The sequence below is a fragment of the Ictidomys tridecemlineatus genome, chromosome 2 (assembly GCF_052094955.1).
Source record: "Ictidomys tridecemlineatus isolate mIctTri1 chromosome 2, mIctTri1.hap1, whole genome shotgun sequence".
Classification (NCBI taxonomy): domain Eukaryota; kingdom Metazoa; phylum Chordata; class Mammalia; order Rodentia; family Sciuridae; genus Ictidomys; species Ictidomys tridecemlineatus.
The window spans coordinates 12,357,515-12,498,037 of NC_135478.1; the positions used below are offsets into that span (position 1 = coordinate 12,357,515).

Here is a 140,523-nt window from a genome sequence, read left to right on the forward strand (position 1 = left end):
GCAAGAGGAACACCTGAGCCCAGGAGTTTGAGACAAGCCTGAGAAACACAGAGGTGCTCTGTCTCAAAAGAAAAAAATAAAAAGAAGGTAAGTTATATAATGATGCCAACATTATAATGAAAGTTCTAGCTACAGCAACAGATAAGAAAAGATAAAAAAGATATCCATATTCCTATCTACATTCACAGGTGACATGACCTCACAGATAAGAAATCCTAAAGAATACAACATACTGTATTAGAGCCAGTAAACAAATTCAGCAAAGCTGTAGGAGACAAGATACACACAAAAAAAATCAGTTGTATTTCTATACACTCACAATGAACAATCCAAAAATGAAATTAAGAAAACAATTACATTTTATAGTAGCATCAAAAGAATAAAACTTAAAAATTATAAAAGTTATTCACTGAAAACTGAAAAAATACTATTAAAAGGCCTAAATAAGGGCTGGGGTTGTGGCTCAGCAGTAAAGTGTTCGATTAGTACATGCGAGGCCTTGGGTTCAATCCTAGCACCACATAAAAGTAAGTAAAATAAAGTTAGTGTATCCAACTACGACTAAAATTTAAATATTAAAAAAAGGGCCTAAGTGGAGAAATATCTGTGTTCATGAATTGGAAGACTGTAAAGATGGCAGTACTTTCCAAATTAACCCATAGGCTCCTTTGTAGAAATTGACAAGCTGACCCTAAAATTCATATGGAAACTCAACGAACACAGAATAACTATAAAGTGGTCTTGAAAAAGAGAAAGTTGAAGTAGTAACACTTCCCCATTTCAAATCTTACCTCAAAGCTACAGTGTTGTATTGGCATAAGGATAGGTTTATAGAATGATGGAATACAATGGAGAGTCCTGAAATAAACCCATGTTGCTATATATAGGTCAGCTGACTTGATAAGGGTGCCAAAAACATTCATTAGGAGATTAGTCTCTCCAACAAATGACTTTGGAGCAGGGCTTGGTGCTGGATGCCTGTAATCCCAGCTACTCTGCAGGCTGAGGCAGCAGGATTGTAAATTCAAGGCCAGCATGGACAGTATGGTGAGTCTGTCCTAAAAAGTGGCTAGGAATGCAGCTCAGTGGTAAAGTGCCCCTGGGTTCAACCCCTAGTACCCACCACATGCCTATAATCCCAGCTACTTGGGAGATTTGAGGCAGACGATCACAAATTAGAAGTCAGTTTGGGCAATTTAGGGAAAGCTTGTCTCTAAGTAAAAAGAGTTAGAATCTAACTCAATGGTGGAGCACCTGAGTTCAATTCCCAGTACAACTCACCCCCTAAAAACAAAACAAAAAAATAGATTATAGATCTAAATGAGAGTTATAAAACTCTTAGAAGAGGTAAATCTGATTACCTTTTATTTGCCATTGGTTTAAGATATGACATAAAAAGCACAAGTAACAAATGAAACAATGTGGACAAGTTGTCTTGGCTTGCTCAAAGTTAGTTTTTTGTCTGGGCATAGTGGTGCACACCTGTAATCAATCCCAGCAGCTTGGGAGGCTGAGACAGAAGGATCATGAGTTCAAAGCTGGCCTCAGCAATGGTGAGGCTAAGCAACTCAGTGAGACCCTGTCTTTAAATAAAACACAAAATAGGGCTGGGATGTGGCTCAGTGGTTGAGTTCAATCCCCAGTACCAGGGGAAAAAATTTGTTTTTTTTGCAATACTGAGGATTAAAACTTTCTGTGCCTTGCTTGGGGTAGTGGCAAATGCCTGTAATCCCAGAAATTTGAGAGCCTGAGTTAGGGGGACTGCAAATTCAAGGCCATCTTGGGCACATTCGGGAGAAACTATCTTTAAAAACGAGGGTGTGGGGGTGCTGGGGTTGTATAGCTCAATGGGATACCACACCTGGGTTTAATCCCCAGTAGCAAAAAAAAAAAAAAAAAAAACCAAATAAAACCTTTTTGAGCCTCAAAGGGCACTATCAAAAGAGGAAACAATCCATGGGATGGGATGATATTTGCAAATAATGTCTCATAAGTTTTATATAAATACTTTCTGTAACTTAAAAAGGTAATCCAATTTAAAAATGGAAGCTGGGCATAGTGGTATATACCTGTGGTTCCAGCTACTAATCAAGCTGAGGTGGGAGGATTGTTTGAGCTCACAAGTATGAACTCAGAGTAGGCAACATATGCCAGACCAATTTCAAAAAGAAAGGGGAGAAATGGGTGAAAAACTCGAGTAGATTTACAAAGATACACAAGTGGTCAACAAGCACAGAAAGATATGTCCATTATCATGTCATTAGACAAATGCCAGTCCAAAGCACAAGAAGGGCTAGATGGTGGCACACACTTAGGATCCCAGAAATTTGGGAGGCTGAGGCAAGAAGGCTGCAAAGTTCAAGGTCAGCCTCAGCAATTTAGAGATTATCTCAAAATAAATAAAAAGGGCTGGAGAAGCAGCTTAGTGGTAAAGGGCCCCTGGGTTCAATCCCCAGTACCAAAACCAAACCTCAGTGAGGTGCTGGGGATACAGCGCAGTAGTAGAGGCTTGCTTAGTGTCCGGAGCAAAAAACACAGTGAGGCCAATCCTTCCACCATGATAGCTAGAAACGTTTTTAAAAAGTAATAAATTCTGTCAAGGATGTGGAGAGTTGGGTATGATGGCACACATGCTTAATCCCAGCTACTCTGGAAACTGAGACAAGAGAATCTCAAATGCAATGCCATTCTCAGCAATTTAGTGAGACCCAGCCTCAAAATTTAAAATAAAAAAAAAGGAATGGGGATGTAGCTCAGTGTTGAAATGCCTCTAGGTTCAATCCCCAGTACACAAAGGAAAAAAAAAAAACAGGCAGAAGTAATTCTTATCAACCTGATGAAAAGATTAAAAATAAGGCATATACATACAATGGAATGTTTTTCAGCCATAAGTGAATTTTTGATAAATGGTATTAACATAGAGAACTTTTAAAAGCATTATGGTGTATGAAAATAAAAGATCATATATTGATTCCCTTTATATATTGAAGAGATAATCCAGAGACAAAGCAGACTAGTGGTAGTCAGAGGCTGTGGGCGACAAAATGGGTAGTTAACAGGTTTGAGAGTTTCCTTTTAGGATGAGGAAAATGTCTTGGAACTAGATAAAAGCAATGGTTGTACAACATTGTGAATGTACCAAATGCCACCAGATTGTTCGATTGAAAAATGGTAATAAGGAACTGGGGTTGTGGCTCAGTGGTAGAGTGCTTGCCTGGCATGTGTAAAGCACAACATGTAAGTGATAAAGATCCACTGACAACTTAAAAATATATATATATGGTAATGAACCAGGCATGGTGGTACACACCTGTAACCCCAGCTAGTAAAAGCTTCTGAGAACAAGCTCAATCTGCAGTTAGGCCATATCTATGTAGCAGTAAGGAATGATGTGCAGAAATGACTCATGAGGCACCTTTTTACTGGCTATCAAGCTGTTCATTTCTGCATTTGGTCAATATTGACTTTCTCATTAATGTTCATCTTATCTCTCCAATAAAGCTCCTTGAGTTTAGAATTGTCATCATGAATTAGTACCAGGTATACATACAGTAGATAGCTCACCAAAGATTTAACTGCCTTATTTAAAATAATTCCCAACTGGCTAGTGTTTCTCAACATGTGAGATGTATCTAGTTAATAGGTTTATAAGGAAACAGACCCATTAATATAATTTTAAAAGGGAAAGACTGTCCACTTCTTCTGATTACATGAAACTATAATTTGTGTATACTATCTTCAGCACAGCTAGCCTCTATTTCTTTCAGATTCACAACCTCCAAAGTATTATTTTTTTTACTGGGGAATAGACCTTGGGGGAGCTTTACCAGTGGATTACATTTTCAGTCTTTTGAGGCAGGGTCTAAGTTGCTAAGGCTGACCTGGAAGCCTCCTGCCTCAGCCTCTCAAATCACTGGGATTATAGGCGTGCACCATCGGGCCTGGTAGAACTCTACTACCTAAATGAAATGTTTATATTTTTGTTTCTGGGATTAAACCCAAGGTCTTGCACATGCTAGGGAAGGATGATATACCAAGGACTGTAGTCTTACTGCTGCTGGCTTTTTTTTTTGTATTGTGAAGTGAACCCAGGGGCGCTTTATCAGAGCTACATCCCCAGCCCTTTTTATTGTTTGAGAATCTTGCTAAGTTGCTAAGACTGGCCTCCAACTTGCAATCCCCCTGCTTCAGCCTCCTGGGTTCCAGGTATTACAGGCGTGCCACTGCACCTGGCCTGGCTTCACTTTTTCCCCTTTCTTTTGGTACTGACGATTGAACCCACTAAATCATTGAACCACATCCCCAGACTTTATTTATTTTTGAGACTAAGTAGCTAAGGTTGGCCTTGAACTTGAAATCCTCCTGTACCAGAGAATACAGGTGTGTGTTACAACACCCAGCTGGCTTTCTCACTCTTGAGTGTCAACTGAGTGTTTCCAGTAGTGCCCGTCTGCGAGATTCATCAAACCTTTGATAAGAGTTCACTGATGTGACAAGAACATCACATGCTAACAAGATGCTGCCACATCTTGTGAGGATCACACCATACACTGCACTACAAAAGCAGAAGTCAAAAGCTGAAGCTGGAGAAAATGCTTGGAAAAAAACCAATCCATTACAAAGCAATATATGTGACTAACATTGGTCTGCTCCCAACCAAAGGAGGAGGGGGAAAGAAGAGGCATTCAGTCAGTGGCTATATTTAACAAGTATCAAGATCTAATTGCCTAAATTTTATTATTCCAACTGCTATGTAAAGAGAAATGTCAGCTGCTTTGGGAATGTACTTTTGCCTTCAATCAAGGTGGGAAGCCACGCAACTGTGTAAGACAAGCCCATGGGTTACATAGTTCAGAAGGAAATGGTTGAGTCTCTTCATCAAAATTAGCTTACAGCATATTCCAGTAACACACACCCTAGTACTGCTTATAAATCAAAGAAGAAAGAACAATGCATTATATAATACATCCCTTGAAACAGGGAAAAAGAGGATTATTCTGTATGAATATTATCTTTGGCCTCTGCATCACTTTGTCCCACTTCAGATTCCACAGCAGCCGGGGCAGGAACAGCCACTGTTAGGGCATTTTCTGGCTCTGCTGCCAGCACTGTGGCCTCACTTCCTGCCTCAGCTTCAGTATTGCCCTTCTCAGATGATGTTCCACAGGAAGTCTGCTCTTCCAGTAGCTGTTCAGTGTGGAGATCGCTGCTGGCCTCTGTTGCACCCACTGGGACTTGCCCTTCAGCCAGCATTTCACCACTCTCTCCAGCTGGCACTCCTTCCCCATCAACAGCTCTCACGGCTGCTGTAATCACCTCTGCTAAGACTTCTGCAGCCACCTCCTCAGGTGTCTCTTCCTTATCTTCACCTCCTAAATTGTCATCTCCTTCTATTTCAGGATCAACGGTTTCATTAGTGAAAGGGTCCTCACCCTATACAAAAGGAAACACAGATCAGTTGGAGAAATGAGTTTGAAGTAGGCCAGGTTTCTGGGAGCTCATGTTTTCAGGCCTGGCAGAGTCCACCAGAGAATCTCTTAAATTCCCAACAGCTTCAAAAGAGACTTCTCAGAAAATCTTCACCAGAACTATTTTGCAATTTTCTCTTTGTTTTTAAATATGTATTTAGTTGTAGATGAACACATAGTATATTTATCTTTATTATTTTTAAAATTAAAAAAAAATCTTTATTTTGTTTATTCATTTTTATGTGGTGCTGAGGATCGAACCCAGTGCCTCACATGTGCGAGGCAAGTGCTCTGCCACTGAGCCCCAGCCCCAGCCTCTGTATATTTATTTTTATGTGGTTCTGAGGATCAAACCCAGTGCCTCACACAGGTGAGGCAAGCACTTGACCACTGAGCTACAACCCCAGTCCCCTCACTTTTTTGTGTGGTACTGGGGATTGAACCCAGGGCCTCACACATATATATGCTAATAGGCCCAGCCCCTATTTCACATTTTTTATTCACACATATAACCAGGAGGCATAGTTTGGATGTAGGGTTTCTTAAATGACTTAATAAACAATTACAGGAACACTATTTTTAAATTTTAGTTTAATTTAAGCTCATGGCCCTTACATGAAGATTGTGTTCTCACTTTACAGATAAGGAAATGAGACTTCAAGATCATTAACTTGCTGAGCACAATGGTGCACTCTTATAATCCAGTGGCTTTAAAGGACGAGGCAGGAAGATGGCAAGTTCAAAGGCAGCCTCAGCAACTTATCAAGGCCCTATCTCAAAAGATAAAAAGAGCTGGGGATGTAGCTCAGTGGTTAAGTGCCCCTGGGTTCAATCCCCCCAGAACCAAAAAAAAGAAAAAAAAATTAAAACAAAAAAGCAAACAGTAACTTGCCTGAGATCACATAGCTATTAACCATTAGAGTGATGGTTCTAACCTAAGTCTAACACCCTCAGAAGCCACACTTCTCACTAGCACACGTCAATATTGTCCCTACCCCGAAAAAAGTAATCTAAAAAGCATCCCTACAAAATTAAGAAGCATGTTTTAAAATATGGTGCTTAAGCTGGAGGTGTAGTTTCCAGTGGCAGACTGTGTGCTTAGTATGTACAAGACCCTGCATTCAATTCCCAACATGAAAAACAAATAAGTGAAATTTCTCTCTCTCTCCTCAACAATTATCATCTACCTTCAATTTTTTTTTTTTGAAACAGGTCTCACTATGTTGCTCAGGCTGACCCTCCAAGTTGTGACGTAGCCAAGGCTGGGCTGATGCACTCCAGTATCAAAAAGACTCAAAATTGGAGTCTTTTGACGTATACTACCAGAGAAATGAAAAAGCTGTGCTCCATTTGTGTACAATGAACCAAATGCATTCTGCTGTCATGTTAATTAGAACAAATAAATATATATAAAAATATAAATGGAGTCTTTTGACTACATAAATACTTCACTCTGGATATAATTCCATACTCATCCTCCATTTCAAAGACTTCTCCTGCCCCTTGGATTCCAAGATACAAACCTTGAGGTATTTTTCCAGCATCTTCACTATGTGTCTGTTGTTCAAAACACTCTTAGCCACATGGAGACTTGTTTTCTTGAACTGTTCAGCAGCCAACTGCAAAGGGAACCAAACAAGGGATTTCTAAAATGCAGAGGAGTAAGAGAACAAACTAGCCAGATTATTCCAAGCAGCCCTCAGAGGCAACTAATACCATTCTTTGTTGACACAAATATCAAAATGTCAGGCTACAAAAACGAGAGAAAGCAAGCATCTGCCAGTCTTTGGAATAAAGATAATGAAACCAAGTAGAACAGTTTAATAATCTGAAGACAAAAACAGAGACATGCCATTGCTATCAACATGCCATGTAAAGAAGCAAGAAAATTTACAATTACAAACTATATGGATTAAGTAAGAGAAATGGATAAACCTTCACAATAAGTTTAACAGCAGCAATAAGAATATGGCAATGTGTTTTAGAGCTTGCACACTGACATACTAATCCCTTGCTTGTAGAGTGCTTTTTTGCTCATTTTTAATAGTACTGTGGCATGGGTAAGCATCTATAGAAACCACTATTTACCAGTTGGGTAACCACAGATAAAGATGTTGTTAGTGGGGTGTGGTGGAGAATGCCTGTAATCGAAGCTACTTGGGAGGGTGAAGCAGGAGGGTCCCAGTTCCAGGCCAGCCTGGGCAATTTACCAAGACTTGCCTCAAAAACTAAAGGGCTAGGATGTAGCTCAGTGATAAAGTACTCTGGGTTCAAACCTTGATGTAGAAAAAGAAACATGTTTTAAAATATGGTGCTTAAGCTGGGGGTATAGTTTTCAATGGCAGACTGTGTGCTTAGTATGTATAAGACCCTACTATCCAGTTCCCAACATGAAAAACAAATAAGTGAAATCTTTCTACCTCTCCTCAACAATTACCATCTACCTTTAATTTTTTTTCTTGAAACAGGTCTCAACCAACAACAATGCCACATTAAACCAGAGGTCCACAACACTACAGCCTATGGACCAAACTAGCCACACCCACTCTTTATCACTCTTCACCAGACACAGATACTTGGCCTTGCAGGGGATGAGCTTTAGGAACCCTTCAGATCACAAAATTCAAAGATGCTAAAGCCCACATATAAAATGGTATAGGCATCTGCACAAAACCTATGCACTGCACGTATATCCTCCCTACTATGTACATAGTTGTTATACGGATCAGCAACTACTTCAGTCTATGGGTGTGAAACTCATGGGTAAGGAGGATTGAATATACTTAGAAACTGACAACAACAACAACAATAAACCGTGCTGACTCTTAAGTTAAACATTTAGCCTCAGGACCCATTAGCTCACAAGGAAACAACTTGCCCTGAAACCTAGGATCCCCACACCCCTGGGCTCTTAATGGCCCTGAGCCTCAGCTTATAGATGTCCATAGCTGTTCAGCTACTAGGGAATGTACCTGGTGGTTAAGAGAACATTCTGAAATCAGGACAATTTCAGCTATTGTATTTGATAAATTCTAAGCAACTTATTTTCTCTCTTTTCTGTGTATAGTGGGGGTGGGGTGGGGAACCAAGATACAAGTCTCAATATGTTACATGGGTTACTTTTTTTTTTAAAACATTAATTTTTTAGTCGTAGTTGGATTTATTTTATTCATTTATTTTTATATGGTGCTAAGGATCAAACCCAGAGCCCCACATATGCTAGGTGAGCACTCTACCGTTGAGCCGCAACCCCAGCCTAGAGTTACTTTTTAACAGAAATTGGGGTGAATCTTATAGCCAATGAAATGACAGACAATAGAAATACAACAAGAGACCCTATCAGTGTGAACACTTTCGATATGAGACAGAAGGTCTGAGCTCCACTCTCCAGGCACCTATGCCCACATCAGAAGACTCACCCTGCGGTTGTGGTTATGGTCCACTGAATGCAGATGCCGTTGGAGGAGCTGGTGCTGCGCGGGAATCAGCATGTCACAGGCCAGGCAATGTGCAGCCTCGATCTTCTTGAAGAAGTGTTCCTGGCCAATCCCTGTTATGCAACCCAAGCAAGTGATGCTTTCTCACTGTTCCCCAACAAGTCCCACATTTTCTCCCTGCAATGCTCTCTAATGATTCAGTTAGGACAAAATGAGAAATACATTGCCTGCTCTCCCACAGCCATGTGGGATCACAGCAGCTGGCCTCTACACTCAAGAATTCTACATGTCAACTTTGCTGATCTGATCCAGTCTTCTCTATTCATAACAAAGGCAGGGGGGAGCCCACCATGTTGTTTAAGATCACTCTGATAAGCTGCCTGTGGAACTGTTATCTCCATTAGGCCAGACTTGGGATTTTTTTCCATTTTAAGTGTTCTTCCCCTGGGGCTTGACTTCACATTCTCAGCAGCTCTCGGCTAAGGATAGAACCCTGGGCCTCTAGCATGCTAAGCACTCTACTAATAAGCTACACACCTAGCCCCATTTATACTATTATAAAGGTCACTTCCCATGGGCTCTCTGGCATCACAACTCACCTTTGAAAGGATCTGGTTTTGGTTTTGTGCTTTCCTTGTCTATCAGTTCCTGACGCCTCTTCTCAATCTTCTTATTCCTGTTTACAATGTATTCCTAGAGGGGTGGGATATGGAATCAAATGAAATGAGAGGACGATATTTCTCACCTGCACAGAGGGTGGGAAGATCCTATCTGAGAGCTCTGTGCAGAAACTATGGTAGCTGGAGCTCTCAACTGTACCTCTGACTCAGTGATTTGTACAACTACTTTAATCTGGGAAGAGAAATTGATCATATTTAGGCTTCTTATTTCCCTACCGCTTCCCTTCTCTGCAAGGGATCTGACACCTGTGGAACAGTTGGGAAATGCTGCAGTGGAGGCCAAGTGTCCTTTACCTGGAGGAACTCTACTGTCTTGTCAGGAAGCTTGGTACTTATAAATCGCAGTGTCTCTTTGTGGAACTTGCTTTGCAAATGCTTCTGGATTTCTTCATCTTCAAAGCTGCGAAACTTGCATACTGAACAGGCAAACTGAATCCTGAAGAAGGAACATGAAAAGAACAGTGGTGAGGTAAGATCACCAGATCATCTCTGGGTAGAGCTGAAATGGTAAAGGAAACACAATATTTTAACCAAGGCTTCTCACTTTTTGCAGGGAGGCAGAGCAGCAGTTACCCAAACTTACCCCCACCATCTGAAGAACAGGATACAGCCGTGCAGCTACTTCAGGAAAATGATTCACACAATAACTCTTTAACATATCAGTCTCTCTTTAGCCCAAATTCTCTAAGAAAACACCCTGAGATGGTGACTTTTTAGAATTGTGGACTTCCCAAACTCTAGTTGACTGCTCTGGGAACTTGGTATTTAACTCCACAGCTTCTCAGATGGGTTTGTCTTTAGCCACCAAGATGACATGTGACAATCTTATTTTATGTGAGAGAAAAATTCTAGTTGCTGCGGCACTGCACACCTGTAATCCTAGTGACTCGGGAGGCTAAGACAAGAGGATCCCAAGTCCCAAGCCAGGTTGGTGGTAGAGCACCCCTATGTTCAATCAGCAGTACTGAGGGGAAAAAAAATTTCTGAAGACTTTACATAATTCAAAGTTCACAACACAAAATAATTTCTTCCTTAAGACTTAACATTCTGGATTCTATAAATAAAAGCTTAAGCTCCTGTCGTGTGCTTCCAAAGCTTCACCAAATGCAATCAGGTTGTATGGCAAGGGAGAGCAGCTTGCAGCACCCCTGTACAACCCCAACCGACAGGGTTAAGGGTGCAGGCAGGTGGCATTCAGGATTCCTCATCTGCCAACTCAAACTTCTCCCTACCTGGTTTTGATCTCTGACCACATCATAAGACACTCTGGCTTTTATAGACAACTCCAAACAGAGGAGCAAAGAGGACTATTTCATGAGTTCCATGAAAAGAACTAGAAGAAAGCTACCAAAGAAAGGCAGGGAATCCATACTTCCCTACTATATTTTTACCTCCCCTGTAACAATCTAAGATGACTGAGATCCTTGGCTACCAGTGTAGTCTGTCTAAAGATTTCTTTTTTTTTTTTAAAGTTATTTCAGTTTCCATGTTATATGAAAATAGACCTAACCTAACAGTCATTTATCTGTTGAAGAAAAAAGTTTTCATGAGTTTCTGTACCACTTACGAAGAAATGACCCTGTGACTTCCCAGTCTCTATTGTTTTTCGCCAAGCATTTCTTTGCATGGAAAAATCTGTCCTGTTTGAGCTTTAAGATAAAAAGAGAACCTGTACAGAGAAGCTGCAAAATCTGGACGGTAGGATGATGTATACATATATTCTTGCTGTATCTTATTCCAGAGGTGATCTGGATTTGGACAAAGCACCAAGTCACCTTTTTGCCAGCTCTGCTAAATGAAGGTCACTTTCTGGAATGCCAAATGCCAAGCTAGGAGAGAGGACACCCCTCAGGCTTGCTGGAGCACAAGGGAGACCCCTGCTGGGCATGTATGGGCCACACAGTCTTGCCAGCAAGGTATAATTCCAGATGTGAGACTGAGAAAGAAATCCGCCAGAGATTGATTCAGCAAGAAAGAGCAGAAATGCAACTACACCTGTCTTTGCTACATGTTCTCAATTGTTTCCCTCGTTCTGTCTACACTGACTTAGGCTTAATATTTCCTGACACTTGGGATTCAGATTAAACCAGACTTTCCTAAATTATGGAGCCAGAACAGGTAAGCTCAGTAAAGCCTAGATAGTGCCCAGGTCTGGCCACAATAAACAAGGGGTCTGTGCCTAAATCCTTGGCTCTGTTCATCCTCTTGGCTTCTCACCTGTCAGCTGCTCGGTCCCGCATCCTGTCTCTCCTCCTTTGCTTTTCTCTTCTCTTCTTCACTTCCTCGTCCTCCTCATCTTTCTCTCCTGAAACAAAGAAGTCCCTTCGAGATGCTCTGAGGAGTCTGCAGAGGAACTGAGCTCCAAGGCCTTGTTGGGGGCTGCAGTTTGGCCAGCACACCCTATGCCCATGTCCGGCCTCTGCCTCCACAATGTGGCAGAGTCAGGACACCCTGAGGTGTGGCCATCAAAGGCTCCTGATGGACAAGGGTCTTTGATGAGAACCCAGAGGAGTCAGTCACCTCACTCACAAGGCCTAACAAGGCAAGGATGGCAAGTCCATCCCACTCACATGTAGCCCGTCTGCTCTGACCTGCCCCAGTTTGCTAGTCCAATCTGGTGCCCTATCATTAGGTCTTCTCACATTGTCACTTAAAGAAAGTAATTCTCCCCAGGTACCAACACAGCAGCTGGAAGGCCTGGGAAATAAAACAAGCCACTCTACTGCCCTCCGGATGACCATCCTGACAGCCTCTTCTGAACTAGGGCCTCAGCAGGTCTGACAGTCCTTGCTGGCCCAACCTCCATCTTCCGTTCACAGACAACAACCTAGGGCTTTCCCAAGGCTGTGTGGGAAGCAATCCTAGAAACAAAAGTGGGAAGAGACCAATTGGTCCTCCCATCTGCCCCCTGGGGCCAGCACAGGAGCTCATTGGAGAGCTTTGTGGCCAGCGTCCCAGTGAGAGACCAGGCAAGTTCTGAGGCTCAGGGCCAGGGCTGAATACTGGAAAAGGTTGGATAAGCATCTGAACTGTGACCCCTACCCCTGATGCCAGTCCCGATACTGTCCCACGAAGATGGCGACCGGCGTGCGCTGCTCAGAAGCCTCTCAAAAGGGCGTGTGGGACTTTTGGCAAGAGGTCACTGCCTGAAACTATGACTGCTGTTTAATAGCAAAGTCATCCCAGGTAGGTAGCAGGACCTGCGCGCAATAAACACGTCACCTTTGCTTTAGCATTTACCCGGCTGCATAGCTGCTGAACACTTGGTGTGGTCCTGTACTAAGGACACAACTGCTTCAATATGTAGGGTGGGGGTACATCAGAGAGTCAGCTAAGCTTGAGAATCTAAGAGGAGAAGCCAAGGGCCTTCACCATTTACCACAACTGGGCCAGCTTATGATCCTTGGGGCCAGACAGCAAGAGAAACAAGTAGTTTTGGAGAGACTCAGGCAGACTGTGGCTCAGGTTTCTTCATGTCCCTCCAAAGGGTAGAATCTTGTTCTTTGCTCCTGCTTACTTTAGGCTCCTAGGTCTCCTGTTCTGGACCAACGAGACCTGCTGAGCAATGGCTGACTCTAGAGACCTCGGCCTGGTATATCTAACAGGCTGCCCTCTACTACCTTACTCCCAGCCCTGACAGGTATCTGCTGTCACATACCCGCAGGCACTACAGGTGCCAGTATCCCCAGCAGGGAGCCTGAGGGCACAGCTCTGGGTTGGCAACTGACAGACTGGATTTATAAAGTTCACGACAGTTCAGGAACCTGCACTGGCTGGAGGGAGACAGAGAAGATGGTCCAGAATGGAGGCCTCTTCCCTTAGGCTTCTGAGACTATCCCTTCCTACCACCACAAATGTCACAGACACTGAGTTGGACTCCCCCACTCTGTAGCCTGCACCAAGGAAGGCAAATGGATCCTTTTTCAGCAAATAATGCCCCAGACATTTTGGAACAAAGCCTCAGAGTGATTACCACAACTTATATCCACCCAGCAGCCACAGCCCCTCCTTTTCCCCGAGTCATGGGCCCCTCTATGCAGGCCTGTGGCATGTTCATAAGCCCACCCTGACTGGGTGATGGGTGGTAAATGTGGGATAGACAGAGGACATTTTACAAGGGACACTGGGTAATGCCTACCTCTCTGCCTCCCGGAGTCGCAGAATTCGTCCTCCTGAAAAAGGGCATATGCAAAGTTGGGCAGTGAGGTAGTACTTCCAGAATTCTCCACAAAAAGTCCAGCCCATGTCAACACCTGATAGATGGTGTTACCCTAGACCTAGGATGCTGTTCCACCAGGAAATGAGCCACTGTGCATCAGGACAAGCCTCAAGACTTTGGAGAGGAGCTTGAAAGTCTTGCTGCTATACCTGGTTGCCTTCAGAGACTCTGTGATAATGAGTTTTCTGTCTTTAAGTCACTGACCCTTTTTCAATTCTTTCTAAAGCTACAAAACTTGCCCCTTAGCAAATACACATCTGCAGTTTTGCACTCCAGAATACCAGGAGCCCATCTATTAACTGTAGGTTAAGCTGATTTGGGGCTGGGGATGTGGCTCAGCAGTAGAGTGCTTGCCTAGCATGTGCGAGACGTTGGGTTTGATCCTCAGCACCACATAAAAGTAAATAAATGAGATAAAGGTATTGTGTCTGACAACAACTTAAAAAAAATATATATATAAAGAAGCTATAATCTGTAGGAAGCTAATTCCAGCATTCTGAATTGAAAATAGGCTTCAAATTTCCAAGCATTTGTTTGTATTTACTCAATATTCTAACAAATCAGGTGTAAATAAAACACAATCCCTCTAACTATATACTTGAACAGAGCTGATGCCTTAGGCAGTGAGCCTAAGATTAAAGTAGCAGTCAGAAGACTTGTACAGCTTCTCTGACTCAAGACTTATGCCATGGGTTTAATAAAGATCTAAACCAGCTGAATAAGAAGCAAGTGAGAGTCAAAAGCTATAGTCACTGTATCCTGAGAACCCCCACCCTATCTGACCATCAAAAAGAACCTGGAAGAAGGCTTCTCATACAGGAAACCTTCTCTAGGATCTACCCCTCAGAAGGATCAGAATTTGCAGAACACAGGGAAGGTACCCTCAGAGACCTGGCTTTAGATGCCACTATTCTGTGGCTAGTTTTGAGGACAGAAAAAACATGGACTTGGGTCAGTTACACCCGGCATGTAACTGGCAGCCAATGAGCCTCCAGTGTGTGTCTGCCAGTCTCAGCTTGCACAACCCATGCATTTACTATCCACATGGCTGGGTCCAATACTACATAGGGCCAGGGCAAGGGGCTAGAAGCTCTTTTAGAAAGAGAATCATTCTTGTCTGAAAAATCTTAGAAACTCAGCTACAAGCTGGGGTTCCAAATCCACTCAGAGATAGGCAGAGTGGAGTCTAGCAGGGTAGCTATTCCCACCTCTTGAAGGAGAAGGGCAATAAAAGAAACAAATCCCACTCAGACAAAGGGGGCTGGCCCCTAAAGGTGGACTTACACCCCTGAATTCTTCATCTCCTGACCGGAAATCGACAGCTCCATCATCTGCCAGATACAAGGGAAAAAGGAAAAGTCAGTCCCTGTTTTCACTCTCCTATGCTTACTAACCAGACCAACAAGTCCATCCTGACACAGTAGGGGTGGAGGGAACTTGGGGTTAACACACCACCCTTGGTTTCCCTCGTGTCTACTAGGCAACTGACTCATCTTGTCCACCCAGCCCACTGGCCCCAGGGCATACCGTTTTCAGAAAAATCTCCTTCGCTGTCAGCCCGAGCCAGTTTGGCTTCTGGTTCCTCGTACATGGGAAACTGCTTTCGCTTCCTGCCCATGCTGTCTGGTCCGAAGCGCTCAAACCCTCTCCTCCTGGGCTACAGATATAAGCACACCCCATGTACCACTTCCCTGGGCCATTAAAATATCCCACAAAAACAAAGAACAGAATTCTTAAGATCTAAGAACAAAAGCAGAAAACAGTCTTTTTGAAAAACAGAGAAAAGACAACATAGTTGAAATTCAAAGAAAATATCGTGCTCAGTGAAAGAAGTCAGACACAAATGGCCACATGTGTGATTCCACTGACATGAAATGTTCAGAAGAGGCAAATCCAGAGACAGGAAACAGATAAATGGTTGTCAGGGCCTGGGGGAGGGAATAGGGAATGACTGCTAACTCGCAACAGTTTCATTTTGAGTTGACAGAAATATTGTAAAACAAAATTGTGTTGATAGTTGTACAAATCTATAAACTTGCTAAAAGTGGAATTGTACACTTAAAAATGAGTGGGCCTTGAAGTACATAAATTTAACCTCTGTAGAGCTAGTAAGAAGAAAAGTCAAGACCTGATGGAACTTCGTGCTTACCCGATCCCGAATCCGAGTCTGTGACCGACCACATCCATAAGGCATAGTGTTGTCATAACTGCCTGTTCCCTGCATGCCCTGCATGCCCATCATGCCATAGTCAGGGGCCATGGACTGAGAGAAGAGGGAAGGAGGTGGCCTGCTGGGGGAGGGGCCTCCCAGACCTCGTCCCCCCACGTAGTTCAGCTCATTCCAAGAAACAGAAAGGGGCTCCGAGGAAGCCGAGGGTGGCATAAAGTGGTCATTGCGCATGAAGGTGCTGGAATTGCTCCGGTCCTGGAAGCGGCCCTGGCCCTGGCCCTGGCCTTGGCTCTGGCCCCGGCCCCTCATGAAGCTATCAAGGGAGCCCCGCTCACGGACTGGGTCCCGGCAGTCGCTGTACTGCCCACCAAAGCTGCCATTGCGGTCGGTCCCCAGGTCAAAGTCATAGTCGTAGCTATAGCTGGGGCGGTAGGGATTATGTTCCGGCAAGCAAGGCCTGGAGTCATAGGACTCATATGGCTGAAAGCGGAAGGAGCTGTGAAGGAAGCACAAGCCATTAGGGGCAGCTAAGGGCTCTGCCCAACTATCTAGAGTGTCCCTTTCTACCCTCAATCAGCATAACCTCAGCACCTCCAGCAAAAATGACCCCTTACATTCAGACCAACCAACCAAACCACTCTGTACCCCTCCTGAATGCTATGAAGGCAAAACACCATCGACTACATTTTTTGGCAGTGCTGGGATGGAACCCAGGGCCTCACACATACTAAGAGAGAGCTCTACTACTGAGCTGTACCCACAGCCCTTCCCCACCAACACCCTCCATTATTGAATGAAGGGCATAGAGCCCTTGGCCACAAGAGTAGAGTGATACATAAGTCATCTGAGGCAGCTTAATCAAGAACTATGCCTCAAGCCTCCATCCAAAACTAAATATGAAATACTATTGCAATGCTTTGCCCTCGCCCCCTGCCCGGCTGCAATCACCAAATGGCCCAAGTCATGAGAAAGGCAAGAAGAGTGGGTATCCATTAACATCTGCATAAATCTAGGCAGCCAAGAGTCTCCCAGTAAAGGGCTCAGGTTGATATTCACCTCTCTCGGTCTTGCATGCCCTCCCCACCGCTGCTGCTCCCGCCCCTGCCTCCTTCCTTGGACATCATGTCCAAACGCTGGTTGATCTTGGCAATGAGAGAATCTGAATTGTCGGTGCATGGGTCTGGGCCATAGGATGCCATATGCATGGCAGGGCCCCCCGCTGCCAAGCCGCCATCATTAGCCTTGGTGGCCTCCCATGAGGCTGGGCCATAGCTGTAGGTTGCTCCTGCAGTGACACTGGTGTTCTGGGCACCATAGTAATTGTAGTTGTCATAACCTATCACAGGAAAAAAGAAACAAGTCAGATCTCAGCAGCCATGAGGCTTGTCTATGGCAGACATGTGTGCAAGAGCACCCCTGGTCCACCCACAAAGGAGAGAGTTATGGGACCAAGTGCTGCTGGCATCACTCCACACTGTGTGTCTAACCTGCCAAAATGCAGCAGGAAGAGGCCAGAGCAAAGAGCAGCCTCAGCTGAGTGGTGGGTTTTCTGGGTCAAAGCCTAGAACCTGCTCTCCCTCTCAAGTCAGAGGTGGCTGAGGGCCTGGGAGTGGCAGTTTGGGCAGTTGACAGACCCAGTTTGCTCTCAATCACAGCCTCTTAAGGCTGGCTTTGGCCCCTGGGTCTCCACAGCACCTCATGCTCAGTATAGCAGTTCTGGCCAGCTGGATCCTTAGGAATAGAGCCAGGAAAACAACACTAAAACTTGCTGATGGCCTGTCATGCCCAGCCTTTAGGAAAGCTGTGAAGTCAGCCAGGATGGAAGGCAGGGGTGCCTGCTCATAGGCTTACTTGCCTACATAAAACTCAAAAGAGCTTACCTTGCCAGCTGGCCACACCACTTCCATATGTACCTTAAGAGAAAAAAAAAACAAAACACTCAGAGCTTTACTGGTAGAACAATGGTGTCTGAAACCCTCTGAAGGGACAATTTTTACTTCATTCCAGAAGAGCCAAGGCTGCAGTGGCCACAGAAGTGCTCCTGTGGCACCCTTGATTACCCTTAGACTTGCTCATTTGCTACAGAGAGCAGACTAAGCAATATCAAGTGATCTCTCCTAGGCAAACCCAACTTCCCTCATGAGGACTAGGGAGGGAAAGGAGGTTGCATAAACTTCAGGAAACTGGTCCACTGTGGAATATCAGCTGAGAAGCTAGCCTGGACCCCAGGGACAGCCCTTAAAAAAGGTCAGTCTCAAACTGGGCACAGTAATGCATGTTCACCTATAATCTCAGCTACTTAAGAGGCTGAGAAAGGAGGAGCACAAGTTCAAAGCCAGCCTGGGCAACTTCATGAGATCCTGTCTCAAAATTAAAACAAAAATGGGTGGGGGCTATAGCTTAGTGGAAGAATGCCACTAAAGGTTCAAACACCAGTATGTGAGGGGTGTCAGATTTCACCAGTGCTAAAGCCCAGGGACTGCCAACCACACAAATAGGGTATCAGTGGAAAATCATGTCCTTAACACAAATGAGTAAGGGGTCATTTGTGCCACAAGGGACCTGGGAGGCCTCTTCCTGGGACATAGGGTAATCCACAGAAAAGCAACCCACTTCCACTGGCGGTAGGGACAGGGTCCAAGCCCAGAAAACAAAGAAAGCCCTGACTCCCTGGAATAGGGGCTGGAAGAAAACAAAAGACCCTCACCACCTGACAGCATATTTTGGTCCTTCAAAATAAGATAAAAATAATGATCTAGACTCTAGAAAAAGGGTCAGCAAAAGGCCCTGGGCCACATGCAGCCTGCCTGCACATTGCCTTTTTAAAAAAAAAAAAAAATATACTACTAGAGATCAGAATTTCCAGGACTGCAAGCATGCTAACCAAGCACTCAATCCATACTAAGCTACGTCCTTGACTTTTTGTTGTTTTTGGTACCAGAAATTGAACTCAGGGGCACTTGATCACTAAGCCACATCCCCAGCCCTATTTTGTATTTTATTCAGAGACAGGGTCTGAGTTGCTCAGTGCCTCACTGTTGCTGAGGGAGGCTTTGAACTTGGGATCCTCGTGCCTTAGCCTCCTAAGCCGCTGAGATTACAGACCTCGCCTGGCTCAGACCTCTTTTGAGACAGGGTCTTGCTAGCTTGCCAAGGTAAGACTGGCCCTGAACTTAAGATTCTCCTGCCTAAGCACCCCAAGTAGTTCAAATTACAGGTGAATGCTAGTGTACACCCAACCTATTGCCTGTTTTTATACAGCCCTCAAGCTAAGAAACGGTTTTACTTTTCTAAATGGTCAGAGGAAAAAACTCAAAGAAACTTTTCTAAATGGTCAGAGAAAAAAACTCATTTCATTACATAAAAACTGACATGAAATGAATTACTTATAAAATACAGTGAATCTTAACGCAGAATAAACTAGTTACTAATGTATCGAAATTGGTTTATTAGTAGGCACAGATGTAACATACAAATGTTAGATCTCTTTTTGGGGTGAGGGTGCTAGGGATTAAACTCATGGGTTCCTATATGCTAAGCATATGCTCTACTACTGAGAAAAATAGCCCCTACCTTTTTTTTTTGTGTGTGTGTGGTACTGGGAATCAAATCTAGAACCTAGTGCGCGTTAGGCAACTACTCTACCACTATATTCTCAGCCCTATTTGAGACTGGGTTCATAAATTGCCCAGGCTGGCCTTGAACTTAGGATTCTCCTGCCCAGCCTCCCAAGCAGCTGGAATCACAGTTCTATACTCTCATACATGTTTCCTTTCAGATCTTAGTAGAAAAAACCATGCCTCGGTAGAGAAAGATATAAAGAACTCTATGTATTATCCACTTAATTCTATAAATTTAAAGCTATAATAAAAAATAAAGTATATCAATCATATACAGGAAAAAAAAAACTGATGATGCTCTCAGCTATCTATTTACCTACAACAAATAAATATATTTTAGCCAGGTGCAATGGAACATGCCTGTAATACCAGCAACTCCAGAGCCTGAGACAGGACTCAGTCTCAAAAAATAAAGGGCTGGGGATGCAGCCCAGTGTTCAATCCCCAGTACCAAAAAAAGGAAAGAAATTTTTTGCTAAAATTAAGAATATTTCACAACACAAAAATTCTGATATTCAAATCTCAATATCTGTAAGTACACACTGACCTACCTGTGGCTGTTTCTGCACTACAGAGATCACATGCAAAACCAAAGATATTTATTATTTGAACCTTTAGAGAAAATGCTTGCTGGCCCCAGGGTCACCACCCCTCTTGATCTGGGCAAGCATCATATTCGGCTCTGCCACACTGGGGCCTCAGGTGAAGGAAGTTCATACTGTAACACACTATGCAGGATCAGCTTACCCTGGGTGTTTGCAGGTCCAGCACTCCATGCCCCATAGCCTGTGAAAAGAAAACCCTGTGTATTAAGATCTTATTTAACATACTAGGGAATGTGGGCTTTAAGGTTCTCTGAGGAGTCTAAAGTGACATCCTCCCAGGAGTTCAGTGCCAGCCTTAGGAGAAGGCAGCATAGCCATAGCAGCATCATCCCTCTATGTCATCTTCCCACCCAACAGGCTGATGCTTCATCACACTCGGGTCAGGTTAAGGCCAAAAATGAAAAAAAAAGGGGAGGGAAACAGGACTGGAAGACAGGTTGGGCAGTCACCCTCAACCTCATCACAACTGAAGATATCACAGGACAAGCTGTGCATTGGGACACAGTCCCCCATGCTGGTTGACCCACCCACCGTGCAGCTGGGAAACCAGCTCAGCCCATCTAGAGTACCCCATATGAGAGAAACTTGGGAATCTGGAGATATAAACTGTGCCCCTTGGGATTCCCTTCTGATTTTAAACTTTCTAATGCTCCCCAGGCCTTAAAGTCCCAGAACCTCAGCCTGGCCCTAAGGCATCAAACTGGGCCCCATTGTTCCTGAAGGCAAGAGTGTGGAAATAGCTTCTCTTCATCTGTGTTCCTGGAGCAGGGAACAGGAGGTTGACTGCCCATGCCAGTCAAATGACTTCACTTTGATGAAGCAAGAATGTAGCTTCCCTTACTAGTACAAATGCCTACCATGTACCTACACATGACAAGCACTGCCCCTGAATGTCATTCAGAGTCTAACAGCAGAGGTTAGAGGACCTGATCCTTTGTTCTACTATGCTTTAGGTTTGCTCTCTGTTCACCTCTGCAAGCTATACCTTCCCCTCACTACTCCATCCTGCTAAACTAAGCAGCCACCCTCATCTGTTCTGCAATAAACACTAACCTTGGGGCACTCGCTGCTTCCCTGTGAGGTACTGGTGTATCAACCCAATCTTAAAACACTTCCTGAGACAGAAGAAATCAAGGATGTTGCAGCATCTTAATTGGTTCTTTTTTTTTTTTTAATAGATGAGCACAATACCTTTTGTGGTGATGAGGCTCGAATCCAGTGCCTCACATGTGCTAGGCAAGCGCTCTGCCAACTGAGCTATATCCCCAGCCCTCTTAATTGGTTCTTAAAGGTTTAAGGCAGGCAGGAAGTGGGGGTGGGAGGCTCTCTAAACTAAAGGGCCTTAAAACAGGATTACAAAAATATCTGGCGGAGCTGGGTGTGGAGCCTGATGCTGCTTGAGGTGAAGGCAGGAGCATCAAGAGTTCTAACCCAGCCTCAGCAATTGCTAGGCGCTAAGCAACTCAGTGAGACCCTGTCTCTAAATAAAATACAAAATAGGGTTGGGGATGTGGCTCAGTGGTTGAGTACCCCTGAGTTCAATCCCTGGTACCAAGAAAAAAAAAAATCTGGTGGGTAGGAAGGCAAATTCTGGAAGATCTAGCCAGACATCGAAATGCCAGGACAGCCAGGCTGAGCCTCTCCTAAGATCCTGCAGAAACTCAGCACACGTGCACCGCCCTCAGGACCTTTCTTTCAGCAATTCCTGCTGCTGGGATGCTCCTACTTTGCGCCTCTCAAGACCCTCGTCCTTTCATCAGACCACTAAGTTTTCTGCTCTAGGTCGGGCCCCACCAGGCATGTTCCAACTGTTCCCTATAGGCAAACTTGGCTCTCAGCACAGAGCAGAAGGCCTCCCAGGAGGCTCATTCCAGAGACAGCAAACAAGGAACTCCAGAAGATCGTCTCTGAGGTAGGCAGATACTTCAGGCCAATGGAGATGGAGGGTTGTTCTCTAGCCCCATAAGAGGATGCCTGAAGGAGAATGGCCAATCTGTCGCATAGCCCAAAGCACATCAGGTTTCCACCTTTGCACACAAGATACTCAACATCTTGATCAAGATACTCAAGATATCGAATTACGCTGTTTATAGCTCCCACGGCCAACAAACACCAGATGGGGCCGCACTCGGCCCGGCCGCGCAGCACCGCGGGGCTGGCGGCGATAAGTCTGACCCCGCACAGCCCGGATGGCTTCCGGGACGGGTGCCCAAGCCTAGTACTCCCAAGGAGGCCCCGTCGAGCCTCCACGGAACGACCCTGGTGCGGCAGCTCGGAGACAGGAGACCGCCCCCCAAGCCGCCGCACTCGACCCTTGGCCGCAGACCCTAGGCCCGGGCCTCGACCCCACGACCGGACGCTGAAGCTCCGCCCCCTGGCGCCGCCATTTTGTGGCGTCTTCGGAAGAGAAAGGCGGGACTTCGAACTTCGAGGTCGCTAATGCCTGCCCGGGCTTCGCCGCATCTCGGGGTAAAAGCTGCCCGGACGACCCGAGGCGCCCCCAGAAGCCAGCGGCAGCGTCGGCCCGTCGAGCCCCGACCTCCCCCTAGGGCCCTGACGACCAATCCGCACGCAGCGGCCCAGGAGCGACTGCGCCGAGGACCAATGAACGGTGCGCGCGCGTCCCGGCAGCCTCTCCGCAGGGCCGGGCCTGCGGCAACCGAGCTCCCACTAAAAGCCCGATAACGCGAACCCGCAGGACGGGGGCTTCATTAGCCGGACAGTGCCTTCTCGCCACGCGCCAAGCAGTTTATACTAACCTCCGTAGCCCTGCTCCATATCTTCGACGCGACTCGCCAGCAGACCCTTTTTCTACCCTTCCACAAGACGCATGCGTTCAACGCACCTCTCGCCGTCGGCTACTGGAAGACCAGGTGCATACGTCACTCCTTACGCACGCTACCATTGGCTGGCCCATTCGCAGGGCCCGCCCCCGTCGCTCTACCTTGCCTTCCGGGTTGCTCAGGATGGGCGCCCATAGCATCTCGGGAGTTGTGGTCGAGCTGCAGTGCCTCAGGGTTAATCCCCTGCGCAGGCGCGCACCGCTCTCTTTCTCCCGCCCGCGCGCAAGCGTATCCCTTCGCTCACTCCCCACACCCGCCGGCAACGCCCACTGACACACAAACTAGGTGGATAGGAAGAACTTTTATTAGGCTCTACTTCCAGCCTCGGCCACGCGGGCCACACGGGCTCCGCCCGCCTGGAATACGGGTCAAGGGGCACCACCACCGCCCTCCTCGTCATCCTCCACGTCGAGGCCCGGGATGCCGCGGATCTGGCGCTGCAGCGCCCCGCCCAGCAGGGGTACGACGCCCTCCTCCTCCTCCTCTTCCGGTGGCGGCGGCGGTGGCGGCGGTGGCGACGTTGTCCCGGGGGCCGGCTCAGGGGGCACAGGGGGCTGGACCAGAGCAATCTCTTCTCCTTCCACGACTCCCGCAGCTTCGGCCGATGCCCCCTCGTCAAGGGCGCTGCCCTCCGCCTCCTCCTGCTCCTTCTCTTCCTCGGGGCTATCAGTGAAAGGGTTCTCTCCCTGCAAGAGGAAGCGAAGACACTTAAGGGACGAGGGGCCGCAGAATCAGGGTTGGGGTGGGGACGAGTATCTGGAGTCAGGGCTGACTGGTGGGGAAAAGGGGTGCGCCTTCACCTTAAGGTAGCGCTCCAGCTTCTTGCTGATGAGCTTGTTGTTGAGGATACTGCGGGCCACCATAAGCGAGGACTTCTTAGACTGCTCCATCATGAGCTGAGGGCAGGGCAGACAGGGCTGAAGAAGTGGCTCCCGGCAAGCCCACCCAACCCGACCCATGCTTCCACACCCAGGGCTCAGCCCCGCCAAAGACCCTAACCAGACTGGGGGTCTTTAAGTGTACCTCAAGTATAATCATCCAGCCACTTCACAAGCCCAGAACCACTACCTGATATGATCTTATCTTTTGCTTAAATGCTCCATCCTTCCACATATTTACTGTGTCATTGATTAAATAGAGATTGATAGGTCTATATATATATTTTTATATGCCTGCTGCTGAATTCTAATTTCCTCATATAAAAACTCTAGGGCTTGGAGTGCTGGTGCACACTTGTAATCTCAGCAGCTCAGGAGGCTGAGGCAGGAGTTCAGAGCCAGCTTTAGCTATTTAGCGAGGCCCTAAGAAACTTAGCGAGACCCTGTCTCAAAAAATAAAGAGGTGGAGATGTGGCTTTGTGGTTAAGCATCCTGGGTTCAATCCCAAGTTCAACAACAAAACAAAAAGTGAACAAACTAAAAAACCTATTAAATGCCAAATGCACAACCCATATGATGGATAAAGAGAATAAAAAACAGGAATACAATCTAACAGTATATTTTATTAAATGATACATATCCCTTTAGGATTCCCAGCATGACAAAACACACGCAGTAATGGTAAGGCTGAAAATAGACTGCTGGTGGGAAGCGCAATTGTTTACATATTTTTTGGAAAGCAGTTGGATAGAATGTATTAAAAGTAAAGTTCTCAGTAATCCCTAATCCTGAGTTTAATACCTCAAAACATGCATGCACACTGGTTGTAGGGGTGAAAAATTAGAAAATGTCTAATGGTTCTTAAATGGAGATGTAAGGGAATAAATCAGATTTAAAAGAACACCATACAGCCCCCTATAGATGGCTCACCTGTGGCACAGTAAGAAAGGTGTGTGCGGGGATGGCGTTGTGGCTCAGTGGTAGAGCACTTGCCTCCCATCGTGAAGCCCTGGGTTCCATCCTCAGCACCACATAAAAAAAATAAATAGGGCTGGGGTTGTGGCTCAAGCAGTAGAGCACGCTCACCTAGCACGTGAGAAGCCCTGGGTTCAATCCTCAGCACCATATAAAAACAAATATACAAAATAAAAGTACTGTGTCCAACTACAACTAAAAAATAAAATTTAAAAATAAATAAATGGGGCTGTGGCTCTTGCCTAGCACGTGCAAGGCCCTAGGTTCAGTCCTCAGCACCACATAAAAATAAATAAAATAGAGGTATTGTGTCCAACTACAACTAAAAATAAATATTAAATAAAGAGATTGTTTCCATCTACAACTTAAAAACATACATATAAATATATGTATGTGTATATGTATATATATAAAAATAAAATCTACAACTAAATGTATATATAGAAAGGTGTGTGATTGACAGTTATCAAGACTGAGTTTTGTCTGGAAGGATTTACACCTAGAAGTTGGGTCATTTCATCAGTGGTGGGAGACCAGGTAAATCTCACTTTCATCATCATACAGCCATAAGCAGAAAGAGGATGATGCTATTTTTGTCATGTGGGGAACAGACTCCACCCTCTAGGAATCCAGCTGAGCTCAGCCAACTTTGCTTCCGTGTTCCTGGAAGCCACATAAACTTGCTGTTTCTACTCCCTTTCTCACATTCACTTTTTTCTTTATACATTTTTCATCCTACCATTTGGGGGAAATATTAGCCTCAGACATGCTCAGTAACAAGTTACCAAGATACATTCAGTATTCCTTAGCAACTGTTTCTTGCTAACACATTATCTTTCCTTCTCTAGGCATACAGATGGACACACTATAAATTCTCCCAACTGAGACACATTTAATGTTTCTAGATTTTCATCATAATAACCAAACACCACCAGAATTAAATTAAGTACTCTCAGGCTGGTGCTTTTAATTCTAACCAAATAGGTTCCCCAAAATGATAGTGCCCAATTCCTTTTTTTATTATTTTTTAATTTAACATTTATTTTTTAGTTGTAGTTGGACACAAGACCTTGATTTTATTTATTTTTTATGTGGTGCTGGGGATAGAACCCAGGATCTCGCATGTGCTAGGTGAGCATTCTACCACTGAGCCACAACTCCAGCCCCACCAATTACTCTTTAAAAAAAAAAAAAAATGATGCAAGCCACACTTCCTCCACTTGTATTTTAAACAACGAAGAGTGAACCTGGTGGGGTGCATGCCTATAGTCCTAGCTACTGGGAAGGCTGAGGTGGGAGGATCACTTCAAGCCAGGAGTTTGAGACCAGACCAGGCAAGATGGTTAGACCCTGTCTTGCGTGCGGCCCGGGTTCGATCCTCAGTACCACATACCAACAAGGATGTTGTATCGCCAAGAACTAAAAAATAAATATTAAAAATTCTCTCTCTCTCTCTCCTCTCTCACGCTCTCTTTAAATAAATAAATAAATAAATAAATTGGCTAGTGCCTCTTAAAAAAAAAAAAAAAATCATGACTGGTCCTCCCACCTTCTGTCAGCACTGCATGTTGTCATTGTGGGATATTTTTGCTGCCGGATGAAAGAGAAAATAATGTGTGCTGATTCCTATGAGACTTCCTTGCCCACTAGCAAGCCTGAGTTGCTGATATGCACGCTGGTGCCCAGCACCTCTATGGGATGAACTTGTCTTGGTGTATGGATTTTCTGGCTTGCTCATGAAGGCTTCCCTTAACACACTCAAAGTAAACAAATGATCTACGTTTTCTGGAATCTAATATATAGTTATGAGGCAGGGGTCCAACTTTCCAAAAATTTATAAATCATCACTTCCCTGCTGAATTGAAAAAGAGGTGTTTTTGTTTGTTTGTTTGTTTTGTTTATATAAATCTGAAGTCCAAAAGGCACTACAAAACAAATATTTCCCCTGGAATTCATTTGATGACAAGACATGGGATGACATTATTATTATTATTATTATTATTATTATTATTATTTGGTATGGTGCTGGGGATTGAACCCAGGGCCTTGTGCATGCAAGGCAAGCACTCCACCAACTGAACTATGTCTCCAGCCTGACATTCCATTTTTACACCATCTTTTTTTTGGTACAGGGGATTGACACCTCCACCAATAAAACTGAACCTAGGGGTGCCCCACAACTGAGCCACATGCCTAGCCCTTTTTTATATTTTATTTAGAGATAGGGTCTCACTAAGTTGCTTAGGGCCTACCTAAGTTGCTAAGGCTGGCTTTGAACTTGGGAGCCTCCTGTCTCAACCTCCTAAGTCATTGGGATTACAAGCATGCACCACTGCGCCTGGTTTATTTCATCTTTCTTTATCCCATCTGTATGCCACTTGAATAACTACTGATGATTCAACTACCAGACTCTTCCTTAGATCCTGCTGGAAGCTACTGATCACACCATATTGTCTTTCTGAAACCCAAAAATTAACTCAGAAACAAACACTTGGCCCTGAAGTTTCAGAGACAAGACCTATACAAATACTAAGTTCTAAAACATATTGGGACTTTTCCCTAGGTCTGTTGATTGCACTATTTTATTCTTGTGCCATCACCACTTTTTGCTGACTTTGTAAAAAAATTATATATATATATGTGTGTGTGTATTATATATAATACATTTAAATAATAACATGTACAGTATATTATTTTTTAAATTAATTTTTTGAACTATTTCTTTGTGTGTGTGGTGCTGGGGATAGAATCCAGGGCCTCCTTGTACATGCTATGCAAGTGCTCTACCACCGAGCTACGCCCCAAACTTTAAAAAAAAAACAACAAAACAAAACAAAAACCCTCCTTTTAAAATTTTGAGGCAGGTTCTTACTAAGTCACCAGCCTAGCCTTGAATCTGTGATTCTCCAACCTCAGCCAACTGAACAGCTGGGGTTACAGATGTGCACTACTATACCTGGCTGTAATAACCTTTAATATCTGTAAACTCATAACTGCCCTTTGTATAATCTTTTTGGCTACAGTTAAGACTTGGAAAACTTTGTCAGGCACAGAAAGACAACATAGTATGTCCTTACTTACATGTGGAATCTTATAAAGCTAATCTCATAGGAGTAGAGAATAGAATAGAGGTTACCAAAGGCTAGAAAAGGGGTACAAGGAGAAATGGAAAGAGGATAGTTAATGAGTTCATGGGTGCATCTGCATAGAGAAATAACTTCTAATGTAGTACAGCACAGTGGAATATTATTGACAACAATTAATTGTATATTTCAAAATAGTGTAGGTAGGTAAGACTGTTTCCAATAACAAAAAATGTAAGAGGTGACAGATTTAATGGCTGCACTGATTTGGTTACGTATTGTACATAAGTATTAAAATAGTATACTGTATATCCTAAATATGTACTACTATGTGTCAAATAAAATAAAAATAGCTGGGTATGGTAGCATACATCAGTAAAACTCAGTGGCTTGGGAGGCTTTGACAGGAGGATCACAAGTTCAAAGTCAACCCCAGTAACAGTGAGGTGCTAAACAACTCAGTGAGACCCTATCTCTAAATAACATACAAAATAGAAATGTGGCTCAGTGGTTGAATGCCCCTGAGTTCAATCCCCAGCACACACACCCCCACCAATAAAATAAAGGAAAAAGAAAATGTAAAAATTTAAAAATTTGCAATCAATCCACTTATCCCTATCCTAGATTATGATGGGAATTGTACTATCATCATCAGTTGGGGGTAACTGGGTTTTTGTTTGTTTTACCATTAAATATTAACTCCCCATTTACAACACAATATGTTCTTTATGTTCCTCCATTTATATCCTTGGAGTATTTGTAGTTCTTCTTAAAGGTGCTATGCCTTCTTTAAATCTATATTCCTAGATACTTCAAACACGGTGTAGTTACTGTGAGATTTTTAACCACATTTGTTTCTAACTTATTATTACTAGAATAAAGAAAACCAACTACTTTTTGTATGCTATCTTGAATCCCACATCCTTATCAAATTCTACTAACTTTGAGAACAATTTGCAAGGTGCAGTGACAAATGTGTAATACCAGCTACTCAGGAGGATCCCAAGTTCTAGACTAGCCTGGACAACTTAGTGAGACCTTGTTTCAAATAAAAGATAAAAAAGGTTGGGTATGTGGCTCAGTGACAAAGCACTTGCCTAGCAGGCTTACAGCCCTAGATTCATTCTCAGCACCACACAGACAAATACATTTATTTATATTATATATATATATATTTTTTTTAAATTTTTTTTTTTAAAGAGAGAGAGTGAGAGCGGAGAGAGAGAGAGGGAGAATTTTTAATATTTATTTTTTAGTTCTCGGCGGACACAACATCTTTGTTGGTATGTGGTGCTGAGGATCGAACCCGGGCCGCACACATGCCAGGCGAGCGCGCTACCGCTTGAGCCACATCTCCAGCCCTATATATTTTAATTTTTTAAAAAATTTTTCCACTTCTCTAAGAATGTAATCACATTATTTGTACATAGTTTTCCCTTCCAGTATTTTACGTTCTTTGATTTCATATTGAAGCATCCTTGCATTCCAGAGACAAATCCTAACTACTACACTGGACTATACATCTGAATTATAGATTGATAAATACTAATATTTTCTTCAAGCATATTCATGTCTTTAATTATAAACTAATCTACAGTTTCATCTGGGTATAATTTTTATTTAATTTTTGGAATCAAAATTTAAAAGACTTCCTAAAAATTACCTAAAGAGGACAGTCTTTGGGGCTGGGAATGTGGCTCAGGCGGTAGCGCGCTCGGCTGGCATGCGTGAGGCCCGGGTTCGATCCTCAGCACCACATACCAACAAAGATGTTGTGTCCGCCAAGAACTAAGAAATAAATATTAAAAATTCTCTCTCTCCTCTCTCACTCTCTCTTAAAAAAAAAAAAGAGGACAGTCTTCTAGCATGGCACCTGGAAAGCCCTGTGAACCCATTCACCAATGAAACTTATGAAAATTACTAAGAAAAGTCTCTGAATATGTCCAAGGGACATATATCAAATGAAGAAATACTTAACAAGGAAAAGCTACTAAAATCCAGTGAGAAAGAGTGTCAGCTGTGTTTGTTTGACCTATTGCCTCCCTGCCCTCCCTAGCTCAGTGTGATGGAAACTCCACTCCTATGCAAGTAGGAGGATAAGCCCCAGTGTCTACCAACCTCATTACAGCTTAGGGCTGGAACAGGATGTCAGCATTTCTTATCCTGTCCCCACCTACCTGCAGCTGAGGCTAAGTTCTGAATAAGTACAGGTGGGAAACGACAACTTCTTTCTTCTGCCCAGTCCCTATGCACAGAATGGAGATGTGACCTAGGGTAAGATATGCTGAGAATACTGGGGCTCACATAACCCTGGATTGTTCACAAAGTAGAGGTCCAATGCTAAGAGAGGCAGACCAATACCAGAAAGAGGCCACAGCCACTCACTTCTCCCTATCTCTCCTGAAGCACCAGAGTCACTATTTGGAAGCATCCCTTTGTGCTCACCCTGAGCCTTGGCTAAGAGATTTTGCCCAGGAGAGCCTGGCCTTAAATCTGTGAGCTCTTACTCTCTTCCCAACTTCACTGGTAAGAGTATTAAGAGTTTGAGACTACTCTCTCAAACAATGAAGGGTGTGGAGAAAAACTGGAAGGAGACTGGAAGATTTAATAGTAATATAAATTAAACCATAGTGTAGCTAAGTTACCAGAGAGAATCTAAAACAAAACAAAACAACAAAAATAAACAGCAAAGAATAGCCTTCCAGGGTTCAGAATAAATCTCAAACAATAATCTCAAGAATCAATGCTGGGGGGCTGGGGATGTGGCTCAAGTGGTAGCGCGCTCGCCTGGCATGCGTGCGGCCCGGGTTCGATCCTCAGCACCACATACAAACAAAGATGCTGTGTCCGCCGATAACTAAAAAATAAATATTAAAGTTCTCTCTCTCCCCCCCCTCTAAAAAAAAAAAAAAAAAGAATCAATGCTGTAAAGGACCACAAAATTAACTGGATTAAAGTAGAGTGCCATTTATGCCCCAGGCATTATTGAGAACCATATAGCAATCAGCCAGAAAATAAACTGTTAACAGCTGAGTATGTGTGGTCTGGGAGACAGTCAGAAAGAGCCCCTACTAAAACCATGTCAGGGTGGTTCCCAGTCAAGCCAGCATGTCTGCACATGCCCATGACTTTCTAATTCAAGGCATAATACCAGAGCTTCACAGTGTGGGAATGAAAGAGACTTCTCTAAAAAGAGACCTTGCTAAAAGAAATTTGGCAAGTCACTAATCAAATAGATACACAAATATCAGAACAAGATGCTGGATATGGGGGGGGGGAACCAGTATTATATATTATCTATAAGATGTCTAGTTTTGAACATAAAATTATGAGACATTGAAGCTGGGTGTGGTGGCGCATGCCTATAATTCTAGTAACTCAGGAAGCTGAGGCAGGAGGATTACAAGTTCAAGGCCAGCCTCAGCAACTCAGCAAGGCTCTAATCAACTTAGTGAGACCCTGCTTCAAAATAAAAAACAGGGGGCTGGGGTTGTGGCTCAACAGAATGCTTGCCTCGCATATGTGAGGCACTGGGTTTGATCCTCAGCACCACATAAAAATAAACAAAATAAAGGTATAGGGCAGGGGATATAGTTTAGTTGGTAGAGTGCTTTCCTCGAATGCACAAGGTCCTGGGTTCAATCCCCAATACCACACACACACACACCAAAAAAAAAGGGGGGGGGGCTCGGAATGTAGTTTAGTGATTATAGCTTAGTGGTTAAGTGCCCCTGGGGTTCAATCCCTGGTACCAAAAAAAAAAAAAAACCAAAAACCACCGTCATTGAAAGGAGATTCTGACCCACATTCAAGGAAACACAGCAGATGATAGGTTTAAACTACCTGTGGCAGTGAAAAGATGTCAACATTAACAAAGATTTCAAAGTAGTAATTAAAAATGCTTAAGAAGTAAAGGCTTGAAGAAGTAAAAGGTATAGTGTCACACCTCTTCACACAAACATCAACAAACTAAAACAAAAATACAAATCTTTTTGGAACTGAAAAGTACAATAACTATTTACCAGAGAAGCTGAATAGTAGATAAGAAGAGAATTATTGAACCTGTAGCTCAATAGAAATTATACAATCTGAAAAACAATAATAAAAATGAAGTCTCAGACAATGGTGAGACACCATGAAGTGACCCAACTTATGCACAACAGGAGTATAAGAAAGAAAAAGGGCCAGGTACAGTGGCACATGCCTGTAATCCCAATGTCTCAGGAAGCTGAGACAGAAGGATGACAAGTTCAAACACAGCCTCAGCAAAAGTGAGGCACTAAACAACTCAGACCCTGTTTCTAAAAAAAAAGGAAAATAGGAAAAAAAAATGAGGAAATAATAGCTGAAAGCTACCCCAAGACTGATGAAAAACAAACTTACACAAAGAAGATTAATGAACTCCAAGTGGAATAAATACAGAGACCCACCAAGAGACATACAATAAAAATGCTAAAAGTCAAAGACAAAGGAAAAATCTTGAAAGCAGCAAAAGAAAAACGAATCATCACTTATAAGAGAAACTCAAAGGTTCCAAGCCAACATCAGGATAACATGCTGAAATGCTGAAATAAAAAGGCTGTCCACTAGGCTGGGATGTGGCTCAGAGGTAACACGCTCACCTACGATGTGTGAGGCACTGGGTTCCATCCTCAGCACCACATAAAAATAAAATAAAGATATTAAAAAAAAATAAACTGTCAACCAAGAATCCTATAATTAATAAAGCTATGTTTAAGGAAAAATAGATATTTTGAGATAAACCAGAACTGAGAAAGCTGGCATGGTGATGCATGCCTGTAATTCTAGCTACCTAGGAGGCTGGGAGGATCCCAAGAAGTTCAAAGCCAAGGAAGTTAGGAAGGAAGGAGGGAGATAATTTGCTGTTATTAAACCCGATAGTAATGTGAATATTCACAGAAGAATTTAGTTAACTATAAAAGACATTATAAAGGCACAAATTTTTTTTTTTTGTACTGTCTCTAAGTAAAATGTAAAAAGGGTTGGGGATGTGGTTCAGTGGTTAAGTGTCCCTGGGTCCAATCCCCAGTATCAAAAAATAGAATAAAATAAAACAAAGAAATAAGCACGATCAGTGTTGGGGTTGTGGCTCAGTGGTGGAACGCTTGCCTAGCACTTGTGAGGCCCTGGGTTCGAACCTCAGCACCACATAAAAATAAATAAATAAAATAAAGGTATATTTTTTAAAAAAGGAATAAGCACAATAAAACGGTTAGGCAAACAATAATCTATAAAATATTCTAGCAAACAATAACAGAATACAGATTCTTCTCAAGCACAAGGACCATTCTCCAGGATAGATCATATGCTAAGCTATTTAAAAGTCTCAGAGTAAGGGATGAAGGGATATGGATCCATGGCAGAGTGCTTGCCTGGTACATTTCACAAAGCCCTGGTTTTGATCAGCCCCAGCACCACCACCAAAAAAAAAAAAAAAAGAAAGCCTTCAGTAAATTTAAAAAACTGAAATAATACAGTGTATGTTCTCAATATGGAATAAAATTAAAATTAGAAATGAATTAGAAAAAAACAAATTTTGGAAATTCATTAATAATGGATAAATTGAACACTAAATTTTTTTTTTTTGTGGTGTTGGAGTTTGAACCTGGGGCTTTGTGCATGCAAGGCAAGCACTCTACCAATTGAGCTATATCCCCAGCCCTGAACACCAAAATTTATTTATTTATTTATTTTTTAAAGAATTTTTTAGTATTTTTTTATTTTTTAGTTCTCGGCGGACACAACATCTTTGTTTGTATGTGGTGCTAAGGATTGAACCCGGGCCGCACACATGTCAGGCGAGCGCGCTACCGCTTGAGCCACATCCCCAGCCCCACCAAAATTTATAGTATGAAGCAAAAGCAGTAATCAGAGGAACATTTATAGCTATAAACACCTACACATTTGGGAAACAGTAGAAGTATGTAATAATAAATTCCATCATTATATACAACTATAATGCACCATTTAAAAAAAATGGAAAAAGAAAAAAAAAAAAAAGAAAGAAAAGAAATGGAGGGTACCCAGAAACCTAAATGTAAAACAGCAGAAGGAAATAATAATAATTATAAAAGTTAATAGAGAACAAAAAAATGAAGAAAAAAACCACCTCAATGAAATCAAAAGTTTGTTCTTTCAAATATTAAAAACATTAACAAACCTTCAGCAAGATTTACCACAAGAAACAGAAGACTCAGATGACTAGAGGACATCACTACCAACCTTAAATAATAAAAAGAATTATAGAACAATTCTATAAACAACAAAATACAACACCCTTTCAGGATAAAAACACTATAAACAAATTAGACCTAGGAGAGAACTACCTCAGTCAAACCAAAACCCTCAGCTATCACACTGGACCCATAAAGTCCCAAGTTTTCAATTCTATAAACATAATAAAAAATTCAAATATTATTTCAAGGTTACCATAAGTGATCTATATATTGCTCATTTTTATAAATGTTCTATCTGGGATGATGGGACAAAATGGGTAATGATGAGTCTGGGGCTATCCCCTTAAGATATGAACAATATAAACAAGACAAGGACATGCACTCTTACCACTTCTGTTCAACCAAATACCAGAGGTTGTAAGCCAGGATAATTAAGAAAAAGAAAAAATAGGCATCCAGATTGAAAAGGAAAAAGCACAACTAATTCTGCAAATAACTGCTATACCCTTAATAAACAAAAGAACTTGCTTAGCATGTGCAAGACCCAGGGTTTGATACCATTTCTAAATATATCAAATTTATTCTAAAATATTGTTTTCCTTTTTAACAATCGCACATTCACAAAAAGCACAGAACACATTCTGAAAACTACAAACAGTTTTGAAAGAAATTGAATATCTCAGGCTGGGGTTGTGACTCAGAGGTAGAGAGCTCGCCTAGCACAACCGAGGCCCTGGGTTCGATCCTCAGCACCACATAAAAATGAATAAATAAATTAAAGATATTGTGTCCAACTACAACTAAAAAATCTATATAAAAAATTTGAATATCTAAATAAATTCAGACATTCCACATTCAAGGATTAAAATAAGTGGTAATAGTCTACAAATTGGTCTAGAAATAAAACACAATCCTATCAGAATACCAGCTGACTTCTTTGGAGAAATTGTTAAGTTGATCCTAAAACTCATGGAAATTCAAGGGACACATAATAATCAAAACAATTTTGAAATATAACAATAGAGTTGGAAAATGCACATTGTATCATTTCAAATCTCACAAGGCTATTTCCTAACATAAAGTACTAACATAAAGTAAACTGTACTAACATAAAAACAGAACCATAGAATAGAATTTTAAGTCCACTGTGGAGCCAACCTAGATGCCCTTTGATAGATGAATGGATTAAAATAATGTGGCATATATACACAATGGATTATTACTCAGCAAAAAAGAGAAAAAAATCATGGCATTTGCAGGTAAATGGATGGAGTTAGAGAAGATAATGCTAAGTTACCCAATCCAAAAAAAAACAAATGCCAAATGTCTTCTCTGATTCATAATGGGGTAGGTAGGGGGAGCGTGGGAGGAATAGATGACCTCTAGATAGGGCAGAGGAGTGGGAGGGAAAGGATGGGAGCACGGGGTTAGAAATGATGGTGGAATGTGGTGGACATTACTATCCAAATGTATAAAGACAAAAATTGGTGTGAATATACTTTGTATACAACCAGAGATATAAAAAATTGTGCTCTGTATGTATAATAAGAATTGTAATGCATTCCGCTATTTTATATATATAAAAAATAATAATTAAAAAAAATTAAGTCCAGAAATAAAACCACACAGCTATGGTCCACTAACTTAACAAGAGTGTCAAGATCATTCAATGAGGAGAAAATAGTCTCTTTCAAATGGTGCTAGGACAATTGACTATCCACATGTAAAAGAATAAAGTGACACCCTGACCTCACACCATATGAAAAAAACAAAGTGGATCAAGGCCTAACTGTAAAAGCTAGAACCATAAAACTCTTCAAGAAGAAATCATAGGGGTAAATCCTCATAATCTTCTATTTGTCAATGGATTCTTGGATATGACACCCAAAGTGAAAACAATAAAAAAAAAAATTTGATCTGGGCATGGTGGTTCACTCCTGTAATCCCAGTGACACAGGAGACTGAAGCAGGAGGATTACAAGCTTGAGGCTAGCCTCAGCAACTGAGAAAGACCCTGTCTCAAAATAAAATTTAGAAAGGAATGCGAATATAGCTCAGAAGCAGAATGTTCCTAAATTCAACCACCAGTACTACATACACCCCCAAAAGATTTACTATTTAATTCAAGCAGTCCATTCCTATGTAAATACCCAAGAGAAATGAAAACAAATGTGCACAGAAGAACTTGCACACCACTGTTTCTGACAGCATTACTCTTAATAGTCAAAAGGAAGAAACAACCCAAATACCCAAATAAATGAATGGAAAAACAAACAATGTGGCTGGGTACGTTGGTACACGCCTATAATCCCAGAGACTCCAGTAACTGAGGCAGGAGGATCCTAAGTTCAAAACCAGCCTCAGCAAATTAGCAAGGTCCTAAGCAACTCAGTAAGACCCTGTCTCTAAATAAAATATAAAAAACGACTGGGGAAGTGATTTAGTGGTTAAGCACATCCTGAATTCAATCCATGGTACCAAAAAAAAAAAAAAAAAAAAGAATATATGTACCAGACTGATAACTTGTATAAGGGGAAGATGAGAGGTGATAGCTAAAGAGTATGAATTTCTTTTTGAGATGATGAAAATCCTATAATTGATTGTGGCAGTGGCTTCTGGATATACAGAAATCAATGTATCAACTAAAAACTATTGAACTGTACATCATTTTTTTAAAATAGATTTTTTAGTTGTTGATAGACCTTTATTTTATTTATTTGTATGCGGTGCTGAGAATCAAACCCAGTGCCTCACACATGCCAGGCAAGTGCGCTACTGCTAAGCCCCAGCCCCAGCCCCTGAACTGTACATCTTAAATGGTGAATTATATGGCATATGAATTATACCTCAGTAAAGCTGTTACTAAAATAATAACAGGAAGCTTTCTTTTCATGATCATAGTCCATAACTTAAAAAAAAATAGAAGTATCGGGCTGAGGTTGTGGCTCAGAGGTAGAGCACTCCCTTAGCGTGTGTGAGGAACTGGGTTCAATCCTGAGCACCACATAAAATAAGGATATTGTGTCCCCCTACAACTAAAAAATAAATATTTTTTTGAAGAATAAGAGTATTTTTCTGTGTGTGGTGGTACACACAGTTACTTGGCAACTGAGGCAAGAGCATCACAAGTTAAGAGGTTAGTTTAGGCAACTTAGATCATGTCTCAGAGTAAATAAAAAGGGCTGGGGTATAGCTCAGTGGTGGAGTGCTTACCTAGCAAATATGAGGCCCTGGATTCAATAAAAAAAAACAAAAACCCACATGTAGCATTTAAATTCTTTTAGAATCAAATGCTGTCACTCATTTCCTACATGTTTGAGGGGGGGCGGCCCACTGGGGATTAAACCCAGGGCTTCTTGTATGCCAGGCAAGCACTCTACTACTGAGCTACATTCCAGTCCTAAACTATATCTCTTCTTGCTAAATTGTCCAGGTGACCTTGAATCTGTTATCCTCCTGTTTCAGCCTCTTAAGTAGCTCAGATTACAGGAACACATCACTGCACCCCAAGATTTTTCAACAATTTTAATAATTCATGTATTCTGCACCATTCACTGTCTTTTCTCTCTATCCCCCATCAGTTCCCAGCCCAAGAAACTGTTCTTAGCAATACAGCTTTTCTGTTGCCAAAGCCAATGTACCCTTTCCTAATCTTTCTAGACATTTGCTAATTCTCAATCTGCAATTACCCAAGCCAGACCCCTCAATGAGAATTGGTGTACTGAAGACAACCAGAAATGAGTTGAGATGGGTAGTGCTATCAACAAATAAATCCCATCATTCTGTGACGACGGCCACATCTCCTTTTAGCTCAGAACTGAATCTGGGCCTCTGTGCTCTCTCCCTACTGTACTCCTGCCACATCACCTGATTTTTAACACCTACCTCCTACCCAACATGTCACCACTTCCATCAGAAAACATCTTCTCCGGATATGCCAGCAAAAAAGAACATACCCATTTTCTTGCCAAATGTGCTTCTCTTTCTGAACTAGAGATACCCCACCCCCTGCCACGCATAATCTCAACAGCACCATTGTCTACTCAGTTCTCAGAGTCAGAAACCTAAGTCATCCCTGGCTCCTGGTCACTCCCACAGGCCAACCTCCTGTTCCTGTACTTTGAAGGCTCTCCTCTCACCCTAGATTATAGTACCTATGAACCTCTGAAGTCCAACCACTGCTCCAGCAACAGGGGCCCTATATGTTTCTTCATCTTTTTTCTGAACCTAATCTGGTGGTTGGCCCCTATGGAAATGGTGGTTCCCATATCCCATGGTGTACTGGTCTTGAAGGCCCAGCTCAACATCACCTTCTCCCAGGCCATGTCCCCATCTCCTGGCTTTCTCTATGTAACCACAGTGATTGCACCAGACTGGAACTGTCTTTATCTATTGTCCCCTGCCTTCCCTCTCTCCTCATTACAACCACAGGACATCCCCAGAGGCCTCAATCAGTTCACCAATAGGAGGGAGAGGCCACCTATGGCCACTCACCCTGCGGTTCCGGTTGTGATCCATGGTCTTGAGATGCTTCTGGATGATCCCAAACTGCATGGGAATAAAGAGGTCACAGGCAGCACAATGGGCTGCCTCCACCTTCTTCACAAAATGCTCCATGGCAATTTCTGTGGGAGGAGGAGGGAGGAAGAAAGGAGTCACCATTGGTCCTAAGTGCCTAAGACAAACCTAGAAGTCTAGGAAAAATATCAGCCCAGCTTTTCAACTTGATTATCTACATGGGACTGAGGCTTTTCTCTTTCAATCTTCCAAAGAAACAAAGGGATGTCACAATCCTGTATGGAGAAGCAGTGGAAGGCAGGCCAAGGTGCTACTTGGTGGGCAGTGGGATAGAACCTCCTCACCTTGGGTCAGATCCTGATCTCTGTAAATCTGCTGGATGAGACCATCAAGGTCCTCCACAGTTTTTCGGAGTTCCTCTGTCTTTTTGGTTTTGTTGGTGACGTACTCCTGCCAGAGACACGCAATTTCATGAGGGCTGTCCTATGTCACCAGGGACCAAAAAAAATCAAGAGTAGCTACGCTGCTCTGAGGCTTACCTGCAGAAAGTCAGCTGTCTGCTTAGGGAGCTTGGTGCCTACATATTTAAAATGCTCCTTGTGGAACTTGCTGTCAAGGTGGCTGGCCATCTCATCCTCATAGAAGGTCCGGTATTTGCAGAGAGAACACACAAACTGGATCCTGCCACAGGAGGGAAACAAGCAGCTGAGGCTGCAAGGGTCCCAGGGAAAGGTGCTGCCGCCTCACCCAACCCAGCTGCGAGCCCTGAAACAGGGCTTGCTCACGGGCCTCTGAAGTGCGGTCCCAGCAGAGGGACAGGCTGGGACCAGGAGGGTCGGGAGCAGAAAGGGCGAGTCTGCAGGCTGCAGTTACTGCAACGTAGGGGACAGGGGAGGAGCTCTTCCTTCCCATAGGCAGGAGGCCGAAGCCTGAGGCAGCAGCTGCTGCAACAGGCAAGGAGTCGCTGGAAGGTTGCCGGAGGGCCACTCTACCAAGGCTGGGCAGGAGCTTGTGCACTTGGCCCAGGTGGGAACCGGAAGGAAGGATGCCCTGGCGTGAGCCAGGTGGCCCTGAGGTGCAGAGTGGAGTACGCAGTCCCGAGGCAGGGCCCGAAAAGGTGCTGCATCTTCCTTCTGGGTTCTGGGGAACTCAAAGGCCCAGCCCATCCTCTGCTCAGAATGCTTGGGGGTGGTGTCGGGAGGGATGGAAGGCAAGCAGGCCTGGGCACCTGCTGCCTCATCTTCCTCTTCCAAGAAGAGACCAGTCTGAGCTGGAAGGAGGGCGCCTGCCCGGCCTGCCAGAGGGCAGCCTGGAGTCACCTGGGCGAGGTGCTCTGTCTGGGCCTGGTGTCCACATCAGAAGCCTGGGGTCTGGGGCCTGGGCTGGAGCAGGCCGCCGTGGCAAGGGGCGGAGGAGGCCAGCCGCCACCGAGGCCTCGGGGCGGGTCCCTACCTCTGCCGGACGTCCTTATCTGGGCCACGGGGTCAGCTTTGTCTGGAGAGCCCAGGGGCCAGGCGCCGGCGAGGCTGAGGAAGGTCCAGCAAGAGCAAGAGTCTGAGGCGGAGGAGGCAAGCGCCAGTGCGGGAGCCCTGAGGGCAGACAGACCCGACCAAGGGGCGTGAAGGGCTCAGCCACAGACAGGCCCGGCCTGACAGGGCCGGCGGGTAGGGCAGAGGGCAGGCCCGAGGCTGCCATAGCCCACAGGTGCTGCCATCTCTCCTGAGCACGGCGGCGGCCTCTTGGCAGCTAGTTGGGGTGGCACAGGCGCCTTGGACCTTGAGTCTCTGATGAGCTGGCCCCCTCCCTCAGGGGCATCGGGCCCCCAGTGCACCTTGGGGCTCGTGCGCTGAGTGACCTAGCGCTGGAGCTTCTGGGCAACGGTGCTGAGCAGTGTCGGGTCTCAGGCCACAGATGCCAGCGGTCGCCAGGCGGCCACAGAGGGGCAGGGGATGAGTCAGGCCTTAGGAGCTGGGCCTGGCGGGAAGCAGGGTCCATGCACGGCCGAGCAGGTGGTGGCTCCCAAGGGAGGCCAGAGGGCGGCGAGATGGCAGAGCTATGGCCCTGCTCTCCTGGCGGCAGCCCCAGAGCGAGGCAGAGGCAAAGGGATGGAGGGAAGCTGGTTACCTTTCTACCATGCGGTCTCGCTGCCGCTTTTTCTGTTTGTCCTGGCTCTTCTTGCTTGCCTGCAACTTGCGTTTGGCCTGGCTACTCTCATCCTGGGTGATAAGGGCCCCTGTGGGAACAGAGGGGCCACAATCACCAGCTTGGCTCTACCAGGAAACGGCAGGCCTAAGGCCTCTGGCTGAATCACCCGCTGTCCATTCCAGAGGGTCCATCTGAGAGCAGTTGTTTACGCAAGGCCTTTGGCCATGAGCGGGGCTGGATACCCTGGGCTGGGCAGGAAGTAGGTTTGGCCTAGGCGCCAGGAATGGGGAGATACATGTTGAACCCTCTGCTCTCCAGGATACCCTCACTCTCTGGGGAGTGGGCCATGGGGAAGCTGGAAGGCAAAAAGAAGCTGTCTTGGAGGGGACACTGGCACATGTTCAGAGGGGCCAGGTGGTGGGATGCAGGGAGGCCGCTCACATGGCCCTGCCCACCCCCCACCGGGCACCGCGGCAACAGTAGGCTGAGGCTGGATTTACTGGTAGATACCTGCTGGCGCTCATCACTCAGATGGGGGGACACGGACTCCCAACAGGGGCTGGAGAGGCGCTAAGGGAGAGGACACGCAAACCACAGCCGTAAAAAATGCACCAAGGGTCCCAACTCAAGACACCAGCCACTGAGGACTCGGAATTGCACGTTACTGAGGGACCAATAGCAGGGATTGTGCCTAGGGGTCCCCACACTTTTGCTTGCTGCCCCAACCTGAAGGCAAAACCAATAATGCTAGACAGGGACAATGCCATCCACAGACTCCACCTAGGAAGAACAGGGTCAGGATAGGAAGGGGCAGGGGAGGAAGCAAAGTCCCTGCCAGCACATAACCAGCCCCACAAGGCAGGTCCCCAGCCAGCCAGCCACTTTTCTGCCACAACCCTACCCTCAGCTGGATCCTTCCCATGAGTACCTGGAAGAGCCACCTAAAACCCAGGCCCCCTAGAATACTCACCTTTCTCTGAATCTTCTTTGCCTTCTTCTCTCCCATCCTCTTTTCCTTCCTCATCCTCTCCTTCCTAATATAATTTTAAAATCCAACTTTAAAGTGTGCAATTACTTATATAATGACTCCAAATAACAAGACCTAGGGCCAGGAGCTGGTCTGGTCACCCACCACCCATGCACCCAGGCGATAACACTGCCTAAGACCCCTGTGGTGAGGCCTACATTTCAGCTCAGTTTGGTCTTCACAGGCCTCACCTGCAGGGAGAAAAAGCTCAGGGCCAGGGGCCACTTACTGCTCTGGATCCTTTTTCCATAGCGTCGATACCTTCAGTGCCCTCTGCGGCTTCCCCCTCAGTACCCTCATCTGTAAGGAGAGAGGAGTCAAATTCATCCCAGAATCTCCAGAGGCAGGTAAAGGGAAGGAGGCAAGGCCCCGTGCTCACCATTGTCTGAGTCACTGTTCTCTGAGCAGTCCGTCCGGGTAGCTTTGCTGTCCGGCTCGTCAGGACTGCCACCCTGCTTTCTCTTCTTCTTTTTGGTCTGAGCCAGAGAAAGGGAACTGGGTCAGTGGATGACTCCACTCCAACCAGAGACCAGGAGGGATAGGCCTCCTCACTTACCCGGAAGTCAGCCGTAGTCCAGGTCTTCCAGGTTCGCCTCATCTGCTTCATGCCATTGCCAAATCCGAAGCCAAAGCGGGAGCCACCTGGGAAGGCGCCCCCGCCACGCATGCCCTGGAACATGCCATACTCAGGGATGATGTTCTGGGAGAAGAGGGAGGGCAGCCGGGAGGCACCAGGCATGCACTGGCCCCGGGCCCCCATGGGATCTTCCCACATGCGCCCATAGCCCGAGGCCATTGGCCTGCCGCTCCGGGCATCCCGGGCCCAGCCCTGAGCCCTTGGACCAAAGGTATCGCCGCCACGCATGCGGAACTGGTCACGGTAGGCATCATACTGGCCCTCATAGGCCATTTCCATCTCAGGGTCAAGCTCGCCATAGTCATAGCCCGACCGGTACAGGTCACGCTCACTCAGGACGGCCCTTGAGTCACAGGCCTCGTAGGAATCATATCTGCAGAGACATGTGGCAAGCATCAGGCAGATTCCCTCAGAATTGCTCATATTCAGCTGGCCTTTTGGCCAAGCCAACTGCTCCTGCCATCCTTTCAACCTCCCAGACCAGGGACAGGAAATGCAACTCTAGCACCCACCCTGCCCTGTCAGAGAGACTCAGTGTTCAGAAATGCCAGTTAAAATGTTCTGGACTCTAACAAGCAGAGAATTTTAGAAGGAGGAAAGGCCTCACATAGGGGCTACTAAGAAGGACTAACACCTAGCAGGAAAGCTCTAATCCAAGGCCCTATGAGAGGCAAGGCTGCTCCCATGACTCTTCGGAAATCAAAATCCATTTGTGACAGCCACAATGCCCAAGGGTGCTCTTCAGGAGAAGAGGTAAGTATCCCAGCATAATGTATGCTTAGCCACTGAGGCAAATGATGCCCATGAGAAACAATTCAGACCTCATCCTACATGACTAGGGGGACCCACAAAAACCCTCCAAAGCCCCTCACAATCCAGATGAAATGGGATAAAATGGTGAATGTTTCTTAGTAGATATTGTGACCTTGCCAAATCGCTGGAAAAGGGCTCTAAACCCTATACAGCAACTGGGAAGGAGGCAAGGACTCTTGCCCAGGAGAGGCAGTTTAACCATAGCGATAGCCCATGCCTCACACCACACAAACTTCACATACACAGGGGACCCTCCTTACAATCTCCTCCCCAAACCTAATTCCCTAGAAGGACCAGCAGATACAAGAGAAGCAGCTAGCACTGCCATTCCTCCCCTCATCCCTGCTCCCTGGGCTCCAAGCTATGGCAAGGTGTTGCACTACAAGGACTCAAATCCATGCAAGCAAGTTCCCTTGCTCCCTCCCCCAATGGCCCTGGGGCCACACTTGGCCTTACCCCAGTGACCAGCCAGGCCCCTCTTTATTCTCCTCACTAGGGCACAAGTACCCTAGATGAATACCAGTTCAGTCAATGATAACTACCCATAGACAATGCTTTGCAGTGTGGTATATCTGGGTGCGAATTCCACCCAGCCCCACCACTTAGTCAAGGGGCCCTTTCTGGCAAAGGAAATGACATGACTGTGCTTCAGTTTCTCCATCTATAAAATGAAGATAGCAAGAGTTCCTCATAAGGATGTTTTCAACAGGTGTACATTTATAAGGCATTGAAAAATGACCAGCAAGTGTCCATTTCTGTCCCTCCTCTGTATAGAAGACAGCATAGCTCACAGTGGTCAGTCCCAAGGGCTTGCCCACTGTTCACACAAACCCAACCCGTCCTTGCTCTGTCTTGCAGGATGCAAAGTCTAGATTGAACACCAAAGTGTTGTCCCAAAGAGAGGGGCTGCTGGACATACTGCTCCTGAGGAGCCATTCTATGGGTATGATGCAGCCAGGCCAACCAAACTTGTTCCCTGAAGCTAGAGAGAAGCTGACCACGAGGGCGACATAGTTCAGAGAAAGGAAGTACAATGGACCCCATTGAGAGCAAAGCATCCAGTAAAACAGAGCAAGGATGGAGAAAAGGGTCACAAAAGCATATTCAACCGAAATGCCAGCAGGCAGGAGATATCCCTGCAGAATCTCAGCTCCTGGGTAAGCCCCTACTCACCTTTCTCCACCTGAGCTGTACACGCCGCCTTGAATCATGTCTGTCTCCAAGTGTGGAACCATATCTAAGCGCTGGTTAATTCTGGATAAAATGGAATCGGCACTGGCGCTACCCGAGGCACTAGGGTTTGCATTTGTGTCAGAGCTAGGCATTTCCCAAGAGTTTGAAGTGGCCATACCATACCCATAGTTGGTGGTGTTATCCTGGCCATAGCCATAGCCATAACCATAATTCTCGTAGCCTGCAGTGGAGGAGACAGAGATAGACAGATGACAGGGCAGGAAGGAGAGGCAGACCGAAACAAACATACAGAAAAGGGTGTCTCTGTCACAAGTAATAAACTGGGGACCCTAGCCACGCAAGGGCAGGTGGGCCCTAGCCATTCCAATAAAGATCTTCTCTGATGTAGCAGCTGCCCCAGAGACACCCAAATCCCACTTTGGTCAAGCTGGCAGTGGCAGAGAAACAACTGGTTCAATCCCAGGGAAGAGGAGAGTGGTTGCAGGAATGATACTTACCTCTGTTTGTCCCAGAGTTCCAAGTTCCATAGCCTACAAAAAATAAAATTGCAATTACATCTATAATCACTTCCAAAAGAACATGAATTTAACTCAGTTTAATTCACAAATGAAAACAGTTACTCCCACTACCTGACTGGCTGGCTGTAGGACTTCCTCTAACTGAGATAGATGCCTCATGCTAAACAGCCCCCTGCAAATATACCAGGCTATTTGTTGCCCTGGTCCCTGGCAACAAATAGCTCTGAGCATGTGGTATTTTTTTTATATAAATATTTATTTTCTAGGTGTAGATGGACACAACACAATGCCTTTATTTTTATGTGGTGCTGAGGATCGAACCCGGATAAGGCCCGTGCTAGGCGAGCGCTCCACCACTGAGCCACAATCCCAGCCCCTGAGCTGTGGTATTTAAGGAGTCTCTTGTTCCCAAAACCTTCAGCTACTAAACTTGGCTCCTACACTTCTACCTTGAAAAGCTAGAATTAAAACATAACATCCCTGCACCCCTGCCTACCAAGTACTAATTAGAGGAAGAAGAAAATCGTTTTGGTTTTTTTTTTTGTCTCATGTAGACTGCAGGTTAGAGCACTTGCCTGGCATGCCTGAAGCCCTGGGTTCATAGATAAGACAGATGTCACAGACTGTGTTGTGCAAGAGGCAGCTGGCACAATTGATATCAATGCTGAAATCATGTCACCCAAATTACCCATCAAGCTACAAGAAGCAGGAAAACAAACCACCCCAGTCCCCCAAATGTCTGCCTAAATAGGGAGGGCCAACAAGCCCTTGAAGTGTATAAGTGTGCTGAGTGGGAGCACATCACTGAGGGAAAGCCAAGAGCAACTCCTAGCTTGAGAAAAGCCATTGAAAAACAATCTGGATTATAAGATGATTATGCTCTGGATTTGATAGTAACATGGGGTAAAATTCATTCCTTCAGGAGCACAAAGCCACTAAGAACTGACAAGGGGAACTTTGAATAATGAGCCATGGATCCTCCTCAAAGGAGCACATGAGAAAGGAGGCTACCAGAGCTTGTTGAAATGGCAGCCTGACAAATGGCAGAATCCAGACAACAGAAGAGAAACAGTGAACTAAAAAGATGAACCAGGAAAATGGTTCTGCATTTGGGTTCCCCTACAACCCAACAAACGCAGAGAATGGAAAGGTGTCAGAAACTAGCCAAATTACTCTAGATGACTGCTACATTTAATGAACTATGGGTATGAAAGAGCTCACAAAGAAAAAGTCCTCTTTGAGTATGGCAAACAAAACCATGGTTCTATGCAACAACATTTTTTTTTTGTACCAGAAACTGAACCCGGGGGATGCTCAACCACTGAGCCACATTCTCAGCCCTTTTTTTTTTTTGAGATGGGGTTTTGCTAAATTGCCGAGGCTGGGCTCAAGCTTGTGATCCTCCTGTCTCAGCCTCTGGTGCCACTGGTACTACAAGTGTGCACCAGCACACCCAGTGGTGTGAGGGTGAGGGTAAAACCAGGGATTGAACCCAGGGGTGCTTTACCACTGAGCTACATTCATACCAGACCTTTTTTTTCTTTTTAAAAAAATTTTTTTAGTTGTAGATGGACACAATATCTTTATTTTTATTTATTTATTTTTATGTGGTGCTGAGGATCGAACCCAGTGCCTCATGCGTGCGAGGCAAGTACTCTACCACTGAGCTACAAGCCTAGCCCCATACTGAGACCTTTTTAATTTTGAGACAGGGATACACCAAGTTGCCAAGGCTGACCTCAAAATTATGATCCTCCTGCCTTAGCCTCCTGAGTGGCTGGGATTATAGGCCACCCAGCAACAACTATCATTCTAAGCAGAGGCTGGCTGTCAGACACTGTTCAAACCCAGAATGCTGCTTGATGTTAAGGGAGAGTAACAAGGGATGGCCAGGAGCTGGAAACCTTTTAAAGAAAGGGCAATGAGGGCTGGGGATGTGGCTCAAGCGGTAGCCCGCTCGCCTGGCATGCGTGCGGCCCGGGTTCGATCCTCAGCACCACATACAAACAAAGATGTTGTGTCCGCTGAAAAATAAAAATTCTAAAAAAAAAAAAAAAAAAAAAAAGAAAGGGCAATGAAGGAGCCAGTCCCACAAACAAAAGAGAGGCCAGCAAAGCTACATTGTGAACAACTAACAAGAGCCTGGCCTCTGGCTATTTCAAAGGAAGAAGAATTGAGAGAGAAAGGCAGAGCCATTGGGGCTCTGTCTATGAGTCACAATCTGGTCACCTCAGGCTTCAGGTGCTGAGAATCTGATAGAAAGGAGTAAGGAAGCCAATAGTATGGTACATTCTGTGAAAGAGCTGCCACCAGGAGTCCCTTTGGTCAAGCACTCACTACCTGCTACTTGCTATACCTGGAGCGACCAGGCTCCCGAATGCACTCACCAGCTGGATCCCTTGGCAAGAGAAAGCCTGTGCCTAGACTGATGTTTGGGGACTCGAGGACTCCATAGGACCTGCCAAGTCTGAAAGAAGACCCCAATTCAATCTGTCCCCCGAAAGAATGAGATCATGGTCGAAAAAGGGAATTTTAAGGACAGTTTTGTTCTTTTTAGCTTTTGTTACTGAACCCTGAGCTAAATCCCCAGACCTTTCCATTTTTTGTTTTGAGACATTTGAGACATAAATTGCCCAAGCTGGTCTTTGAATCTACAATTCTCCTGCCTTGGCCTCCCAAGTAGCTAGGATTATACATGGGCACCACAGTGCCCAGCTGCAACTTTTTTCAAAAGAAAAAGGAGGTAGTCACAATAAGCAATACTTACAGACCAAAAACAGAACACAATTTAAATATTCAACTTCCAGAATTACAGCCTACTTACTCAGTGAGAATATAGCCACCAAAACAATTTATAGCCAGGTATAGACAGCCTTGGCAACTTAGACCTCATCTCAAAAGTTTATATAAAAACGGCTGGGGATGTGGCTCAGTTAAGCTCCCCAGGTTCAAAATCCCTGGTAACAACAACAAAAACTCCTGTTTTATGTAGCACAAGGAAATGCATCTAACATAAGCAAAATAAAGCAGGACACACAACCCTTCCACCTGTAAATTATTCAAACATATAAAATAGGTAAGTTAATGAAGATTAAATATTAAAATGATAGGATCCCGGTTGACCAATGTTTAAGTGATATTTAAATGTTGTTATATTGTTCCTGCAACTTACAAAGAAAAAAAATTCCTATTCAACAATGGTCTATATTAAAACTCTCAAATCTACAAAAGAGAACAAATGAACTTAGCAAGGCTTATTACAAGGTTAACATACAAACTAAATTCAAATACTGTAAATTTATAAATATATATATATTGGTGCCAGGGATTGAACCCAGGCGTGTTTTACCACTGAACCACATCCCCAATGCTTTATATTTCTGAGATAGGAATCTTGCCAAGTTGCTTAGGGCTTCACTAAGTTGCTGCAGCTGGCTTTGAACTTGCAATCCTCCTGCCTCAACCTTCTGAGCTACAGAGATCACAGGCCTGTGCCACCATACCCAGCTAAATTTATAAGTGTCAAATAAAGCCTGGAGTAGTAACACATGCTTGTAATCCCAGTGATTCAGGAGGCTGAGGCAGGAAGATCACGAGTTTGAGGCCAGTTTCATCAATTTAGCAAGACCTTGTCTTCAAAATAAAAAGGGCTGAAGATGTAGCTCAGTGGCAAAGTGTCCCTGGGTTCAAACCCAGATATGATTAAAAAATAAATAAATAAAACAAACATATCAAATATATAAATTGAATAATCATATTTCTACATATTAGCAATTAACAACTGTAAAAAAACAATCAAACAAAACCCCAAAAACGAGGGGAAAGGTGGCAGGGATTCAACTCAGGACCTCACTTTCTCTACCACCGAGCACACCCCAGGCCGACAGAAATTGAAAAATTTAAAACTGAGATTTACTGTAGCATTAAAAACATGAAATATTAAGTGTAAATCAACAAAATATGTGTAGGATCTGTGGGTTGAAAACTAGAGAATACTAATGAAAAAAAGTCATTAAATAAATGGAGTGACATTGTGCCTGTGGTTCAAAAGACTTCAAATTATTAAGATGTCAAATCTCTCACACTAATCTATAGATTAAAGGCTATCTCACTCAAAATCTCAGCACAAGTTTTAGTAAAAATTGTCATCCTGATTCTAAACTGTGTATGCAAAAGCAAAGGAACTAGAATATTCAGGACAATTTTGAAAAAAGAATAAACCCAGAGAACTCACATTAAACTGATTTCAAGACTTCCTATCCAGTAACTAATACAGTATGGTACTAGAGAGAATTCAGATATACAGATTGACTGAAGAGAAGTACAGCCCAAAAAACACAATATATGGTCTAGAGATTTTTTTTTTAACAACACCTTTATTTTTATTTATTTATTTATTTGTTATTTGTTTATTCATTTAATATGGTGCTGAGGATGGAATCTAGGGCCTTGCACGTGCTAGGCGAGCGCTCTACCACTGAGCCACAACCCCAGCCCCTGGTCTAGTGATTTTTAACAAAGGTACAAAGGAAATTAAATAGAGACAGGATAGTATTTTCAACAAATGTTACTGGAGCAACTATATATTTATATACCCTCGCCCCTAGCCAAAAAAGAACCTTGCCATCTACTATACATTTTATAGAATAATTAACTTAAAATGGATCACAGGTTAAATGTAAAACCTAAAACTTAAAACATCTATAAAAAAATTCTGTGACTTTTGAGTTAGGAACAATTTGTCAACTACAACACCAGAATTATGATCCATTAAAGAAAAAAAAGTGATAAATTGGATTTCATCAAAATTTGTGTTCATCAAAAGACAATGACAGGGGCTGGGGATGTGGCTTAAGCAGTAGTGCGCTCGCCTGGCATGCGCGTGGCCCTGGGTTCGATCCTCAGCACTACGTACAAATAAAGATGTTGTTCTGCCAAAAACTAAAAAATAAATATTAAAAAATTAAAAAAAAAAAAAAAGACAATGACAGGGGCTGGGGTTATGGCTCAGTGGTAGAGCACTTGCTTTGCATGTGTGAGGCACTGCGTTCAAGCCTCAGCACTACATGAATAAATATTGTTTGCATCTACAACTAAAAAAAATTTATAAATTTATTATAGATTAAAAATAAAAGATAATGACAGAGTATAGACAAGTCGGTCTGAGAGAAAGTATCTGCAAATGGCAAATCTGAGAAAAGGCTTATATCCAGAATATGTAAACCAGATAAAAAAGAAAGTTAAAAAGATGTACCAAGGGCTGAGGATTGACTCAGTGGTAGAGTGCTAACATGCCTAGCATGCTCTAAGACCCTGGGTTACATGCCCAAACTGAAAAAAAAAAAAAAAAAGATGTGCCATTTGGGACTACATTTGATTTTAAAAAAGAGGCAGAAAGAGACAACAGGACAGATAAGCCACAAAAACCAAAACCCTCCTCATTTATGAAATACCTGACACCTCCTTACCCAATTTCAAAACATTTTTATTCTCTTCCTACCCTGGGACTACTTTCTAATTCACAGGGAGCTTATTTAAGTCCATATATTCAGTGACTCCCGAGGGAATGTCAGTTCAATCTTTCCTTAGACCTTGAGAGTAAAACAAATCACCCACCTCAGTAACCAAGACATTAACCATTCCAAAGAGAACTCCTTTCCTTCTCAACACACATCCCTAGGGTCAGAGACCATGGAAAGACAAGCTTTACTGGTGTTCTGGGCTGCTGCTGCACACCAACAGAACAGCGTCTCTGAATCTTGTTGGATGGCTACTTCTGAATTAGAGAATTAAGTTTGTCTGTCCACAATTGAGAAATCAACTGGACAATTTTATTTAATACTGTATGTGTGTGGAAGTCACTGGCTTAAGGTGGCCTGACTGCAATCTCTAAAAGCCAACTAGATTCAAACAGCCTCTCCCCCAGAGTGGGCACAAGTACCACCATGGGGCTAAGTTAAAAGCTCAGTTTCTCCTGGAAACTCAGTAAAAAGCTCAGTTTCTAATCATTTAGACTCTGATTGGCTACTTTCCTTTCCAGGCTCTCAAGGAGAATTTTCTGAAGCCAGATCTTTAGTCGAAGACCATAGGTACTTTACTTCTATAAAATGTTTAAGGGCCAAAGAAACTAATCATTTATACTCTGGCTTGTTCAGTAACACAGATATTGTTATCCTAATTGCCAAAAGGAAGCACTAGTTATTCACATGGCCCACTGTAACACTTGATACAAGTTTGGGTTTAGTAAAGGAAGACAGACTGACAGTAAAGTCCAAGGCAACAAAAACAACACTGCCGATAAAAGGCAGAACACTCTGGATCCCACTAGGAGCCCACACTTACCATAATCACAGGTGGGTTGAGCGCTGGTATCTGAATAAGTCGACTGCAAAGTGGTTTCAGATCCCTGGACAAAGCCTAAACATATACACAGTGTGGTTAATTTCTCCGAACAAATCACAGGAAAATGACTAACACTTTCCCCTACAGTACAGACCAGGCCCTCCATCCAGTTGGAAAACCACCCAAACCTCTGAATTCCATACTGTATTTATTTTTTATTGTTTTGGTACCAGGGATTGAACTCAGGGGCACTTAACCACTGAACCTCATCTCCAGCTCTTTTTGTTTTTTATTTAGAGACAGAGCTGAGGCTGTCTTTGAACTTGCAATCCTCCTGCCTTAGTCTCCTAAGCTACTGGAGCTATATTCTATGTTTTAATCGGATCTCTGGAACATATTAACCAATAGATGGTAGGCTATGTTTAACTTGCTGCACCAGAAGGACTAGATAAAAACTTTAAACATTTAAGCCGGTAACCCATTTTGCCAAATGAATACTCAAATTATCATTCAGTTGAATCAGGAAAATACTTTTTACCAAATTACTGTAAAGTATGCTACTTCCAATTCAAACAAGGATGATGGTTAGTTTTGAAGTGATATTAAAGCAAATGCCTCCTCCTCCTAATCTAAATCTGAAACAGAAACTGCTTTATATTTTAGGTTTTCCATTTAAGAAAGTGTGTATGTTGGGGGCTGGAGATGTGGCTCAACTGGTAGCGCGCTCGCCTGGCGTGCGTGCGGCCCGGGTTCGATCCTCAGCACCACATACAAACAAAGATGTTGTGTCCGCCAAGAACTAAAAAATAAATATTAAAAAATAAAATTCTCTCTCTTTAAAAAAAAAAAAAAAGTGTGTATGTTGGGTTTAATGGCACACACTTACAATCCCAACAACTTGGGAGACTAAGGCAGGAGGATTCCAAGTTTGAGGACAGCCAGAGTAACTTAGTGAGGCTCTGTCTCAAAATAATACATAAAAAGGGTCCGGGGATGTAACTCAGTGGTAAAGTGCTCCTGGGTTCAATACAGAGTGCCACCAAAAAAGAAGAAGAAAAACAGTGTTTATTACCTTTTTTTCTTTTGGTCATGGTGCTTGAGATCAAACCCAGGGCCTCATTTTACCTCTGAGCTGTACCTCCAGTCCCTGTTATTTCTCAGGTATAATTATTTGGAGCTGGCATGCTTACATGGAAATATTAAGTATCAAACTACATACAAGCTGAGCATTCCTAATCTGAAATGCTTCAAAATTTGAAAACTTCTTGAGCATCAATAACAATGGCACAAGTGGCAAATTCCACATCTGACCTCCTAAGTGACAGATCATGGTCAAAATGGAGGTATACTAAAAATATTATACAAAATCACCTTTAGGCTAAGAATCAAGAGGCATATGAAACAAATTTCACATTTAGATTTAAGTACCATTCCAAGATATAAAGTATATGCAAATATCCCCAAATCCAAAAAAATCTGAAATCTGAAACACTTCTGATGCCAAGTATTAGACAAGGGATACTCAACCTACAGTGGTATGAAATACTTTCTTTTCTCGCTCTAAAACTACGTCGTCATTTAAAAGGAATTAGTATCAAGTAAGGAAAATTTGACCCTCTATCAAGAACCACTACTCTTAAAGACTGATTATAATAAACTATGATTGATTCTAACACTTGATTTAAAACTATATTTTAGTCGCTGCAACCCCAGTGACTTGGAGTTAGCCTGGGCAATTTAGTGAGAAAATCTCAGAATAAAAATGAAAAGGGCTAGGAATGTAGCTCAGTGGTAAAGCGTCACTGGATTCAATCCCTAGCACCCTCTCCCCAACAACACATACAAACAAATAAATAAGAAAAAGAAAAAAGATTTACTTTTAGCACTGAAATTATGATAAATGCCATGAAAGGAAATAGGCAATATTTGTCTCATTGGAGACAATCCATGATCTGAAGATTAAAGTCAAACCCTCAAAAGCTTATTTACAATAAAAATACAAAACCCTTGCGCTGGGGATGTGGCTCAAGCGGTAGTGAGCTCGCCTGGCATGCCTGCGGCCAGGTTCAATCCTCAGCATCACATAACAAACAAAGATGTTGTGTCCACCAAAAACTAAAAAATAAATATTAAAAAAATTCTCTTTCTCTCTCTCTCAAAAAAAAAAAAATACAAAACCAAGTACCTCCCCTTGGCAGACATTCTCACATTTGTTGACAGTCTCTATTTCATCTCTTAAGATCTTAACAATAACAATAACAGCAAAAAGCAGCCAACAGATGTTGAGAGCCACAGCCGAAGGGGCCCCAGCAAACTTCCAGCTGCCAGTTGATGATTGGCTCACAGCAGCCTCAGCAAACTTCCAGCTGCCAGCTGATTGGCTCCTCTGTGGTGATGCTCATTGGGCTGTTTCTCCACCCTTTCAGACCATGGAGCTGCTCATTGGGGGACTTTTTTTGGCTCTGCCCACACAACCCAGCCAATCAGCCTCAAGAGCAGGAGGAGTGGGGGAGGTTGAGAGGCTTGTGGGAAGCTGGTGGTGGCAGTTGGGCTCTGAAGGTTTTTCCTGAGGAGCTGTTTTGTTTGGGGTGTGTGGTTCTAAAAATAAAGTTTGTTTCTTTTGACAAGTGGCTCCTGAATTGTGCCCAGCCAGACTGCGGCAAACACTGAACAAGTGCTTCCCCTGCAGGGTGCTAAGAGTTCTGTCTGAGTATCTCATTCCATCTTCACGGCAGCCAACAGAAGAGTACCAGGCAAGATCCCTTAATCTGCAATTCCCAAGGTCCAAAAAAGATCTGCAAATCTACTCTTTTCCACATATATGTCAAAACCCATGTAGAGGTAAACAGAGCTGTGGGACATCTACAATCTTTCTTTAGCCTAGTTGGTGCAGAATTAATATGTTGTTTATTTTATGGTGCTGGGATGAACCCTTTTAAAGTACATTTAAAGTATATTCCTGTATACTTTAATACAACATAAATGCTACGTAATTACACCACATTGTTTAGGAATAAGAAAAAAAAATCTATACATATTCAGTACAGATGCAATTATTTTTCCTGAATGTTTTCAATCTTCTGTTAGTTAAATCCACAGATACAGAACCTGAGGAAACAGAGAGATGATCATACTGCAACTCCAACGGGGAACCTACCACACCCTGATAAAAATACATACTAGATTGCAGTACATAATCTATAGAGTAAGAGATCTGTTGATTCAGGAGAGGAGCCCTATTCCTCCCTGAGAATAAAGAAAAGATAGGGCTTGGGGATGTGGCTCAGTGGTAGATCACTTGCCTAGAATATTCAAGGTCCTGGGTTGGATCCCCAGTACCACCAAAAAGAGAAAAAGAAGTCAATCCAAAATTTATCAAACCTCCAGAGGCCAATAGCAACATCTGCTCTACACTGTGCTACCCACATTAATATTCTATCCCACAACACTCTCTGGGGAAGTCTTTTTTTAGCCAGTCATGAATAAATTTTTATTGTGTGCATAAACTGTTTTCTTCTTTCAATTTTACAGACTGATCAGCTCTGGGGTAAAAAATAAGTCCTGGATGGTCCTATAAAGCTAAGGGTTAGACCATGGAATGCAAATTTGGCAATATAACCCTTCCCTCTTAGCAGCCTTAAAAATACAAAAGTATCTCTAGTTTAATTCCTCTTCTTTTTTTAAAAAATTATTTTTTAGTTGTAGATGTATCTTTATTTTTATGTGGTGCTGAGGATTGAACCCAGAACCTCATGCATGCGAGGCAAGCGCTCTATCACTGAGCTACAATCCCAGCCCACCCCCCTTTTTAAAAGAGTATTCTTTGAAAAAAATGACATAGAGTGATAAAATTTAGAGGACAATTAAACTTGGTTAGGTTGCTTCCAACCTCAACTAACTGAGCTGAAAACAGCGATAACCAGCCTCCAAGATGACTTCCAATGATTCTTATGTCCTGGGGTGATATAATCCCCTTCCAAAGAAACAGAAGTAGCCAGTATGACAATATGATTAAGGGGAATGACTGAGTGACTTCTCTTTTGCTTTTGGTACTTGGATTGAATCCAGGGGTGCTCAACTGCTGAGCTCAACCCCAGCCCTTTTTTTATATTTTATTTAGACACAGGGTCTCATTAAATTGCTTAGGGCCTTGCTAAGTTGCTGAGCTGGCTTTACTCATGATCCTCCTGCTGCAGCCTCCTGAGCCGTTGGGATTATGGACACGCACCACTGCACCCGGCTGAGTGACTTCTTAAAGACTTCTGCTTTGCTCCTTCTTGGATCATTTGTTAGGTTTCTTCCAGAAGCCCTACAGAGAGCTCCATATGGGAAGGAACCACTGCCAGCATCAATCTGCTAGACACAGGAGTTTTGAGTCACCCTGGAGGCAAGGCCTCCACCACAGGCAAGCTTTCAGATTGATTGTCTCAACTGACATCCAAAATGCAACCTAAATGTAACCCAAGCTACAACCACTCAGCTAAACCACTTGTGCATTCCTAACACAAAGCAACTGTGAGTGATGTTTCTAAAAAGATGGCAGCATTTCAGACCTTTGTTTGAAAGCCTGATTCCAGAATTTTTTTCTGCCCTATTTTTTCTACTGCTCCCATTTTCATTCTCCCTTAAGAGGGAGACACCCTTCCCAAGTATAAATAAAGCAAAGGAGTTCACAAGCTTGATAAGTTAACAAAAAGATAATTATTTCTGTCACCTTTTGTGTTTTTTTAAAATTATTTTTTAGTCATTGATGGACCTTTATTTATTTATTTGTATGTGGTGAACCTTAGAATTGAACCCAGGGCCTCACATGTGCCAGGCAAGCACTCTACCTCTGAGCCACCACTCCAGCCCCATCCTTTTAATAATAATGGTAACATTTGTTTCAAGGCTTTCAGGGCTTATCCTTAAAGCAGAGTCACCTGAAATGTGACTTAAAATGCCTTTGAATTTAGTGATCTGCTTCTTCCTCTTCATTTTTTTTTTTGGATTGGAGATGCAACCCAAGGCCTCACACATGCTACATGCTATACAACACTCCTCACTGAGCTACACCCCCAACCCTGACGTACTTCTTAAAAAGAAAAGACCAACATTATAAAGCTACTTCAGTTTTCATCTTATCAATATTAAGAAAAAAAATAATCAGTAGCTTATTAGTCTATAAGATCTGGAGCAAAATTCAGGCTTATCCATTAGTGACTTCTCTGATTCAGTTCCCTTATCTATAAAAATTAATGCTCCATTATTAAGCTAGCCCACAGAATTCAACTCTTCATTTGGTTTCTTCTGCAGTCCTGCCCCTAAATTCCATAGAACCATCTTCAGTTCTTGGTAACACTTGGAGACAAGAATTACAACTCAATTTCAGAGAGGTCAGCAACAGCCCTGACTTTCCTCAAACTAGAAATGCTACAAAAGGCTGCAGCACAGCTTGCCTAATCTTGGCACCACGGATGTATGGGACCTGTAGTGGTGGGGCACTTACTGTGCACTGTAGAATGCTGAGCATCATCACTGGCCTCTATCCACTAGATGTCAGTAGAACCCCCCTACTCCTAGAGACAACCAGACATTGCCAAATTGGGGGTGAGGAGGAAGGGTCAGAATCAACCTAGTTGAAAACTACAGAGCTAGGAGATGGCTGCTAGAAACAGTGGGGTTCTTGACAAGTTCCTGACCTGGGGGCCAGAACAGGGAGAACCGGTATATATAGTAGCCAACATTATGTGGGATAGGTCAACATAAAGTAGCCTACAAAGAAGCCAGAGACTGAAGTTCCATTCTCAGTCTTGAACATTCTGAATAGAATGCAGGTTACCCAGCAACCACATATGCTGAAGCCTCAAATACCTCCCCTAAGGGGAGGTCCAGTCTATGGTGCTGAGAAAACTCAATGGTCACTGCCAAGGCAAACTCAAGTGGCCTTGGCAATTTCCCCAGGGATGACTTAGGATTGCCAAAACATATCTCTGCCTCATCCCCTCTATGGTTTCATCCTCCACCTTCCTCTATGCTCAAATCCCACTGGTCTCCTTGGCAGATCTACAAGTCAAGCAGTTCATGCCCTGGGGCCTTTTACAACAACAACTTCCTGGACCAACAATCTTTACTCTCTTCCACTCCACTTAGTATCTGCTTAACCCTCACGTCTATACAAAGGTCTCCATGCTCTCTATATAATCTATTAACCATATCAGAATACTGACCACCAGAATACTGCCTGTGCTCATTTATTTGCCTGTTAAGGTCTACCCTCGTCTCTAAGTAGCTTGAAGAATTCCTGTCAGCATTCCCAGTGCCCATTCTGCACCTGACACGGTAAATTTGACAGATACTGAGTGAATCGATTTGGAAGTTAGCCATTTCTTGCCAAGGCTAAGCTTAGTCCCTAAGGACCCAAAGTCCCCCACTCAGCCCAAACCCTTTAAATATTTACGTATTCCTCTGGGGCCTGGCTCCTCTCCCAGCTCCCAAGCCGGCTAAGGAGGGTGGGATGGGGAAGTAGCTGCGGCATTTTGCCGCAAAACTGCGTAGGGGAGGGGATGCGATGGCGACGGCAGCGGAGCCCGCAGACTAATCTGACAGGCCAAGGCCTTAAAAACGACGACTGGAGGCGTCGAGGTTCAAGACGCACCGGCCAGGGATGGAGGTCATGAGAACCTAGACCTCAGCGCCAAGGTTTCGGGGCCTATAGAGACAGACAACAGAAGCCAAGACCTTGGGCGGCCAAGATCCAAGACGCCAGTCTACAAGCACAGCAAACCGAGGAGCCGTGACAAGAGGGGCGCGACTCTGAAGCTACGGGCCCAAGACGCCATTTTGTGACCGCAGAGGGCAGTGACCCCAGCGCCAGGGGAGGCGTGGGCGAGTCTGGCACGGCACCGGCATGTCTCTGTCGCGCCCACCACCCCAGGCGCGACCCCCACCCTGCCGGGCCCACCTGTGTAGCTCATGGCGGAGGCGAACACTACATCTGAAGACTCCGGGGAGCAGCTCTGCGCGTCTGACGCCGCAATAGCGGCGACAATCCCCCGGGCCCCGTCTACACACACCACAGTCCCGCCTCTCGACCGCATTGGCTCGTGCCAGCCGCGGACTTCGCGTCCATTTGACTGTCTTGCTGTCTATCTCAGAATCTCCTCGTACCAGTGGCTTAAGACCCTGCCAATCTCAGTAAGGCCCCGCCCCTTACCCGCCTCCCGTTATTCCAAGCCAGCGTTGATTGGTCGAAAGGAGCCGGTGAAGAGGTGGAATTCCGCGGGGTTCGGAGAGGCGGAGCATACACTACGGAAAGACCCGAGGCCCAAGAGCGGTCGCACTTAAGAAGTGCCTGTGCGGTTGGAGACGCGCCAGAGGGATCGGATTCTACCACGCCGGACACTTTCCAAGTCCCAACTGTGCTATTGAAGTACTGAGCCGACCTGTGCTAAATTTATATACTTCTCTGGACTTCGGCTCCGAAACAAGCATGGTTAAGTCATACTGGAATGAGAAAATTAAGACTAAGTGGCAAATTTTACATGAAATAATATACGTAAAGGAATCATTCTGGTGCCAGATGCACTAGATAATTGCTACATTTTCTTTTTGCTGCATAACAGTCAAGAGATTTGTAGAGGATGAGGATGTAGCTCAGTGGTCGAGCGCTTGCCTAGTATGCTTGGAGCCCTAAATCGACACCCAACACCTCACATTTAAAAAATATATATATATGTACATGAATATGATATTTATTTATGTAAAAGATGAAATACATCTATTTGTATTATCTATCACCTCAAATGTTCCCTCAAACCTGCAAGGATTTTTTTATCCTTATTTAAAACATAATAATTTAAAAAATATAATGGGGACTTTGAATTCCTGATTTCCTCAAGGTCCTTGATGCTTAAATCTTAAAAAATGGAATGTCTCTTCTAAACCCTTTCTGAACTTTAGAGACTCTATGATAGTGCTGGCTACAGCTGGGGGTGTAACTCAGTGGTAGAGCACTCACCTAGCATTCAGGAGAGCCTGTTTGATGCCCAACAACAACCCCCAACACACACAGTACATCCCAGGGCCAGGTTTGCCCTCAGCATTCTCCTTAGGTATGTGGGAACCACTGTTAAGGACATCTCATAATTTCTGAGAGATAACTTGACAGAACCAGACACTGAAAATGGTATTTAGCATGTTTGTGAAAGTCACCAAGGAGTGCAATTATAACTTGTGTACTTTTTGGTGTGCTTTAAAGTTTTGGTTTTTTAAGGTACACAGTTGCTTTTAAAAAAAAAATTTTTTTTTTTAGTTGTTGATGGACCCTCATTTTATTATGTAGTGCTGAGAACCCAGTGCCTCATACCTGAGGCAAGCACTCTACCTCTGAGGCACAACCCCAGCCCTGCTGTTGTTACTTTTGGATATTTAAAAATGATTGTGACTTTAGGAGTAATGATGGCATTTTGAAGTCATTATTTTTCAGAGAAACATACTGAAATATTAAGAGAATATTTGAACCGATGGCCAGGATATGCTTCACTTGTAATTTATGTGGGGAAAGGAAGAAATGGGAGGTAGGCAGAGGGCTATAGATACGTTCATGAGTTATAACTCATGAATTAATAATTCCTGATATTAATGAGGGTTCATTTTATTCTTTTATATGGTTGAAATTGTGCATAAATGTTTTGATAGCATACCTCCTCCTAGAATGGAGCTTATGCAGAACTCGTTGCCCCATGGAAAAACCACTTAGGATACATTAGTTGAAAAACTCCACATAGGAAGCACAGGGCTCTCACTGATGTGCACTAGTTTGAGGTCCATCTTTGTAATCCTTGGGGATGCCTGCCTGGCCTCCAAACTATGTCAAGGTCCTAGGACACCTCTCCTACATCCTACAGCTTTCATTGTGGAACTTGCCACAGCCATCATTCACTGATTTGAAGATTTTAACATCCAACACCTTGACAGGCTGAGAGTGAGCAGTTCAAAGGCCAAGACTGTACTTTGTTGGACAGTAGAATAGCTTAAGCAGGGAAGAACCATGCTCAGAAGTTTTAGAAGACTTTCCATGGCAAGAATTATAGGCGACCCTCACAAGGACAGGCAGAGTTATTAGTGTACAATGGCAGGTGAGGAGGGGTTTCCCATGTTACTTTAATATGAACTTGTGTTATCTGAACTTTTTTTACATTCACCCACCATTTTATATATTTTTTTGTGGTACGAAGACTAAACCCAGGTGCTCTACCACCAAGCTACATACCCAGCCTTATTTTCTATTGAGACAGGGTCTGGCTTAAGTTGCCCCAGCTGGCCTTGAACGTGTGATCCTCCAGGATAACTGAGGTTGACTTGCCTAGCTCATTTTATATTTTTTTAAAAAGTTGAAAAGGAAGCAACATTGGATCAGCTCTCCTTTCACAAATACACCCTCCTTGCTTCCCAAGTCTTGATTATACCCACCCATGCTGGATGGGAAGCACCATCAGGTAAGAGAAGCTTGGGGGCCCAGACCATCTGTGTGAGCATGTTATTGCCACCTGTTAAAGCTTCCTTCCCAGGTGGTGGGCACAGTACAAAGGATCAAGGAAAAACAGGGTTAGGGTAGATGAGGCCCCTGCAATCCACACCTCATGAGATCATTTCCACTTGGCTATTCAGTGAAAACAGTGAGCTGAAAACCACATGCAATAAACAAGGAGGGGCAGCCAACAAAATCTTAAGTCTCAGAAAATGTTCAGTAAACATTTGCCAAGCAGGAAAATATCACAACGGAGTTAGTAGCTCCCCCTTCTTCCCCTGGTGTTACTTGGGTTTGGGGTGCAGTGTCTCATACAAATCATGTTTTAGGGCTGTAGCATTCAGTGCTAGAGTAGTGCTTACCTAGCACTTGTAAGGCCCTGGGTGAAATCCCCAGCAGCACCACAACCAAAAAAAAAAATAGTTTCATGTTTTAAAGGCAAGTGAATTCCAGCTCTCTGCACCCTTACCAACTCACCTCCCCCCACAAATGCTTCCAGTAGCTGTGTACTGCTTCTTACCCCCACCCCACTGCATCCCCAATTCCCTCCGTGGACAGCTCCTACCCTTGGAAAGCTTTTTCTAGCCTCAATCATTTCTTGATCTTGGCTCCCTTCCCAGACCAGCTGCCCAGAGCCCTGGTTTCTCTGCTCACAGAAGCCACTTCACCAGCCAGCAAGTTCCCCACCAACAGTGGCATCAAAGCCAACAGCTGGGAACTTGGTCATCCCCAGCTGTGTCTGGCCGACTTGGCGGCCAAAGGGGAAATTCAGGGCCTCCAGGGCTCTGAGCAATGGATGAGGCCCTTATCCCAGCCCCAGCTATCAGCCAATGCCAGCCTGTCCACTAGACAGAAAAACACACGCTGGCCGCCTGCCCCGGGGTGTTTCCAGAAGAGAAATTTAATCTAATTTACATACTTCTAGGTACATCGATAACCAAAAGGTGGCCACTGAAAAAAGTTAAAAGGTCAATCTGCTCCCGGTATCTAGCTGGCCCAGGATTGCAAAATAAAAAGATCCACGTTCCTTCTTCTCTACACAAAACGCGTTTTTAAAAAAGTGAAAGATCTAGGGAGCTATACATAGAAAGCAACAGTGAAAAGGGGGAGGGAGGGAGGGATGGGGGAGGAGAGTCCCATCCCCCCCACCCTCCGGCCCTGGAGCCCCTGAGGCTCTGGGGGGCCTTGACATGGCAGGAGGCAGCTGTCAGCTCTGAGCTCTTCCCCAGCTAGGAAGGCCCCTCTGGGGGGCAACCAACAAGGATTTCCGTGGCATTGTGGGCTCAATGGGGGCTCCCAGGCCCAAGCGGGTCAACAGAGGGAGCGTAGTTTCCCCTGAGCAAGCACCGTGGCATGATGTGATCGTTTAACTCGGGAACTGGGGGGCTAGGGCAGATCCCGGGTCTCACGAGGTGCGTGTGTGCGTGTATGTTTGCATGTGCGTGTGTGAGAGGATATTCATGGGGACAAAAGGGGACCAGAACGGGAGTCTTTGGGGTCTCTGCAAATGGCCATGGATGGCAGAAATAGCCCTGTCTGGCTGCTAGACATGGGGTAATGATGTCCTCCCCTGTCAACAGATCAGCTGCCACCAGGGACTGGCTGCTACCCCTGTGGAAGACACCCTTGTGGCCCCAGAGTCCTCAGGCTGGGGGAAGGGTGGCTAGCTGGCTCCCGGCGCCCATCTGTAGTGTGCCCGGCCCCTGAGGGGCACCGGTTTGAGGTTTTGGCTTGCTCCTTTGGAAACGGAAAAGAAAGGAAGAGAGGGAAGAGGACATAGAGGAGAAACAATAGACAGAGGTGGCACAAGAGGAAATCTGGAATGCTTTTGTTAGGGTGCCTCTGCCGCTGCTGTCTGTGCCTGTGGGGCTTGGGGCTCCTCAGGTGCAGGGTCTGCTTTGGAGAAATTCATCTCCAGGATGTGCCGCTGTAAGTGTCGTACCCACTCTTCCTGGATGGAGAGGGGGCCCTGGAATTCCACTTCACAGAACCTGTGTGGGAGAACAGGAAGAGGGAGAGGCTGCTGCCATGAGGACAGAACACATCCCTGACACACCTGCTAAACAGATCAAATTCAAGATTTGAGGGAAGAGGGGTCCAGAAGCCATGTGTCTCTCTGTGGATGGTCATCTTGATTCATTATGGGGCTCTGGCAGGGTCCCCTGGAGATGAAGTCACTGGTGCTGGGTAAGAGACCTCCTGCTTCCCAAGTACCTCTACCATCTGTCTAATGCATATGATCTGAGATGGTAGAAGGTACAGAGAAGCAGAGTCTACCCAACTCACCAGGCCCCTCTTCCTCTTGTCAAGCAAGCATCAACAAGGCCTCATAGCATAGGGTCCCAAAGACTTGGATTTAAATCCTCCTCTCACTTGGCCTTTATGGCCTGAGTTGAGTCACCTCATCTCAAGACTCCCTGTTTCCTGGTCTCTGATGTACGTTTGGACTTTGGTAAGAATTAACTAAGACCTATTTTTTTCTTAATCAGACACATATTTGTTGAGGGCTTACCAGTGCCAAGCACAGTTCTCAGTGCTTTATGACTATGAAACTTGGTCCTCATAAAAAAATCTTTCAAGCAGGTCTTTTTTTTTTTTTTTAAAAGAGAGAGAGAATTTTAATATTTATTTTTTTAGTTTTTGGTGGACACAACATCTTTGTTTGTATGTGGTGCTGAGGATTGAACCCGGGCCCCACGCATGCCAGGCGAGCGGGCTACCAGTTGAGCCACATCCCCAGCCCTCAAGCAGGTCTGAAGGATGGGAAAATTGAGACATTGGGGAGGTAAGTCCCTGCCTAAGGTCACTAACCCGGGTCTCACTGGCTACAAAGCTTGGGGTGTCAGCCTGATGCTCTGAGATGCCAATGTCTGAGGAACCCTGGGCCCCACTGCACCTAAGGGTAGTACCTCCTATAGCTATATCTGCCACCCCTGCTGGACCCCATCCTGTTCTGAGCCTGGTGGAGGCCCAGCTGGGTGTTCTCCCTCACTCCCCCAGGGGCAGCATACCTGCACTTGAGGGTGTAGATGTTGCCTACAAACTTGACAAGTGATGTTTGAGGGGGTCGGGGCACCAAGGATGGGACTGGCCGCACTCGGGGTGGAGGTTGCCGCACCTCTTCCAGCTTCTGATGCAAGTCATTGGCCTCCTCACTTCCCCGGACCCCAGTGGAATCTGGGGGACGGGCTTGTCGACGTTCAAATTCTAAGGTAGGGAGAGAGATGGGAGATAAGCAGAAGGGCCAGGGCCCTGAAGACACCCTTCTTCAGCAAGTAAGGGGCAGACACTCTGGGGACTCATACAGCTGGTGACCAGCTGCCGCCTGGGTAGTGGAAGCTGAATGGAAAAGCAAGCATCTGAAGGAGTGAATGTAGGGCAGAACCCAGTGAGTAGGGCCCAGCAGGCGCCCACCTCCCTCATGACCCACCTCCACATGCACTCACTGTTGATGTTCTGCCGCTGATGTTCCTCAGCCTTCACAGTGCCTGGTGGGCTGGCTGCCAGAGGCCGCTCACCGCTGTCGGCTGCCCGGCCAGCCTCAGGCCCTGGCTCCCCCCCAGCACTGCGGCCAACCAAGGCCAGGCCCCCAGGTGCCAGCCCCAGGGGTGGTCGCTTGTCATTGTCACGGCCATGGCCAGCACTTCGGAACTTCTTGGTAAAAGGGCGGCCGCCTTGGATGTAACTGCGGTAGGCGCCCACCTTCTGGGGCCGATGCTTGATCCACTCGCTCAGCGTCTCGATGGGCGAGCCGTTGACACACCACTCTGTCACACCAAACTGCCGCAGGTGTGCCCGTGCATGGCTGGCCAGGGCTTTGCGATTTTCAAAGTAAAGGCCACAGAGCTCGCAGCAGGCCTCGGTGGCTGCAGGCAGAGGGGGTACTGCTGAGCCACGGCCCGAAGGGGGCAGGAATACCCAGAGGGCCTTGCTCAGGCCAGGAGCCAATCCCACCTCCCACAGGGGCCCTATTTGGGGGTCAGTGCGGGTTTATGCGGCATAGCCCGGCCTTGCAGGCCCTGGCAAATGCCCTCCCAGGACCCTGCCACCCACTGCTTACAAGAGTGGGAGGTCTTCTCATGGAGGGTCTTTGCCTTGAAGGGCAGTTCAGTCTGGATGTAGGTCTTGGCCTTGACCTCTGCGGGGAGGAGTCGGTCCTCCTGCAGGGGCCGCTTGGCTGCCACTGAGCTCAGGTAGCCAGTGGCTGAGGGTTTGGCCCCGGTGATGGGTGTCAGGCTGAGCTCCCGGGGAACCTGGGCTGGCCCAGCTCCTGGTTTGCCTGGCCGGCCAGCCAGGGGCGACAATGGCAGTGGGGACTGCACAGGCCCAGGGGCCACTGTGGGGGACCCATCCTCAGCCAAGGCAGGAGCCAGGTCTCCAGCTGGCGGCTCCTTCTTGATGAGGCACGGCTTGGCCTTCTTCTTCAGGATCTCCCGCAGCGTGTCGATGGGCGAGCCGTTGACAGACCACTCGGTCACACCCATCTGCCGTAGATGGGAGCGTGCATGGCTCGACAGGCCCTTGCGGTTCTCGAAGAACTCACCGCAGAACTCGCAGCGGATGTCGCGCACCGGCTCTGCCCGGGACGCTGCAGGGGGTCCAAGGTTGGGGTGGGGGGAGAAGGAGGCAGCGGCTGCGGGCAGGAAGCCTCCAAGCTCAAGGCCCATGTTAGTGCCAGGTGCCTAGCTGCCCCTGTCCCCACCCCACCTCCAGACTCCAGTGACTTGCTCCCTCATTTGGGCCTTCATAGGTCCTTGTGTACATCGAGCCCTTCTGCTTGTTCTGTCACCTCAAATTCTAGCTGGATTCACAATGGTTCCCTGTGTGATGCTGGGCAAGTCACTTCCCCTCTCTGAGCCTTGGTTTCCTCCTCTGCAAGATGGAGATGAAAAATCTTCACTTCCCAGTGTTACTGGGAGAATCTAAAATGAGAATGGTTCAAAGCACGTGGCACAGAGTTGGCATACAAGCTATAAGGCAGACCTTAGGCCATCCTCACCTGCTTGGCATACAGCAGGCAATCGACCTAAGCAGAATAAACATAGCAATGGTCTGAGAGGGAAACAAGTGTGACAATGACATGATGACAACTACTATGCACAGAGCTTTCTGTAACCAGGCACTGTGCTAAGTGCTTCATCTTTGAGACAACCACAAATGTGGGACTATGTTGATCTCCATCTTCCAAATGAGGAAACTTGCCCAAGGTTGAATATTATCAGATTATGGAGGAGAAGATTTCTTGACTCACATTTGAATCCAAATGTCAAGCAATCAATTACCAGGAACATCAGAAAGACAGTTCAGACATCTACTGCCAGTCCCTCTACTCCTGCCATGGTAGATATCACTAATTGACCTCCCCAGGAATCTGGATGGCAGCCACTACCAACTGATTGAAGATGGTACAAAAGATAAAATATTTTTGCCATCACATATGACACAGTTCTACCTCCCCTGTATGAATAAAGGAGAATCAAGCAGCAGCTCTGTTGCCCAGATCTGCACAGGGGGAATGTACAACTGGCTTCACATGTATCCTCCCTTCTAATTCAACCCTGGGTGCTACAGATACCTGCAAGGGGAGGCAGGGAAGAAACCCGTCCATTCCTTTTCCCTACCCTGCCATAGGTTCACACTTACACAGGTTCAAGGGTGTCATGTCTTCCCTCGGCGCCCCCCAGGGACCCTCAGATGGGTGCGGCTCCCCATGAAGGGCCCCTGGCAGCATCTCCCGCTTGATCTCCACCCGCATTTGTTCAGGCTTCAGCTTCTTAGGCAGGGAGGTTGCTGTCAGGCCTGGGAACATCTTCCGGGCCGTGGGAGGAGGAGAGGCAGCTGGTGAGTGGCCCAGGGGGCTGCCTGGTGGTGGTGGCAACTTCTTAGCCAGAGGTGAGATGTGAAGGTCCGAAGGGTTGCGGGCTTCTAATGAGCTGCCAGGGCCTCCGGTGCCCACCACCTTTGCCAGGGATTTTGGGCTAGGCCCTGGTGGGTGGGGGGGTCCACCTGGCCGAGACTGGGTCCGTCTCTTCAGGATCTCCCTCAGTGTGTCGATGGGCGAACCATTGACGTACCACTCAGTCACGCCCATCTGCCGCAGGTGGGAACGTGCATGGCTCGACAGACCCTTGCGGTTCTCGAAGAACTCACCACAGAACTCACAGCGGATGTCTCGAGCTGGTTCTGGGCCGGAGGCTGCAGCAGGAGAGAGGAGCAGTTAGAATTTATTATTACAATGGTTATCTGCAGTAGTGTCCTGGTCAGCTGGGTGTGGGCAGCAGCATGCCCACAGGCTAGGGTGGTGATGGTGGGCAGGTGCAAGTAAGGGAAATAAGGATTAGGGAAGGGGGGACAGACACCCAGTTGGAACAAGGGGAAGACTCCAGAGAGCAAATGGGCCCCCAGTCCTGACAGAGGACAGAACCAAGATTCCATAGCTCTGAGGAACCCAAAACTGATGGGGGAAGGAAGCGGCAACCTAGGCACCACATGCCACCCAGACTGGGGAGGCAGATGTGAGCACCTTCCACATCAAAAGGCGGGACCCTCCCCTTGGCCTTCATTCTCAGGGAGGGTCATGGTCATGGAGGTCAAAGGCCAAGAGAGAGGGCCGAATAGCCCACTGCCAAAAAGATCCCTGGGCAGAGCCGGACCATTGCCAAGGGCCCCTGTCTACTCCCTGCCTCAACGGGGAGAGAGTAGGGAGGGGGCCGTGACCCCCCTCCCCCGGGAGGGGCTCCAGGGCCCGCAGGGAGGAGAGGGCGGCTGAAGCGAGAACCTACAGAGGTTGAGAGGAGATGGCTCCACATCAGAGGCCCAGAAAATGCCGGCGGCTGCGGCGGCCGAGAGGTCCTGCTTCCCCCAGGGGCTGGCCGTACCCGCGGCCTTCAGCTTGGCCTTCTTGGCCGGCGGTGGGGGGGGGAGCAAGGAGAGGGCCGCAGAGGCGGGAGGAGGCCGCCCCAGCTGGGCCAGGGCTCCGCGCCCGGGTGGGAGGCGGATCTGGACGCCGTCCCTCCTGATGAGCCCGTGGAGCACGTCTATGGGGGATCCCTTGGCGTCCGGGTCGCTGACGCCCAGGTGGCGCAGGTGGGCACGGGCGTGGCTGGACAGGCCCTTGCGGGTCTCAAACCAGGCACCACACAGCTGGCAGTCCAGCTCTCTGCCCCCGTCACTATCTAAAGCTGCGGAGACAAAACACAGGGGGGGTTCACGGCCGCCACCTTGGCCGGCCCTGGGGGAAGGAGACAGGAGGGTCTGGTGTGATTCTCAGCTGCCCAGGCAGTTCAGGGTCCAAGTCTCATGGTGCAGACTTATTTTGAGAAGCTTTGGGCAGCAGAACATCCTGTTCCTTGTCTAGTTCTTTGGCATCAAGGTGAAGGTAGAGAGCTTAAGGAAGTGGGGTGGACAGTGACCAAATTCCTGCGGCAAAGTCTGACGCTCCTGGGCCCTCTTCCCTGGGAGCCTTGCTATGACAGCTGTGGGGGCAGACAGCAGGGGCCCGGATGGGTTGCTAAGCATCATACAGCCAAGGGCATGGTTGCCAAGAACCCTGTTCCTGAAGACACAGCACTTCCAGTAGAGTAATTTCAAGGGAACATGAGGTGCCAACTTGGTGGGTGGGAGGTAGTGGAAGTGATGACTAGACTCTGGGGTCATCCCCAGACTCTAATGCTCACAAATACATGGGAAAGCCTGATGTTCTACAGTACATCCTCACAAAACCTGCTTATTGCATTTGGAGGGTTTCTTCCCAAATCCTACTTTCCAGGCCCATAGGCAGCCCAGCTGGAGGAACTCTACCCTCAGGCACAAATAGAGAAACCTATACAAAGAATGACCAGGAAGATGTAAAGACAGGGCCAACTACAGGGACCTCCTGTCAGATGGACTACCCATTTACCTACAGGACCTCAAATGCCCTGAAATCCCACTGAGGAATCCAGGCCCACAGGAGCCCTATTTACTTACACTACCCCATCCTTAGCCCAGCAAAGAATAAAGAGCTGCCACAAAGTGGTAAGGATGACCCTGGCAGGCTCAGCAGTTGTTGCCAAGCCTCCAGGGGAAGATCAGCAAAGTTGGAGAGAGATGATCATATGCAGGGTGGTCCAACAGGAGACACAGTGAGTGCCTCAACCAACAAGCTTCCTTGGCTAACCCAGGATGTGGGAGCTGCAGTCCCCACTCTCCCCACCCTGAACCATCCTGATCTGAGGCCCAACTGACATCCCAGTCCCTCCCAACACTGGGGCCTCCCTCAGCTCCCAGGACCCACACTCACTGAGATTCAGGGGCCCCTCGTCCTCAGACTGGGGCCACTGTGCCTTTGGGGAGGTCGGCCGGGGGCTCAGGGACAGCTGGGGGCTCTTGTCCTCAGGATTCTTGGGGGTAGGGGAACCCGTCAGGGCCAGCGGTGCCTTCTTGAGGAGCGGAGAGCTGGGTGTGTGGGCCAGGCCTTTAGTCGAGAAGCCAGGAGGAGACTTGATGGCTTTGTTGACAGCAGGGGCATCCAAGGGCTTGGCCAGGGCAAGCAGACCTGGCCGGGTAGCCCCAGAGACCAATTCTTTCGGCGAGTTGGACTTCTTAGTTAGGCCTGGGGGCAGCCCAAGGGGAGCATCAGGCAGGCCTTTCTGCTTCACCAGCTCGTAGAGGAGGTCGATGGGGGCACCACTGCTCTCCGACTCTGCTACACCCAGCTGTCGCAGGTGGGAACGTGCGTGGCTGGACAGGCCCTTGCGGGTCTCAAAGCAGGCGCCGCAGACCTCACAGGTGGTCAGGCTCTGGGCTAGAGGGTGAAATGGAGGTCAGGAGAACAAACTGTGAAGCCTGTGGGCTCAGCTTGTCCTTTCTCCTCCCACTTCACACCCAGTTTCTGTGTAAATGTTTTACTTTTGTCAAGGCCCCTTGAGCCTCACAATGATTCTAATGAGGTGGGGATTAGCCAGTCTGGTTTGCAAGTAAGGAAACTGAGGCTCAGAGAGGGGAAGAGTTGTGCCCAAGGGCACACAGCAGCAGATAGAGCCCTTCTGTGGTCCAGCCAATGCAGACACTTTTCTGATCTCCTATTCATAAGGATGCCCTGGCAACAGGTTCACACAAACAATGACTTGCCAGACACATGCTTCACATTGAGCTAAGTCCTAACTGCTCTCTACAGCTCAACCCATGCCCCAAACACTAGGCTAGAGGCCTCAGCCAGGGTCTCTGTGGTTCCCTTGCACCTGCTTCTACAAAAGGACATTTTTCCCCTCCCACCTGCTTCTTTGCTTTTCCACCCCCAACTTTAATGATCTAAAGTCAAGGGCCAGGTCCATTTTGTTCCTGTCACATCCCTGGGAACTAGCACAGTACACGTCAAGACTCATAACCACCTTAGAGTCAACAGAATGAATCAGTGTCACCTGGAAGATCGTATTGCTAACAAGGGATGGTTGGCAAATGACCTGGCTTTGAGTGTGAGCTCTTGACTGCCATGACCGCTGCTTCTCTGGATGCCCTTCTCTTGCCTAGTGTGAAGCTGGATGCTGGGCATGGCAAGGGCTGCATAAGCTCAAGGGTAAAAACAGCTAAGTGTCTCCTTGGCACCTTAAGATGTACTAGAGAAAGCCACGGCCAACCTGGGAACCCATATTAACCCCCATGCCTGAGAGCTCCCCTGTAAACCAGGATCCTGCACCAGCCATAATCCCTGCCCTGGCACCTGGGCCACTCACCCTTGAGGTCCGGCAGCTCCTGTTTGCTGCCATGAGGAACCTCGGCGGCCACTTTGCTGCTCAGTCGACTAGCCACCTGCTCCAAGGCCCCAGGGACAGGAAGGCTCTTCTTAGGAAGCAGGGGAGAACCCAAGTCCATGGCCACCATTGTGTTTTCCTCAGAACCCAGGCCTGCGGGGTGGAGGAGATGGGCTCAGCCCAGGCAAGGGTCAGGCTGTCTACTCCCAGAAGGATGAAGAATGTGGCACTTCTTCATTCTCGGTGCCTGCTCTCACTCTAAGAAGCAGCTCACCCATGAAAGCTGAAATTCAACCCATAACTCCCAACACCAGCACAATGCAGGTACACAGGAAAGAAGAGCAGAAGCTTCCACCCACCAGAACATGGGAAGGTCAGGGTACACAGTGCAAGTCCTGTGTACAAGTCTGAGCTCGGATTCCCATCCTGGAGAACCTTAGAGAAAACATCTCTCTGGGCAGAACTTATAGAGAAAGTAGCGGTGGGTACAGTCAGAAGGGGAATCTGACAAAAGAAGACCAGGGTAAGGAGGCCAAAGAGGCAATGCAAAGGCAAGGAACCAAGGACAGGGACTTGACACCTAATGAGGAATCTCTGCTGGCAAGACTGCTTAGGCTGGGCCTTCAGAGACAATGTGGGGAAGGGGAGGTCTGCCCCTTACTAGCTGAAACCTGAGTGAAAAATGGCAAGAACTGGGAACCTGGACAAGCCCAGAAGGATCCGACTGGTAAAAAGAACAGTGACAATCACTGAATTTTGTGTGAAGTTTCTGAGTATCAGGCCAGGAAGATTCCCCAAGTAAGAGGTGCATGAGGGGGACTCAAGGGTGGGTGTTCATGGTCTAATTTTTCACAGAAAGGAGCCTGGGAGGTCTGTTGAGCTGCAAGTTGAGAGTTCAGAGCATGACAAGAGCTCTGTAGGATGGGAACTGTGTCTTGGATGGCCTCGGAGGCGCTCAGTGGGAGGCAATGGGGCAGGAGTCCAGGCAGGTCCCCTGATCAGTTTGAGTCCTACAGAGGCAAGGAGAAGGCAGACAGGGAGGCCGTCGGCAACGGGGACACCGAGGGCTTTGTCAAAGTCTCCGCGTGCGGGGGGGGGGGGGGCGTCTGTCAGATGGGACAGGGCCAAAGTGGGTTTCCGCACCAACGAAACCGGAACCGTGACAAGGGACGATCCTAGGACTCCAAAAGAGGCAGGGGGTATTTGTCAGGCGGGATGAGGATCCCAAGGGCCAGTGGCAGTGTTTCTGAGGCCCGGGACCCCGCGAGCAGCGACAGGAGGCCCGAGACCTGCGCGACTAGAGGGCCTGGGGGGAGGGGGCGTCCCGGAGACTGGACGGCGGGCATTGAGGGCGGCAGCGGCGGGCGGGACGCCGACTTTCCCCACCCAGCACCCTCCCCGGTGCCGGCTCTTACCCGGCGGGGGCGCGGGCCCGGGCCCCGGCTCCGGCTCGGCCTTGGGCCCGTCCCGCGGCGGCGGCGGCGGCAGCGGGGGTGGGGGCGGCGGCGGCGGCGGCGCCGGCAGGGTCACGGGGCCCGGGCTCGGGGGGCAGGGCGGGGGCGCCCCCGTGGGCGCGCGCTCCCGGGCGGCCCCCGCGCGCGGCCCCGCCGCCGCTTTGCTCTCCGCTTTTGTCACTCGGCACTGGGCGGTGGAGGCGGCCATCTTGGCTCCGGCGCACGCGGGGCGGCCGCCCCAGGCGAAAGCAGCCGAGCGCCGAGCGCCACCGCCACCGAGCGCGCTCCGCCCCGCCCCTCGGGGTACGTCCAGGATGGCCTGCCGAGCGCCTAGCGCCACGAGTGAAGCGTTAGTCTGGGCCCTGTGGACTCAAGGCAGCAGGCGCTGGGAGTTCTCCGCGGGCCCAGGCTCACCCATGCAGCCAGGACGCGCGCCGAGCGGCTTCCAACTGCCGCCCCTTCCCGGGCTCCGGATATCCCCGGCTAGGATTGGAATCCTCCTGCCACAGGCATCTACCTCAATATTATCAAGACTTTAGAGACCCGAGGGGGCTTGGGGGGTGGAGCTAGGACCTGCCCCGGGATCCTAACCCATTCTCTTTCCTGCAAGTCTCCCTCTTTGGGTCGACGATTCTGGAAGACACCCGATCCTCAACCACGAGGATTCCCCCCAACATCATCCTGGTATCCAGCTGTCTTCCGACGGTGCTGTCCTGCAGTCCTAGGGAACGCTCAGACATCTAACATTTCAAGCTCCACCGGCTCCTCCCTCCTCAACTCCAAACCGATGGCGCCCAGCTGTTCCTTGACAGCTGGGTGGGGCCAGAATCAGGCCGTTGCCCCGCCCCCAACTTGGCACCCGCCAGCTCCGGCCCACTTGGGGAGAGGGGAGGAGACTTCTAAGAACAGCCCTGCAGGGCCACTGCCCACACCTAGCCGTGATCTCGGGCATTCGTACTTAAGATAAATAGCTTCTAGGACCGTCCCAACTGCTCCTTTTCCTCGCGCCCCCCCCCCCACCCCCAGATGTTCACTGAATAAATCACAGCTCTCTTTCCTCCCTCTGGACAAGGCCAGGGCAATGCCAAATTCACTTCCTCCCATCCACTGGCTGACGCCTCACACCCCAGTGGCTTGGTCAGCTCCCTTGGCAGGCGCGGAGGGCTGACACATTGGTATTCTGGTTAGAAACAACTTGGCCAGAGGTGAAACATACTCCCATCCTGTTCCAAGTGCCAGATAAGAAAGTATGAGCCTGACATCCAGGTCTCTGCTAGGATGATACAGAAGAAAGGGAGGCAGGGCTGGAATCTACCATCTCCTGCAGCCATCCTCAGAGCTAGCTATGCCTCCCAACCACTACTGAGGCACTACAAACCAAATGGAGTAAGCTGAGCACTAACAAAGACAAGAAGTCTGAGATCACATCCCCACTCTCTCTCTCAACTAGGCACTTGCCTCAATTTCTTCCTTGTTCAAGGAAGAGAAGAGTCTTTGATATCCCTACCCTACCCTTTGCAAACTCCAAAGTGCACTTCAGTGGACTTGCAGGTGGGATGAGTCCAGTCATGCCTAGAAAACAGATCTGGGTAGAACCCTGAAACTGCAAGTAAGGAAAACAGAAGCCCCAGCCCAAACACAACTGGGCCAATTTCCCTTGCTCAGATATCTTTAATTTCTCAGGGCCCAACTGCTCCACATAGACAAGTTCTCTGCTTTATAAAAGTTGCTGCAAAGTCAGCTTTTGCAAGGCTGAGACCTTCACTTCTCCACTTCCTCTACCATATCCCTGGCCCCCTGTGTCAAATATAGATTCTAGATTTTGAGTGTGGGAGGGATTTACCAGTGCTGACTTTGGTTGAGCATCTGCAATCTGGACTTGTAGATCTGCCCTGTCCAGTAGAATTGCCACTAATTCAATACTAGCCATATTTCAAATGCTCACCTGCCACATGTGGCCAGGGGTGACTCTCCAGAATAGCACAGATAACTAAAGAACACTTTCATCATCTCAGAAAGTTCTATTGGGCAGCACTGCTCAAGATAGAAGATTCATTCATCAAGAACAAGAAACCTGGAGCCCAACTGCTTGGACTTCGAAACTTGGCTCCTTCTGGCTCTGTAACTTCACAAAGGTTAATTAGGCTTTCTGTGCCTCAGTTTCCTCATCTGTAAAATGTGGATGGTCATAACATCCCACCCTAATAGGGTTGTTATAAGGATCTCAATGAGTTTGTGACTGTAAAGTGTTTAGTACAATGTCTGATTCCTCCTAAGACTTCAATAACCATTTGCACCGAAATTAGATTCAGAAAGGGCACTGGCCCAGCCCCTGAGCAAAACAGAAATGACCCCTAAATAGCAGGAAGGTGGTGAGAAGAGTTATCAATATACTTTGTAAAATGACTCAAAATGCTTCCAAAAAAGTAGTGGCTGCCCCCACCCCCATTCACTCCATCCCTCGGAGCTCCTGGAAAGTGTCAGGGCTCCAGCCTGGCCCACCCCCTCCCCTTACCATCTCCGTAGGCTGGCCCAGGGTCCTCAGCCCAGGTGGGTGGGAAGGGCACGGTAAGAGGTAAGCGAGGCCGACGGGAGGTCAGGAAGCTGCCAGGTGGCCCGCCAGGCTCTCGGCCCAGGGGACTGGGGGGCAACTCAGCAGCCGAGGTGGCCAGCAGCTCCTGGAGGATGTTGATGGGCGAGACGGTGAGCTCCCAGTTGGTGATGCCAAAGTCACGCAGGTGGGCCCGGGCATGGCTGGAGAGACCGGCCCGAGTATCAAACCCAGCCCCACAGAAGTCACAGCGCATTAAGCTGAAGGTGCCAGGATCAAAGTTGGCCACTGCAAAGAGAAGACGTAGACTGTCTATGATGGGGCAGGGATAGGGGTAGCCACTTTCTAGGCCCAACCCCTTCTGTTTCCCCAGGGTTCTCACCCTCTGGACCACACTGGACGGCTTTCTTTCCCTTTGCCACTGCATTCCTGCCTGCCTCACAGCATTCAGCTCCTGCATCCCAACCCCAGACATACTCTAGAAGGCTGATCTCTCAAGTTCTAGAAGGCTGAACTCCCCCCAGGGATCCTGTCATTCTCCAGTTGTGAATTCACAATCAGTTGGGTGAATACTCAGTGCATGACCTTCTTGTGTGTCTATTTTTGCTCACCAATGCCCAGTACTGTGTATTAAATACATACTGTATAAAGAAACGGCAAACAGAGGATGTGCTGCCCCCCTCCTCTGGGAGCCTTCTCTGAGCCCCGCCCCCAGGTGGAGTCAGAGATTTCCTTGCATGGCTTCCCCAGCCTCCAGGTTCTCCCAGCCTTCATTGCTTGACACCATAACTGCCTGGTTTCCTCCCTGTCTACCCCACACCCCCCAGCTTAGTGTATACAAACACACTCTCTCACACTCAAACGCACCACACCAGCATCTCCCCAAGTGGACTCTGTGACTGCCAATGTCAGAACCACCCAGGGCATTCCTGTGGGAGATAGACCTTCAGAATCGGAACCTTGTCACCTGAGAATCTGCATACCTCACAGGCAGCCCCAAGTTGTGAAGTCCACCAAGGGTCCCCTCGCTCTTGACTTGGGCCATGAATTCCAGGAGAGCAAGGTCTCCTGTTTTGTTTACTTCTGTGTCCCTCGGCCCCTGTGCCCAGAACAGAGGGGACCTCACTCAATAAATATTTGTTGAATGAAGAAATTAAATGGAATTCTTTGCCTGGGGCCAATTCCTCTGCCCAGGCTCCTTCCTCCACTGCAGGCATGGCCAAGACATTGGGGCAACCCCACACATCCACCAACCTTTGGTGGTGACCTTTGCTGTGGCTCCCAGGTCTCACAGGAAGGAAGACCCCAATTGCACCCTGCATGGCACTAAGGGAGGATTTAGAGTGAGGGTGGGTGGGTGTAGAACTCAGCTTCCCAGCCTCCTGGCGCCCAGGCTGTGGAGGGAGGTGGGTGCCAAAGCAAAGCCACTCTACCTTTTTTCTTCTTCTTCTGGAAGGAAAACCTGCGCTCAATGGCCTTCACCTCCTCAGCAGAGATGAAGTGCCGCACATTGTAGCTGACGCCCACGCGGTTCAGGTGGCCACGGACGTGGTTGGCCAAGCCGATGCCATTGTGGAAGCGATCAGGGCAGTAGGGGCATTTCCGCTCCTCGTGCTTCAGGGCCATGGCTGGGTCTCCCTCCAGGAGTGTGTCTAGCCCGAGGGGACCACCCAGCGGAGCATCCAGGAGCAGGAAATCCAGGGGGTGGGTGCCCTGCAGCCCCAACTCCTCTGGTTGCAGTGTGGGGGGTACCCTAGCTGCTGCCGCCATGACCTGGGGCCCTAGCTTCGCCATCAGAACAATGGGCACCATCCCTCGGAGCTGCTGCTGTTGTGCCCTGGAGGCCTCGGCTGCCTGTAGGGCATCTCGGAAAGTCCGCTTCAGCTCTAGGGCTGGCTGGGGGATGAGGCTGGGGACAGATGGAGGTGGAAAGACTTCATTTCCCAGAGAAAAGTCCATTTCGGAAGTCAGTGCTACATCTTCATCCTCCTCTTCCTCCTCCTCTTCACTCCAAGGGTGGCTACGGTGCCCCAGCTCCGGCAGGTGGACAGTGCTTTTGTTTCTACTGAGCTGTATGGAGTAGGGGGCAGATGCCAGGGGTGAGGGAAAGGCCAGCCTTCCAAGAGGTCTCTGGCCTGAGTCGTGCGGGATTGGCTTTGACAGTGAGAAATTCCTCATGCCCAGCTGCTGGCAATCTGGGCCATAGGCCAGGTCGGGGTCATATCCAACAGGGTTCTCCCGCCACGCGGGGGCCAAGAGCGGCTCAGCTTTGCCAAAGTAGTCCATGGTGCTGTCAGAGAAGCGGGTGTATGCATCCTGGCTTGTGCCTGGCTGGCTGGCTGGGTCCACCTCGAACGCCTCGCCATCCTCTTCCCAGTGGGAATGGGCATGCAGGAGTCTCACATGCTCCCTGAGCAGGCTCTCACTGGATGCAGGGAAGCCACAGAAGGCACAGGCACTGAGGCCTGAAGCAGCTCCGTAAGTTGGATAGAGGAGAGTGCTGGCGTCGGGGCCGGGGCTTCCAACCCTGCTGCCACCACCAAAAGGCTCCTTGGTCGGCTGGCCCCGCACATGCAGCTTAGCATGCTGCACAAAGGCCCTGGAGGAATTGGTGCCAAAAACGCACTTGGGGCACTGGAGCCGTGCCTCACGGCCCTCGTCACCTGGAAATTGCTTCAGCTTCTGGATTTCCTCGATGATCTTCTCCCGGGAGGCCTGGTGCAGCTGCCGGTGTTGCTCGAGGGCAGCAGGGTCGGCAAAGGCCCAGCCGCACTCTCCACAGGCTAGGGGGGCCAAGTCAGCGGGGGGCTCCTGGCCCGGGGCTCGGCGGTGCTGGCTCATGTGTTCCAGAAGGTGTTCCTTGTGCTTGAAGTAGATACTGCACTCGATGCAGGGGAACACGGCTGGCTCCTCATCTTCATCCTCATCAGGGCTGCCCGTCCCCTCAGCCACCTCCTCCAGCAGCTCACACAGGTAAGGCCCTGTTCGGACTGCGGGCAGCAGTGGCTGCAGCCGCTCCACAGACGCTTCTGAGTTCACCGTCCAGGTCTGTGTAGCTACTTCGGAGGCCGATGTCGGCAGACCCCACTCAGAAGGCTGGGCCAAGCCTTCAAGATCCTCCAGGTCCTCTCTGGTGCCCACCATCTCCAGGTCCAACGTCTTGGAGGAATCTTCCACCGGCACAATCACCCTCCTGAAGGAGGCCAGGGGTGGCGGCTGAGGAGACAGGTCCAGGTGCAGCCTTGAGTCCCGTGGGGGCTCCTGCTCATCTGTGTCTTGGAGCCAGTCAAACCTGGGGTGACCCCGGGGGGCTTTTTCCAAAAGCTTCAGTTCTCCCTGGTGGTGCAAGAACCTTCTAGAGCCCTGGAGCTCAGCATGGGGTTTCATGGTTCTCACAATGACTGAGTCCTCGAATCTCCGCTCAGATGGGATGCCCTCCCCGGCCTCCTGCACCAGGGGGTGCTCCCAGGGCCCCTGGCCATCTGGGGGACCAGGGAAAGGGCCCAGGAGATGGGGTGGTGAGGAGCCTGGCTGGAAGTCCAGGCTGCCTCCATCCCAGCAGCTGCAAGGAAGTGCCAAGGGGGACAGGTTAGCCATGGGCCTCAGTTTACCTTTCTAGGGTAGTAGTGGTAAGGAGTCCTCCCAGGCAGTTTGAGGCAGGCCCCAGATATCCAGCCCAAGGGTGACCTCAGAGAGTCTGGTAGCATTGGGGTGAGGGAAGGGAGGGACAGGGGAGTCCAGGCGAACCCTTCCAGAGCTGCTGGGTCAAAAGCCAGTTTCAACTCCCAGAATACACCTGTCCACATAGCCTGACCCTACTGCATCATAGGAGAGTGTCTGGGGGATGGAATTACTTCTAAGGAGTGTCCCCAAGTCTGGTGGCCCAGTCAACTCTCATCTCTCCCAGGACGACTTAAGGCTCTGACCTATTATGTATCAAGCTGCTTCTGTGTTGATTCTCTCCAAAATGGGGTGACTTGGTTAATTTAGTTAAACCTCTCCCCTGAATTTGGTAAAAATTAACTTTGCAGCAGAAAGGTTGAAGGATGCACCTGCTCCCTGCATCTCCCCTCTTGGAAAGGCAGAGTCAGAAAAGCTTGAGGGTCCCCACTTAGCCTCTGGCCCCAGTGACCTGACTCTCTCAAGTGGGAGGAAGATGGAGTCAGGAGAAGGTAAGGCAATTTCTCTGGGCCTCAGTTTCTAATCCTAAAAATTGGGATGATATCTAAGAGGGACCTCCTTGTCCTTGTACAATGTCTAAGAAGCCTTATCATGGGTGTCATCAATTAAAACATCACATGTGGCAGGGGCTTATTTAAATGCTTGCAACCACAACCTTTAAATCGGGGACCTTGACTCCATAAGACACAGGATGAAGGTGCACACAGTTTGGTACTCAAGAAAACATTTTGCTTCACTGGATATCTGGCTCCCAGTTAGCCAGTGACCAAGGCAAGTTCTTATTAAGATTGTTCCTGATCAAGCCTCCCTTCCTTATTAAAGTCCTGCCTCCATGAGGGGTATCAATCATGCACATGGAACAGGTGAAGAAATGGGCTGCACAGACAGGGGAGCAGAGACAACGATGTCACCTCTCTGATGCTCACTGGCAACATGCATCACTAACAGAACTATCCTTCCAGGGCTGTGGCAAAGATTCAGTGGGATAAACACATGCTGAGAGCCCCACCCTTAGCACTTATTATTAATTCTGAAAGCTAACGATTAATCATGATACCATCATTATCATATATTAGCACCTGCTAGTCTGTTTAATAAAGGGTGGCTGGACATGAGCACTGTGGTTGATTCTTCTTCTTACCCAGTGCTCCTTGGGTTCTTAAGGCAAATTTGTGAGATATATCTTATAAGCTTGATTTTGCAGTTGAGGAAACTGAGGCTCAGAGAGGCCTAGCATCATTCTAAGGGTCAGTTGGCAGAAAGAGGACTTCAAGGGTCCAATCTCCAGACTCTTGCCTCTCTGGCCCTGCTCCTGGCAGGGATAATGAGAGTTGACCGTCTGTGTCACCCCAGACCTCTCCCCCGCCCTTAGCACATACCCAGGGGCTTGTCTATTGGGATCCACCTCCTGTGCCTGGCCTCCTGTTTCCCTCCTGACCCCTTCTACTCCCCAGGGACTTCTCTTAGGCCTGGGCACATCCTGCTTGCCCCCCTGCCCTCCCTGAGGTCAGGGCCAGCATGGCACTCACCAGCTGCTGATCCGATGGGTGGCGGAGGTGGCACAGGGGAGGGCTTCGCTGAGGCCAGGATGGGACTGCCCGTCTGCAACAGAGAGGGGAGACCCTGAGGGGCTGGGGTCCCCCTGGCCGGGGCTCCGTGCCCCAGCTCTGGGAGCCCTGCAGGTGCCTCAGAAGGGCCCTGCTGGCTCCCAACCACTCTCCCCAAGAGGCCGTTGGCCTCTGTACTGAGCTCTGAAAGGGGTTTCTCTGGAGGAGTCTTCTTCAGTCTTCTGGGGGATCCCAGGGCCTTGCTACTTTCCAAACCTCCTCTCTTTCCCCTGACCTGGCAGCCAGGGTGATTTCTTAAAGTCACACACTGGTAAAAACTCACCTGGCTTCTCATTATCCTTACAGTAAAAGCCAGATTCCCAGCTGCCACCACAAGGCCCTCAGAAGTTGGATCTTTGTTGTTTTCTCCAACCTCACCTGCCCCTTGTTGGTCCCTCACTGCCCCTGCCCTGACTTCAGGACCCTGTGAAGCCTCAAGGCCACCTAACTCTTCCCAGCCTCAGGCCTTTGCTGTGCCCTCTGCCTGGCCAGCTACTCAAGTGACTCAGATTTTTTTTCTCTCTCTCTCTTAGCATCTGCTTCATTTCTTTCTTAGCTGTCCCACAAGTTGCTTGGGTCCCTCTCAGGATGCTTGCTTGTGTGGGTCCCCTGCCAGCACATAAGCCCCACTAGAGCATGGACTGCGTCAGCCTTACCCACTACAGTATCCCAGGGCCTGGCGCACAGTGCTCAACAAATACATGCCAGATGATGAGTGATGAGCCTGGCCAGTCTGAGCTATGCCTTCTGGACCCTCTCCCAGGCTTAAATCCTAGAATGGAATTCCCTCCCGGGAATCCCCCGACACAGATAGGGCCAACTCTCCATTATCCACCTGTGGAGCCAACGCCTGGAGCGACCACAGGAATCCTGGCCTGTGTCTCCTCTGCCTGCCACGCTTGCCTGCCATGGGCAAGCATGCCAACTGGGGAGCAGGCCAATTTCCTGGGCCAAGGTTAACACACTGGGGGAACTTGTGCCCTGGCCAGGGCTCGACAGATGCAATTGCTGGACTAGCCTCAATTTGAGGATGGTCCAGAAAGAGGGCAAGGGCTGGGAATAATTCTTTCTAATACCCACCATCCAATTTGCCCTGGAAATTAAGAGCTGACCTTTGGGAGTCGAGGAATAAAAACTGGAGGGGGGTGCCTTAGGTCGCTGCTTGGGGGTCTGGCTTCTGACCCTGAGAAAAGGGCTGTGACAGTGGCATCGCTTCTGAAGGGTGGGGTGGGGGTACTGAAATTTGCATTTTCCAGAGCAGAGTTACTCAACCTTGGCACTGTTGAACATTTGGAGCCAGATCATTCTCCGGGTGAGGGCAATGCAGGAAGTGAACAGCAGCTTTGGCCTCTGCCCACTAGATGCCACTACCTCCCTATCCCACAATCATGACAAACAAAAGTGTCTCCAGACATTACCAAGGTGTCCCCCCCCCCCGGTGGCCTAACTGCCCCTATTTGAAAAACCACTAGTGTAGATGGGCAGGGAGCAGAGCCATGTTTGGAGTTAGGATTGGGGGTTGCAGAGCATGAGGGCTGGGAAGCAGGGTTTGGACCCCAGGACACAGGCTCCAAATGAACTCAAGTCACAGATGGAAGCTTCTTAGGAGAGGGTGACTGATTTGCAACTAACCAGTCCCAGTACAACCTAGAGGTGTGGGTCTGAGGATCCTGGGTGTCCTGCTTCTAAGATTCTGAGACCCCAAGCTCTTGAGACTCTGGGTGTCCCAGATTTGGTAAGTCTGCTGTTGTCTAAGAACTCCAAGAGCCAGGGGGCCACACTGGCCTCTTTGAGCAGCTCCGGCGAGGCGCCTATTTTTAGTGGCAGCAACTTTGGAGGAAAGAGGCCAAGGAGGGCCCATGTCTGAGACTCGCTGGAGGTGGGGCTTTGCCCAGAGGCCTCCATACCAATGGGGATCCAGTAGTCCCTGTGGGTGGCAGGAGGTGCCTGGGATGCAACCCTCAAGGAGTGACCATGCGAAGGGGCCCTCATAGGCTCCTGCCATCTGGGATCCCAGAGAGGGCTTGCAAATGACAAAAGGAGGTATCCATGAACAACTTGAATCTCAGGCCAGGCAGCTTGGCTGAGTGGCCAAGAGCCAGACTTTGGAACCAGACAGATCCGAGTTCAAGGCTCAGTAGTATGACCTGAATGGCTTGCCTTTCCTGCTCCAAGGCTCCGTTTTCTCCTCTGTACAATGGGTGCGAGCACCAAATAAGTCTTGTAGGGACAGCGATGAGTGCCAACGAGACCATAGTAAAATGCTCCATCCAGAGAAATGGTGGTAGAAGGAAAGAAAGGAGGTAGGATTTCCGGGGGTTTGGGGATGTCTCTGTGACTTCTCAAGGTGAAAGCTGGAGGCTGAACTCAGAGCCTCAGGCCTGCTGACTCCACGCTCTGACTTCCTCTCCAGTTTGGGGTCCCCAAGAGGGCACAAATGATGCGTCGTTTGTCCCTGGGTCCCCGGTGCCCAGTACAATGCCAGGCATGCACCAGGCTCTTTACTGATCCGTGTGGAATGGTTCAGCCCCCTGAGACTTTGTCGTACCTGAGAGCCCCAACTTAGCCACATGTTGGATAGAGGCTCCAGGGCAGTTGTGGGGACTCCTGGCCAAAATCCACAGCAGAAGACAGAACAGGTAGTAGATACATCTTGTCCAGACAGAGAAGTTTGGAGGTGACCACTCCAGAGAGTCCTTGGAAGGGATCCAAGGGCTGCGTGAGGATGAGGGAGGGCCCAGACCTTGGGGGTAGAACAGCATCCCCCAGAGACTTTTCTCATCTATAGGCATCACAAGACTCTCAGGGCAGGTGCAGGGGTTGAACAACAGAAGAAGGCAGGCGAGAGACAGAGAGTCCAAAGCCCAGGCCTTCCTCCAGTCTCCACACCACCAGTCCATCCCCACCCCGTGTCCCCATTTGCTCAGGAAAACTGATGAAGAGTAGACCTCACCTTCCTTGGCAGCCACAGTCCCCTCCTCTCCAGGCTGCAAAACAGGTGCTTGCATGCATCCCTCTCGTTGATCCCCGGGGGGAGGGAGACACACGTATTTACCTAACTTTTCCTTCTCTCCAGACCTGGAGTTTCTGCAGGTGGAGAAGAAATGCCCCATTCTTCACAACCTACAGGTCTGTTTCCTTGGGCTCCTACACAGTCAAGATCCCAGCCTTGTCCCGGCCAACTGTGTAACCTGCGACAAGATCCTGCCACTCTCTGAGGTTTGAGGGGATTTCTAAGGTTCACTAGGTACTAACCAGCTAACCCTCAGCCCAAGTGAGTCTCACTTCACTATCACCCTGCTGCCTGACACCTGTAGGTGCCACCACATCTCCAAGTTTTGCATGTGTGGAGATCCCTGCCTGGATACCTCCCACCGGCTTCCCAGGCTGATCATCCCTCATCCTATTTCTTTCACTATCTGGCAGACTACTGGAGGCTCCAAGGCTGGGCTAGGTACTTCCTCCACTCATAGCCCCAGCAACTGGGCCACAACATGTGCACAGTGTGCATCCATCTCCCCTGCTCCAGATGGTGGGGTCCATGGTCGCTGCTGTGTCCCAATACTAGGCCCACAAAGATGCCTCTGTAAATACCTGAGCAACATGAGTGGTGCTGATGGGCAGGACCCACAAGGATGCAGCACGGTGGAAAGGAATGAGGGCTGTTGAGCTATGTGACTGCCATGTTCTGTGACCTTAGACAATGTATTTCACCACAAATTCTTGGTTTTCCCAATCCCTAACAGGGTATAATAGTCACCAAGGCTACCCCACAGGATTCTTTTAAGAATGAAGTGAAATGATCACAGAAAGGGTATGGTATGTTGGAAACCTCTGACAAGGTATTTGGAAGTTCCTGAAAAACAGCCTTTGAGGACAGGCCAAGGAGATGAAGGGAGAAGTCTGATGTATCAACCCACTATTCTCCAGCCACATCAAGCTCCAGCCTGGTCCTTGAAAAATGCCAGGCTCCTGCCCACCACAGGACCTTTACACTTGCTCTTCCCTCCATCTGGCATGCCTTTCCCACCATTCATCTCATGCTCCATCAAATGCCACCTTCTCAGGGAGGCTTTCCCAGGTCCCTTAGGCATGATACTGGAACTTTGTTTAATACCTTCACAGTCTGTGTCACTACCTGCACTTACAATATGTGTTTAGTTACTTGTCATCCATCTTCCCTTCTAGAATACCTTTGCCCAGAGGGCAGGAACTGTGGCCTCTTTTGTTAATAGCTGTTTTCCCAGCACCCAGAACAGAGCCTGGCACATAGTAGGTGCTCAGTTTTTAATACAGTAATAACAAATCTTGAGATGGGGACAATGTGAGATACCCTTTTGCAGGGCAAATGAATGCACCAAGGGGTGGCAGGCATCCGACTCCCCAGTCTTTCCCTAGCCACTAGAGGGCACAAGCTGTTTTGGCCCATGGCTCTGGAGCAAGAATTCCCAAGACTGAAAAGAGGACCTGAGAAAGACTGATGGGAATGAGGTGCACCTGGGGAACAGGTATGCTTGAGGCAGGTTGCTCAGGGTGCCAAAATGGGCATCTGGGTCCAGGTAGTTCTGGCTCAGAGGTGGGAGCCAGGCAAACCTGAGTTTGAGTCCTAGCTCCTTGCCACCTAACGAGGGGGGTCTTGGTTTTCACAATTCTAAAATGGGAAACTAGAGTGCAAAGAGAAGGCTCTGGACTTCCAACTCAGACCCTGCTGTGCTATGTAACCTGGATCTCTCTGAACTTTGGGGACCAGGCTCAATGTTCCTTCAGGGCCACAGGGCCCACCTTCTTACCAGAAATGCCACCTCTGCCATCCAGAATGTCCCGGGGGCCTTCTTTGGTGATAGGCAGGTAACGGGTAGACCGGAAGATGCTACCTTCCCCTTCAGCAGCCTCGGCCCCACCCTCGATGTCCTCCCTCGGAGCTGGGCCAGGCAGTCTCTCTGGGCCTCGAGGCCGATCTGGGGCGGCCAGGCCACCTGCCAGGGGCCCCTCCATGGGTGCTCTCTGCTTGACTCCTCTCAGTGCTGGATTGGCTCAGCGGGTCATTGTGGGTCTGGAGATAGAGAGGGAGGCAATGCTTAGCAGAGGTAAGAAAAGGACTTCTCAGTTTTTTCTCCCTCAAAACTCTAATCCTCATCCTTGCAGTTCATTCCCTCAGTTTACCTCCCAGTCCAGGTGGGCTAGATAAATGGTGCTGAGGTCCCATCCTTACATATTATATTCCAATGACCCCTTCTAGCAGCATGACTCCATCTCCCACGAATAACCCTTTACTGAGATCCTTTACTGCCTCAGTTTACCCCATTTTTACACTGCACACCCAGCCACCTTATTTTCTTGCATCATGAATCCTGTCACTTTTCTCAGGTTCCTCTGTCCATTCACAGACAGCTTCACCTTAGCCAGTCCCACCCTGGCTTCTCTGCACGTGCACACCATATGGCCATGCCTGTTTCCTCACATCCCAGCCACTTCCACATTCTGACCCTATACAGTTACTTAAGTCTCCCCATCATTACCCTTTTACTTTTCTCACTTGGGTTGCCCATATCAATTACTCATGCACTTTTCCCACACTCCAACCCTCCCCCGAAAGACCTTAGGGTTCTCCAGCGTTAACCCCTTCACACCCACATACAGCCTCAAGTGACCCTACCAATTAACCCTTTTGCTTTTCACCAGCATGATCCCTCACGCATACCCAGCCTGGGTTCCTCCATTCCCCACCCTCCACCAAGAATGCTCTGGTCCGAGGCCAAAAGGGACCCCTGGGGCTTCTGGTCCAGAAACGAGGACCCCAGGGAAAGGGGGGCTGTCTCTCCACCTATAAATACCTTCAAGGTAACGGCAGAAAGTGAAGGGCAGGAATGAGGCGCCCTCCCCAGGGAGATGGTGAGGAGGCCGGGCCCAGGCAACCGGGGCGGGGCCGGGGCTCCAGGCCTGGTTGCAGGCGCTGACCTCAGGGGGCCTGGGGCTCCCAGGGGGCCTGTCGGTGGGCTGGCAGTCTTGGTGGGGGTTTCTGGCCAGGCCTGGAGGAAGCACCTGCAGGTGCCCACCGGGTGGGCACTGCCCGCGGGGAACAGGCTGGACCGCAACTTCGGAGCACTTTGGCAGCTTGGGGAGGGGGCTCCTGGCCAGACGCCCCCAGAGGGCCGCAGAGATGGGGGCTGCGCCGCGCTGGCGCACCCCTTGGGGGTCCTGGGTCCCGGGGATGCGCGCTTCGCCCGTGCACCCCGGGGCGGGAGACCCCGCGGGGCCGCCGAGGTAGGGGGAGACACCTGCCTGCCCCAAGACCCCCGCCCCTCCCCCCACCTGCACGGCCCCGCCCCCGGCCAGGCCCCGCCCCTGCAGGCCCCGCCCCGCCCCCCGCCCTGGGGGGTCCCGCCTGGCCCGGCCCGGCCCAGGCCTCCCCCTCCCCGTTCCGGCTCCGCCCCGCCCTCGGGCTCCCCAGGCCCGGTCGGGCCTCACCGAGGAGGCGGTGCCGCCGGCCGGGTGCCGGGGCTCGGAGCTCCCCTCCTTGGTGCGGTCCTCCGCACCGCTACCGCTGCTGCCGCTCCCGGTGCCGGTGCCGCGGCCTCCGCAGCCGCCGCCGCCTCCACCGCTCGGGGGACATTGTCCCTTTAAATCGCTCCCCCCGCTGCCCCGCCCCCCCGGCGCGCAGCCGTGACCTCAGCGCGACAGCCCCGCCGCGCCGCCATGATGGGGAGGTCTGGGGAGCCCCCCTACCCCCACCCCCCCACCGCGCGCCGCCCGGCTGGGGGGCGGGGGGGGCGACCAGCGGGCGAGCAGCCATGTTGGGAGTGTCCAAGCCGGTCACCCTTAAAGGGCCCGAGCGACCTGAGTGTCCAGGGAGAGGCTCTGTTGCCATGACAACCCTCTTGTCCTCGCCCCCCCCCTCAATGGCTCCCATCACCCCGCTGGTTCTTCCAAAGCTAGGTTTGCTAATAGCACCAGAGGAGTGGGAAGCGGGCAGAGAAGTTCCTCCATGGGTCATTCATAGGTCATTGAGAACTCCACCCAATCCTTAGTTCCAGTCCCTTGTCCACTTCAGCTGTCTTCCAACCACAAACTCACTCCATCCTTCTCCATCGTTCACACTGGACTTAAGCATCTCCATGCCCCTAGAGCTGCCTTAGATCCCCATTGCTAAGGCCCCCTAATTCGCTGTCCCTCCAGGACTAGCCTATTACAAGCCTGCTATCTTCTCCCATCTACCGTTCATCTACCTTCCCATCCTTTCATCCACATGCCTAATCAGTCATCCACTCCTCTACCCATCCAATCAACTAATCACCTACTATCCACCCCTCCAACCACCTATTCATCTATCCAAACACACACTCATCTATTCACAACCCATCTACATGCCCGTCCCTCCACCACTTAAGAAAATATCTATTTATCTGGAAAACCAAGTAAGCACCCAATCATCCTAATTCACATCCTTCCACTCTGCCACCCATTCATTCATCATTTTCATGTTTGTTTATCTTCTCCACATGAGGACAAGGGTCCTGTGTTCATTGTTTCCCCACAGCCCAGCTCAGTTTCAGAAGATCTTAACAAATGTACACACAATATATATAATCACTTAATTAATTCAAATATTTATTTCCTACTATGAGCCAGGTCTTTTCTAAGTAGACATATCCATCCTGGTTACCTGCCTACCTAACTAGTCATCTATAGGTCAAACATCCAACAAATACTAACCTATTCACCTGCCTAATGTTCCACTCTACCCCTCACCCATGATTTAAAGGCCTACTAATTTACTCACCATTCACCCACAGAACTTCACATTTTCTTACCCTTCCTTCATCTGCCTCTCAGACTACGCTATCCATGCCATGAGGGAGCTGGTTTGGGATTTGGGGTTTAGGAAAATTCTCTTATCTGGAGCCTGAGGATTAGGTGAGGATGGTATGGGATAAATGAGTTTGTAGGACCCATGCTCCCTTGAGAAACAGGTACTGCCTGTACCAATGATGAATACCTTTTTTTGAATACTTTTAGGGGTCTGCCACAGTGTAGGAAAATTTCAGATCCATTTTATAGATAATGAAATAAAGGCTTCTAGAGTGATGGCCTAAGGTCACATAGCTGGTGAGAATCTGCTTACATTTCCCTTCCAGGAGACCTCAAATTCGGAAAGAATTTGGGAGAATTGAATGGGGGTGAGGGGCTACTCCGTGATTAGCAAACCTTAGGGACAAACAAACCACTGATTTTACTGAAATCAAGATTTTACTGGGCAACCTCATAGTGCCAGAGTGGTTGGTTGGCACCTACAGTGCCACTCCTCACTGTAGGTCACATAGGGCCAAAGGCAGGGTCAGATACCCTCCTAAGTCGGCTCTCTGCTCCCAGACCACATGGGATAGAGAATGGGCAGCTCAGGTGGTATCTCCATTGACGCAAGGTGCTTTGAGAGGCAGGGGCTGACTCCGTGACTCTGGTATCTTTGGAAGAAATTGTAGGTTCTGAACAGCATCCCTCAGCTGGGCCTGAGTATGCTCCATGTCAGTCAGGCGGTGCTCCTGGGGAGGCAGTGGAGGTGGGTTTGTAGCCAGAGAAGGATTGATCTCCAGCCCTGGCTCCTTTCCAGCCCAGATCTTCCCCAGGGCTCCAGCAGGAGTCTTACCATATTTTTCAGCCTGTGACCCTCACTACTTGAAAGACCACCCTCTGGATTCGACTGCAATGCCCTGTAGGGGTCAGGGGCAAGGGGGAAAGATCAGAGGCTGAGAAGTCTCTTTCAGCTCCAGGTAGGACAGGAGACCCAGGGGGCGGGGCTTGAAGTGAAGGCAGGGTTTGTTTAGGCTGGAGGGCGGGGCCTAAATATGTCTGAAGAGAGGTCTGATCCGAGCTGGCACGGATAAGATGCGAAGACAGGTAATCTACGCCTGGAGGTGGAGATTGGCCCGTCCTGGGAGGGGTTGTGACAGGGTGGGAGAGCCACCAGGCTAAGTGATCCCTGTCCTGGCCCAACCTGATTAAGAGGGACTGATTGAGGGGGGCGACCTGGAGAAGAGGACGTGTTAGGGGACTGACCACGCTGCACGCGGGGGGGGGGGGGGGGGCGGGGCTGCCAGGGCCTGGACCTGTGGCTTGGGGACGTGTCCGTGTCCTTTCAAGGAGAGATTTGGGAGCACTGAATGAAAGCAGAGCCTGGTCATAGTGGCTCAGGCTTGTAATTCTAGCGACTCAGGAGGCTGAGGCGGGAGGATCACAAGTTCGAGGCCATCCTCAGCAATTTAGTGAGGCCCTAAGCACCTTAGTAAGAACTTGTCTCAAAACAAACAACAACAACAAAAAAAAAAATGAAAAGGGCTGCGGATGTGACTCAGTGGTTAGCCTCTGAGTTCAATCCCGGGTACCAGGGGGGGAAAAAATGCGGAGCTTGGTGAGATCTCATTGGTGCGGCCCGATTGGAGGTGGAACTAGTGGAGAGGGCGGGGCTCACCTAGGACTGAGCCTAGAGTCTAGGTCCTGCAGCTGACACCGCAGCTGCTCCTGCTGCTCCGTCAAAGCTCGGATGTGGGTACTTAGTGATTCCACGAGGCGGGACAATGCTTTCTGCTCCTCGCGAAGCGCGGCCACTTCGTACTGTAGCTCTGCCAACTGTGGGGAGACAGCAGCTGTTATCTGAAGCGTCATCTCGTTTCTTCCTTTCCCCAGAGATCCCCATCTGCTTCCCCACGGTTCTGCCATATAACGTTTCTGTTATACGGAGGGAGAAACTGAGGCTCAGAGAGGGTTAGTCTGGACCTGGAGTCACGAAGGGCCGCGAGCTTGGTATTTGAACTCAGTCTTGCCTGGCTTCCGGGCTTTCCTCCAGTCCCGTTCCTATCCACTCCCAGACCCCGCGCCCACGTGGACCTGGGCCAGACCTCACCTTGCCCACCGGGCGGTGCGAGCCCAGAGCCTGGTCTCGGTCCCGCGGCTGGTCCAGCTGGCGCTGCCAGGGCACCGATGGCTTCCGAGGCAGTGAGGCAGAGGCCCCGGTCCAGGGTCGGCCGCGGGGCGCGGGGCCGGCGTGCAGGGAGCCTTTGGGTCGCGGACGGGGCCCGGCAGATGGTCGGCGGCGGGCAGGGCGCCCGGCGGGGACGCTCTGGGTGCGCTGCACTTGCCGGGGGCGCCGCGGGGGGCGCTCCTCGTCGGGTCGCGGCCGGGCCCAACTCCCTGCACCGTGAAAGCTGCGCAGAGACTGGCTCTTGGAGATGAGAGGGGTGTGCTTGGGGAGGTCCCGGGGGGCCAAGAAGCCGGGCTTCTCCCCTGCGGAGAAACTGGGGTGCCATCGAGAATCTCAGACCCTCAACTAGCCCCTGAAATGACCCCATCCCTGTGACCTTGTCCCCAAAGATCATATTTTAACCTATGACCCTAATGAGACCCTATCCTTGATTTCTGACTACCATTCTGTCATTTCTATGACTCTTGACATAACCTTTCCTCTCTTTCTAGCCTCTCCCCTGACCTCTGACACTTGTAATCCTTGGCCTGATCCTTCCCATTACCTCTGATTACATTCTGATCCTGGGTTTGACCTCTGCTTACAAGGGCACCCTCTTCCTTACCAATGTGGCCCCATCTTCTCCCCAACAAATGTTACGTTGATCCTGTTGTTCCTGTTCATTGGTAGAATATGATCCCTGACCTTGATCCCAAATATGACCCTGTCCATAATGCCTGACCTCACCTGACCTAAGCCTGACCTCTGCTTACAATATGAGTCTGCCCTGACACTTGATGACTATGTTCTAACATCTGATTTCAAACCAACCCCTGATTTTACCCCCTCCACAACATCTGATTGAAAAGCGACCTTAGATCTCTGATTGTAAAGTTACTCTCTCTCTGACATGAGGTGACCTCTCTCTGCCCTCCGACATGACTCTATCCCCACCTTATTTATATTCAATCTGACTCCGTGACTAGCTGCCCTCTACCATATGTGAGCCCCCCACCTCTGGCCTCTGTCCATTCTGACACTGTCCCCACCATGGTCCTGCCCCACGATCCCTGTGATTTTCACCTGTGACCCCCCCAGTGTGAGAGCCCTGCCTCTGCTCCCAACCATCATAACCCAGACCAGACTTGAGATTACCTGGAATGGACCTGGGGTGATGGAAGACGCATTGGCACAGATACAGGGACAGGCTGGCCCTCCTCGATGGCCCTCAGGATGGTGGGCAGTGGTTCCAAGCTGTCACGGGTTGTCTGGTGAGGCATGCAAGGAGGATGCTAAGTGAGCTTCTGGAGCCAGAGTCTCCCAGGCTTTTTGCCTTCCCAGGGCTTTGTGCTCAGGTCACACCTGGTCAAGCTCAGCAAAGATGGTACAGAGCTGGGCATGCAGGACTGCCAACTGGAGAGCCAGGTCGCTACTGCCTTGGTAGCCACTGGGTGCAGCATTCACATCCACCATGGCCACCTGGTCCAAGAAGTGTTGCATAGCTGGCCCATGATCTTCCAGGAAGCTATTCATGAAGCCCATGTAGGCTTCCTTCTCACCAAACCTAAGTCAGAGCCAGGCTGGATGAGTCAGGTCAGGCATCTTGCCACCCTTGTGCCCCCAGCATGGCCTCCCAATCTCCCAGCACCTACGGGGCATGGTTGGCGAGGTTCTGGATAACTTTGGCGATCAATGTGAGGGTGCGAGCTGGACCAGGTGCTGGGTGCTCTGGTGCCAGGCCAAAGAGGCTGGGTGCCAGGAGAGCAGGACATAGAAGCCTCAGGAAGAGGGAGGCACACACTAGTCGGGGGCCCAGTGCCTCGGAGCCACGTGCTTTGCATGCTTCTCTCCAGCTTGAGAAGACAGTGCCCAGCTCTGACGGGAACCAGCTGGGGCAGAAGAGATAGTAGTCAGAGGAGGCAGCTATGGGCATAAAGGTCCTGGATGGTTAAGGTTATAAGAGCAGGGGTCATACATCAAAGGAAGCATTGCATGGCTTGTCTATGATGCCCCAAGGAGCTACTCATGAAGCCCATGTAGGCTTCCTTCTCACTGGGGTCCAGGTACCAGGATTGAGGATTTAATGATACTTGGGGTTATAAGTCCCCATAAGGTCAGTGCTTATAGTGTAGTTATTATGGCAACCTCTGGAATCAGTACTCTTGGATTTGGTATCCTGGATCACATAGGAACAAAGTTCATGTGCTTGAGATGTAGTTATAATTGGAGATGAGACTGAGATGTCAGAGTATATGATATGAAGTAGGATGGGATTAGGGTTACAGGGCCACTTAGAGTAGGATGCCATGGGATTTAAGCACCAAAGTTAAGCTAGAGTCAGAAGTAGTCAAGGGACAGGAATCCCCAGGTTTCCTGTGTTCAGTTTTATAGGATTTGGGATACAGGGTGACTTAAAGTTGGAGAGTCATGGGATTAGGGGTATGCATCATCTGGAACCAGAACTCATAGGATTGAGGTTTCCTGTTAACTAGGGTCAAATGGCATGAAATTAGGGTATGGAATCTCTTCAAGGTTCCCTGGGGTCAGGTATCATGGAATTGAAGATATGGTTGACAGACAGCCAATAAAATTTCAGGACATCCTGTTAAACTTGACTTTCAAATAAATAACAAGTAATTTTTCTAGTGTAAGTATAACCCAAATATTGCATCAAATTTAACTTAGTGTGCTGTATTTCGTCTGGCAGCCCTAACAGGAGGGTCGAGGTTATCACAGTGGCTGAGTGGTGGGGATGGGGGTGGGCTCAGGTGCTAGGTCCTTGATTCTTACTCATAGGAGTGAATGATGGTTTCAAAGACCTCCTCACAGCTGCTTCGAAGTCTGGACTGGTGCTGGGGCAGCTCTGATGCTGGGCACTTGCTGGGGTCCACCTCACAGTCCTCAGTGGAGGCACAGAGATGCTGAACAACCTCCCCTGAAGACAGGAAGAGCCAGATAAAGTCCAGGGTCATTATGACCCAAACCCACTGCACCCAGCCTTCAACCCATCTCTCACTTACTCCAGAGGCATCTAACATCTTGAGGAGTTTCCATTTCCCCCCAGGATACTAGCACCCCCAAAGAACCACCAGAATCCAGGCTACCCAGGGCCTCCTACATCTCCTCGGGTCCCTTAGCCCACCCAACAAGCCTTTGACACCAGCTGCTCCCCTCCCCAGCTCACCGAGGGTCTTCTGGAGGTAATCCTGGGCCACTAGCTTCATGTACTCATCAATGGCCTTGGTGGCTAATGTGTTTTCTCGGAACAGCAGTGCCTCACGGCCTCCACAGCGGGCCAGCTCGGCTGTGCCCAGGTCTGTTACCAACGCCTGGGTAAGGCAGAGGTCAGTCACGTTGTGCAGACTGAGCCGGGGTAATCTTGGCTCTAGACCCGATCTTCACACCATTCTTCATTCTTGCCCCTCCTTGTTGACTGCCCACCCCTCACTTTGGGGCTCATAGCTGAGACCAAAACCTCCACTCCTCATGGCAAAAACAAGCCCTGTATTACGGAGGCTCTGCTCAGGCTCTGCCCCTCGCAGCTGAAGTTCAAGTCCTGCCCCTCACCGGTGATGCTCAGGCCCCGCCCGAGATTCTCGTCCCTTACTAGTACTGCTCGGGTTTCGCCTCCCCACTCCACTATCTGCCCCTAGGTGGTCCCGGTCCGCGCAGTCGTGGCGCCTCACCTGCGCTCGGCCGGTGGCCTGCAGCACGCGCACCATGGCGGCTGCCAGCTCCTCCTTGGCCTGCGCAGGTAGCGCTGGCTCGAGCGCTCCGCAGAGGCGCGCGTAGTGGAAGGTGAGAAACTCCGCCAGCTCCTTGTAGCGCTCCGACGGCAGCACCCGGAGGCGTCTGGCCCGGATTCGCGCCCGCAGGGCCGCACCGGCTGGCTGCCCCAGCAGCGGGAACCAGCGCTCCAGTCCTGCCGCGGGCGCGCGGGGAGCGCTCAGCTCCTCCAGATTCAGCGTCACACGGCCCAAATCTGCTCCCGCTGAGCCTCCGCCGCGAAGCCTCAGTGACAGGCGACGGGCCGGTGGCAGCGCCTCGAAGTGGAAGCGCTCAGCCCAGAAGAGCTGGCCTGGGCCAGCCCGCGGTGCGGTGCGCGCCAGCAGCGCGCCATCTAGCCACAACTCGGCTCGCACGCCGGACATCCCAGCCGCTCGGGGCAGCCCCTTCGCCTCGTGCACCCACACGCTCAGCCACGTCTCTTCCCGCTCCACGTTGTCCTGTGGGCAGGAACCAGGAGGCAGAGTGTTTCGGAGGCCTCAGCGCTCCAAGTTGGATAAGCGGGAGAAGCGCGGAGCGTCCAACGCTGTGCGCCCTGCCCCAAGGAGATTGCTGGCCCTTGGGAAAAAGCGTGGGGCCTCGGGGGTCCAAGATAACTACACAGAAGGTTCTAGCTTTGGGAGGGGTTGCGGTTCCTGGAGAGATCGGGGCTCCATGATATAGAGGAGTAACGGGTAGGTAGGGTTTTGGACGCAGATCGTGCCAGGATGAAATAGAGGGGCTGTCTGATCTGTTGCTGGCTGGTGCCATCACAGATGGAAAGGTTGTGAAGGTGTGGGCGAGTGTGTTTCAGGGGAGAGAGTTTGGATCGAGCAACGTTTGGGTAGAATGGAAGGGGCGCGCCCGGGCCGGTGGGCAGGGTCTCCATGTCCAGCTTTTCTCGGGCAATGAATGACCTGACTGGGCTGGAAGTGGCGACGAAGATCCTCAATCCAGCGATCTCTCTCAGCGCCCGAGCGACAGGAGAAGCAGCGGCTACCGCCCACCCACGTTACCTGTTGGAGCAGGGGATCCAAGGGTGTGGTTGAAGCCAATGGTGGCGCCAAAAGGTCAGGGGTGGGACACAGGGGGAGGATGGCTTGCACTAACCTGGAAACAGTAGGGCTCTCCCAGGAGGCTGGGGTGCAGTGGCCAGACCCGCACCTCCCGTTCGGCACCCAGGTCCAGCTCAGAGAGTGTGGCCAGTGATTCTTTAGAGCCCATAGTACTGGGGGATGGGGGCAGAAACCCGTGAGCAAGCATCATTCCTCCCTTCCCTCCACACCCACCATAGTCTGAAGGATAGAGGAAGGCCAGGAACTTGAACTTAAATTGGATCCTGTTCCTATCCTGCCTCACGGTGGCTGCATGACCTCAGAAAGACCAACCCTTGTCACTCTCTTTCTGAACTCCACAGTTGGCCTTGTTTTTTGTCCCTTTCTGCCTCTTAGCCTTTGCACTTGCCGTTCCTTCTGCTTTTCCCAACCCTTGGCCTAACTTTCAACCAAGGTGTCAACTGAAGTGTTCTTTCCCTGACCCTCATAGACCAGGGCCTTGACTCAGCTCCATTTTAGAGCTCACCCCAACCCTTCAACCAAAAGCAGGCTCTGTGTCAGGATATTTATGGCCCCAGCATCATGTGACCTGGGGCAGAACACAGAGGAAGGGATAGGAGGTGTTTAGGGAAGGTGGGATTGATAGGTGCTGGGGGACACATATTGAATCCCAGGCCCTCTGCCCGCTCCAGCCCCTCAGAGACCCTTACCCATCCCTGGAGGTATTGGCTCCCAGCTCAGACCTGGCCTTTTTCTTCTCTTTCAGCCTCTTGAGCAACCCCTGGGGAGAGGTGGACATCAGCTGGGAAGAACTCTGTGCTTCCTTCTCAGCTCTTTCCCTCCCAGATGTCCTGGAGGATCTGCTGGTCTCAGTGGACTCACACCAAACCCAGGCTGTATTACCAGCAATAATAAAGACAACCGGCAGCTTGCATTTCTAAAGCATCCACCATCAGCTTTTCTGCATTCTCTATCGACTCCTTGTAAACAGACCCAAGAGGAAAATTCTCATTATCTCTATCTGATGGATAGAGGGACACAGAGACCCAGAGAGGATCAGCGACCTACACCAGATCAACCAGTAAAAGTGCCCCTTCAGCTCTGAGGGTTTCGGAGTCCTCGCTCACCCCTGCCCGCACTCCCCTCTTCCCACTGGCTGCCTCACCCGAACATTGTGGACCTGGTTGGAGCCAGCAGCCTCTGGCTCTGCCTTTCCAAGGGTCCGATCTGTGGGTAGTCAGAAGTGGATAGTTAGGGCTTGAATCATCTTTGTCTGCCCCGCTTTGAGAGGCTCCCAAATACCCAAGCCTTCCCCGCCTCTCAAGAGACTTACCTGCATCCCTGAGGTTCCCCATGGCCACTTGCATGCTGCCTTCTGAGCTGGCACTTCCCACCCTTGGCCGGCGAGGACCCTGTTTTCCCACAGGAGCAGGCAGTGAGAAAGTGGAGGGAGAGAGGCAGAGGAAGGGGCAGATGCCCTTCCCTCCCATGCCAACCCTATTTTCCCTTTCCCTCCTTCCCTCCCTTTGCCCACGTGCCCCCTCTCACTTCCTCCTCGCCCCCAAGCAGCACCAGCCTTCCATCAAGCAGGGTGAAGCCCCCAATATCCCAGACAGGCACATCAGGGGTGGGGGCCTCGGGGATCTGTGGGACGTGAGGCTCCGGCTCTGGCTCTGGGAAGAGAAGGAGGTGCCAGATGACTTAGTCATTTCTTCTCCCTCCAGTCACCGTCTCCACGCACCAAGGCTCATCAGCGGTCCCCTCTTAGGTGCACTCTCTGATAATCATGTCAGGCATGCATCTACCACTCTCTTGTCCTTGTCCCCACCAAACACACAGCCCACCCACTTGCCCAGGGTCACAGAGTTTGTGAGTGGCCGAGCCAGGCTACAAACACAGCATTATTTTCTTAACCAAGGTAGTGGGTAGGTTCAAGAGGCTAAAACACAGGGGTTGGGGTTGTAGCTCTGTGGCAGAGCCCTGGCCTAGCACATGTGAGGCACTGGGTTTAAATTTTTTTTAAAAAAAGTTATTTAAAAAAAAAGGCTAAACAGGACAGAAGCCATGAGTCCTTATACAAATAAGTCTAAGGTGGAAAGATTCAAAGTTTGAGAAAGAACAGAAAAATCTCAGGGTAGGGGGAGGTCCCTTTCTTGGGGAAGGGGAGGTAGCAGTCAGTGGCTCAGGAAGGCCTCCCAGAGAGAATAAGCTCACGGTAGGTCTTGAACAAAAGGTTAGATTTTGGTAAGCAGAGATGAGAGAAAAGATGGCAGGAACATCTTGAGCAAAGGCTGATGATGAGCACAGCCCAGAGACATGGAGGGGAGGGCTTGGAGGCAGGAGGAGAAAGCCCAGGAAGAGATGGGAGCCAGGTCTTGGGTGGAGGTTTCCCCGTTGGAGGAACTAGGGTTTTATTCTAAGGGTAGTAGAGACCCATGAGAGGTGTTTGAGCAGATTTGCTTGTTGGAGTGCTTTCTCTGGATCCTATGCAGTGAACAAGCCCTGACATCCTGGGAGATGCCTCTGCAAACTGGAAATTATGTGAATAGAGAGATTTAACTGAGCTCCCAGTTAAATCCGCCCTGTCAAATGACAGCTTGCTCCCTTGCTTTACCACTAGGGGCAACAAATGATAACTCCTACTTATTAATGGATCACTTACAATATGCTGGGCTGGGCTTGTGCCACATTCCTGAGCTCTAATCCTCATGATATCCATTACCTTCTAGATCCCTTGGCACGACATTTGGAACCATCTGTCATTTTTTTTGTTGACTTTTTTTTTTTTTTTTTTTTTTTTTTTTTTTTTTTACTGTCTGTCGCCTCCACCCACCACCATCACCACCACACTGTGGGCTCCACAGGGCAGGGAATGTCATCTGCCTTGTTCACTTGTGTATCTTAGTGCCTCAACTCGGGACTGGCCCATGATCGATGCTCAACAAACGCTTGTCTGAATGAATAAATGGAGGGATGAACATGAATGAATGAAACACTGTGACCTTCAAGGTGGAGATCATCATTTTCCCGCTTAACTCATGGGGAAGTGGAGGCTCAAAGGAGACCAAGAGACACAGGTAAGACTCAAGGCTGGAGATCAGAAGGCAGAGGAGGTGGGTATCCAGGCAGAAGAGACGGGAGCCTAGACCATTGAATACAGGAGAGACCTGTTGGGGCTGAGAGCCATTTGGCATCTGGACAGTACTCGTGTGCTCTGTGCCCTCTCCTTTCCTCAGTCTGAAGCCCCTGACCATGGGTCCTTGGCAACCCCTCTTTAGGTGAAAAGAGGGAAGAGGGCTGCCGGCCCCAGTCACTTCCTGCTGGGCTTCTGCACTCCCCACAACTTCCTGTGTCTAGAGGGCTGATGCTCTGGTGGCAGACAAAACCCAAGCATCCGGCCACCCAGCCCTGCCCAAGTTCAGGGTGGGGGGAAGCATGTACCTGGGGCTTCTGGCTCCAGCTCTGGCTCCTGCGGTGGGGTCTTATGTCTTCCCCAGAGGGTCTTGGATAGCCTGAGGCGACTGGTCCGTGACTCCTTCGGGGGTGCAGAGAGGACCCGACGGAACAGCAAGCGGGGGGCTGGCTGGCTGCTAATCATGGGCTCCTGGTGGCTCAGTGCTCTTCCCCAACCAACGAAGCGGCCCCAGCGGAACCCACCAGTCCCCTTCTCCCCTCCACCTCCTGTGTGCCAGCGGTAGGATGTCGGCAGAGGTGGGGCAGCCGGCTGGGTTTGGGAGCTCTGTGTCCGTGACTCCATGGTGGAGGCTCTCCTGCAGGACTAGAGAGAGACAGTGCTGCCCAGTGTCTGCCCACATACTTTCCGCATCTTGACTGCCCCTCGGTTCTCAGCTCTACCTCCAGATAACCCACTTGGGGGGACCACATGTATTATCCCTCTTACCTTGATTTCCTGGCCAGCCCCAGAATCAGCAGCTTTCTGCACCCTGCCTGGCTTCCTCCCGCTGAACCCAGGTCCACGTGACCCTGTCTGTCCCACCCCACAGCACAGCCAGGCTGGGAGGGCACAGAAGGGGCAGGATGCAGGGGTGGGGATGGAGGGTAGGTGGCAGAGGGAAGGCAGCAGAGAACATTTCTGGCAAGAAGGTCCCAGAATCCCTCACTGACCGGAAGGCAACACATGCTCCTCTCCCTGAAACTCAGTTGGCCTCTCTGCAAAATGGGCACATGCTGAATAAATATTGGTAAGGATATGGAGCACTGAGAGTTCTCATCTGATGCTGGCCAGTGTAGATTGATTCACTCATACTGGAAAAATGTTTGGCATGATCTCCTTATAGAAATGGGAAAAAGTTCTCTCTCTCTTTTCCCTTTGGCATGATGCTTGGCAAGCGATCTGTGACTGAGCTATACTTCTAGCTCCTCCCACCTTTTAAAATTTTAATTTGAGACAGGGTTCTGCCAAGTTGCCCGGGCTGGCCCCAAACTTTTCCATTTTCTTGCCTCAACCTCCAGAGTGACTCTGATTACAGATGTGCACCACCTTGACATCTTTTGTTGTTGTTGCCGTTCCTTAAATGGAAGTGAAATTCATGGGACACACGTTTAACATGTTCCAGTTTTTGAGCTCAGTGCTGGTTACTTGGGTGTGTTCTGCTGTGAAAATTCGTCAAGTTACGTGGTTTGGTGCACTGTCTTGTATCTTACGCTTCAATAAATGTTTACTTGAAAATGGGGGCAGAAAAAAAAGCTGTTACGATAAATGAGTGAGTCAGCATCACTATGGCCCAGAAGCTGGACAGGGGTGGGTTTGAGTGCCAGCTGGTCCCTCTCTCGCTATGTAACCTCAGACAAGTCACTTCCTTTGTCTGAGCCTCGGTTTCCTTATTTGTACAAGATGATAATATCAGTTTCAAAAGGTTCATCATGGGAGGCTTCGTTTATTTGACAAATGTTTCCTGAGTGTCTGCTGTGTGCTAGGTACTGAAGAAGCCACTGGGAACTACATGAACTTGGTTCCTACTCTCCTGGAGCTCCCAGTACATTGAGGGATACAGATAATGAATGCAAATAGGGGATGTTTCTCACTGGTCAGGTGGACTTGGAGGGAAATAAGGCTGAGCAGCAGTGACGCTCTTTGGGCTGGAAAAATCCAGGAGGACTTCTCTGATCTTTGCGATATCTTTGCAACCTGAAGCAGAAAAGAAATTAGAAGATCATACCAAGGAGAAGCAACAGTTTGTGCAAAGGCAAAGATAACAAGAATCCATGGAGTGGCAGGTGGGCATAGTAGTGCATGCCTGTAATCCTAGCAACTCTGGGGGTTGAGGTGGAGGGTCTCAACATCGGAGGCCAGTGTAGGCAAATTAGCAAGATCCTATCTCAAAGTAAAAAGGGCTGGGAATGCAGCTCAGTGGTAGAGCATTTGTTTAGCATGTGTGAGGTCTTGGGTTCAATGTCCAGTATTGAAGAAAGAAGAAAAACAAAGAATCCATGGAGCAGGAAAGACAGGACTGACTCCATGGGTATATGGTCCTGGACGGTCACAAAGGACCCCAGACACAGAAAGGTCCCATGCTTAGTTTAACACTTTGCTGTCATCATCTTGAAATGCTTACTGTGAACAAGAGATCTGATATTTTTATTTCACACTGGGCCTTGAAAACTCTGTAGCCCTCTATGAACAGGAGAGTCTTTTTTTTTTCTTTTTTGTAAAATTATTTTTAATTAATTAATTAACTTTTAGATTTTGGTACTGGAGTTCACCACTGAGCTACATCAAAACTTTAAAAAATATTATATTTATTTATTTTGGGGTACTGGGGCTTGAACTCAGGGACTCTCAACCCCTGAGCCACCTCCCAGCCTTATTTTGTATTTTATTTAGAGACAGTGTCTCACTGAGTTGCTTTTGCTGAGGCTGGTTTTGAACTTGTGATCCTCCTATCTCAGGCTCCCGAGCCTCTGGGATTATAGGCATGTGTCACCACACCTGGCTAAAATATTTTTTTATTTGAGACAGCGTCTTGCTAAATTGTTGAGATTGACATTTGTGATCCTCCTGCCTCAGTTTCCTGAATCATGAGGATTACAGGCATGCACCACTATACCTGGCAATTATTTTTATTTTTAAATTTTATTTATTTATTTTGTGGTGCTGGGAATCAAACCCAGGGCCTCATGCATGCTAAGCAACTGCTCTAATACTGAGATACACTCCTGGTCCTATCTTTATTTTTAACTGATAAATTGTAATTGTATCCATTTGTGAAGTACAATGTGATGTTTTGGTGTATGTGCCAAGTGGAGTGATTAAATCAAGGTGGGGGGCTTTAGTGAAAGCCAAAGACCCTTCTTCTGGAGCTGGATGTATTTATGCACATGTACATACACCTCAGATATGTCCACCTTAGACATGTTATTCAGACCACACTCCCACCACTCACAGTACACGTGTCAAGACTGTGTCCCACCACATCATCTGGGCCTTTACTCTTCGTCTGCACACCAGCCCCACTCCCAGCTCCCAATACCCTGCATTTTTTTGCTGGAGGATTTTCTCTAGCAAACTGAGTCTAATTCGCCCAGGGGACAAGCATTCCAAAAGTGCCATCAAATTAATACTTCCCCAAGTGTGGTTCTTTGTCAATGACCCTCACACATATAACTCTGAGATATGTGTTCTCCGCTGTCCCCCAGTGGGCTTAAACCTTGGTTGCTCACAGTGGAAACTTGCTAGAAAACACATCTCTTCCTGGTTACTTCTCCTTCCCTGCTTTGCTTTCTCATTCTGCAACTGATATGTCCTGAGATAACCCCCCAATCAACCATTTGTACTAGATTTCTTTCTTTCTTTCTTCCTTCCTTCCTTCCTTCCTTCCTTTCTTCCTTTCTTTCTTTCTTTCTTCTCCATCTTTTTCGTAGTGCTGGGATCAAACCAGGGCCACCCACATGCTCAGCAAGCGCTGTACCACTGAACTATATCCCCAGCCCCTTGTATCAACACTCTTGTCTTAGGGTCTGCTTCTGGGCAAAGTCAAACCAGGATGATGCATGCAAACACAGACAATGTGTGAACAAGAACTTTCTTTCCACGATGTCTTTATTGGAGATCTGTAGCGGGCTGGCAGGATCATTAGAGGTGGCTCCCTCTTGGATCTCTGGAAGGCCCTCCTGGTAGTTCTTAATTTTCAGTCTAGAAAAGACAAGGGAGTATGATTCTTGGGGCTGTTTGTAGCTGGGTCTGCTCTCCCCTTGGGATCTAGGACATGGGAGAGGATCAGGGTTCAAAGTGAGGGAGTGAATATAAAACCGATTGCAGGCCAGGATGGAAAGATCAACAGCTTAATGAAATAGAGTGGCAGTTATACAAGTAGCATGATTGTTCAGATGTGTGTTGTTGTTGTTTTTTTTGTTTGTTTGTTTTGTGGTAATAAGGATTGAACTTAGGGCCTTGAGCATGCCAGGCAAACATTCTACAACGTGCTATATCCCCAGTCCTTTTCATTTTTATTTTGAGATAGTCTGGCTAAATTGCTGAGGTTGGCCTTGAATCTTGGATCCTCCTGCCTTAGCCTCCCCAGTAATTGGTATTACAGGTATGCACCACTACACCTGGCTAGAGATTAAGTGTTTTAGGGATTGAGGTCAGGGACTGGGATGAAGTCTTCAGGCAATCTATGCTGGGCCTAGATTGCTCCAGTTCTCACCAGATTTCAGGGGCTGAACAAGCTTTCCAAGGGCTCAGATTATCTGGGCAACTGACAACTGGAGACTGGACAGAGGTTGTGCAGGCAAAGGAGTTTTGGGTAGAAAGCCAGAAGCTAGGTTAGTGCCTGTGGACAGAAGGCCTTTGGATGAGGAGGAGGCAGTAGCAAGCCCAAGGTTGGGTATGCTGGGATAATGGTTTGTTTTTTTGTTTTTGGTGTGGGGAGGGGCAGAGAGGGAGACTGGGGATTGAACTCAGGGGCACTGGACCACTGAGCCACATCCCCAGCCCTATTTTGTTTTTTTATTTAGAGACAGGGTCTCACTGAGTTGCTTAGTGCCTCGCTTTTGCTGAGGCTGGCTTTGAATTTGCCATCCTCCTGCCTCAGCCTCCTGAGCCGCTGGGATTACAGGCCTGAGCCATAGTGTCTGCTTGCTGGGATGAGTTTGTGCAGGCAGACGGGTTATGACTTGGATTCAGGTCATAAATACTGAGCTGCGGCTGCGAGGGCAGAGGGACGCTGGCAGGGGTCAGGGCCCAGGCAATGGTGGGAGGGCAGAGATATTGGGGCCTAGGCAAAGAACAAAGTGGCTGGCTCAGGGTTTGGGCTGAGGTTGTACAGGTAGAAGTTCCAGGACAGGGGATGTTGCCAGCAGGGACTGAAGACTGGGCTTTGCTTGCCAGAATAGATGAGTTGCAAATAAGATCCGAGCCTGGTTCGGTCTGTAGAGGCAGGGTATGACAGACAGGGGTCAGAGGCCACTGAGCTGTGCACACAGAAGGGCGTCCATCTGCAGGAGTGCAGGCGGCGCAGACTTACCTCGGTGAAGTGCGGCCAGGTGCGCAGCAGACCAAAGAGCGCATCACCCGGGCAGTCAGTGGCCACCAGCTGGCGGTGGCCGAGCAGCTTGTAGTCTGGTCGCAGGAGTCCAGCGCGCGACGCGCAACTTGGCAGCACTTCGCGCACCATGCGTAGCGCGGCCTCGGTGGGCAGTGTCGCCGTGTAGTTGCCCACAAAGGCCACGCCGAAACCACGGGAGTTGTGGCCGAGCGTGTGCGCGCCCACCCAGTGCCAGCCGCGGCCCTCGTACACGTAGCCGTCGGAGCCCACCACAAAACTTCAGAGGGGAAGGGGAAGGAGGCATCATGTGGCGTGAGCCAGGCTCTGCCCCTCATCTGGACCCTCCCCCAGATTCTGCCCCAGGGACAGGGGCCATCTGACAGCAAGACCTGCGCAGACACACTGCAGCTGATCTATACGGCAGAGTGCCACTCCCACACCTAGGGCCACCTGGGAAACTGACTTGCTCTCTGGATCCCCCTCTCAGCCCTGGCCGCGCTTCTCCACTCTCTTCCCCTAGCCTCAAGTCCAGCTCTTGACCCATTCGCAGCTTTATTCTGGCTCGGCCTTCACTGCTCCATCCCAGACCCAGACACTACCATGGGGCCCATCCTTCGCCCAGGTTCTGCTTCCTGGCCTAGTTCTTTCCCCTCATCCAGGCAGCCCACTGTTTAGGTGTTTCGGACCTCTGTTAAGGCCCGGTCCTTAGTCTAGACCACGCCCCCATTCTGGCTTGGCTCCACCCACCACAAACTCCTCCTCCACCCTGTCAGGCTCCGCCCACTCACTCTATCCTGGAACTACAGCTCCACCCCTGGTCTGGCGGGGAGGGAGGAGCCTGGGGAAGGGTCAGCTCACCTGTAACCGATGTCATCCCAGCCTCGCGTGTCCTGGTGGAAACGCTGCATGGAGAGCATGTTGGCTGAGCATCCAGTGAAGGTGGTGCAGGGTAGCGCTGGCACGTACGTGTGATGCACGTATAAGAACCCGAGCGGCAGCTGCAATGGTTTCGGGCGGCCCCGGTAAGGTGCCGCTCCCCAGCGACATCGGGGATGGATGGCTGGGCATCCTGTGGGCAAAGGAGTCCAACGTGGTGTCAGCAAGCGTTTCCTGCCTGCCGCCTACAGCCTCGTTAAGGTGCATACATGGACCAGTCCTCCAGGATCTTCCCAGATACAGTGAGAGTCATTGGGATCTGTTTTAAATCTAACAGCATTCCAGTCTTGTAGGGATACTCACTGTTTCCCATCAACTTCAGAATAAAGCTCAAGAATTTTAGCTCAGACCTCAAGGTCAGATGCTTTCTCCAGATGGCCTTGCCCTGAACGCTAGGGAGGGTTAGCCACGCTGACAGGGATGGGGGGGAATCTCAACCCATTTACTGAGCTCCTACTGTGTGCTACTTTCTTTTCCTTCCTTCCTTCCATCCTTCCTTCCTTCCTTCCTTCCTTCCTTCCTTCCTTCCTTCCTTTCTTTCTTTTTCTTTTTTTTTTTCAGTACCAGGGATTGAAACCAGGGGCCCTTAACCACTGAGCCACATTCTCAGCCCCATTTTTTTTTTTTTTTTTTTAATGTTTGGAGACAGGGTCTCCATAAGTTGCTCAGGGCCTAAGTTGCTGAGGCTGGCTTTGAACTCAAAAATCCTTCTGCCTCAGTCTCCCAAGATACTGGGATAACAGGAGTGCATCACCATGCCCGGCATGTGCTACTTCTTAACCAACCAGCAAATCCAAGAGGTTGCAATGGCTTATCAGACTTTATTTACGAATATAGGTTCAGAGAAGTGAAGTATCTCACCTAAAGGTGCACAGGAGAAACTGAGTGAAATCCCACTTGAACTTCTATGCATTTGCTGAACCCATTTCCTGGAATGCCCTTACTACTGTTTGAATCTGGAATGTCCCCAGAGGCCCATGTATTAACAGCCTCGTCATCAGCTTGGTGCTATTTAGAGGTGGGGCCTAATGGGATTAAGTTAAATGATTGGGGGCCTGCTCTCCAAGGGGATAATGAGAACCTTGTCCCTAGTCTCTCTTTGCTTATAGCTGCCATGAGGAGAGAAGCTTCCTCTGTCACTTGACACTTCTACCATAATGAACTGCTTTGCTACAGGCCAGAAACAATGGGTTAACCCACCATGCATTGAAACCTCCAAAACTGTGAGCCAAAATAAACCATTCTTTTTTTAAGTTTCTTTATCTCAAGGGTTTGTTTTTTCAGTAACAGAAAGTATCAGAGTCCTCTTCGTTTTTTTTTAAAAAATCAGATGAACTCCTATTCATCTTTTGAAGCCCAACTTTACCATTTCCTCACCAGTCCTGGCCCCCCACCCAGAGCCCTTATCATTGCCTCTAGACTCCCTTAGCCCCAGATCCCCCTGACCATGGGGCTGGGAGTGTCTGTATCTGTGAGGAGGGTCACTAGGGTAGGGGAACTTCTCACCCAAGAAGGCCTCGGTGAACTCCTTGGCAGCATAGGTGGCCACCTGGGCCAGCTGTTCTTGGCTCACGTTTTGCAGCTGGGTGTGTGCCGGCTTCAGTCTCTGTAGCAGGACAAGGGTCCCCCACACCTGCTGGGCCAAGGTGGAGGCTGAAGTGAGAGCAGCCCCATTCTGCCGTCGGAAGTTGCTGCGGAAGCCTGGGTCTCCAGCCACCCCTGCTCCATAGTATTGGCTCAGCAGGTGACTGAGGGGCGGCCGAGGCTCAGGGATTCGGCTCAGGTAGTCTCCAAGGAGGGCCCCGTCCAGTGCCCCATTGAGAAAGGCCACGGTGAGCATTGATGCCTTGGGGTCCAGCAGCGTGAAGATCTGGGGGTCAGAGAGCTGGTCCCAACAGCCCTCTGTCCCCAGGCCTGGATGGCTCTGGGTCTGGGGAGGCTGGAGGAAAGTCAGGCCTAGATCTGCTGCGAGGGTGACTGCCAGGAGTCTGTCCACAGTGGTGGGGGACTTGGCTTTGTCATTTGGTAAGGTGGCTTCAGTATCTGAAGAGGCAGCTCCAGCATCTGCAGAGGTTCCCTCTGGGGAAGCATCCCTGCGTCCTGGAGGGGTGGCTTCAGCATCCCAAGGGGTGGCTGGGCTGTCCAAGGGCAAGTTGACAACCCTGCGCCCCTGCAGTCCAGCTTCCAGCCCTGCCAGCAAAGGCTTCACAGCCACGGTGGAGCCATCAGGGGCCAGCACCACCCCGTGTTCCTGCCCTCCCCGTATCTCGTGTTGGGCCACCATCTTCATCAGGCCTTGAAGCTCCGGACTCAGTGGGTGGGCATCCAGATCAGCAGTTTTGTGACTTGGTGTCTCAAGCAGGAAGTGGTGAAGGGGATTGGAGGTGCCAGAGTCCTGGGCTGACAGCAGCCATGCAGAGGCAGTTAGACTGACTTCCGTCACTGGCGCCTTCTGCTCCAGCTCAGCCAGGACCTGGATGACAGAATCCATGACCAGGGGCAGGGAGTCTGTGGGAGGAGAGAGTGCATCAGCTCAGCCATCCAGCCTCACCTGTCCCCGAGGGTTCCCCTGCTGTTCCCTGTCTTCCCAGTGCCCATGCTAGTGCTCCATCTGATGATAACAGTGTGGCTTCCAGCCCTGTCTCTATGTAGAGGAGGAAACTGAGGCACAGAGACTGTTGCCCGCTGGTTGAGGGACTCGGACTCTGAGCATGGTTGAGCTATGGCAAAATTATAAGCCAGAGAGGGATACGGCCTGGCTGGCGTCCTAAGATTATTCCTTTGGCTTCCATGTGACGATTGATTCTTAGGATGCTAGAATACAGAAAGGGGAGAGTGCAGAGGTGAGTATTGAAGGTGGTTGATGGCAGGGTGGTGGCAGTGCGATATACAGGACCCAGGAGTGTCCCCATATATCTAGAGGGAAAGATGGACAGTCTCGGGTAACAGATTGAAGTTAGGGAATTTTTAAGGGAAGGGTATCTTCCAAGATGCCCAAGGGAGGAACAGGTGGATATGTGCCTTTTTTGGGTGGGTAAACTTAAAAAACTAGAAGTGCTAGGTGACCTGTCCCAGAGCTGGGTTAGGAGTGGGTTGTTGGGTAATTGACAGTGTTTATTAAACATTTACCAGAACCATGCTAGGTGACTTATATAACTCACTTAATCTTCACAAGGCTATGAGATAGGTCTTATTAGCTCCCTTTTACAGATGAGGTGCCTGAAGTGTAGAGAAGGTAAGTTAACTACCTAAGGTCACAGAGCTAGGAAGTGGCAGAGGCAGGATTTGAATCCAGCAAGTTCACCCCATACCCAGGGCCTGTGCATGCCAGGAAAGCACTCAAATACTGAGCTCTACCCCAGCTCCAAGCCCAGAATTTTAATCCCCATGCTCTGCTGTCTAGAATCCTGGATTTTGTCCAGATAGTCCATTCTGCAATTCCTCTGTTATTTTGTTCTAGGTTTGATGCCTTGGGGACCAGCAGCATGACCCCAAATCCTAGTTTTATGACTCTCTCCTCCAAGAAGCTTTTCCTAGTTTTTTACTTCCCAGTTCTCAGGCCTTTCTCCCGATCCCTATCTTGACTTGTGGGTTGGGAACATCTAAGTTGCCAGATTGAAGGATCCTTGAGATCCAGAGCTTCCTGTGCTCTTGGGCTTCACCCCATGCAGGCGCCGATACAGAAAGGGCTACCCTCTACTTCTTCAGAGCTGAGAGTCCTGGCCGGGGGGTCTGTGCTTCTGACTTACCTGTTCCTGGCTTAGACCACAGCAGAAATGCAAGCAGGATCCAGAGGACACCCTGGGCTGTCATCTTGGGGCTCCAGCTTCCAGGGGACATACCCAGTTGACCTTAGCAAAGGACTTGGCAGTGCTGGAAGGTGGTAGGCACGGACAACCAAGCAGAGCCTTTGGCCTCTGTCAAAGTCCAGTGGTGAATGACACGGCTGCCCCCTTGCAGAGCTGGAGCGTGGGAGACAGTGGGGACACAGGAGCAGAGTGTTCTGGATCAAAGTCATCTGGGCCCCAAGGGCTCTTCCAGTCCTGTCCCTCCCAAGCTGATCTTAAGGGTCGGTAAGCCAGGCCTCTACCGAGAGGGGCCTGAAGACCAGGTAGTTCTGACTCCTGCAAACTCTGCCCAATGTTTAGAGAGATCGGCGGAGGCCAGTCCAGAAAGCCCTGTCCACTCCCAGCAGTGACAGCTCTGTAGCTGCTGCCGGTCACAGAGGGACTCTCCGTTGCCTGCTAAAACAGGCTGTGCTGGCAGAGAGGGTTTTTCTAACTAGGTTTTTGTCACTGTGACAAAATACTGAGATCATCAACTAATGGGGGAATAAAGGTTTACTTTGGATCTCTGTTTTGGAGGATGTAGTCCCTGATCAGTTGTCCAGAGCAGTGAGGACTGCTGTGGGGCCTGTGGCCAGGCAGCCCATCATGGAAGGAGCACTTGGCAGAGGGAGTTGCCCACCTCGTGGCAGCTTGGAAGCAAAAAGAGAGACAGAAAGTGCCAGGGACCCCGTATTCCACAGGGTACGCTCTACGACCTGATCTCCTCTCACTAGGTTCCCCCTCTGAGAGGTCCCACCATTTCCCAGTAGTGCCACAGGCTGGGAACCAAGGCTTCTATACATGGGTTTTGGGGGAATGCTTTAGATACAAACGAGAGCAAGCACCGAGAAGCCCAGGCTGGCCTTGACCCTCTGCTCCAAGTCTGGGCCCAGGCAAAAGGATGAGTGCAGGAACTGAGAATTATTTTACCCCGAGGCTTGCTCCAAGTCCCTGGGGATCATGGTGATGTTAACTCTTACCCAATTCAGCCCCCGATCCCAAGACACCCCATGTAGCTGAGAGCTGGTATTGTCTGAGGAGCTAGTTTATGGGCTTACCTGGATTGACAGTGCAGGTTCCTTCTTCTTCCCTAGGTGCTCACAGCTGTGTCCTGACAAATCAGCTCATCTCTCATTTATTCTGCCCTTACATGGGGCGGGCTTGATGAGGTTGAACTGCTGCATACGTAATTAAATTGCTTCCCACCCCAAAACCTGCCCTAGGAGTTTCTAGGAATCCCACGGGGCTGGGGATTTAGCATGAGGCAGGCCCTGGGCGGGCCTGGAAAAGCCCAGACTGACCCAGGCCTGGAATTCCCCAGGGAGTCACCCCTGGGATCTGCAGTTATCAGTTAACCTCTTCCTGGGGACGCAGCATCACTCAGCACTAAGCTGGGCAGACAGTGGGGAGGCTAAGGGATTGAGTGAAGGGCGTCCACTCCCCAGGGAAGCAATATCCTCCTTCAAGCCTCATGTTTCAAGGATTTGGAGGATGGGAGGGCTCTGCCTGGTACAGCCAAATGAAGATGTGGGCTGCAAATCACCCTGGGACAGTACATCTTCCTTGGGTGCAGTTGAAAACCTCAGTCATCAAGATGAATTCATTTTTAAGATGATTTTCTCCATTACTAAGAATTGAATCCAGGGATGCTTTACCACTGAGTTACACCCCAAACCCTTTTTATTTTTTATTTTGAGAGAGAATCCCTCTCATTGCCCAGACTGGCCTTGAACTAGCCATCCATTTGCCTCAGCCTCTGGAGCCGCTGGGGTGTACAGGCCTGTGCCTCTGTGCTCAGAAAGACTAATCATTTTTCAAAGAGAAGTTTTAGGTTCATAGCAAAATGGTGCATAAGGCACAGAGATTTCCCCTAACTCCCTCCCACACATGCACAACCTCCCCCACAGTCAACATCTCCCACCAGAGTGGGACATCTGTTACAGTCGGTGACTTACATGACACTTGCCATCACCCAAAATCCATAGTCTACATCAGGGTTTGCTCTTGGTGTTGTGACTTCTATGAAATTGGACAAGCACTAATGACACATATCCACCATCATAATGTCATACCGAGTGCTTCACTGACCTAAAAGTCTCTAGTACTCCATTTAATTATTTTCTTTTCCCCATGCTTTTTTGGACTGGGGATGTGGCTCAGTGATTATGCATCTCTGGGTTCAATCCCTGGTACCAAAACAAGCAAACAAATAAACAACCTCACAAAAATACCTAACCTCCAATTTTGCCTTTTCCAGAACATCACACAGTTGGAATCATCCAGCACGTAGCCGTTTCAGACAGGCTTCTTTAAACCAAGTCATTTGCATTTAAGGTTCATGCTTGTCTTTCCGTGACTCTACAGCTCACTTTATTTTCTTTCCCTTTTTTTAAGTGCTGAATAATATTCCATCATTTGGATGTACCACTGTTTGTTCACTTACCGAAGGGGTTTTTGGTTGCTTTCAAGCACTGGCAATAATGAACGAGGTTGCTATAAACATCGGTGTGCACAAAGTGTACACAAATTGTACTTAAATTTTTAACACCTCAGAGTGGGACAGGGAGTGATTACTGGATTGTATAAGAGGATGTTTACTTCTGCAAGAAACTGCCAAGGTATCTTCCAAAGAAATTTCCAGGCTGCCTCATTTTGCAGCAGTGAATGGAAGTTCCTCTTGATCGCCATCTGCACCAGCATTCGGTGTTCTGGATTTTGGCCCTTCTAATAGGTCTGTACAGTATCTCATTTTTAAAATTTGCATTTCCCAGATGACACTATGTGGGGCATCTTTGCATATGCTTATTTATATGTATATATATTTGGAGAGGGGGGGTCTGCCCAGACCTTTGGCCTATTTTTGAATCAGGTGGCTTATTTATTTTTTTATTTTTATTGTTAAGGTTCAAGAGCCCTTGGTGTATTTTAGATCCCAGTCCCGTTAGGTCGGTTTGAGGTGGCTAAGGAACAAAGCACCAGGCAACCCGCAATACCTGTCAATCCACGGAGTCTCCTGATCAATCCTGGAAGGACAAAGATCTCACCATGATCCCCCAACCAACCCCAGGAGGACAAGGACCTCTAAAAAACTCCCTTTCCTGTCCCAAACCTTCCCTTCCTGTCCTAGGCCCAATAAAATTCCAATCCGGCTGAGCCTGGGTGCGATTCTCCTGGACCCGCTCTATCAGTCTGGAGCTGATCTCAATGAAGCCTGGTTCAGCAGCTGTTAATCGGCCTCCTTTTGGTCACCGGTGCCTGACCTTACAAGTCCTTTATCGTATTTGTCTTTTGCTGATATTTTCTCCCGATCTGTGACTTTTCTTCTCATTTTCTTGAGAAAAATAAATTTTGAATGCAATGTCTTTAAAGATCAAAGTGCATGCAAAGATTCAATGATAAATAAAATATTCAGATTTTAAATAAAACAGGATCAGTTACAGTTCTGTGCTGAGACATATTGGAACCAGAGACAAAAGGAAAAATCAGGAATTCTGATTTCATCTTTCAGCTCACTTGTCTTGTGCTAGTTCTGGCCGTATGGCCACCAGGCCTGGGAATCCAGGAGGCCGAGGGGCTGGCTCTTACATGGGTCCACTGAATTTGGGAATAATATTGATTCAGCATCAAGAACTCAGGGTTTGCTCCTCTGTCTTTCCACTGACAGGGGTTGTGGAGGGCCCTGATGGTTTTATCTAACCACCCATTTACCCCCATTTTACCCATTAAGGAAGCTCAGAAAGGTTATGTAAGTTGCCTAAGTCACACAGTTAGAACCCAGGGACTGAGAGGGCTCCAAACCTGACACTTGTTTTCATTATTCCCTGATACTTCCAAAGCACCAGCCCAGGGGTGATCATGGCCAGAGTAATTATGAAGGGGAGATGTTTGCAGATTGGCCTCAGAGCAAATTCAGGAATTCATGGGCCAGCCAGACAGGCAGCCCTAATTTCCTTTTTTTGGTACCAGGGATTGAACTCAGGACACTCGACCACTGAGCCCCATCCCCAGCCCTATTTTGTATTTTATTTAGAGACAGGGCCTCACTGAGTTACTTAGCACCTCGCTTTTTGCAGGGGCTGGATTTGAACTTGTCAACCTCCTGTCTTAACCTCCTGAGAAGCTGGGATTACAGACGTGCACCACTGCGTTAGGCTAGCCTTAATTTCCTTTTAAAACTTGAACTGTGGGTATACCATAGTGGTAGAGCCCTGGCTTACCATGCAGAAGGTTCTGGGTTCCATCCTCAGCACTGAAAAAAAGAGAATTGGAGAAGCTACACTGGATTTTCGCCAAGGACATGTCCCAGGCAGTAGCCATTTCTCTTAGGGTCTATTTGGGCTTTGTGACTTTCTGGAGGAGAATCCTCTCTAGAAGACTTCATGACTGATCGCCTCTGGGCTCCCTGGCCTGGGGTGCCTCGCTTTGATCCAGGCTGGTGTTTTTCAGGGTTTTGAGTCTCTGTGTAGATCTGTCTCCCCCAGAGTAGGAGATGCTGAGTCTTTGGGGGGTACCCAGAATTACCCAACACAGACTCAAGACCAAGTGGGTGTCCAGGAGGATTTGTTGAGTAAAATCTGATTGAGGAAGATTGTGAGGTCGATTTGGGGCTGGGCTCTGAAACACACGCACAGGTACACACACATCCAAGCACCCACACACCAAGGCACCTGGGCAGGACTGGGCCTAGGTGGCAGCAGAAAGACGGGGGATCCCATGATGAGTCACCCTCTACCCCAAGTTCCTTTCCCATCTCTGAGGTTCACCTTCTAGGAGAGATCAAGACCGCTCAGGCTGCGGGCAGATCAGGGATCTCTTGAGAATAACCACTGGCTAGGGAGGGGGGCCAGCTCCGATGGAGATAGTATTGGTGGCACAGACAGGCAGAGCTCTGGGCCCTCCAATCAGTCTGAGACCATCTTAACCCTTCTTACGTGTACAGTTCACCAGTGTTAAGTACATTCATATTGTTGTGAAGTTCACCTTTGCACTTTTTTTGCCCCCAGTACTGTGCTAGGGCCTCATGCATGCTAGAAGCACTTTACCACTGAGCTACATTTCCAGTCTTTTGATTTTTTAGATGTTGAGATGGGATCTATTAAGTTACCCTGGCTGGCCTTGAACTTGCAATTTTCCTGCCTATAGGAATGTACCACTGCTCTAGGGTTAGACCCTTTTTTCCTCCCTCCCTCTTTCCCTCCCTCCCTTCCTCCCTCCCTCCCTCCCTCCCTCCCTCCCTCCCTCCCTCCCTCCCTTCCTTCCTTCCTTCCTTCCTTCCTTCCTTCCTTCCTTCCTTCCTTCGCTGGGGATTAGACCCACAGCCTTTCACATGCCAGGCAACTGCTCTATCTCTGAGCTACAACTCCTGTCCCATTCCTTCACCTTGCAAAACTGACTGTACCCATGAATTTTTTTTTTTTTACTTAACAAGATATCATGAAACTCTCCATTGTACCAAGCACTTCATGATATTATTCTCCATCATCTTATCATTGTTGCTATTTTTCAGTAAGGGGGGATGGAACCCAGGACCCTGTGCATGCCAGGGCATTGTGCCACACCCCCAGCCCTCCCATCTTGTTTTTAATGAGTATGTAACAGTGGGTACACTCTTTGGTGAGTACAAAGCAGATAAGCACAACCAGGAGATAAAACAGTTTATCCCTTGCAGCAAGTAAGGAGTGCACAAGGGATAATTCCCAAAGTGGTGTCTCCCCGAGCAAACAAAGCAAGGGGTTTTTATGGGGAAACTCATACATATTCATATTCATGCAGCAAAATCTTGTCATTGCATGTAGAGGCAGGCACATTCTTGGGCTTGCTCAGTTCCTTGTCAAGCTTCTTTATATGTCACACATTCAAAAACAGCAGGTTTGAGAATGCCTTCGGGAGGAGATTCTAGTATTATCATGAGCAAAATTTACTCCAGGTCACCTAAAAGGGGTGAGGTAGAATAATGTCCTGATAATTTTTTCTGGCTCCTTGTGAGTTTATCTGGCAGCCCCCATCTGAAAAAAAAAGCAACTTTAGAGGCAGGTTTACAGTCATTTATGGGGCAGCGCTTTTTCTTGCAAGCTTAGGTGGTTGTCTCTGAAAGCATCTGCCTCGTGGCTAATGGGTTTGGAAAACTCCCCACTTTGAAGGGTACGTTGGGGGGTTTAGTGTTCACAGTGTTGTGCAACCATCACATGTGCCGATGTTCAAAACATTGTCACCACTCCAAAATAAAACCCTGTCCCCATTTTCCCTCTTTAACAATCCCTCTCCATTCCCTTCTCCTGGAGCCCTTGGCAACCACTGACCTGTCTCTGTGGATGCACCTGCTCTGAACATTTCATATCAGTGGTCACTGTGGGATCTTTTATGTCTGGCTTCTTTCACTTGCCTTCATTTTTTTTTTTTGTACCAGGGATTGAATAATGGGGTGCTTAATCACTGAGCCCCACCCCAGTCCTTTTTATTATTATTTTTATTTTGAGAAAGGGCCTCATTAAGTTGCTGAGGCTGGCCTTGAACTTGCAATCTTCGTGCCTCAGCCTCCCTAGTAACTGGGTTATAGGCATGTGCCATGGCAAGTGGCAGAAACATGTTTTCTAGGTTCTTCCACATTGTAGCACGGGTCATTTTTATCTTTTTTAATGGCTACATAATACCCCATTGCATGGAAGGACTGTAATTTGTTTATCCAATTGGTGTTTAGTTTATTGGAACACATCATTAACATTCATTTACACATTGTCTCTGGCTATTTTCATGCTATAATAGCTAGAACTGAGTTACAAAGCTAAAAATACTTACCATATGGCCTTTTAACACAAACATGTGCTACAGGAGGATCTGAAGCTCAAGATCAATCTGAGTAACACAGCATGACCAACCAACCCATCTCAAAAAAAAAAAAAAAAAGGAAAAGTTTGTTGGGGTTTTGGCTCAGGTAACATGCTTAGGAAGAATAACAAGAAGCAGCCTCAACAAAAGTCAGGCACTTAGCAACTCAGTGAGACCTGGTCTCTAAATAAACTACAAAATATGACTGGTCCAGTGCCCAGTACCCAAAAAAAGAATAACAAGAAGTTTGTTGACCCCTGCTGAACCAGCCCACCTGGATTCAGATTCTTGCTCTGTAGCTCACCAGCTCCACCATTTTCATCTTTAGGCCTTACTTTGTCCATCTCTAAAGTGGGAGAACAGTACCAACCTCATAAGATGGTGTGAAGGTAGAATGAGGTCACATGCATACAATGGTTGGGATGGAGCTTAGCAGGTGTGGAGCTGGGGACAGTGGCAGCTCAAGCTCTTGCTGACCCTGCCTACCTCAGCCTCCCCAACAGAGATTCAGTCCAGCCCACGGAATCATCCATTTAATTATTAGTTTGTCCACACTCCCACACCCTAGGTGAGTCTAGGTTCATGGTCACATATTATTTCTGCATCTGGGGCACCTGTCCAAAAGCAGAGCTTCCCTGCTGGCCCCCAGCACCCCAGCAGCCAGCAGAGCCTTGGGGCTGGGCTTGGAGCCAGTCTGGAGCTGCAGCCAAATCATTAAATTGGTCGAACTCCATCGGCCTAAGGGAAAAAGCAAGTTGTGGTTCAAGCTGTTGAACCAGGCAGAAGTTGACATCAGTTTTATTTTTCTGGAAGAGCAGAGGTGAGATGTAATCTCTCAGGCACCTGCCCTGGAACAGGGAGTTTTGTCATTGAGGACACAGGATATTGCACAGACAGTCTGAGCTCAGTCCTTAGAGGTGTGGGGTGGGTGGGGCCATGGTGGGCACTGGCTGGGGGGACATTGACCATGTACCACAGGCTTCTAGTCACCGCCAGCGTCCTCAAAAGAATGACACAGGGAAAAGTGTCTTTATTTATTTATTTATTTTTGTGATGCTGGGCATGGAAACGAGGGCCTTGACCATGTCATGTGGCCTCTGGTGGTCCCTCAGGCCTCTAGCCACCTGTGTGCGGGACCGGCCCGGCCAGGTGAGACAAAGCCCTGGTTATCGGTTGGGCATTTCTGAGAACAGCGAGCCCCGCCTTGCTTTCTCTTCTGGACACAATCTGAACGTAATCTCAATGTACAAGAAAGTCACAAGAACAATACAAGGAACAGCCCAACACCTTTAGCCCCCACATTGGCTGCTGTGAAGTCCCTGCGCACCCACACACATTCTCTCTGGACACCCCCAGCCCTGAACCTTCTTTTTTTTTTTTTTATTGCCTAGGCTGTCTTCCAACTCCTGAGCTCAAGTGATGTCCACACTCCTACACCCTAGATGAGTCCAGGTTCATGGCCACATATTATTTCTGCATCTGGGACACCTGTCCACCTGCTCAGCACCCCCGTAGCTGGAACTGCAGGTGTGTGCCACAGCCCCACACATTTTTTTTAATAGAAAATTTCGAACATATTCAAAATTAGAGAGCTGGGCACAGTGGTGCACGCCTGTAATCCCAACAACTCAGGAGGCTGAGGCAGGGAGATATCGAGTTCAAGACCAGCCTCAGCAGTTAAGGGAGGCCCTAAGCAACTTAGGAAGACTCTTATCTCAAAATAAAATAAGAATAAAAAAGGGTTGGGGGTGTCACTCAGTGGTAAAGTACCGCTGGGTTCAATCCCTAGTATAAAACAAAAAAGTAGAGAAAATGGTAAAATGAGCCTTTCTATACACCCATCACACCAGTACACTTCAGATGTCCTCTTGGTCTTGTGGTCCATCTTATTTCTTCTAAACCTCTATCTTTAGGGATAGTATTTTGTTGTGATATTGTCTGTTGATGATCATGACCAAGATTTAGTAATTCATTAGAAGCAATAATATGGTGCAACCTAAATGCTATTATTCTTACCTCCTTTATTCTCTGGAAGACTTCTCTAAAGGCAAACAGTCCCTTGTGCACTGTTTGCTTTCCCTGTTGTATAATTCCTATGGGACAGGCAAGACACAAGCTCGATTCTTTTCCTTTGCTAGTTTTTTTTTTTTTTTGGTGGGGGAGGGGCTCTACCACTGAGCTATAACACCAGACTCCTTTGCTAGTATTCAAGATATTAACCAGGCTCCTTAAAATCCTCTAAAGGTAAAAGAGATTCCATCCCTTTCCCCATATGTTTATGAATCCATATATTTGAACTGTTGAAATGTTCATTGCTGTTCTTATCATTACTGATAATCAAATTGTCTCCTTTCTCTGGACAATGGAAAGTTCTTAGAAGTGGCTTCTGAGCTCTTCTGACATGGTTTGGAGGTTTAGGAAGTTCTGTCTTGTCTTCTCCTCCTTCTCCTCCTTCTTTTCTCTCCTTCGGTCTCTCCCTCTTACTAGACATGGAACCCAGGGTCTCTTGCATGCTAAGCAAGCACTCCACCACCGAGCCACACCTCCAGCCCCCTTATCCCACTTTTTAGAACACAATAAACATTATGGGTTGATGCTGACACTTGCAATTCATATTCAGGGTTGCATGACTTTTACTGAACCTGATAAATCTTACTTCTGTGTTTTCGTTTTCCCACACTGAAAAGCTACATGTACAATGGTATCAACACAACTGCTCGTTTGCTTTATCCCAACACACACTCGCGTGCGCGCACACACACACACACACACGCCCATCTCAGAGCTCACAGGTAGTATCTTAAACAATATGAGTATTAAAAATAGTTTTTGATTTTTTCTGGTTCTTTTTTTATTTTTTATTTTATTTTTAGTTGTAGTTGGACACAATACCTTTATTTCACTTATTTATTTTCATGCGGTGCTGAGGATCCAACCCAGGGTCTCGTGCATGCAAGGCGAGCGCTCTACCGCTGAGCTACAACCCCAGCCCCTCTGGTTCTTTTTGAACATGTGGATATATGCCACTGGGGATGTGTCATCCAATTACTGTGGTTGTGGGCTGGGGTTGTGGCTCAAGCGGTAACATGCTCGCCTGGCGTGCACGAGGCACTGGGTTCGATCCTCAGCATCACATAAAATAAAACAGAGATGTGTCCACTGAAAACTGAAAAATAAATATTAAAAAAATTTTCTCTCTTCTCTCTCTCTCTCTTTAAAAAAAAAATTACTGTGGTTGTAAAGTCACCCTAAATAGTTTCTTTCGCCCTGAACCATTTGACTTTTAGGGAATATTTTTGCTTTTTGAGTGCAGAAAGTTTAAGAATTTTCTTTGTCAGTAATGGGGATGGAACCCAGGACCCTATATATGCTAAGCATGCACTCTACCACTGAGCCCCAGCCCCAGCCCCACCCCATTTTTGTATTTTATTTAGAGACAGGGTCTCGCTGAGTTGCTTAGCACCTCACTGTTGCTGAGGCTGGCTTTGAACTCACGATCTTCCTGCCTCAGCCTCCTAAGCCACTGGGATTACGGGTGTGTGCCACTGCACCTGGCCACAGTCCTTTTTATGTTTTATTTAGAGACAGGGACTTGGTAAGTTGCCTCAAGCTTGTGATTCTCCTGCCTCAGTCTCCCTAGCAGCTGGGATTATAGGTGTGCACCACCACTTCCGGCTATTTATATACCATCATTGCAAAATTTATCTCATCTTCACACCCACGAAAAACATTACTGAAATAGTTCTGCTACAAATGTGACTTAGAGGTACTGGACCATTCACATGAGGTGATGCCGCATTGCTTTTTTGCATTGTGGTACAACACACCTGATGTAAATTTACCATCTTAAACCTTTTTAAGTGAGTAGGACGGTAGCACTGAGCACATTCACCACCATCCACTGCCAGAGCTGTTTCCATCCTGCAAAACTGAAACTCTGTCCCCACTGAGCACTCACTCCCCATCCGCCTTCTTTGGTCCCTGGCACCCACTGTTCTAATCAGTGCATGTGACGACTCTAGGCACCTCGTAGAACTGGAATCAGACAGGATTTGTTTTTTTTTGTGATGGGCTTACATTACGCAGCAAGATATCTTCATCTACACTGTAGAATGTGACAGAATTTCCTTTTTTATGGCAAAATCGTATTCTATGGTGTGTGTGTGTGTGTGTGTGTGTGTGTGTGTGTGTGTGTAGGACATCTTTTACCCATTGATGGGCACTTGGGCTGCTTCCACACTTTGGCTATTATGAGTAACACTGTTGTGAACATAGATGTCCAAAGACACTTTGAGCCTTTGCTTTCAATTCTTTTGGGTTCGTACCCAGAAATGGAATTGTCGGATTGTCTTGGGTTTGTTTTATGGCTGTATAGTACTTCACAGTGTGAATGTGGCATAGTTTATCCAGCGATCTTCTGTTGATGATCATGTGGACTGTTTACTGAATTTCTTTCTTTCTTTGGGCAATGCTGGTAATTGAACCCAGGGCCTTGAGCCCATGCTCTACCCCCTGAGCTATGTTCCCCAGCCCTTCCAGTCTTTTGATGCTTTATTGTTATAAAAGTCTTGTCCATAAGTCTTTTCTTGTTTTGACAAGTTAATCACTGGTAACTAGTCCTGTATGTGGATAAGTGCATGTGTAATTTTGCCAGATATTACCAATCTCCCCTTCCCAGAGATTCTATAACTTTGCGTCGTGACTAGTAAAGTATGTGAGTCTAATCTCATTTGACCTGGCGAACTCCTATGCATTCTTCAAAACCCAACTGCAATATCCCACTTTCTAGGAAACCTTCCTTTCCCTTTTGGCTTCCTCCTCTTGGCTTTCCTAGTTCCAGGCTCCCTTCTCGAGTTCAGCCCTAATTAGCCCTAAGAGGTGGGAGGCCTCTGTGTCTAACCTGGTAGTCTCCAGACTGACGGCTCTTTGAGATCCAGTCCCAGGGCAGTCCCTGTCCTGGAGCACTCGTCTCAGGGGTGGCACGGAGCCGTGAAAACTCCAGAAGTTTTTCTGCCTACATAAAGGGAGAGTCCCTCAGTTCTGGGCCTCTGCTGGGCTGTCCTGGGTCAGGGTCAGGCTGGCCGAGATCCTGAGTCCTGCTCTCTGCCCTCTCTCTGCGTCACCCATAGCCCAGGGTGGTGACTTCCCTGCGGGTGTCTGTCACCTGTGTGGTTTCTTGGCCAGAGAGGAAAGTCTGCCTCAGCTCAGGGAGACCCCAGATCCAATCCAGACTTCCCAACTCCCTGGCTGGAGCACGCCCTTTCTCTGCGCCTTGACCTTTCCGTCTCTAAAATGGGAATCATAATGTGTCCGTCTCCTGGCTGCGGCAAAGGAATCGCTGAAACGAAAGCATGTCCAATCTCCTTTCCACCATGGGCTTATGTATTTATTAAGTGAAATCCATAGGACACAAAACGTCATCATTTTAAAGCAAACAATTCATTGGCATTTAGGACATTCACAGCGTTGTGCAATCGTCACCTCTAGTTCCAAAAACATTTTCGTCACCCCAAACGGAAGTTCTGTACCCATTAAGCAATCACTCCTTTCTCCCCCCTCCCACTATCCCCGCAACCACTAATCTGCATCTGTCTCTGTGGATTTGCCTGTTCTGGACATTTCATATAAATGGAGTCACACATTATGTGGCCTGCTGTGTCTCGTGGCTGTCACTCGACATTATGTTTCCAAGGCTCAATCATGTTAGAGCAGTATCAGCGCGTTAGTCCTTTTCATGGCTGAATAACATTCCTCTCTAAGGGTATATGGCATTTGTATCCATTCATCATTGTATCCGTCAAATGATGATCCATTCATCCCTCGATGACCATCTGGATTGTTCCCAGTTTTGTCCTTCTCGCGTAGTACTGCTATGGCCATTTGCATACACCAACTTATTTGAGTGCTTGCTTTCCATTCTTTTTGATATATACCTAGGAGCGTTTTGGCTGGATCATGTGGTAACTGCTTAACTTTTTGAGGAACTATAAAACCCCACCATTTATTTTCACACATTTGATCTCCGGCACCTCCCAAAGCCAGTGAGAAGAGAATTCTAGGTGGAAACCGTTTCACATCCGCATTTTGCAGACAAGGATGTGGGGCCAGGAGAGAGGGCCCCTTGCCCATCTGAGGCTAATGACTACCCCAGGAGCTCCTGTTTGCTCACCACTGAATGCCATCGACTGCTAAGAGGATTCTTAGGGGGCTGGGGATACAACTCAGATGGTAGGGTGCTTGCCAAGGCCCTGGGTTCAATCCCCAGCACCAAAAAAAAAAAAAAAAAAAAAAAGAGTCTTAAGACTGGCCACCCAAATGGCCTGACGGTCCCTGGAATTCAGCCCATCTAGGTTCAACTTCTAACTTGGATAACTTTCTCCCTTATTCTGAGCTTCTGTGTTTCTGCCCGTAAATGATCAGAATCCAACTCCCTACCACACAGCCCTCTTGTGGAGAGTGAGTCTGATAACAGGGGCAGAAGATGGAGCCTATATCAAGCATTTGATTTTCAAATGTATCAAGCAAACATTAAAAAAAAAATGGCAGCTGAGGCTCAGAGGGGTGAATAACTTGCTAAAAGTCACACAGCAGCTGGATCCAGCCTGCAAGCATTTTTTGAGGAGTTTCCAGAACCTTCTTAACCCCTCTGGAAGCCAGGGTGGGGAGACTGCAGACAGGTCCTCCTGGGAGGGCGCTCGCTGCTGCATTGTTTTGTTCTTCGGGGAGCTGACCTCTGACAATAAAAGATCTTGCCAAATTAACTTGAGATGACCTGTGGTCATGGATGACACAGCTGGCTCCCCCATGGAGGTGACTGTGTCACCTCTGCCCCAACCCACTCACTCCCCGTCTCTGCTCTTCTGTTTCTATCAGCACGGCCATAGGCACGGTAACTTCTAGACCCCAAATGGGGCAGAGCGACAGGCGTTTCTTTTCCTCCGGTCCTTGACCGCGGCTGGTTCCTCTGCTCTGGGGCATCCTTTCTCTTCCCTCTCACTTCTGCCTGGCGCACGGTGGTCTGGCTCCTCTGATTTCTTCTGATGGGTTCTCCACTCCAGCCCACTGTCCTCTGGCTCCCTGGGGAGGCCACTCTCATTCCAGCCACAGGGCCTTTGTCCTTGATGCCCACTTTGCTTGGAAAGCCAACAGAACTGTCTTCCCTTCCGTTCAGTGATTACATCGAGCTTCACTTCCTCCTAGAAGCCTTCCTTGGCCACCTTATCTAAACTAGGTTCTCAGTCCCTCCCTGTGTATTTACTCAGATTCTTCTCTGACATCACCTAATTCATTTGCTTATTTCCTGCTGCCTTCCCCAGTTGGGTGGGAACTGTTCTGCCCAGTGCTGGCTCCTTGGAGGGTGGTGGTGGTGGTGGCTGAGAACAGTGCTTTGCCCACTGTGCTCAGGAAACATCCTCCCACTGACTGGCTGTTCGACTTGCTTATTACTATAAATGTGACTTCTCTTTGTAAATTGGCTCACGCAAATGAAAGCCTTTTCTGTGCCAGTATCAGAGTCTAGGGAAGCTCCTCAGGTCACAAGGGTTCAAGTCCTGACTCTGACCCCAACAGGCTGTATGACTCTGGGCAAGTCACTGCTCCTTTGGTTAAAACTATGGCTCCCAGTATCCCTGGAAAAACAAACTCATGATATTGCACACGATTTTAAGCAAATTAATGACCTGCCCCATGTCCAATTCTAGGACTCCCACTCCTGATAGCTGATAGGCATTAGAGTTCATTTGTTCATTCACTCAGTTGGTCAGGAACTATTCGAACGGCACCTACACTCTGCCAAGCCTCATGATGGGAGATGCTGGGTCCCCAGAAGGTCTCAGCTCTGGACTCTGAGGCTCCCAACGTGGGGACGGTTGCAGCCAGCCACTCTCCGCCCCAAATAGTCAGTAATGAGCTAGCAGAGAGAGCCCGGTGAGCTAGGGTTTATCCTGAGGAGGGGTATGGAAAGGTTCTGGAGGAAGGGGTGCTGAAATTGGGTTTTAAGAGCAGAGGGAACAACTTTTGGGGATTTGAGAGAAGCAAGAGAAATAATAAAGGATATTTACACACTTTTCACACCTATCTGCCTCAGGATGGTCCTAAGAGAAAGGGAGGATGATCATCCCATTTTAAATTGAGAAGAAGGAAAGCTCAAGGGTGCTAAGTGGTGTATATAACGCCACAGAACTAGTGACAGGGCCAGGTCTAGGTACCTTCTGACTCCTTCTGAAAGGCCATTCTTATTGGCTGAGGGGTTTTTCTTTTTAAAAAAATTGTTTCTTCTAGTTGTCGATGGACCTTTATTTTATTTTATTTATTTATATATGGTGCAGAGGATGGGACCCAGGGCTTCACACAGGCTAACCGAGTGCTCTACCTTTGAGCTACACCCTCAGCCCAGGAGGGGTTTTTCTAATAGGTTGAGGAGGGTATAAGTCAAACCTGATTGGCTGAAGGACGATAATGTGGTTAAGTGAACAGGAAGGAAAATTCTGATTGGCTGGGAAGTCAGAGCGAGACTCTGATTAGGTGAGAGTTAGGAGAGTAGTTTCATTGGCTAGCGAGCAGAAAGGGGAGGTTTAATTGGCTGCAAAGCAGGCAAGTGTCCAATTGGCTGAAGGGAAAGAGAACAGCACCTGATTGGCTAAGAGGGAGGAGCGCAGCGTTTAATTGAATGGGAGTCGGGGGCAGCATCTAATTGGATGAGAAAAAGGAGATTGGCGTTTGATTGGCTGAGGGATAGAGTAGCCTGGGGCGGGGGTTGGAGGGTGAAGGTCGGGAAAGAAGTGAGGGAGGAGAGGAACGGGAGAATGAGCTATCTGTGGTTTCAGAAGTGTCATTTATCTTCTTTGCAAGTCCTATGTGTGTCGCTGGCAGGTGGAGGTTAGTCCCTGTGGACTATGGGGAAAGGAGGCAGGTGTATGTGGAGGAGGGCAGGGGCTGGGTCACTCTGGGCAAAGGCCAGAGAGGACACCTTCCTAGACACACCTACTTACGTGAGAAGACACACCTACCTTCGTGAGAAGACACACCTACCTAGGCGAGAAGACACACCTACCTACGTGAGAAGGTGTCTTTTTCTCCATTCCCCCATTGCACCTCTTCCAGAGTGACCCAGCCATTAGGTTTCTGGCTCAGGTGGGAGAGGTGTCCTTTCTTGCCCTGCCCCCACGACAGAGGAGAGGTGCTTTCACCTCAATACCCCAGCTCCTAAGCCTCCCTGGCAGCTGAGCCTCACCCACTCACCTCCTTTTAAGGGAACAAGTTCTTAGTGGTTCCTGAAGATAGGGTACCCCTCCTCCCTCCTCTGGCCCCAAAGCATCCCCCTGCACCCACCTGGGTCTTTACTCCCTCCCGAGTGCTCCCTGTTCCCCCCTGAACCCCTCTCTACCTGTTAGCCTTTCTCTCTACCCTTTCCTCCTCGGCTCCCTGCTTTTCTCCTGTTCACTCTATTGAAAACTCCAGCCTAAATATCCCCCAGGCCCAAACCCCCGGGGATTACTGTGATTCTTCCGGTTCTCTCCTGCCTGCATCCAGCCCATCGGCATATCCAATCAGTTCTCCCTTTATAACGAACCCCCAATTTTGCCCTATTCCCGGCTCTCAGTCTCTCCAGTGCTGAGTGCTGGGGGCCTCTTGCTCCCCCTTCGGTCTATTCATAGTATTGCAGCCAGAGGGAGCCTGTTAAAACCTAAGTCAGGCCACACCTCTCCTCTGCATAGAACCCTCTGTGGCTCTTGCCTTCCTGAGTAATAGAATCCAAGTCCTCCCTGTAGCCCACAAGGCCCTACACAGTCTATCCTGTGATCTCTGTACCCTCCTCTCCTCCCACTTTGGGTTTTGCTCCGTAGCACGTTTCACACGCTTTTAGATGATGTGTTTCTGCTTGTTTACTGTAGATCAGTGCCTGGCATTCTGTGGGAACTTGGCGTTTGTTGAATGAATCTACCTGGTGCACCAGCTGGGGCTGGGGAAAAGGCACAGAAAGAGAAAAACACTGTCCACCCGAGGGGTGATCACGACCCCATCTGGAGAGTTCATAAATAAAACATTCCAAAAGCAATTTTTTTCTGGAACTGAATCTGGGCCTGAACTGAGTCCAGTGGTTGGGGAAGCCCTCAGAGAAAATGGCCTTTGAGCGGAGACCTGGAGGATAAGCAGGGGTTAGTTGAGTGGGTGAGAGGAAGAGAATTCAAGCAGAGGGCACAGCAAGTGCAAAGGCTTAGTGGTAGGAGAGATGGTCTTGGTGGGTTTGGCAAAAATGGTCCCAGGTGGCATCTGTGTGCGTGGTTAGGAGGGAACAGCTTGAATTGGGAGGGCTGTTTGCCCCCACTTTCACCCCTCACTTTTGAACTATTCTCCTGGCTCCAGATCTCTGCTCTCCCTGTCCTGTCTCCACCCTTCTGTTCCCCTGTCTGTCTCAGAAGGCTGACCTGTATGAACCATTCAATGATCCTTTGCCTTGAGGCTTCTGGCTAGTTTCAACTAATAGGGAGCCACAGCAGGCCCTGGAAGTAGGGGGGAAAGTGAAGCTGGGCATTTATACCCCATCACTTTTCTGTAGTCCACGCAGGCTGGTTTTGTCCATGGTCTGAAGGTTCCTAGCTCCTTCCAGGCAGCCCTCTCCACAGAGCCCTCTCTGGTTCCTGTTCCAGTAACTGCTTAAGCCCCTGCCCTGGGTCCTAGAACTGATAGAGTCTTGGCTGGTTCTAGCCCCGAGGGTGCTACACTATCCCTTTGAGAATAGAGTTTATCTTAAACCATCTTCAAATTATCGAGGCTTGAGTGTTACATTTGTTTCCTTCCAAATCTTTTTGTTTTCCAGTGCTGGGGACGGAACTCAGAGCTTGGCACATGCTGGGCAGTTGTTTTACCACTGAGCTGCAACCCATGGCCCAGAAAATATTTTAAAAAATATGAGATGAAAGTCATGTAAACAAACTGAACTACTTTATTTTATTGGTTTATTTATTGGTACTGGGGGTTGAACCCAGGGGTGCGCTATGGCTGAGCTACACCCCCAGTCCTTTCTCTTTTTTATTTGAGATAGGGTCTTGCTAAATTGATGAGGTTGGCCTTGAACTTGGGATCTTCATGCCTTGGCCTCCCATGTCACTGGGATTACAGGCAGGCACCACCACATCTGGCTATTTATTTATCTTTGAGGTGGGGTCTGGCTATGTTGCCTCCTGGGCTCAGATGCTCTTCCTGCCTTAGCCTCCCAAGTAGCTGGGAATACCGGCAGGCACCACTGTGCCCAACTAAAAATTAACCACCTTAAAATGTACAGTTCAGCGGCATTTAGTGCATTCACAATGTACACCCATCATCTCTATCTAGTTACCTCCAAAAGAGATCCACAACCATTACCCCTGGACTGGGCTTCACTCCTTGTACCTCCTCCCCCTAGACCTCTGGCAACCATTATGCTATTTCTGTCTCCTTTAATTTAGGATCTGGATACTTCATGTAAGTGGAATCATACCAAGTATGACCTTTTGTGTCCGGCTCCTCTCACTTGGCACAATGTCCTGGGGTTTCTACATGGTGGCATGCATCCAAACCTCATTCTTTTTTATGACTGAGTATTATTCCATTGTATGGATGGACGACTTTCATTTATCCATCCACCCATCTGTTGATGGACACTTGGGTCATTTCCACCTTTCAGCTCTCATACACGGTGTTGCTGTGAGAATTCCCAGACAAGTGTATGTATGGATATGTGTCCTTGCTTTCTCATTTTATTTTTTTTTAGTTTATACCCAGGAGTAGAATTTCTGAGTCAGATGGTAATTTTAACTTAAATTTTTTTTTGATAGTTGTAGATGGACACAGTACCTTTCTTTTATTACTTTATGTGGCACTGAGGATCGAAGCCAGTGCCTCACACATGCTAGGCAAGCACTGGACCGCCAAGCCCCAGCCCCAGCCCTAGGTTTAGCTTTTTGAGAAACTGCCAAATTGTTTTCCCCAGCAGCTGCACTGTCCCTCCCAAGCCTAACCACTGACTCTGCTTCTGATGACTTTGGTGACCTGGTCACCACGCAGTTCCATTCCTTCCTAGGTCCGGGGCTCCTTGACCTCTGGGCACATGTGATGGTACCTATTATCACCTTTCCCTAATCTCCACCTCCAGCTCCTCGCCTCTGCCTGTCCTCTCTCCAGAGGCTGCTGTCACCAACAATCCCATCTTCTCATCCTCTTCTGAACTGTCCACCTCCCTCCCTGAGTGGCCTCATTTACCCACTCCTGTCTTTCCAATGATCTGCCATCTTTCCACAGTAGGTGACTCAGAGACACTCCTCTGCTGTGTCCTCACATGACGGGCCCAGCTGCCTCCTAGGTGACTCCCTGAGCATCCCACAGGCCTTTTAGACTGGAGGTGACCTGCCCAGGGTTTCCCAACCTCAGCACTGTTGACACTTGGGGCTGGATCACTCTCTGTTGTGAGGCCATTCTGTGTGTTGCAGGATGTTGAACAGCATCTACAGCCTGTATTGACTCCGTGCCAGTAGACACCCCCCCTTCCTTCCCCAGTGTTACAAAAGTATCACTGGACACTGCCCAAACCTGCTTTAGTTGAGAATTCCTAGGCTAACCCAAATCAGACCCCAAACTCAAAGAGCTGATATTTATACAGCTCATGCCCTCACCAATGCCAACACCACCTCAACTCATGATCCATTTCATCTGTAACCTCCATTTCATCTGGAGAGGGATGGAGCAGACCTGTGACTTCCCCTAGGACACAGAGCAGGGAAGCCAACTGTCAATGCCTCTTATCACCAGCCTCTTTGACTCATTCCTCTTCCCGATCTCCGTCTTTCTAACAGCAGAGAAACTGGAGAACCCCTCTTTTCCTCTCCTTCTCCGCTTCTTAGAGTTCCACATCCAGCCAGTGATCAAAGTGGCTGAGGATCTGGGCCTCCGCTCAGCCCTTCCTAGGTCTCAACCATCCCACCCTTTACCCGTGTCCCCCTCAGCCACCTCCAGGATCCCTCTCAAATTCTCAAATTTCAGTCTTTTCCAGTGTCCCTAATGAGCTCCTCTTTGCCAGCACCATTGGCAAAACCAAATCCACAACCTGAAAAAAAAAAAAAAAACCCTCTACTGTGAATTAAAACTAGTCAACAGGAGGCTCTTGCCCTGCTCAAGCAGCATGCATGGCTCCCTATTGTCCCAGCTACTTAGGGTGGCCGTTAAAGCCCTTGGCAGCCAGCTCCTGTGCCCCTTCAGCTTCCTCACCTCTCACACCCCAAGGCCAGGGAAAGCCACCTGCCAAGCCACACCTTCCAGTTTCTCCCCACCTGAGCCCCACCCCCTCTCCTGCACCTGTTGAAATCCAACCTCTCCCTGCAGTCTCAGCTCAAATGTCACATCCTTCACGTCTGCGTCCTCTAAGCAGCCAAGCTTCAATTATTTGTATCTCCTCTTCTTCATTTGGAAACACGTTCACCGCGATCCCCCCACTTTCCAAGGGCCAAGCGCCAAGTGAAGCAGCATTACTGAAAAGCAAAGTGCTAGAGGAATGTTCTAAGTCGGGGCGGGTGGAGTTGTAGCTTCTCACACTTGTCTTCCCATCTGTCTGCCCACTTGCCCAAGTGTCAGTCACCCACCCACCCACCGACCCAGGAGCCGTATCTGCCTCTCACATCCAAGGGCAGTGTTGACTGGACACACCTGGAGCAGAAGGGCTGGCCAAGGACAACATCCTGGCAGAAGGGTCATGGGGTCTGGCTGTGGGCAGGGAAGGTTGGGGGTGGGGGAGCAGAACTGGTCAAGTGCTGCTGGTCGAGGCCAGGGGTCTTCCAGGAGGGACAGCTGCTGCTGGCTGCAGAACCCCAGAGGGGCAAGTTGGACCCAGGACCCCGAGAGGACAGAAGGGTTGGTTCCCAAGGGCTGGTGGAGTCTGAGAATTCCTGAGGGCCCCGAGGGGGCTAGTCGGGGCTCAGAGGGGATGGCTTGGGGGCCCGGTCCGAGTTTGGGAGCCAGCCTTGAGGTGAGGGCCTTCAGAGACGCTGGAGTGGGAGGGGGCGGTCCAGAAGGGGAAGGGGGCACTAATGGGAGCCCAGCAGGGGTAGGAGGGCGGGGAGTCCGCTGGTTTGGGACTTCTAGGCGCCTAAGTCTTGAGTCTCCTTCTCCCTGTCTCCATCCGACCCTGATTCATCGCGGCCTCAGTTTCCCTTCCTGTCTGTCTGTCTCCACGCCTCCGCGGCTCCGTCTCCAGTTCCCCCCATCTCCGGGGGTCCGCGCTGCCGTCCCCGCCCAGAGGCCGCCTGGACCCGGGTGGGGCCGTCGGGGGCGGGTCCGGGGGCGTGTCCCGGGCCTCGCCGGGCGGGGTTAAAGGGCTGGGTCTGGGGCAGCGCGGTCCAGGCCGAGGTGGCGGCGCCCGCAGATCCACATCCAGGCGGGAGGCCGAGACCCGAGGGTGAGTGGGCCGGGGTCGGGGCTGTAACCGGAGCGCGCCGGGCAGTGACCTGAGGCTCGCGGGGTTCGGGGCGCGCGGGGCGGGTGCCAGGTGTGTGCGCCCGGGGCGGCAGGCAGCGAGCAGCCGGCCTCGGGGACCACGGGGACCTCGGACCCGGCTGCGTGTCCAGGACACCAGGGGAGTGTACGGGTCGCCCCCGCCCCGCGCGCTCTCGGAATCCTGGTGTATTTTTCTGAGTGTGCATGATGGAGACAGGGACCTTTCCTGGCCGGGACATGCCAAATGGGCTCAAGCTCTGAGCTGTGACCCTCCTGGGGGCTGGCCGAAGTCCCTGACATTTCGCCACTGGGTGTCGTCTTGAGCGGGAGGCCATACGTCCTGCGGACGGGGTGTACTCCGGTGGTCCGACAACCACCCGGAACCCCCTCCCCGTCCTTGGTAGACACAGAGGCTCCGAGTACCCTTCTGTGATAAGGTCTCCTTCCAGGCCACCAGAGTCGCCGGGGAGGGTTGTGTGAGAGCCTGCAATTGGTCTGGGTGACATTTGTCTGATAGATGCTATCTGGTGTCCCAGGGGTCTGATTCATTCCCCTGGGTGTCTGGCCAGTGTGGACCTTGCAAAGCCACTGGAGGGCCACCACCTGTGGAATCTCAGGCTGGAGGTGAGAGGGAGACAAGAAGGAAGAGAATGAGATTTTTTTTTTTTTTAAAGGAGGCTTCCTCTGGCCTCCATGTGGGCTGGCTGGAGGTTCCTGAGCTCCGGCACCCCATCTGGTCTGTCTGCCCACTCACCTTGCATGCACTCAGAACGCAGCGCTCACCACCCCATGGGTGAAGCTCTCTTTCCTGAACTCCTCCCTTTCCCCCATTTCTGGCTCCTGGATGGGAGCCTATCCACCAGAGCTGGCGACATCAAACTCCTCCTTAAGTACTTCTAAGCTTCTGGCCGGCCCTGAAGAGGAGGAAATTCCCCTCTTCCCTACCACCCTCATTTTATAGGTGAGGACACTGAAGGCCAGAGAGGAGGAGCGTGTGCCCCTTGACACTCAGTGGGGGAGCTGGGATTTGAACAAAACAAGCCCTGTCTGACCCCCAAATCCTGGGCCACTTTCTGATGGCCCCAGTGTCTCTTTATAACCCAGCTTGGGTTTCCGAGCAGTAACATTAGCTCTGGACTGGTGTCTTGGCGGTGATCTGGGTTGATATCCGTAGAGGGGCTTGGATGACCAGGCAGACATTCAGAAAATGGGACTCCACCTCCTCCCTCCCCTCCACGAGAAACCTTGGATTCTCCAAATCCCAGATGGCCAGGTAACCATAATGAATAGGATGGCAACGCCAACAGCTATGACATGTCATCACAGTCATGAGATGAGGAAATATGGTTCCTGTCTTACAGATGAAGAAATCGAGGCTCAGAGAGGTGCAGAGAGCTGCCTGAGGCCACACAGCTAAGGGTAGAGCTTTATAGAATTTGAAACTTATAAAGCTCTTGTCCAGGTGTGGCCACACGTGGGATGACACACAGAAACAATTACATCCCAAGAACCAGCTAGATTACAGGGAGTTTTAAAACTTTTTCTGCCATGATTTCCTTTGGCCCAAAGAAGCTGCAGGTTTCCAAGCTTCAGTGAGACTCTCCCCATCTCATTGGGTGACTTGGTTCTGTCTTTATTAGTCATAGTCGACCCTGAAGCTCTGTCTCATCACCCCAGAAATTTGAGGTGCTTAGTGTAGAGCACCCAGACCTAGAACCAACCCCTTCAGTTAAGACCTTTTGGAGCTTGGTACTCTGCGGGGATAGGAGTCTCTGGGCAAGGCAGCCCTTTGGTGTTGAGAGAGTCAAGGAGGGTACCAGGAGTCCAGAAAGGAGACAGACTGCCTTGACTACAGGCCAGGATGTGGGGTGAGGGGGTGGCCAACTATGGGATGCCAGGCCATGGGCCGACACCTGCCATTCAAGAAGGGCCATGTGTGTGGTGCCCGGTACTAGCCGTGGTCCAAATCCTGCATTCCTTCTCTCCCGAGAAGGGAGCCCACACACCTTGTATAACAAGTCCCCACCGGGTGGCTGGCTGGGCCAACCTGACAAACCAGAGCGCCGTGGGCGTGGGCTGTGCTGCAGGGCCAGTCTCCACTGCCAGATGAGGCTGGCCCCAGCGAGGTGGGTGGGACCAGCTCTGCCAGGGCGGGGCTGCTGGGTGCCTTGCTTGGCATCAGGGAGGATATTAAGGACTGGCTTAGAGAGAGAATGGGCATACCAGCCGCCCATAGCATTCTGTGGTGACAGTTTTGAATCTCTTCCACTTTTATACAGCAGTAGCCACAGGAAGAGCCATAGTGGTTGTGACCAGGCCTTTCCATGCCTGGACTCACTGACCCCTCCCCAACAGCCCGAGAGGCAGGTCCTGTTATTACTAACTCATTGCACAGATTGGCAGAGGAGGGCAGAGGGACAGGGCTCAGCTCCACCCAGGTGGCTCTTCTGGGGAGGGGCAGAGCTAAGTTTGAACTTGGGACTTTACCATTGAGCTTCACCCCTGGCATAAACTATTTTTAAAGACCCTGTTTTTGGAGAGGTTTTAGGCTTATAAAAAAGTTTCAGTGAAAGTACAGTCCCCACGTGCCCACTCTTCTCCCCGGTAGATCCCCTATTGTTGACATCCTATTAATGCTATGCAGTTGTAATAATTAATGAACCCATGTCAACACATGGTTATTAACTAAACTCCTGAGTTCACATTAAAATTCACACTTTGTGTTGTGCAGTCTACAAATAAATTTTTGTAATCAATTACAACACTTTTTTTGTGTGTGTGTGGCACTAGGGATTGAACCCTGGGGTGTTCGGTCACTGAGCTCAACCCCCAGGCCCCCCTCCTTTTCTTTTTTTATTTGAGACAGAGTCTCCGTCAGTTACAGAGGCTGGCCTCAAACTTGCAATCCTCCTGCCTCAGTCTCCCAAGTAGCTGATATTACAGGTGTGCACCACAGGGCCCAGCTGCGATAACACTTTTGAATGGGTTACATGGTTTAGAAGTTGGAAAGGTGGAGACTGAATTAGGTTTCTTCTCCACTCCTGTCTCTAGTTCTTCCAGGACCCTTTCAGAAACAGCGACCACGATCAATTTCTCAAAGTGTTTTTAAAAAGTTATATACAACATTTTTTTTTCTTTTTCTTTCTTTGGTGCTGGGAATGGAACCCAGGGCCTTGTGTGTGCTAAGCACATGCTCCAGCATTGAGTAGCACCCTCAGCCTCTGAATTAGTCATTTTATTATTTTCTACACCAATAGGTGCATGCTGATTGCTCATAATGGCGGGATTTGTTGTTCCGTATTCATACATGCACACAACATAACAACATAATCCGTCCATAGTCATTCACAGCATTTCCCTTTCCCTTCCGTCTTCCCTCTCCCTGGGCCCTTTCCTCTACTGATCTCCCTTCCATTTTCATGGATAAACCCACCCCCCCACTTTCTTTTCCTCTCTAGCTTCCGCATATGAGAGAAAACATACAAGCCTTGAATTTCTGATTTCGGTTTATTTCGTTTAACATAATGTTCTCGAGTTTCATCCGTTTTCCTGCAGATGACATAATTTCATCCTTTTTAAGGCTGAACTAAACTCCATTGTGCATATCTATCACATTTTCCTTATGTATTTACCCATGGATGGGCACCTGGGCTGGTTCCCTATCTTGGCTATTGTGAATTGTGCTGCTCTAAACATGGTATGAGCATGGGTCACTGCAGTCAGATGACTTTAATTCTTCAGGATAAATACCAAGGAGTGGTACAGCTGGGTCATATGGTGGTTCCATTCCTAGGTTTTTGAGAAACCTCCATACTGATTTCCGAAGTGATGATACCAATTTGCAGTCCCACCAACAGTATAAAAAGGGTTCCTTTTCCTCCACATCCTCTCCAGCAGGTATTTTGTTCATATTGCTGGTGGCTGCCATTCTGACTGGAATGAGATGAAATATCAGTGCAGTTTTGATTTGCATTTCTCTAATTGCTAATAATGTAGAACATTTAAAAAAAATTTATTTGTTGGCCATTTGTATTTCTCATTTTGAGAAGTGTCTGTTTAATTCATTTGCCCATCAATTAATTATGGGTTTTTTTGGTATTAAGCTTTTTTGAGTTCTTTATATATTCTGGATATTAATCCTCTGTCAGAAGAGTAGCTTAGCTAGCAGATTTTCTCCCATTCTATAGGCTCTCTCTTGACATTCTTAATTGATTTCTTTACTCTGCAGCTTTTTAATTGGATGCCACCCATTAATTAATTCTTAGCATTTTCTCCTGAGCTTTAGGGTCCTATTGAGACACTTGTGGCCTGTGCTTACAGGTTAGAGTTGACCCTACATTTTCTTTATTTTTATTTTTTGGGGTACCAGGAATTGAACCCAGGGGTGCTTAACTACTGAGCCACATCCCCAGCCCTATTTTGTATTCTTTTTTAGAGAGAGGGTCTCACTGAGTTGCTTAGTGCCTTGCTTTTGCTGAGGCTGGCTTTGAACTCGAGATCCTCCTGCCTCAGCCTCCTGACCCACTAGGATTGCAGGCATGTGCCACTGAACCAGATTCTCTCTCTCTCTCTTTTTTAACCCTACATTTTCTTCTAGGGGTTTCATAGTTTCTGTTCTAATTCTGAGGTCTTTGATCCATTTTGATCAAAGGATGAGAGATAAGGGTCTAGTCTCATTCTTCTACATTGGATAACCAGTTTTATGAGCACACTTGTTAAAAAGGCTGTCTTTTCTCCAATCTGTGTTTTTGACACCTTTGTCAAGTATCAGATGACTGTATGTGAGTGGGTTTTTCTCTGTGTGTTCTATTGTTGACCATTGATCTCTGTGTCTGTTTTTATACTGGTACCATGCAGTTTTTGTTAGGATAGCTCTGTAGTATAATTTGAAGTCAGGGGTTATGATGCCTCCAGCATTGCTTTTTTGGCTTCGAATTGCTTTGGCTATTCTGGATCTTTCGTTCTTCCAAATGAATCTTAGGACTGTTTTTTTTTCCCTAGCTCTGTGAAGAATGTCATTGGTATTTTGATGGGGATTGCATTGAATCTGTATGTTGCTTCTGGTAGTGTGGCCATTTTAACAATATTACAAATGAACCATTTTAAAGTGCATAGTTCAGTGGCATTTAGGTTACTCATAATGATGTGCAACCATCATCACTGTCTAGTTCCAGAACATTTTCATCCCCCAAAAGATTCCATCATCATTAGCATCCATGCCCTGACCCCCCACCCCCACTCCCACCCCCAAGCACCTGCTTCTCTGCTCTCTGTCTCTATGGATTTGCTTGTTCTGGTCATTTCATATAAATTGGATCATACCCTTTGTGGTCTTTTGGGACTACCTTCTGTCACTCGGCATCATGTTTTCCAGGTTTATCCATGTTGTGTCATGGATCAGTATTTCATTCTTTTTTATGGCTGAATAATATCCCATTGAATGGATATACCATATTTTATTTATGCATTCATCGTTGATGGGTGCTTGGAATTTTTCATCTCTTGATGATTCTTGTATACAAGAATTTGCTTGAGAACTGGAGATGTAGCCCAGCAACAGAGCCCTTGTCTGGCATGCATGAGGCCCTGGGTTCCATCTCCAGCAACACACACACATTGTGCATGCACACCCAATCACAAAATTTTATTTGACTATATGTTTCCTTCTTTTTTACGGCTGAAGCACTCCCATGAAGAGTGCTGTGATCCATGAGGAGTCTGATTTTTTTTTTTTTCAGAGTATAATGGGAAGCCATGACAGGATTTTGAGCAGGAGAGGTTCCGTTTGGGGAAGACCCCTCTGCTGCTGTGTGGAGGATGGCATGCTCCTGGAGGGCAGGAAGGAATTCTGGAGACTGTTAGGAGGCTACTTTCCAATGGTGGCCTGGTGCAAGTTGGAATGATGGGGATGGAGAAGGCGGGATGTGAAAACAGCTCAGGGCAGACAACTGGCAGAACTGGGCAGGAGTTTGGATGTGGGGACAGGAGGGAGGGAGGAGTTGAGGTGAATCTGGGACATGCCCTTAGGGGAACATCCAGGCAGTGGCTGAGTCCGCTGTAGGGTACTCCGTGTGGGACACCGAGACATAGAAATGACCCAGAGACCACAGGACATTGAAGCCACAGGAGGGACTGACATCCCCAGGAAATGTTTCCAGAATGAGGGAAGGAGTAGCCTCGGGGAGCCCCAAAATGCATAAGTTGGATGAAGAAAGAGGGATCCAAAGAAGATTGGGAAAGGGGATCTTTGAGGCTGGAGTGGAGGGTGGGCAGGGCTGCGCTTCCATGGATGCCAGGCTGCGGGAAGAATGGAGCCATGGAAGGTGTTAGAGCACAGGAGTTCAGGCCTTGAGGAGCTGATTACGGTGGCTGGGGTGGGAGCCAGAGAGCCCAAGGGGCAGAGATGATGCATGTGGCCCCCTGTGGGCTGAGTAGGTTGCATCCCCCAAGAACTCTTGGACCAACCCATATGATGCTCTAGGCTCCCCACCATCACTGGGTTGTGTGCAGGAAGGATCACAATGGGGTCAACCAAAAATCATCTGTTACAATCACCTCCGGGTGTACATGGGGAAACTGAGGCCCAGGCCAGATAGTCGACCACTGAAGGAGTCAGAATTAGGACAAGATGTTCACATGTTAATGGCGCGTGTGTGTACATGTATGTTTTGCATGCATTTTACAAGAACCCCCCCAACCTTTAATTTAGGTTCCTCACTTCACTCAGGTCTCTGCCCAGATGTCCTTCCCAGGGAGGCTCCCTTAGACCATTTTGTGTAAAAGAGTTGTTCTTCATCCCCTTACCCCGTGTATGAGTTTTCTGTGGCTGCTGTAACAAAAATGACCACAAACTGGGTGACTTCAAACAACATATATCTATTCTCCCACAGTCTGGAGGTCAGAAGCCGGACAGTCAGCTGGGCAGACATCCCCACCCCTAGAAGGCTTTAGGGGAGATTCTGTCCTCACTTTCTCAGCTTCTTGTGGCCCTGTCACACCAACTTCTGCCTCTTCTTCACCTGGCCTTCTCCTTTTCTATGTGACAAATCTCACTCAGCTTCTTTCTTACAAGGACACTTGCGATTGTATTTAAGTTCAGCTGAGTAATCTAGACTTATCTCTCCAGCTCAAGATCCTTAATTTGTCCAGGCTACGGTCATGTGTAACTAATTAGCATAAATAAAAAAATATTTTTGGTGCACACCTGTAAGTCCCAGTGGCTCTGGAGGCTGAGACAGGAGGATGGCAAGTTTGAGGCCAACCTCGGCAATTTAGTTAAAAGTGCTGGGAATGTAGCTCGGTGGTAGAGCACCCTGGGTTCAATCCCAAGTAATGAAAACAAAAAATTCCCAACTTCATCACATCTGCAAAGACTTTGCCATAGGAGGTTACATTCACAGGTTGCAGGATTAGGAAAGAGTATCTACGAGGGGACATTATCCAGCGTGCCACTCGACTAGGTACTTAACATCATGTTTCATCATGCCTGTGAGTGGTCTCCTCCCTTAAGCGCCTGGGCCACATGCATCCTGCTCATACCGTCAGTTCCCCAACACCCGGCGCTGGGTCACACCCAGAGCTGGGGCGAAGAAAGTATTTGCCAACTGAATGCTGAAGCAATGCACATCGAGTGTTTAGTGAGGGTGTGGCATGGGCCGGCACTCCGAGGATGGTCACAATGAGGAGTCGGTGGCTGGCTTTCCTGACATTGCTGAAGACAATCTTTAGCTACTGTTTAATGGAAAAAGAAATGAAAACTCAAGTCTGCCTCAGTGCAGGGTGTTACTGGAGCTGCCCAGGTGAAAACAGCCCACCGAGTTCAAAGCAGCTACCTGGGACTCGGGACTTGGACCTCCTTGTGAGTCCATTTGGGAGTCTGCTTATTTTCCATCCCGATCCTGACCCCGGGGCAACATCCAAAGGGAAGATCGCCAACTCTGGGTCTGTATTTCTTCAAAATCTTTAAACGTGATAAAATACTCATCGGATACAATGTTGCCTTTTTAATTATTTTAAGCGGCCAGTCGGGAAGCATGGGGTGTTGACACGGGGGTACATCCTTCACCACCCTCGTCCTTCACCACCCTCCGTCCCCTGAACTGTTTTCATCCTGCAAAACCGAAACTCTGTGCCTATGACACCTTCACTCCCTGTCTCCCTCCTCCAGTCCCCGAACCCTCGATTCTGCTTTCTGTCTGTGGATTTTATGTTCTGAGGATGACAGAGAAACGGAATCACGCGATATTTGTATGATGTCCTCAAGGCTGCCACATACTGCAGCAGGAGGCAGAATGTCCTCCCTTTTGAAGACTGAGTGCGGAAGACTGTCTGTTAGGAGGATGCTCCACATTTTGTTTCTCTGTTCTTCATGGATGGACATTTGAGTGGTGTCCACCTTTTGGCTCTTGTTAGTAGTGCTGCTGGGAACGCGGGTGTACAAACTGCTCCTGAAGATCCGACTTTCACTTTCTGGGGGGTTTCTACCTAGAGGTGGAATGGTTGGATTTTCTGATAATTCCATACTTAATTTTTAAAACAGATAGCCTTCATGTTTTCCATAGCAGCTACATCCTTTAACCTTCCCACCAATAGTGCATTGAGATTCCAGTTTCTCCATATCTTTTCCAACACGTGTTATTTTATGTTTTTTTTTTTCTTTTAACTGTGCAGGGGATGGGACCAGGACTCAGGCATGGTAGGCAAGCGCTCTACCACTGAGCTCTGCCCCAGCCCTGCTTTTCTGGAAACAGTAGCCACCCTAATGCGTGATCATGTAGTTCTGAGCTTCAGCCATACCACCCTTCCCAACGGAGCTCTCCAAATTTGTGGATGACCCGCCTTTGCCTAGCTCCCAGCTGTTTTCCCAGGGTGTGATAATGATGCGGTTTGGTGTCGACTCCTAGAAGAGTCCTGATGGAGGGAGGGCATCACGGGTGGGGCACGTGGGGACAGGGGACCCGGGAGAGGACCTGAGCCCAGGGTTCCTCTAGCTGTGTTGTCCAAGCAGATGGGATCACTTGGGTGGTAGGATCGGGAGCAAAAGAGAAGAGGGCAGGACCCAGCCATTTTCAAGAACCTTCTTGGGGTTACCTGGGAATTGTGGTCCCTAAAGAGAGAGTGATTGACGTTGGCCCCTGGTAGGGGCTCAGGGAACCTCGGCTAGCTCCTGTCTCCTTTGAATTTCAGGAACTGGGCCTGGAAAATGGAGAGAAGGGTAGAACCTATTTCGAAGGACCCATGTGAGACTCCACGCACGAGGAGGGGTTTCGCAGCCTGATCACGGCGCCTGGCACCCAGGAAGCCCTTCATCGCTGCTCATTGTTTTCTTCATGTTCTTGTTTTGGTTTCTCCAGGAGCTACCCCAAGGCAACTGTGTCTTTGAGAGGCCACTGCAGAAAATACCAGTAAGGACGAAGAACCCCAAAGAATTGAAAACAGGTACTAAAAAAAAAAAATGTGTGCATACATGTTCAGCGTTGTATATTTCTCAGTTGCCCCCAAGTGGAGACAGCCCAAATGATTGTCCAACAGATGAATGAATTAACAAAGCATGGCATGCCCAGGACTGGGGCTGTATCTCAGGGGCAGAACATCTGCCTATCACGTGTGAGGCACTGGGTTCACACCTTAGCACCGCATAAAAATAAACAAGTAAAGGCATGGTGTCCACTTATATCTACAATTTTTTTTCTAAATGTGGCATGTCCATTCAGGGGAATATCACTGAGCAGTGCAGGAATGAAGCGCTGAGTCTTGCAAGGTGTGGATGAGCCTTGACAGCACTACGACAAGTGGATTAAATTAGACACCAAAGGCCACATCCTCTGTGAGTCCTTTATATGAAACATCCAGAATAGTCACATCCACGGGGACAGAAGGCAGGTTAATTGTTGCCAGGGGTCTCAGGGAGGGAAGATGGGAAGTCAGTGCTAAGGGGCATGGGTTCCTTTCTGGTGTGATGAATGTTCTGGAACTGGGTAGAGTTGATGGCTGCCCGACCCTGTGAATGTCTTAAATGCCACTGAGTGGTCAACTTTTTAACTAATTTTCAAAAGTCTCAATTACACATGTTTATGGGGCGCAGGGTCAAAATTCAACACCTGTGTACAGTGTGTAATGATCAGAGCAGGTAGTCAACATCTCTCTCCCCTTAAACGTTCAAAAAATGGATTGACGCATCATCTTGGTACATATTTATGGGGTACAGTGCGAAATTTCCGTGTGTGTATATGATATGCACCAATTAGATTGTGGCTCTCAATATTTTCATCTCTTTGTGTTTGGAGCCTTCGAATGATTCTCTTCTAGTTCTTCATAAAAAAAATATATATATAAAATAGGGCTGGGGTTGTGGCTCAATGGTAGAGCACTTGCCTGGCATGTGTGAGGTCCTGGGTTTGATCCTCAGCATCATAAATAAATAAATAAATAAATAAATAAATAAATAAATAAATAAATAAATAAATAAATTAAAGGTTCATTGACAACTAGGAAATATTTTTTAAAAATAGGTTGCTAGGCACAGTGATGCACACTAGTAATCCCAGTGACTTGGAGGCTGAGGCAGGAAGATAGCGAATTTGAGGCCAGCCTCAGCAATTTACTGAGACCCTGTCTCAAAATAAAAAGGGCTGGGATGTAGCTCAGTGGTAGTGTGCCCCTCAGCTCAATTTCCAGTTCTAGTGTATGTATAGTAGATAGAAGTTAATCCTTCAACCTAACTGTGTGGTGGTACCCATTTCCCTCTCTGCCTTCCCGGCTTTCCATCTTCTAATGATTACGGTTACATATTCCAGCTGACTTTCTTTTTAAATATCCACCTATGAGGGAAACATGCACATCTATCTTTCTGTGTCTTATTTATTTCACTTGCCAGGTGTGGTGTTGCAGTCCCAGCTACTCAGGAAGCCGAAGCAGAAGGATCGCTTGAGTCCAGGAGTTCAAGGTCAGTATGGACAACATAGTGAGACCCTGTAATAAACGATCAACAGGTTGAGTGACTTATTTTGCTTGACATAATGTCCCCCAGCTCCATCTATTTGGCTGCGATTTTTTTGTTGCTCCCTCTACAATAGGATTCTACTGTAGGATATTGTTCTTTCTTTATGGCTGAATAATATTTCATTGTGTGGATGGCTCACTTTTAAATGATTTATTTTGTCTGATGTGAATTTCACTCAATTGGGGAAAAAAAAAAGAGGGAGAGAGAGGTAAGACAGGGGCAGAGAGGCAGCCAACAGAGAAAGTTTCTGCAGTGGGCAGCTGGAGTTTAGTCCTGCTGGGGAA

General features: G+C 48.4%; 5 protein-coding genes and 1 long non-coding RNA gene across 30 annotated transcripts; 1 reads left to right on the forward strand and 5 right to left on the reverse strand.

Moving 5' to 3' along the window:
* Positions 1-4,697: 4,697 nt before the first annotated feature.
* Akap8 (A-kinase anchoring protein 8) lies at positions 4,698-23,066 on the reverse strand. 3 transcript variants are annotated; one of them, XM_040290336.2, is made up of 15 exons: positions 21,391-21,421; positions 21,253-21,314; positions 20,342-20,380; positions 17,855-17,887; positions 17,031-17,310; positions 15,954-16,470; positions 15,332-15,461; positions 15,089-15,135; positions 13,724-13,757; positions 11,803-11,890; positions 9,880-10,021; positions 9,505-9,598; positions 8,888-9,018; positions 6,992-7,087; positions 4,698-5,433 (listed from the first exon to the last, which is right to left on the reverse strand). In XM_040290336.2, the coding sequence occupies exons 5-15, from the start codon at positions 17,177-17,179 to the stop codon at positions 4,993-4,995; spliced, it is 1,869 nt and encodes a 622-aa protein (XP_040146270.2). In that variant the 5' UTR covers positions 17,180-17,310; positions 17,855-17,887; positions 20,342-20,380; positions 21,253-21,314; positions 21,391-21,421; the 3' UTR covers positions 4,698-4,992. The 3 variants fall into 3 exon arrangements, with proteins under 3 accessions (XP_040146270.2, XP_005333112.2, XP_040146271.2); XM_005333055.5 differs by lacking the exons at positions 21,253-21,314; positions 21,391-21,421 and adding an exon at positions 22,959-23,066; XM_040290337.2 differs by lacking the exon at positions 21,253-21,314 and having other exon boundaries at positions 21,391-21,483.
* A 262-nt stretch (positions 23,067-23,328) lies between these two features.
* Akap8l (A-kinase anchoring protein 8 like) lies at positions 23,329-58,469 on the reverse strand. Of its 6 annotated transcripts, XM_078037700.1 has the most exons (16): positions 58,313-58,469; positions 51,370-51,444; positions 45,007-45,039; positions 44,672-44,729; positions 44,489-44,569; positions 42,422-42,875; positions 42,245-42,341; positions 42,095-42,165; positions 41,809-41,872; positions 40,818-40,926; positions 39,233-39,374; positions 39,038-39,143; positions 38,670-38,800; positions 24,851-25,006; positions 23,843-23,938; positions 23,329-23,728 (listed from the first exon to the last, which is right to left on the reverse strand). In XM_078037700.1, the coding sequence occupies exons 1-16, from the start codon at positions 58,446-58,448 to the stop codon at positions 23,411-23,413; spliced, it is 2,127 nt and encodes a 708-aa protein (XP_077893826.1). In that variant the 5' UTR covers positions 58,449-58,469; the 3' UTR covers positions 23,329-23,410. The 6 variants fall into 6 exon arrangements, with proteins under 6 accessions (XP_077893826.1, XP_077893827.1, XP_013217297.2 ...); XM_078037701.1 differs by lacking the exon at positions 44,489-44,569; XM_013361843.4 differs by lacking the exon at positions 24,851-25,006.
* A 3,294-nt stretch (positions 58,470-61,763) lies between these two features.
* On the reverse strand, positions 61,764-86,535 carry Wiz (WIZ zinc finger). Of its 18 annotated transcripts, none has more exons than XM_078037644.1 (13): positions 86,373-86,535; positions 84,695-84,957; positions 79,827-79,899; positions 76,050-78,178; positions 74,581-74,904; positions 70,594-70,764; positions 69,162-69,665; positions 67,663-68,061; positions 66,524-67,075; positions 64,941-65,468; positions 64,327-64,746; positions 63,892-64,087; positions 61,764-62,871 (listed from the first exon to the last, which is right to left on the reverse strand). In XM_078037644.1, the coding sequence occupies exons 2-13, from the start codon at positions 84,897-84,899 to the stop codon at positions 62,712-62,714; spliced, it is 5,661 nt and encodes a 1,886-aa protein (XP_077893770.1). In that variant the 5' UTR covers positions 84,900-84,957; positions 86,373-86,535; the 3' UTR covers positions 61,764-62,711. The 18 variants fall into 18 exon arrangements, with proteins under 18 accessions (XP_077893770.1, XP_077893762.1, XP_077893765.1 ...); XM_078037636.1 differs by having other exon boundaries at positions 64,941-65,513; XM_078037639.1 differs by lacking the exon at positions 86,373-86,535 and adding an exon at positions 85,739-86,153 and having other exon boundaries at positions 64,941-65,513.
* Positions 86,536-87,493: 958 nt separating this feature from the next.
* Rasal3 (RAS protein activator like 3) lies at positions 87,494-101,637 on the reverse strand. Its single transcript, XM_078037698.1, has 18 exons — positions 98,581-101,637; positions 98,121-98,457; positions 96,228-96,352; positions 96,013-96,091; positions 95,845-95,906; positions 95,390-95,460; positions 94,735-94,852; positions 94,542-94,640; positions 93,546-94,085; positions 93,044-93,188; positions 92,650-92,794; positions 91,512-91,748; positions 91,222-91,423; positions 91,015-91,127; positions 89,803-90,193; positions 89,371-89,528; positions 88,549-88,612; positions 87,494-88,444 (listed from the first exon to the last, which is right to left on the reverse strand). Exons 2-18 carry the CDS (start codon positions 98,434-98,436, stop codon positions 88,301-88,303), a joined length of 3,009 nt encoding a protein of 1,002 aa, XP_077893824.1. The 5' UTR covers positions 98,437-98,457; positions 98,581-101,637; the 3' UTR covers positions 87,494-88,300.
* On the forward strand, positions 93,828-95,624 carry LOC144374971 (uncharacterized). Its single transcript, XR_013434191.1, has 2 exons — positions 93,828-94,694; positions 95,446-95,624. It is a non-coding gene; the product is annotated as an uncharacterized LOC144374971 (long non-coding RNA).
* An 84-nt stretch (positions 101,638-101,721) lies between the features above and the next one.
* On the reverse strand, positions 101,722-108,316 carry Pglyrp2 (peptidoglycan recognition protein 2). The gene is made up of 5 exons (XM_040291184.2): positions 107,872-108,316; positions 105,629-106,630; positions 104,045-104,255; positions 103,166-103,463; positions 101,722-101,832 (listed from the first exon to the last, which is right to left on the reverse strand). Exons 1-5 carry the CDS (start codon positions 107,960-107,962, stop codon positions 101,821-101,823), a joined length of 1,614 nt encoding a protein of 537 aa, XP_040147118.2. The 5' UTR covers positions 107,963-108,316; the 3' UTR covers positions 101,722-101,820.
* Positions 108,317-140,523: the final 32,207 nt, after the last annotated feature.

What these genes read in the sequence shown, in the direction of transcription:
- Pglyrp2 (XM_040291184.2), bottom strand. Translation starts at nt 107,962, where the DNA reads ATGTCCCCTGGAAGCTGGAGCCCCAAGATGACAGCCCAGGGTGTCCTC. An exon ending in GTGGTCTAAGCCAGGAACAG is followed by an intron (nt 106,631 to 107,871) that starts GTAAGTCAGAAG and finishes CTCCTCCCACAG; the next exon opens with ACTCCCTGCCCCTGGTCATG. An exon ending in TGGGATGACATCGGTTACAG is followed by an intron (nt 103,464 to 104,044) that starts GTGAGCTGACCC and finishes TCCCCTCTGAAG; the next exon opens with TTTTGTGGTGGGCTCCGACG.
- Akap8 (XM_005333055.5), bottom strand. An exon ending in AGGAGATTTTTCTGAAAACG is followed by an intron (nt 15,136 to 15,331) that starts GTATGCCCTGGG and finishes TGTATCTGGCAG; the next exon opens with ATGATGGAGCTGTCGATTTC. An exon ending in TGCTGGAAAAATACCTCAAG is followed by an intron (nt 5,434 to 6,991) that starts GTTTGTATCTTG and finishes CCTTTTGTATAG; the next exon opens with GGTGAGGACCCTTTCACTAA.
- Akap8l (XM_078037699.1), bottom strand. Translation starts at nt 58,448, where the DNA reads ATGCGGTCGAGAGGCGGGACTGTGGTGTGTGTAGACGGGGCCCGGGGG. An exon ending in AGATCAGGATCTGACCCAAG is followed by an intron (nt 38,801 to 39,037) that starts GTGAGGAGGTTC and finishes CTCCTCCCACAG; the next exon opens with AAATTGCCATGGAGCATTTT. An exon ending in ATCACAACCGGAACCGCAGG is followed by an intron (nt 25,007 to 38,669) that starts GTGAGTGGCCAT and finishes CTCACGTGCTAG; the next exon opens with GTGAGCGTGCTCTACTGCTT.
- Wiz (XM_078037636.1), bottom strand. Translation starts at nt 84,899, where the DNA reads ATGGAGGGGCCCCTGGCAGGTGGCCTGGCCGCCCCAGATCGGCCTCGA. An exon ending in CGAGGGGCCCCTGAATCTCA is followed by an intron (nt 68,062 to 69,161) that starts GTGAGTGTGGGT and finishes TTGTCTCCGCAG; the next exon opens with CTTTAGATAGTGACGGGGGC. An exon ending in GCCATCTCCTCTCAACCTCT is followed by an intron (nt 67,076 to 67,662) that starts GTAGGTTCTCGC and finishes CTCCTGCTGCAG; the next exon opens with CCTCCGGCCCAGAACCAGCT.
- Rasal3 (XM_078037698.1), bottom strand. Translation starts at nt 98,436, where the DNA reads ATGGAGTCACGGACACAGAGCTCCCAAACCCAGCCGGCTGCCCCACCT. An exon ending in GCTGGAGCCAGAAGCCCCAG is followed by an intron (nt 96,353 to 98,120) that starts GTACATGCTTCC and finishes TTCTCTTCCCAG; the next exon opens with AGCCAGAGCCGGAGCCTCAC. An exon ending in GAGAGCCCTACTGTTTCCAG is followed by an intron (nt 94,641 to 94,734) that starts GTTAGTGCAAGC and finishes CTGCTCCAACAG; the next exon opens with GTAACGTGGGTGGGCGGTAG.